The sequence below is a fragment of the Phodopus roborovskii genome, unplaced genomic scaffold (assembly GCF_943737965.1).
Source record: "Phodopus roborovskii unplaced genomic scaffold, PHOROB, whole genome shotgun sequence".
NCBI classification, from domain to species: domain Eukaryota; kingdom Metazoa; phylum Chordata; class Mammalia; order Rodentia; family Cricetidae; genus Phodopus; species Phodopus roborovskii.
This window is the reverse complement of record NW_026126433.1, coordinates 37809485-37953663: the sequence shown is the minus strand read 5'-3', so window position 1 is coordinate 37953663 and position 144179 is coordinate 37809485. Positions and strand designations below refer to the sequence as shown.

The 144179-nt window shown below is 44.4% G+C and overlaps 1 protein-coding gene and 1 long non-coding RNA gene across 2 annotated transcripts; one reads left to right on the top strand and one right to left on the bottom strand.

Moving 5' to 3' along the window:
- Positions 1 to 23461: 23461 nt before the first annotated feature.
- Fam78b (family with sequence similarity 78 member B) lies at positions 23462 to 98649 on the bottom strand. The gene is made up of 2 exons (XM_051186192.1): positions 98372 to 98649; positions 23462 to 24207 (listed from the first exon to the last, which is right to left on the bottom strand). Exons 1-2 carry the CDS (start codon positions 98632 to 98634, stop codon positions 23685 to 23687), a joined length of 786 nt encoding a protein of 261 aa, XP_051042149.1. The 5' UTR covers positions 98635 to 98649; the 3' UTR covers positions 23462 to 23684.
- Positions 98650 to 118246: 19597 nt separating this feature from the next.
- Positions 118247 to 125962, top strand: LOC127223536 (uncharacterized). The gene is made up of 2 exons (XR_007834638.1): positions 118247 to 118377; positions 125723 to 125962. It is a non-coding gene; the product is annotated as an uncharacterized LOC127223536 (long non-coding RNA).
- The last annotated feature ends 18217 nt before the right edge of the window (positions 125963 to 144179 follow it).

Below are 144179 nucleotides of genomic sequence, written 5' to 3'. Positions count from 1 at the left end.
AGACCGATGGTAAATTGAGGCCCGGGAGATCTGAGCTCACAGCAGCACTGATTTCCTCAGATGTGTGGACAGCCTCAAAGACAGGCCTTAACAGCTCTCAGAAAAGTGGTGGCTTTAGATTAGCAGATGGCCAAGTGTAGTATCCAGACCAGAGGGCCTCCCCCCCCCTCCCCGCCACCGCATCACCTTGGAACTTGCTAGAAATACAGCTTCCCAGATTCCGCCTCAAACCCACTGGGATTTCCCGAGGGTAGGCAGCCCGTGACCTGCCTTTCACAGGTTGTCTGGGTAACACTGAAGCAGGGTAAAGTGTCACGGGTTCAGAGAAGCCTGTGTAAGAACTTATGGGGGTATTTATATAAAATGGGTTCTACTCCAGAGAGAGGGGCCCAGGGGTCTGTGCCTTGAACCAGGAGGTGGTCGTGGGTGTGAAGAAGCAGGGCTACAGGTAGTCACTTCCTCAGCCTAGCATGCTGTTGTCACAATGAGTAGCAGGCAAGCCTGCCTCCCTCAGGGAACAACAGACTACACTGTGAGATAGGACTTCACCTGAGAGGGGACAGTCTGTTCCCAAAATAGCAGAGTGGTACCAGGGGGTGGGTGTTGGACTTCCACCCCTTTAAACACCCTTGTAATTTACATTTAAAAATAGAAAGAAGCTCATGAATAATTTGTGAGTCATGAGCAAGCCCCTTCAAAATACAGTCATGAATAAAATATCCCGCTTTGCCTCCTCTAATGGTGCTGGCCTTTGATGTTTTATTGATGGTTTGCCTGCCCTGAGTGCTGGCAGGCTCCTGGATTAATTCACACGCTCAGCCCTTGACCCCTCCAGGTCAGCGTGCCTGCCATTACCAACACATAAACATACCATCCTGTTTTAGATAGTTCAAGAGGCAGGCTCCAGATCCCCTTGGAACAGAAGTATAATTACAGCATGTAGGAAACTGCCTGGACCCATGGTGAGGGCCAGACCTAAGTCACCAGAAGCTTTTGTTTGCAGCCAGGTGAGCATTTAAAGCAGGTGGAGTGTGTCTCCTGTTTTATTGTTTCTTAAGAAGCCAGGAATGGAAAGTAGACATTAAGGAGGTATAAATAATAATCTCCCAGAGCCTGAGGAAGAGCAATGCTCTGGGGCATGTGCCTTACCCAAAGGAGCTCTGTCTGCCCTAAGGGGCTCTGTGCCAAAGGCAGAGACCCCAGGACGGCTATTAAAGATAGCCCCTAGTACAGAGGCCCTCTGTATTTGCCTAAAGAGTCTGTAGGCTCAGACAGAGCCCAGAAGGTACATGACAGAGAGAGAGAGAGAGAGAGAGAGAGAGAGAGAGAGAGAGAGTATAAGATGATTGAATGCATGCTATTCTTCATTAAAAGATTGATATAACTTTACATGTACTTGGGAGGTAGAGACAGATGGATCTCTGAGATTTTGAAGCCAGCCTTGTCTACAGAGTAAGATGATCCCTCAATATATATTTGGTTTGGAGAGTTGGTACATTGGGTAAGGGCATTTTCTGCTCTTACAGAAGATATGGGTTTGGCTTCTAGTATGGTAGCCCTCAAATGCTTGTGATCCCAATTCCAGGGGATCTGATGCCCTTTTCTGTCCTCCCATGGGCATCAGTCACACACATTCATGCAAAGACTCACATAAGTACATAAAATAAAAATAAACTAAGCTTTAAAATTAAGCTTATATGAAGAAAAGCTCCCATGAATTGAAAAGACACATTGAGAGCCAGACTCAGTGAACCGGGTGAAGATGTCTTGACTTTGAGAGTCAAGGCCTTAGCTTCTCAAGAAGGCCTTGGTAGGCTGGTTCATCTTGGAGCAAGAGGAAATCAAAAGCTTTGAGTCTGTTCTGGTATTCCTAGTGATTTAGATCTTAGGTCATGTCTCAAGTTTGTTGAAAAGAGAAAGAGAGAGAGATAGACAGAGAGAGACAGACAGAATATTCAGGAATGCAGACTCTATATATAGCAGGAGTTGTAACAGGTGAAGACAGCCCTTGAGAATCTCAGTGCTATCAATGTTTGTACCTCTGGCTTTCGTTATGAATCTAAATACTATATCATATCTGGTATGAATGAAAAGAGCTCAGGATTATTTAATTCATGGTCTGACAGAAGCAGCTAAAGGCATCAAGGTCAAGGAGTAGGATTTTCTTCTTAATTCGAAGACTACGGATATCCAAAACCCACCAGGAGTGCTTCCTTGGGTTTGCTGGGATGGGAGAGGATTGTGGTCTCAGTCCTGGAAGGACTCAGAGCCACTGATTTTCTGCTATTATTTGTATGGTAGTGTGGGTTGGCACAGCGTCTCATTGTTTGGGAAGGCTTGTCTAGCCTGCTGAAGTGAGGTCTGGGCAGCATATACAGTCTTTACTCTTCCTGGACACACACAGCTATCTCACTTCATCAAGTGAAACCCCATTTGTTTGGGACAGGAATAAGGGAACACTGTTCTGTTACTTCTGTGGGACTACCATCAAGCCAAACACCCCTTACTTGCAGTTTTGTACGTACCATCCCTGGACCAAGCTTCCTTGAAGGGCAGGAGAGAAGATGCTTGAGTTCTAGAGAAGACTGAGATTAAGGACAGAGACACACCAGATGTTCAGCTAGGCTGGATCTTTCAAAGGCTGGAGAAGGGAGTAGTAGGTCTGAGAGTCAGGACCATTCTACACATTTTTCCTTAGCATCTCAATTATATCAACTCACCTGGAGTTTTTCCTCCTGAGTTTCTTTAAAATTCTGAAGGGGATAAAGAAGGGTCAAGGGTAAGTGCCAAGACAAGTCTAACTTAAGGCCAGACTATAAAGGAGCAGATTTCTCATCCTGTGGAAACTGCTTTGCCAATATTCTGTCCTTCCCATGGAGTTCCTGGGTGCTCAGGGTCTCTAGATTACTCTCAGTTCTGCAAACCTCTTGCATGGTACCCAGGTCTCACAACATCCCCTTTCCATCCCTTAACTTCCCGATCTTCATCCCTACAAGAGCTGGCCTGGAAAACAGTTCTGCTAAAAGAGCTGGTGACTGAGTCATACCTTCACTGTTGTTTATTGCCTGTGATACTAGTCATGGGACCACAAGATCCCTAGGTCTTCTGGAGGAAATACAGCTGACTCAAGGACAGCCACTATCAGCTGACCTACCCTGACAAGAAGAAACCAATAAGGCAGCTTTTCCCCCTCCAGAAAACAGAACAGTTGATTCAAAGTGGGAGCAGATATGGGAAGATCACAAGGAGACGAGGGGAGAAGCCAGAGGGGACTTGTGGCCCAGGGATGGAGTCAGGGGCTTAATAGGAGAACGGAATGAATTATTGAAGGGAAGCATGGAAACTATCAAAGAGATGACAAAGAGGGTCATGAAGGGTGATACAGGCAGTCCTCACTTGGTCCTTGGACGTTTTAGCTTGAAGCTTTTTTCAATAGTAGTGCTTCTTATTGTGAATTACTCTGTGTCATAACCAGGGGGAGGATGGCTGTCTTAACAGAACAATGATGTGACTTCCTTGCTGTGTCTGTTGTTATCCTGTATTGCCATCACCATCCTCACAGAACGGAAGACTGTTTTACTAAGTGAATATCACAGTGCTGGAACAGTGCCTATAGGGAAGTCATCTGCTACCAGAGGTGCTGAGTGCTTTAGAGGAAAGTTAAGTGTGATACTAGGGATGAGCTGTAGTTTTGCTGATAGTGATCTGGGTGAGTCTCATTGAGAAGGTGACATTAACCAAAGGCTTGGGTATGGGGAAGTGAGCCATTCTGGGGTTTGTCTGTGAACCAGGGCAATAGGGAAAAAGATGCCCTTCTTTAATAGGCAGGACCTATTGGGAGGATATTAGGTCATTGAGGGGTATGCCATTGAAGTGATTGGGACCCTAAGTCCTCCCTCCCCTCCTAGCCACCATGAGGTGAACAATCTGCAGTACCACAAAGCACAAATGACTCATACCACCACAGCCCCAAAGCAACATGTTCTAATGACATGGACTAAAACCTCTAAACTTATGGGCCAAAAATAAGGCTTCCCTTACTGTACAATGATTGTCTCAGGTATTTTATCATAGCAACAGAAAGATGATCAAATAGAAAGTTGCTACTGAGAAGTGGAGATGACATGAAGAAGTGTTCAGAATACATTTGTGGGGGGGATTTGAGAAGAAAGCTAGAGAAACTCGAGTCCTGTAAGTGTAGATGAATGGACAGTCCTAGCAAGGACTAAGATAATGCTGATAGAAATTCAGATGCTTAATTTGTTATGAAAGTATATGCTCATTCACATAACTTTTAACACTATATGCTGATACTATATACACAAATGGAAAGACATGAATGGGTAGGAGGGAGGTATATTCATGAAAACGCTAGCAGTATTCACTAGTAATCAGTGACTGAAGCAATTTATTCTCTTTATGTGTTATGTATTTTCATTAACTTAAACATTTTTCTGATATTTGATTATAGTAAGCCACATTAAATTTGTTAATTTTATATGTGGGAAATGCATTCATACTGGTAATATGATATAGTTCAATAAAATTTATTCACAGTGGCGGGGGGCAGAGATTCAGACAGTGAAGGCTGTGCTATGAAGTTCCCGATAGAAACAAGGGATCTACTGGAGACTAAAGGCCACCCCCTGTGGCCAAACTTCAGCTTTATTTTTATCCATACTGTTATGTAGAGACTCTTAGTCTCATGGCTGTGCCTTAGTCGTTTCTCCTGACAAGACTTTTTCCTCAACTTTTCTTGCCTGAGAGCCAGAGTCATAGGAAACATGGTTTAAAATGTACAACAGAATGAAAGCATTCTTCACCTTTGTCTTACAAAGGGCTAGCTCCCCCACACTCTGATACCCTAGAAAGCTCCATTCACCTCTCTGCTACCTGGAGTGGCTACTGATGTGCTTTTGTGTGATGGCTGTAAACCAGATGCTGCTCTGGGACTTTGGAAGGTCTGAGAGGTGGATGTCATGAAGGAACTGGCCTGTCTGGGTACTTATGGGAAGCCTGGAGATGCCCTTGCACTACTGCCAAATAGCCTTTGTAGTAGCAAATGCCATAGCTGGGTTCTCACTTTGGCAAAAGACAAATAAGGCTGAGAACTGTTTGCCTAGAATCTCTTTGGCCTAAGCAACTGAGTACCATTCTCCCCAAAGAGGCCAATGACTCCTGTAGAGTCCTCAAGATGGCGAGGGGCTGCGCTGGGTCTAGTTGGCCATGGTTCTGGGCAAGTCTGCTCCATGGCAGCTACCTCATGTTCCAGGCCTGTGAGAAGAACCCCAGTGTAACAAGTCTTTCTCTATTCTACCAGTCAGCTCCCAAATAATGACACAGAGACTTATTGTTAATTATAAAAGCTTAGCCCTTAGCTTAGGCTTGTTTTTAACTAGCTCTTATAACTTAACACATATTTTTTATTAATCTACATCCTACCATGTGGCTTTTCCCTCTCTTCCATTTTGTATGTCTAACTCATTTTGAGCTTTCCTGGCATCTTCCCTATGCCTCATTCATCTCCTACTCTCTCTCTGCTTGGAAGTCCTGCCTACATCTTCTGCCTAGCTCTTTAGCTCTTTATTGGCTGTTTAGCTCTTTATTGAACCATTCACAGCAATACATCTTCACACAGTGTACAAATATCCCACTACACTTCGGGACCTTTGTATAGTTCACTTTCTCTTACCATTAAGTGTTCCTTTAGTTATCCATACATCCCATTCCCTTCTCTTAAGCCCAACTCCATCCCATCATTTTAAGGAATCTCCCTGGACCACAATGTTTTAAGCCTTCATCAATATACACTTTCATCTCTGGCTTCACTTTCCTTTCCTCTAGAGCCCTCAACACCAGCATAGCATGTTGCAACAATTTTCTCTAGCACTTCACCTTTAAGACCTCCATCTAGAATGCAAGTTCCTGAAGAGAGTTTGTTTGCATTCTTCATTCCTGGGCCCTGGCATCCAGACACTTTCTCTTGTACAGTAGATGTGTCCCACATATTTTTTGGATAGAGAAAGCAATGGATCTTTTGTTTCTATGACTAAATGAGAATGAAGGCTCATTCTGTATGTTTGCTCACAAGTGCTGGGTAGTGGTTGTACATCAAGGGAGACTAGCTGGGATATCCTCTGCCTGGCCTCTTGGTAGCATCCTGTAGACTCTAAGGCTCGTGGTTGTGTCCTAGGGGTAACCCTCTCCTCTATTAGATGCTGGTCACAGGCCCACTTAGGTGCTGTGGGACACTCCTCTTTTGTTCTCCTGTGTATTGGGAACCTGGTGATGTTTTTAAGCTGACTGTCCTTCTTCTCACTGCTCCCTGAGAGTTGTCTTACTGTATTTGGTGGCATTTTCCTAGTGTGGTAAAGCAACAAGGAGCTAACCAGAGGCCCAAGATTTCCTGGTTCACAGCTTTTAGTTTCCACCTGCTGGACTCAGAAGTAAGAAGGTACAGGAAGAGGCAGCACCAACCTATGTGCTCCATGAGACTGACCCCTTGAATTTGGGTCATCTGGTTACTAAGTGACTCCCTCCCAGACTCACTGTCACCTGGGAATGATTCTTATTTTCATTCTACCAACTTGGATACTTCCCATCAGTCTCTCCCGCCCTTTGTGGGAAATGAGGATTGTGTTGCAGGAGCATTCCCAGGAACAAACTGTGAAGGGCTAGGCTGGGGAGGAAAAATACCATAGAGACCAGATGGGATTAGGGCTAGGCTTTCCTAAAGATGTATTTCTTCACACAGGGCACAAGCTAGTCTGGAATTTGCTTAAAATCAACCATCCTAGAACTGACACAGGAGAGGGTATTTTTCTTGGGGCTGGGGTCTTGTGGCATATTAACCTCTATAAGGCTTAGCAGAACACCCAGAAACCCTGGAACCCTGATCCATCTGCAACATCCACTGCCCACATCAGAAAGAGCCCCAGTTTCCTGAAAGTCTAAGATAGAAAGAAGCATGGGCAGGGCAGGAGCCAGGGCTCAGTGTGTGACCATACCACAAATGGGCATGTAGATGAATTTGGGAATCTATTGATCTGACTTGGGTTGTGACTCAGTGGTGTATCTTTATCTTTAGTATTGTTTATGGGATGAGGATGGGGAACAAGAACATTGGGAATTACACATCTAAAACAAGGTGACATCTTTATATATCCATTTAACACCTTGGAATTTAGAAGGAGCCAGTGTTAACCCAGAAGTTCTTAGGGACCAATTCCATGGCCTGTGTTTGTCTGTGTCTTATGGGTTTCCCGTTCTGGGTGGGAAGAGGGTGTTAGGAAGAGGAAAACTCACATTTTCCACCGGGTACCATTTTCTTCACCATCTCAAAACCTTAACAAAAGCCACCAACAGTTTCACTCAGAGCCCATTTCTCTTTGTCTTTCCATTGTGATGAAAAAACAACATAGACAATATCCCGGGAGTGAGTAATTGCTACAGCACAGACTTGGCAGTTGGGTAGAGATAAAGACAAATTCCAGAATTGGGAGGAAAGAGTACTTATAAACTCATTTTGTCTTAGGCTGAGACACGGATTTCCAATTTGAAGACTCCAGTCCCCATGACTTTTAACATCTCTCATGCCATTTGCTTGTTTTTTTATCTTCTGCCTCTACCCATTCTCCATCCTGGAGCTCCTCTGTGCCTGAGAATAAAACTCATCCACTGTTTTCAGTTCCGTCTTTGTCTACACTGTGCTTGCTTTTTAATTTTCTTGGAATCTTGATCAGAAGGAACCGAGTGAGGTAGCAGACACTTTTGTACATCCCCAAGCTGGCAAGATGATAATGACGAGGTTGACTTTGGGAAGAAAAGAACAGGCAGCATTTGGCAGCACTGTGAAGATGAGGTTTACATTCATGTTTTTTGTATATGTTCTCTCTCTCTCTCTCTCTCTCTCTCTCTATATATATATATATATATATATATATATATATATATATGAGTATAATAAGTTTTTGAAGGCTACAATCTCTCTCAGAGATGCTAGCTAAATTTCAGGACCCTGTCAGAAAGTAGAATTGGTTTTTCTTCTTAGAATTTGTTTCTTCCTGAGCCTGCCCAGATGCAGGGCTGTCTTATTTGGCAGCTTAGACAGATGGACTTGGCACCAGCTGCCACTCAGCATAATATGACTTCAATGGCTGGAGTAGCAAAGTGGAAGCAGGCTTCTGCAAAAAATACAATGCATTTGATTGGATGTTCTCAGCTACATTTAATTCTCAGGGAACTGTCACATACCAATGTTCTTTTCTTCACTCTTGGGTGCTGTGGAAAGTGCTCAGAGGCTCATAACAAGGGCCATGCACTGGTGCTTCCTCAATATATTTAGAGCAATTATGCACATACTTTTAGAAAATACCTTCGGAGTGGGGTTGCTTTAAATCCATGTGAATCAGATAATTAGTTCATAGACAGAAATTATATACTGTTTTAATTTTTCCAGCTTGACTAAGGATTGCTTTGGGAATTGTGTGTAGCATGTTATAAAAACAGCTCCTTTTAATTATATTTATTTGCCTAATGGATCACACAGACAGTAGGTAAGTGGCATTTTGAGATAACCTGCAGAGCTGCCCTAAAGCCTCACATTTGTTCTGTGTCTTATAATTCATATTGGAATTTCATATCTTGTCTTACCTTATGTTTGCAGGGAGCCCATTGATGTTTTACACACCTAGTGAAAAACCATATCGGGTTTCAGTTTTAGAATGCTAGGCTAGTACTCCACCCACTGAGCTACATCCCTAGCCCAAGTCTCTCAATTCTAGATCTTCTGGAATTGTGTCTTGTGTTCTTTATGACTGCGTTAGGAAAATTCACACACTAGAGTCTCAGCAGCCATACTAGGATCCTTGCTCTGACACTCAGTGGATGTGTGACTTTCACAAAGTTGCTTTGTCTCTCTTTTAGCTGTAGTAAACAGGGTCTCCATGGGTTGCTGCAAGAATAAAAGACCATGAACTTGGCTCTACTCTGGAATCTGTAATGTGTAGAGCTGGGGCTTCCATGGAATAATATACCCATGCCTGCAGAGATTAAGGGGCTAGAGTCATTCAAATATTAAGTTTATTTAACAACTACTTTTAATAGAATCTAGACTATCACCTGGAAGTAACTCTCCCAGTCTCTCCCTTCCCTTATCTGCCCTTTCTTCCCCTCCAATACTTTCTAGTATATAACTTTCTTATTGTATTGATTTTTTTCTTCCTACTAGAAAGGATGGTCTCAGATAGATTCTGTCTATTTACAAGGCAGTTTTATACAAAGGGGGTCCTTTCACTTTGCAGACCACACCAGGAGTCTTTGATTATGCAAATGTCTCTCTTGGAGAAGAAGAACATGTGGGGTATGTAAAAATGGGATTAATTTGCCAAGGGAACCTGGGGCATTCTGGGAGTCAAGGCACAACAGCTCAATTCATCTTCCCAAGGTTTGAAGTTGGGCTAGACATTAGAGTCTCTCAGAGGCATGGACCTGGGCTTGGAGGCTAGGAAATATGGTGACATCATTGTGTTGGGGAGGGGAAGGGCTCAAGCTTTTGACCTGATGAAATAAAGTCCTGGCCCTTTTAACATCCTTGTGCTTTGAGAACAGTGACTGGCCTAGTGGCACACTCAACCAGTGTCCTGGGCATCCTGCTTGCCATGAACTGCTGTCCTGCTTCAGGCAGAGAAGGTACAGATTAGAAGGAACAGTTGGCCAGATCCCATGCTTTCTGCTTGTTGTTTTCTTTCTCTAGATAGGTTTAAGGACATAGGGTTTTGGAGAGATGGTGGTGAGTGGGTAAGACAACTTAAGAAAGGGATTGATTGTGTTTTCTGCTATGAGAAAGTGAGAGGTTTTCAGTAATTAATATGTAACATACTTTATGTGCCCATATTTGTAGCTTAAGATATTCATGTAAAAAATTTCTGTCTTTGAGTGCCCAAGTGTCTTCTTGGAATATATGACAGTTTAGTTTCTTGAAAATCAGAAACATCCACATTCCTTCTCCCAACTCATATAACGTTCAATACAAAGCTTCTCAATTCTTTTAAAATGGGGAACAAATACCACTTATATTTTCAGTTTGCCTCAACTGTTGCTACATTTCTCTAACCCTCACTCTTAGAGTAGAGCTTTGTATGTATATATACATATATTTTGCAGTGGGGTTCCTAATGGCAAGATCACTGTTCAGTGCTTAAAATGAATGAACTAAGAGAAAGTACAAATGTCCTTTAAAATGTGTGTGTGTGTGTGTGTGTGTGTGTGAGTGTGTTGGTGTTAGAAATTGAACCCATGGCCTTATACTTACTTAGCAAGTATCCTTTCATGATGGCATACTTCAGACCATCCTTTCTGATAGGGATAACACAGGCCTCCCTTTCCTAAATTGTCTGTGAAACTGCTTTCTGCAGAACTGAACTTGTGGTGCTCTGCTGGCTTAGGAGGGTGGGGCTATTTTACCTTAAAAATATAAATGCTTAGCAGGGCAGTGAAGGCTTACCCTTTAATCCATGACTTGGGAGGCAGAGGGAGTTGAACCTTGGGCCTCTGAATTTGAGGCCAGCCTGGTCTACAGGTCTACAGAGTGAATTCCAGGACATCCAGGGCTATGTAGAAAAACTCTGTCTTTAAAAAAACAAAACAAAACAAAACAAAAAACCCAACAAATGTTTAAAAACTACCCCCTCATCCTTTTGAGTTCATAATTTGTGTCTGACAGAGGCATGAGAGAGGTTAATTGAAACTGTCATTTTTTATCTCTGTATCTGTGTCTCCTTGCTATTTTGTTGCATTGGGAGGGGTTCGGGGAGTGGAAGGGACAGAGAGAAAGAGAATATTAATTAGTGATTCTCAGTCTTCTTAAAACTGCTGGCCTCTGAGAAGGGCCTCTTTTGGAAAATAACTATGATAGATTTGACTGGAAGAGGGAGCAGCTATTAATCAGATGATACCAGCCACTTACCAGCCAGCAATGCTACTGCAAGGTACAGGTGTGCAGGAACAAGGTGCAGGTGTGCAGGTGTGCAGGAATAAGATGCAGCTGTGCAGGAACAAGGTGCAAGTGGTGGAGAGAGGTAGGAGTGAGGCCTGGTAGAGCGAGGGGCTTCAGTTCTTTCTCAACTACACTGGCTTCTCAGGAACCAATTGTATGTCAAGGCATCATCCCAACTCTGCCCTTCTCACTCTTGCTTAGAGGATAGCTGACCTTTTAAAAATTCAACTCTCTGAGAGAGAAGGCAACAGTGCAGAAACTTAACTGCTTGCACGAACTCAATTACTCCAAAGTAACTGGGTTTGGGTTAGCTCCTTGGGTGGCAAAGGTTCAGATAAACAAATGTGTGTGTGTGTGTGTGTGTGTGTGTGTGTGTTAGTGAGGAAGAGGTGAAAGGGCAAGGTTTAGCCTCTGCATTTCTGGGATATTCTTCCAATTTCCTACTGAAACAGACTAGGGTAGTGGTATGTGCTGATTGTATGTTCTCCTCCCCAAATTTCTATGCAAAGCCCTAAGGTAATGATGTCAGAGGTGGGGCTTTGGCAGGTGATTAAGTCATGATAATGGAGTACTTATGATCTGAGTTAGTGCCTTAGGAACAGGCCTGAAGGAGCCTGTTCATTGTATGTGAACACAGGAGAAGGCTGTCCATAGATTAGCAACTGGGTCCTTAGCAGACCCTAAGTGTGCAGGGAACTTGATCTTGGACTTTTCAACCTCTAGGTCTGTGTGTGTGTGTGTGTGTGTGTGTGTGTGTGTGTGTGTGTGTGTGTGTGTTTGTGTGTATAAGTCATCTAGTTAGTGGCATTTTGTTATGGCAGCCTCAGCAGATGAAGACCAATAGTGTATCATCAGGTAGAAGGGGGAATCTCTTTCTTTTCCTTACTTACAATGTCTGTGTTTATTTCTCATTGTAAAACTACTTGATGAATGGGTATGACCTTCATTGGCAGAACATTTTTAAATATGCAAAATCTGGCTCTTGTGTCTGTCCTCTGTACATCCCAGAGCTTGTATGTGCCTGGAGCCTTCCCTTGGTTTTGTGGTATGTTATCTCTCCCTGTCTCTCCCCTTCCTCTCTCTTTTCTTCTTCCCTCCCCCTCCCTCTCTGTGCATGTGTGTGTATGCATATATGCTGTAGAGATCTGAAAATGGAGTTGGATCCCTTAGAGCTTGAGCTACAGGTAGTTGTGGACCACCTGTCATAGGTGGGTGCTGGGAACTAAACTCTGGTCCCCTTCAAGAGTAGCAAGTGCTCTTAACCCCTGAGCTCTCTCTCTAGGCCTCGAATCCCCCACTTCCTCAGTACTAAATATTTAAGGAGCAAATTAAAGAGAAAATATACTTGTTGTGATTGTTGAATACATACTGTATTTAACTTTTTTCTTTAATCCCAGAGAAGTGAAATGCAACATCCATTTGAGTTTATGTAACATCCAAAGACTGACAACTCAGAATTTCCTAATGAAAGTCATTTTTTAAGGCACTCTGCAGAGCCAGCTTTCATATCTTCCTTTGTGGCATTATTCTTCAAACTGTAGCAGAATACCTGGCTTCTCTGTCTTCAGTGACACACATACATGCTCATGCTCTTAGCCTCCACTTCTGTCCTTGGACAACACCAAAAACAACACAATTTTAAGGGAGGAAAATACATTTGAGGGGAAGCAAGGAGAAAGCAGAGAGGACATGTACACATAAATTAACTGATAGGCCGGTAGCTGAAAAGAGAAGGAGCAAGAAGGAAATGGAACAGGGTGGGGTAGACCAGATGGCTGGTGGCCGGTGAAAAAAATAGGCTGCATTTCCCAATGAGGTTTAAATTAATTTAGCTGGTTCCTTTTAAATTTTTTTTTTAATTTTTCTTTTTAAAGTTGGGGGCCAATGCAAAGGAGGTATTCCAAAATTATGGGTTGTGGATGTAGGTAAGTGTGCTTGCTTGTGCTCATGTACTTATGAGCTGACTTTAAAGATAGGTATGGGGAGGGGAGGCTCTAAAATGCCCTCCTGAGAAAAAAAATAATCTCTCTTACTGGCCCACTTCTGCACCTGAAATTCCCAGCATTCAAGCTATTCCTTCAGATTAAGGCATTGTCTATAGCCCCAATTAAAAGGTAAATGTCACCTAAGAAGTGTAACACTCAATTCTTTAGCACCCACTGACTGAACTGTTGCCTATCAGAGAGCAGGACCCTGAGAGATGGGACTTGGTGCAGGACAGTCTGATAAATGGGGCAAGAAGGCATGGTGCTATGAATGCAGGAGAAATATACTTACTCTGGGAACCTGCTTAGATGCTGGAGGTGGGGTAGGAAAATGAACTCTTTCTGTGCTGGGGCACTTTTTTGCATACAATAGACACTCTCTCTAACACATCCAACAGTTTTTAGATATTACAGCATTCTGCATGGAGCATTACTGTGGAACTCACTTGGGCCCTTGAGGAAATGAGAGTGGGGAATCCACTGAGTGCAAGACAGCCCAAGTTCTTGATTGTTTTCAGGTAAAAGTCTATACTGTAAAGTTGAAGTTCAGCATCTCCATAGATCAATGTGGTTTATATGACATCAGTACACACACACACACACACACACACACACACACACACCTTCACTTATATTCATTGTTTGAGAACTTGTCAACATGAGGGGTGAGAAGTCTCTTCTAGTCATCTATGATTTGGATGCCAGAGTGGAGATTTGCTGTCAGGTCATTGGGTAAAGGACTGTTTGGAGGACAGTCCTTTCCTATTATGGATGACTCTTTCCTGTTACCGGTAATTCATGTAATTCAGGTAATTCATGTTGCTCTGCTGAAACATCCAACCCTTGGGTTATGAAGACTGGAATGAGTCTTGCCTTAAGATTGAGACAGACAGCAGAAATAATCATGTAGCCTTCTAACTCTTGGAGGGAGGCATGTGTGGTGGGGACAAGTGAAGACAGAAGGTGAACTTGGGCAGGGGATGAGCTTTTGATTCTAGAGAGGCCAAGTGTAGGCATCAGCTTCAGGTGTGTCTCTTGGGACCAGTCCCCTCTTTGGGTCTGCTCAGGTTGATGGTGCTGATGGGGAAAGTTTAAGGAGGAAAAGGGACTGGAGGGATAGGGACTCCAGAGGAAGAGGTCTTGGAGGTGGGTGGGGACAAAGAAGATAGTAGAAGGTTTTTATCAACTATATTTACAAGTTAGAATCATCCGGGTCACTAAGAAGACCTCTGCTGCTCAGCCCTTGAAGATTCTGCTATGGATGCACTGAGGTGGAAACCAGGCATGCAGCTTTAAGCTCCTGATATAGATTCTAGTGGGCACCTGGTATCAAGCATTCTACACCACAGCAGACTGAGAAGTCTAGTATTAACAGTCAGGCTGGAGTCAGTTGGTTGGTCTTGCATGAATTTGGGAAGGGATGGGAGGGAAAACAGTGCAAGAGCAAGGGGCTGGAAGACTCTGGGTTTCTGTCTGGCTAGCTGGACCTGTGCTGATTTGTGTGGCTGGTAGTTTCTGATCCAATTTCTGGTTGAAAATCAGACTGTGGTAAAAGTATTTGGGATTAGGGACAAGTATTTCCCCCCCTTTTTTTGTAGCTTCAAAGAGGAATCATTTACTGTGCTCTGTGGGGGCCAACAAGATAAATTTTAGGCTGATATTTGAAAGATAGAAGTTGATTTTCTGGTGTATAATAAATAAAGATTCCATAAATAATAAATAAATAAATTGGTGAGCATAACAATCAATAAAACAACAGATACCACTTTTGCTCTGTTGGGGAAAGTTCTGCTCTCACTCCACTGATCCTAGTAACATAAATGTTGCTCTTGGTCATCTGAAGGCACCAAGCCTGTCCATGGTAGGGCAAACAGTTGCCTTCCAAAGACCTTAGAGCAACCTCAGGGGATGATTGACATTGGCTATCCACATAGAGAAGAGAGGAAGAGGAGACATATATTCTCCTTGTTTCCCACCCAAAAGTGTGGGGTGGAATGGCAGGCTTGGGAGCCGTGGCTGGGCCGTGTCGGGTCCCTTCAGTCCAGGATGACCAGCCTTGTCCTTGTGAGGCTTCATGTGGAGGGAGGGGATGAGCTGGAGGTGTGAGTGAACTCAATCTTTCCACACGCAAAAGGTGCAGCAGGCACAACTTCCATTTCAAGAAAGCTCCCCCATGAGCCAACCAGCTGGCCTGGCTGGGCACATGTGGTGGGGAGAGGAGGTACTGGTCACAGGATGGGAGGGTGGTGAGGAGACAGGCAAGATGGCACTCTTTTTAAATAGGAAATCAGCTGTCCAGGGCGTCAGCTTCTAGAGTCACCAGCCATTGCTCATATCCTCCTCCTCAGTGTCTTGCCATGTGGTTCTGCTTGCTGAGCTTGCTTTGTCCTACTAGAAGACCTGCATGTGGACATAGAAACATGCAAACAGTGTGCATTAAGACAGTGGCCAAGGTAAAAAACAGATGTTCATAATTCAAGCTTTGTAAGTAGATTTTCAAAGGGATAATAGCTTAAGTTTTGTGCAAAGTTTTGAGCATTTTCATGCTTCTTTACAAAGGAGGTCTATAACTTTTATCTATTCTTAAAAGATTAAAAACTAAAACAATATGAAGGGATTCCAAGTCATTTGTGTGTGTTTAGTCCATTATGAAAACACAAAAGGATCTACAGAAATGGGTGGAAATTCATACTGAACTGACTGGAGCCCTATGGTGTAACAGGATATCTGTCATTGACTCATGCCAATATTACCAAAGCATCCTTCTTTACTATGTGTCTATATCATTCAACCTTAAGTTTTCAATCAAATTTTCATTAAGAAGAAAAGATATAGCAACTTTTTTGTGGGAACTTGTATATGCTGCTTTATGTAACAGCTGAAGTCCTAAAGAAGTGGGTGAACCCAATTTTAAAAATAAAACAAAAAGCATTTTGAATGCATGAAGGGAGTTGATCCGAGATAAAGTGAAATGCAAATTTTTTTCTTTCCTGAATTTTTTTTGTGTGTACATATGTGTAAGAGTGCATGTTTGTGTTTGAGTGTACATGTGCGTATGTGAGAATGTTAGTATGTGTATGGGTGCACGTGCATGTGTGTACACATAAGTGTAGAGGTTGGAGGTCTATTTTTGGTGTCTTTCTCAGTAGCTCCACACTATTTTTTGAGACAGGATCTCTCTGTCTGAGCCTGGTGCTCACTAGTCTAACTAAACTGACTAGTCAGCAATCTATCTATCTATCTATCTATCTATCTATCTTCAGTTTTTGGAATAAGAATCTGGGATCAACATGTAAAATAAAAAATTAATTAATTAATTAAAAAAGAATCCAAAACATTTATGTAGATGGTTAAATAAACTTGTCTTGATGCTCTGAAGTTAGAAGATAAACCCATTTCATATATAAACAGGGACTTGGTCTAAGATATGTTTTAGAAAATACCCCTCTATGAACCCTGTTCACTACAATAGTGGTCATGCTCCTTGGCACCTAAATGCCAGCTCCCATTTCTGCAGGAATGTGACTAGCCAGAATGGATCAGAGGTCTTGACAGTTCCAGACTCTGCTAGTCCTTGTTACCTGGCATGGCACAGAAGAACAAACATGGTGAGATAGGGTAGGGGGTTGGGTACAAGGTAAGCATATGTGAATAGAGGCTTAAGCTGAACTCATAGTCTACTTGAAGTTCACTGAGCACACCACACAGATGCTCATGAACAAAAGTCATATCACCAAGAAGATTGCCTTAATAACCATGTTCTTTATTATTTATTATTGATATTAGTCCTTGTATCTTTAGTATATTGATTCTATGTATTATATAATAGTGTTGCCTTAGCACAATTTTTGTATAGGAAATATTTTAACAGTGTGGTTTACTTTTGTCTATTAGTTTTTCTAAAGTAAGACACAAGCAACCTAGAGCTCTCTGTTAAGGATGCTCTTATAGCTTAAATACTTTGTGGGCCTCCTTCTTGTGCCACAGGTAAATAAGTAAAGGTCAGTATGACATCAATACAAAATCAAGCCTCAGGAGCTCAGTATCCTGACCCTCTGGTCCTCTGTTTTAATGACTAATATATATATATATATATATATATTAGTCATTATACCCATATATATATATATATATATATATATATATATATATATGGGTAGAAATATCTACTAAAGACAAAAGACATGATTTTTTTTCTGTCAAAAGCTTGTAATTAAACTGACTGTAATATGGAATACCCTATTTATATGAAATACTTTATTTCCCTTCTCATGAATGTGCTTAAAGAAGAAATCCTTTGGTTTTGTTAGTGGCTCTTGGGACTAGGAATTATTTTGGTTGTTTAAGAAGATTGACAGAATTCTGTATTTTCTCAGGACAGGGTTTCTCTTTGTAGCCTGGTAGTCCTGGAACTTGCTGTGTAGAACAGGCTGGCCTTGAACTCAAGAGATCCACCTGCCTCTGCCTCCTGAATGCTGGGATAAAAGGCATGAGCCACCACCACCCAGCAAGATCCATGGAATTCTTTAGATGAGAAGGTCCTCAGTTTTCTGGTGTGTGTGTCTGTGTGCATATACACATGTATGGCAGGCATATGGAGACATATGTGGAAGCATCCCTATCTCCACACATCTGATATTCACATGCATAGTCTTTTTTCTCTAATTAATTAGAGTATTTTTCTAAAGTTTCTGGTGAGGGAGTGAAGTGGGAAATTATTTAATTGGCTGTCTTGCTTTCAAAGCCCATTTTAATGAAATAGTTCTCAGCCTGAAGTGCATGTACTATCTTTCCTGATATTTTTACAATTAACATTTCATTGGATCATGTCTGTGTGGAATATTCTAATTGGATTTTAGGGTGGGGATGAAGAGGATATAGCAGATGGAGAGATAACCCGAGTGCTGGGGTATGTACTGATGGGGTCACAGGGTCTCTCTGTGCTTTTCTTTAGGACAGGGTGCTTGAGCACATAAGCACACAGGCCAGAGATCCGGTGCCTTCTTATATCTTATTCTAGATGTCCCCTAGTCTGCAACTAGAAAAGCATCCTGTCCTCCTTTTGGTCTCCTCCTTAATCCAGTAATGCTGACCCTCATCCAGCCCTCAGGCAGCCCAAGATTTAATGGTGCTACCATTTAAGTATCCCAGGGCCCTGTCTATCCCTCACAATCCCATGTGGCACTGGGCCTTGCTTGTGTCTTGGTTCTTTCTTCTTCACTGTGCAGTTCTGACATATGTATTTTCCCTCCCCCTGGTATTTCTGAACCATCACTCAAGTGTTGTAAGGACCAAGCCACATTTTCTAGGTAAGCTGAAGACAAACATGGGCTGAGAGGTGAAAGAGGCCCCATGTTGGCCTCCCGCTGCCTAGAGGCCTGGTTCTGTATTTGTCTTGGAAAGAACACCTGGTAGATTTTTCTCAGGGAGCATCCTTCAGCCCGGCTGGGAGGAACCGATAATTTGAGGCATGGGACAGGGACTGGGTCAGGCTCAAAGGAAACTATGTAGCTGGTTCAAGAAAGATGATAGAGAAAGGGGTCACTACAGGCAGATGTGGAGAAAAGCCACAACCACTCATAACCTCCACCATTGCAAGATAGCCTGGGGTGTGTTGTATATGTAAGGGGAAGGGGAAGTATTTTCTCATTTTATCTGCTTCAAGATGACAGATCTATAAAGCCACTTCCAAACTGGAAGATTGTAGCCAAAACTATAGGGACAGATGGGCCAGTAGAGACCCCTGCAAGGATTTGAAATATTTGCATTTTCCCTCTGCATCTGCTATATGAGCACAGAATAAGGAAAATGCAGTTGTTCTGGGATGGCTTTTGTGACCATTTCAACCCAGAAAGTTTTGCTGGGGTTTCCCATCGAGCCTTGTCCTGACACTTAGCCATTAAAGGCTTCTTGGAATTTTAGCTACACGCAGGACTATGTGGCATTTTCTGTTTTTCTTTTCTGCCCCTGCCTGGGTATAGGTCTCTCTTAGCCAGGTGGCTAGTGGTACGGACAGCTGAGACTACTTCCCAGAAACCAGGGCTTACTTCACAGGGACTGAATGAGGTTTTGGGTTCCCAAATTGACGGATCCCGAAGGTCTGCTAACCAGCTCTAGCCCTGTGTATGTACTGATCTGACGATGTCTTACGTCAAGCAATGCTTAGTTGAGATACTTTTGAGTGTTTCAGAGATCACGCCAATGTCTACTGAGGCTAGCGATTGGCTCTGTTATAGGAGAGTGTATAGATGGCCCAGGGATCGACGATACCACATCTGCTCACAGGAGTTCCCATAGGAGTGCTTGGGTATGGTCAGATAACCTTGGCTGTCTCTGAACTGCCAACTCTCTGGGCAACCTTCTATAGGCAGATGCCCTACCGGGAAAATGAGGACCAGATGTACTCAAGATCTCAAAAGAAATTAATGGCAACAAGACTCTGGGGTAAAAAATATCTGTGTTCTTGTTCACTGAGCTTGTTCACTCAGCTCCTGTTCTATCTAAGGATCATTTAGGCTTAATTATAGAGTTCAGGCATTCATTGGGTTTTTGATTAATTTTCTTTTCAGCCAGGAAAGTGTGTGAGTGTGGTAGGTCTTTGTCTGTGCGTGTGCATGTGCCTGTGCGTGTGTGTGTGTGTGTGTGTGCGCGCGCGCGCGTGCGTTTATATCATTCTTTGCAACTCAGTTGGGAGCAGTCTCTACCGATGTTTAATTGTGCCCTCCACTCTTAACAAGAACATTCAATGTGCCAAGAAGGCCTTGGAAGGCCATTGTTCCCACTGCCTCCGCCCCATGGGCTGCTCTTATGCGTGCACTGAGGGACTGCGGGTGGCAGGGCACTGCTCAGCTAGAACCTCAGCTTTAGGATGCCTGCTTCCTGCCTGTCTTTGTACTTGCAGTGTCTTAGATTCTGAGACCAGGGGAACAGCTTTCCTTACTCAATTAATTACAAGTGACAGCCACATCCCCCACACCATAGTCCCTGACAGGCATTTTTCTGGGCCAACTTCCCTGGGGATTACAAGGCTCTTTGAGGAAGAAAACAGCTTTCATTCTCTCATTTTTAATGACTCCACTTCGTAGGTAGGGGAGGACTACATGACTGTGCAGGTGACAGTGACCTGCCGTGTCCTTTTCTTTCTTCTCCTTTGTGCTAAGGAGTAAACTAAGGGAGGGACAGCACCATACAGAGGGAGAAAATGGGGGTTTGAGCCAAAAGGCCCAGTTTGAATCCTAGCTCTTGGCTTTTTTTTTTTTTTTTTTGCGTGCCTGTGGATATATAATTTAACATCTTTGGTCTCAATTTGCTATTTGTAAAATGTGGACAATAACACCACCACCACCATCACCATCAAATGACACTTTTTATAAGATGAACTGTGGACGAGAAAATGCATGTGGAGGCCTTTTGTAAAATCTTTTATAAATCATTGCTATTTTATTTTACTATGCAGAGTTGTTTCTTAGACCATGATTTTGGCCTTTGAGGTATTTGTTGCAGGGGTGGGGGGGGGAACCAAAATGAATCATTGGATGGAAAACAGAAAGGGGACCAGCCTCCAGCCTCCCATGTGCTGTGGACTACAGCAATGACCTGAGGATGTGGTATGCCTGCATTAGAGAAAACAAAGATTAAGGGTTCAATATCAAAACAGCTGTCACAGACAGAAAGCAATCTGCAATACTCATTTTTAGATATTATAATGAAAAGGGTTCTGGACCCAATTGTTTTTAATTTCTAGGCTAATTGATTTGTGGGTGAATGATTCTGGGACAATGACAGTGTTTCTGGCTGGAGACGAGGGAAGACCCCAGGTCCCGAGTAATGTTCCTGTATTGTAAGCTGGGATCTGGGAGACTCAGGCCTCTTGACCTGTGCTGATTAGGTTTGTGATCCTGAATAGATGACCCAATTTAAATGGGCCTCAATTTCCTTGGAGATCATAGATTAGAATATCTCAAAGGTGACCTCATTTAAGGACTTAAGATCTGATGACGTGTTGTTTCAAATGTGGGAGTTTAAAACTGTTGTGCCATGAAGAAACTATGAACCTATACAGAATCCAAATATAGTCTGGATACCACTCAACTCACACCAAAGGCTCAGGATGAGCCCCTTTGGAACCAATGCTGCCTGGAGTCAGACCACCTGTTCTCAAGGGGATGTTGATGGGAAGATGCAAGTGACCCCAGCAGAGATCTCAAGGTTAATTCTCTCCTGTAAGAGAGCCCTTTGCTTGGCAATATCCTGACTAAGCTAAAAGGCAATGATCCACAGATAGCGAGAAAGGGGGTCATCTCCTTGTAAAACAACGATAACTTTAACACAATTGGCAATTGGGAAATCGAGTGTTCTGCCAGATTGACTTCAGAACCGAGAGAGTTTATAGAAGTAACAAATGACAATGGTAATGCATATTTGCATAGTGCTTTTACCTTTTATAAGCCCTTACCCATATTTTTTTTTCTCAATTTTTATTACATCATTCCCCAGAAAACCACCTGGGGGTAATTTATTTTAAAAATCTGGAGTGATTCTTTTTATGGAAGAATAAGCCTAGGTAAGCAAATGCTGTACCTTGTTTTGTAAGTATAGACAGCTCTTTGAAAAGCTATATTTTATGTAAATATAATGTGTGAGTCATATCTTAATGTTCTAGGGACATTTAAAGACTGAAACCTTGCATAGAATTTTTAATATAAACTTGTTCTATTCATCTGTTGTTACACTTTTAGATGTAAAAAAACAGGTTTTCTTAAAATGGGACTACATGGCTTGCATTCCAAGATCAGCATCCACTGTCCCAAATCTCATAAAAGTGGTATCTAAATTCAATGAGGAAGAGATTGGGTGTTTCTGATGTCAGCATGAGACATAAGCAGCTTTACTCTTCAGCCTGTAGCTCTCTGAGGTTAGCTCTATCATGAAAAAGTAGGGAAGCATGGGAAAGGGACAGAGAAACCCAAAAGTATTAGCCAAATCATCTCTAAATAGAATTATTTCTAGACAGAGTCTTTGCAGTTCACTGATGGACATTGATGTGTTGCTATAAATGACTTGACATCAATAACTAGTCTATGAGAGAGAAGCTGATGGTTGGGGTGTGAAGTTAGTGCTATATAACTGTGAGTAGCATCCTCTGGGACAAGAGCATGAAGAAATTAGACCACAGTGCATTTTAAACAAAAGCAATGAATAAGGCCCTCCTGGTTCACATTCTCTGTCCCCAAACTCTAGCAGATTTGGAGTCAATGACAGGATCTGTATAATGGCTCCAGACTGGGCATCTCTCATCTCTGAAATTAGGCTTGAAAAATTATTCAATGTACCACATTGTGAGAATTCTGTAGTTTACTCGCACAGGGAGTTTCTGAACAAGGAAGGCTCTATCTCACAATCTTCACTATTTAGAATAACAAGGAAAACACTTTTTGTGTGGGGATGATTCAGACTGAAAGGATTGGAAATCTGTAAATACTGGAAACCCTTCAGAGAGTCTTACACTGCTTCACTAAAGGACATTTGACTTCCTACCTTTATTGGCTGGGTCTCAGTAACACAAGTTTGCTCAAGGTAAGCACTCAGATTTTCACTAAAGAAGTAGGAAGCATTTCTTCCTACATCTGGACAAGCAATTAAAGTTGAATTTTTGCAAGTACAGCTGGACTTACAGTTTGTGTACTATGTGTGTTTAAAGGCCATTGATGAATATTCAGGCACTACTGGCAAGACTAGTTATTATCTCTAAATACTGGTGTGTGAGCATTTCCCGTGCCCCAAAAATTCAGAGATTAAAACTTGAATGTATTGTTCTCATTTGTTGAGATGTTCCTGAAGCCCTACATGAATGGCAGGCTACATACACATCTTTGTAAATTTGGAGCTGATGAGGAATCTGTAGCTGTAAACAAAGTCACAGATTGGATCACTAAGAACTCAGGAGGGACCCAGTGCCGTTGTTACTCAGAAAACAGGAACTACATGTCCAATACTGTGACTAAAAACACTTAGAATGAGCCCTCTCTTTGGGAAGAGTGGCTGGAAGCAGTCACAGTGTGTGTCCATCAGGGCTGCTGACATCAGCACTTTGGACAGTTCCCAGGGCAGTGCTTATTCAAACAGTGCAAAGGGCTCATACTACCTTTCCAGTTTAAGTGTTCCTCTCATTCCAGTGGGTGTGTAGACAATCTGATCATGAACTAATATATGATATTAATCTGTAACAACAACTTCATCGTCTCTGTCCCCATCACCCAGTCTCTTTCACCCAACTCCCCAACACCCTCCAGTCACACCTGCTGTGGATGTTTCCACTCGTGCTTCTAATTGGTTGGGAAGCAGCATCCGCCACAGGCACTGTTTAGTTTCATTTACATCCCCTGCATCTCACAGGAAAGAAATGGTCAATAGTTCAAATAAAAGAATCATCCCGGTCAGCTGCAAAATATGGCTACTTGCATGGTAATCAAAGCAAGTCTGTCAAAACAGTGATTTCTTTATTCCTAAGAGGAAAGGGCTTTTCCTAAGGGTTATGGTTCTACCACCCAAGGAGCAGCTGTACTCTTCACAAGTAGCTGCAGAGGCTGGCAAACCGAGAGGTCTGCTTTGGCTCAGAAACTCAGTTTGGCTCCTGCCACCCCTGGCAACCCCACTGCGTGTCTCAGTGGCACATGTCCCACACACAGTCGGGCAGTCTGCTTCTACTTAGGAGGTATCACAACCAGAGGTGGCCCCCGCTTCGGTCGCCACATGAGGACCTGGGCATCATTGGCATTGGGCTTCACTAGTGCGTTAGGGGGAATGGGTTCCATCCGGCTCAGAATCCGGGGCTGCTCCTGCTGAGTCCTGCCCACGAGCCGGGCCCGCTGCCCCAGCAGCTGAAGAGGGTCCACTTCAATGTCCACTCTCATCCTCCACTTGATGGTCTGCAGAATGATCTTCTCCTTTGTGGTGGTGTTCATGGCCACCAGCCAGGTGGTAAAACTTTGGTCCCTCTTGATTCTTGTGAGAAGTGGCACGTTGCTGTCACTCACTGGCACTGCCCATGTCACACTGGGGTAAAAGTTATCATTCATGCTGACGGAGAACCTGGAGATCTTGTTGGTGGGGCCGACCAGGGTCACAGTCTCTGTGGTGTTCCCGTACCAGGGGTAGCTCACCCCATCTGAGTCGCTGATGGCTTTTACTCTCCCTTCCCTCAAGTCAGGCAGTTCCCAGCTCGACCTGGAGAAACAAAAGCGATACACAAGAAAAGGCTCAATGAACTTTTGTAAATGTTAGACAGGTGCCTACCACTTACTAACAGAGTCAAGTTGGGAAAAATGGGAAGTTGGGAGGGGGAATTTACGTTAAAAAGTTCTATGCTGTGCTGTATCAGGATTAAATGAGAAAAAAACCCATCAAAATGAAATAAAACCACGGTTCCAAAGTACGTTAAATAAAAGTCTAGCTGACCCAATGGAAAATAAGCCCAAAGAAACAGCGATGAGACCACAAGCAGCTGACAAATCACTGGAATAATGGCCATGAGCAGTTTAGAGGTAACCTATGACAGGGTGCACCATTTGGGGAGAAGAATGTGTTTGAATAAGGTTTGACCTGCAAGAGGTGTTATGAAATTTAATGTACTTGGAAGGATGTAACAGGAGGAAAGGAGAAGAGGGGTAAAAGAAGCGAAGTTCAACATTGTATCAATTTCTTAGAAAAGCCACAGTAGTAGAATTTCTATTCTACATTTCATCTTTAAATTCTACCATTAAACCACACCAGCACTCAGAAAACACAGCAAAGGAAAAGCTGTGATGGAGTACCGGTCACTTTTCCACTGAAGCTAAATTGCTTTGGGGAAACTGTGCTGAAGGCTGGCATGCATGCTTCCTCACACATTGCTCCCCCTACCCCCAGCTTAGTGTCCTGGATGGAATCTTCATCGCTTTGTTTGTGACCTTGGCACTCTCTACTCTTCCTGTCTGTCTCCCATCCTTGTACAGAATGACAGAGGATAACATGTGGCCACTCTTAGCCCATCCTCCCCACCGGGGGTTGTTGCATATAATGATGATAATCATAATGGTCATAACTGATAGTTATGGAGCACTAACCCCACCCTGACCACCGTGTTAAGTATTCTGTTATCGCAGATTATGTTCAAAAGATTCCATGCTATAACTGGACTTTACTTCTATTTTTCTCCACACAAAAAGGCTTAAAATGTTGGTATGTATCAAGTGTCCTACAAATTCTCAGAGGTTAGACTGTTTTACTTTAGAGTGTATGATTTTGACCATTGTATCATACTGCTTCCAAGTATCCACACATGGGAGAAGCCAGAGTAAAGGGAACTTATGCTGTGTGATGATCTAACCAACAGCACTTAGTATGGCCATAGGAAATCTGACTGGACATTCTACACACTCCCACTCCAAGAACCAGGAATGAAAGCAATGCTAGGTAATAATGCCTATAATTCAATAATTAAAGAATGCTGAATTTTCTACTTATTAGCTAAGAGGTGGTGGTGGCCTTGTTTAATATAAAGTTCTTCTCCTTCAGAGATGACAGAAGATCCTGCAGGGCTTATCCAAATGGTAGAAAAGGGAGTTACACGCTGATACTGATAATGTCTCAGCATCCCCTGCTAGGGAGCATGGAAACACTAACTGCTGCTTCATGGAAACACTAACTGCTGATTTTGGCCACCCCCATGGTACTTTCTATGCCAGTCATCCCATCACAAGTGAAGGGAGGGCTGGACCGCCTGGGGAGGAGAGCCCACAGCTGCAAGAGGCTTTTCTCTTGTCTTCATGTCCTTGGTAACTGTTGGGAATAATTGTAGTATATCATGGTTGGCAGAAGCTAAGTAATAGAAACTGACCTAATGCAAAGTCGAAGAGTCCTCATCTTACTACGAATGCTGGTGTGCTGTGCTGGGTGGAGCTCCCAGATCATTCTGTAGCTACTGCCCTTCCTCCTTCCCTTCCTCCTTCCCTCCCTCTCTCCCACCCTTTCTCCCTGCCACCCTCTCTCCATCTCTTCTTCCCTCCATTTGAGACAGGGTCTCTCTATAGCCCTAGCTGGCTCAGACCTGTTATGTAGACCAGGTTGGCTTTGAACTCAGAGATCCGTGTGCTTCTGTCTTCCAAATGCTGGGATTAAAAATATTCACCACCATGCATGGCACCCCGTCCCCATTATAATATAATTACACTTTCCTCTTTCTTCCATCTAAACCCTCTCATATACCTCACCTGGTTCTCTGAAATTCATGGCATATATATATATATATATATATATATATATATATATATATATATATCAACTTCTTATTGTATAGAAAGTAGTGTTTGTTGTTTGAGTGTAATATAATTATGTATGAATCAGCATGGAGCATGGTAGAGAGCCAATTGGCTAATCTGCTTGCTGGGTTTGTGAAATGACCACATTGAAGTCACTGTGTCCCAACTAAGGGTCAAGACAATGCTTATCACTGAATATTATTTCCAAACCTCAGTTTTTATTTTGACTAATGGCCAAACACTCTGACACTTTCTGAGTAGCCAAAGGATAGGCCTTTCCAGAAGTGCTAGGTCAGACTTGCTCTTCCAACCTTCTCACAGCCAACTGTGCTGTGTCTAGTCTGGAGAATTATGTTTCCAGTGAATGCATTACTTGTTCTACTACAATTCAAGTGGATGCACTCTTTGTTCCACAACAATGCTGAGCTTTTCAGGACTGGGTATGTTGATGGTCAATCCAATTCCTTTGTCCATAGCTGAGTTACCATCCACATTTTGCCTTCATCTTCCTGCCCAGAGCCAAAGGCAAGAGACCTGAGCCCACACTCTAGCAGTCTGTCTGGTTGGGAGATACTAAAACTTAATTTTGTTCCAGGTTTTCTCATGAATGGAGATGATGTAATGAGAAGCACAAGTGTGTCTGTCTCAGAAATGAAGGAAGAGAGCTGACTCATAGGATGCTCTGGAATGCATCAATATCCTAAGCTTCTTAGGTACCACATCCCAGCAAGGATGGATCTGGCTGAGTGTAGTCTTGTGTTTGTGATCTTAGTGGGCTACACACCTGTTTTGTTATGGCTTCTGTTTTGCTTGAGTTCAAATTGGGATCTCTCCCACAGCCCCATGGGACCAGTATCTACATTTATCTACATTATGGAGGGGTGGCTTAATTTAGGAAATAACTATAATCATTAAGTCTAGTGAAGGGGAAGTGGCTATTAGAAAATTATCATATTTTTATTTCTTCTATGAAAATGAGATCTTTATTTCCAAGCAGTGGTTTGAAAGAGCTTGCCTATAAAATGCATAACTGGTTTATGTAGAAGATGAGGTCATTGTAAAGCTCCAACAATGGTAGCCTGGAGTCCCTTGGTGGCTGTTGAGAGGACTTCTGTGACCAGAAGGCACTTCAGATTCCTCATGGTACAAACAGAACTTTCCATCTCCACCTTAGAGCTGGACCTTTCCCTCTCTGCTGCATCCAACCTTTCAGGTCAGAAGTGAAGGCCACATTTGACTCTTCCCACCCCTCACACAGACCACCACAGAGCATCTTGTGACTTTTGACTCACAAATCACATGTGGATTTATTTCTTTTTCTTTACCCACCCCTCACTGCTTTCATTTAATCCGAGCCTTTATCATCTCCTAAACAGTATACTGTCATAACCCATCAACTGGTCTCTGCATCCAATGCTGACTTCCCTCCACTTCAGCCTGTAGACTTCACAAGTTCTCAAACTTGTTGGCTGTACACATAAAATGCCTCTATGAGTCCTTTACATGGAAATCACCGGGTCAGTCATTGGATAAAATGTGAGCTCTTCACTGGCACAGACCTGGCTACTGTGATCTGTCCTCTCTTCCCCTATGTACCATGCTGTTTCTCTCCTTCACCCCTTAGCTTTTGCCGAATCCTTTGCTCACACTGCTCGCCCTCCTAATAAAAGTCAAAGGGTAACCACTTACCCTTTGAGAATCATCAGGAGTCACTCCCCCACAGGAATATCACTATTTTCACCAACCTATGGGTGTGTTCAGATTGAAAGGTGCCAGATTACAGCTTAACTTTTAGCTTTTATATCTCTTTCTTGATTACATGTCAATGTCCTTGGAATTGTGACTTACTTTTGAATCAGTATCTAGTACATAGCTGGCACACAGCTAAAACTTACTATTTCTTGGGTGGACCCACCCCCGATTATATGAGCACTACAAACTGGATTTATCTGTTAAACACAGGCACACACACAAAGACTATGAAGTTAGGAGGAAGAATGGGGAGTGAGGGATAGATCTTGGAGGAACTAGGTCTGGGAGGGAGTAGAAAGGGTGAATATAATCAAAATACATTGTATGCACTTCAAATAATTAATTAATAAAATATATTTTGAAACCTTAACATTTCTCAAAGGATTGAATATAATGTTTGAGCTTCATGCCTTTATGTGTGGGGTTTGATAGAACTTATGCACAGCAGAACTTGTTATCACAGCTCTGCATTTATATATTTGCTCGCTCCCCAAACCCTAACATCTATTATTCATCTAGAATCTATTATTAGGATAGTTGCACACCTTGCACTGAACGTTATTTGTCTTTGGGGGAGGCAAGCCACATTTCAAATGAGTGAATTAGTAAGCACAAATGTATTTCAGAGACTATTTTTGCAGTACATAGCAAACATATGAAAATGAGTAGCACAAACTCCCAAGTGCTACTGGCTCCGGATGTGTAGAGTTACAAAGGCAAGAACTGGAGGAGGGAGCTTTGCAGAGGAAACAGGTTATGGGAGACAAAGACAGGCCTTCTCAGCTGGGAGGTTTCATCAAAGGCCAAAGTACCATCATGAGATGGAGTGTTCAGAAAGCAGGAGGGGTGACTTGGGGAAGTGAATGAAGGAGAAATGAGAATGAAGGGCAGTCTTGGCTTGATGGGTATCTTGAATAATGGGCTTTGGCATGCAGACTTCATCCTAGAGGTGGGGGGATTTGCACTGGAGACTCCTGGGCCAGGCAAGGTCAGGTTCAAAGGTGAACTTGCTTGTTGGAGGGTCAGAGAGCAAGGATGAACCGAACATTTGCAACACTGCAGGTAGTAGCTATTTTTTTTTTTAAGGTTTTGTTAGTTTGCTTTGAAACATCTCATGCAATCCTGGCTAGGTGAGAATGAACGGTGTGAGCTGAGGATATCCCTGAACTGTGGATCCCTTTGCTTCTATTCCTGTCCCAAGTGCTTGCATTACACATTCAAGCCATCACTGAGCCTGGTTTACAGAATCTTTAATGGAGTCTTTGCCTAGGCTGGTGGCTGAAGGTAAAGAAGGATCACATCAAAAAGGGAGACTATCTGAGCTTTGGGGGCTGATCGCATAGTACAGATACAAGGGTTGCAGCCAAAGTGTCGCTTGGCTCAGCCGAGCATGCATATGTTTATAATGTTTACAGAGGGAACACGCTTGTGTTCTGTCTTTGACATCCTATCCTCATCTTTGAGCTCATTCACATTGGGGTTTCAGGCTTTAAAGCTCACAGCTTCTCCACAGGGGAGTGAGACAGGGCCATGCTTGCTGTGTCCTTTGCTCAGAATGCAGTGCCAGGGTGTATCTGTGACACTCTTCGTTTACCCCCCTTGCCTACATCTCTTTCCCAGGGTCCTCTGCTGGTTTTGTCGCACCTCTTAACAATTTAGCTTTGGGAGGCTCAATTGTTTGTTCTCTCTTCCTTTCCATCTCTTTACAGTTTCTTAAGATCTAGCTGACTTCAGGCAAGTCAGTCTGTCAGCCTCAGGCTCCTCATGTGTAAAATGGGAAGAAAAACAGCTCTGGGCATTCCTTTCATCTGAGAGTTATTGCAAGAATAAAACAAAGTGTTGGTGTATGAGCAAACACTTTGTAAAGCATACCATTCTCTGCTGATATTAGTTATTATCTCACTCTCTGCTTTCCCCCACAACCTTTCTCTTCACTGTGATAAACAGTGTTTTCATTTGAAACAATCAGCTATTGACCCAAAGCTCACAGCTAATGCACCCGCCAATGGGCCTAATAATGAAAACATCTATTACTGCAACCTTTGTGCTTTCTGCCTCTCTGTTAGAAGAAGGCAAATCCCAACCTCACCGCTCCTGCTGAACAGCCCATTCAAATGAGTGCTCTCTGAGTCAAGGCACAGGTGCACTCTGATCTACCCAGTGTCCCTAGTACAAACAAGGGACTGGATAGAGTGGTCCTTCCAAGAAGGGTCACTCTCCACTTCCTAATCTTGGCAAACCATTGAGGAGGCAGGGGTATGGGCCTGGGTGACAGTGTTGGACAGGAAACTTGTCCGAAGTCATCCAGCTAGGGAGGGTCATAACTGACTGGCAAAACAGAGGTCTGATTCTAAGTCACCTGTTATCTCACATTGCCTCCTTGGTGTTAAATGCCCCCTGGCTACTGAGAAATGACAGTAGCAGTCATAGATGACCTTGTCGCATACACACTACTACTATGGCCATATTAGTATTAAAATATCGAGACATTCTGGTACAACGACTAGCCAGTCATTCCTCCTGCTCGGCTACCCAGGCTTACCTAAGCCTCCTTAGGTAATTCATCAACTTCAAGGGTTAATACAGGCAGAGCAGAGGATCACCACCATCCTGTTCTCCCTGTGGGGCTGACATCAGCTCTGACAACGTCACCCCTTCCTAGCTGACTGTAACATCCTCACTATTAGTACTGTGCTGAGAGTTTGTGACCTAGCCACTGCACTAAGCCTGCTCTTTAAAGGGACACCAGCTGCCCAGGGGACAGTGGGGCTCAGATCTTCATTCTTAGCCTAAGGAATTACCATTCTAGAGAAGAGAGTGGCACCTACTCTGAGAACTCAAGCTTTTCAACATCCAGTGCTGAAGAGGGGGAGACATGCTTCCTGCTTAGGAGCCTCAGGCTCTCCGTCATTTGAAGCACTTCTCCCTGCAAACACTGCCCTGACAGGATCTGGCCTTAGTCCTTGTCAGGTTTCTGAAGGAGTGGCATGGAGCAGGTGAGGGACTGACTCAGGATGGTGGCAGAGGGGGCTGTGGTTGTGGTGGGGGGACCCAGGCCAAGGCCCTTTGTGTCTCCTGATGAGTCACAAATCCCACTGCCTCTGAGCAGCCACTCAGTTTGTCAGCCACCAATTTCCAGCCCTGGCCCTGGCCCTGGCCCAGTTGATAGTTTGCACCATGATTGCAGAGTACGTTTTAAAATTAGGACTTTCCTCATTCTGCATTGTTTATGTCAGACTTCGAGAAGCCTGTAAACATTATCCACCCATCTCCTGTTCTGCCTCCCTCCTTTCTGACCACATCCGTTTCTCTTTGGCACACAGGCAGACATTTTTTTTTCTCTCTTTTATTGCAGAGAAGAAAATTTCCCATGTTTTCCAAGATTCCACAGTCCTGGCAGGGGCCCCATGTTTAAGTGGCTCTCTCATTTCCCATCGTCATGCTTGGTAGTATTGAGTTTCTCTAATACTATGACACCTCAGATGTGCTCATATCCTTCAGTATGTGGAGGTCATCTACCCCATCTGGGACTCAACAGTCTCTGCCGACTTCTCTATTTGACAGCCCTGCCACCTGGCCAGTTTTCTGGGTCATGTCTGAGGATGGTTTGCCTCTCGTTCCATTTCTAAGCTTCAGGGAGCAGAGCACCTCCTCTTCCCATTGACTGCACAAGCCGGCAGGCAGCCCGGCACACAGAAGGGTGCTTAGTCATGCCTGCAGGGCAATGCTGCAGACCACAGGCCACACAACAAGCCCTTTTGGTCTCTTAAATGCACAAAGCCTAGTAGCAGGCAAGGAGCATTTCTTCCCTAATCCTCAAGGAGCTCAGAGCCTAAGAGGTGATGATGGACCAAACGCTCTTTTAAAGAAGTAGAGCACTGATCGCGTAGGTGCTGTGTGGACCAAGAGGAAGTCGTGGCTGGTGCAGGTGCTTTACACGTGGGCACTAACACGCCTATTGCTCTTTTCAAACCAGTGTTGACTAGCTGTGGCCTGAGAGTCCGGGAAGGGAACTTTCTTCCCCTTATGCAGATGGAACTGGAGCATTTCACTTTCACCAGGAGGAGATGAAAGGAGAGTAAACAGTCACACTTTATTTATTATTCAGTGGGGACTCTGTAATAGGGAAATGACCCATTCAGGGAACAACACCAAGAAAACACCAAATTCTTTCCACAAGGTTTTGGTGAGTAGCGACTTTGTTTCAACGTTATGTTCAACTTCGTGAGTGACACAGAAACCCTAGAAAACACACACACACACACACACACACACCCCTACCTCACAGGGAAAAGGTTACTATCCTAAAATTAACCCCTCAGGCTGCTGTTCATTTCCTTCTAAGAGACTCTTGAGTGCAGACTCTTTAGCAGGCTCTTTTGCTCTGAATGTTCTCACATATCCAACCAAGAGGGCAGAGAACACACCTGAATAGGTAAGTCTTGGGCTAGCTCCTCTGTACTTTGGTCTTTGTGCTGACAAAGTTGGGTTCTGAGGGCCATAAAGGGCAGAAGTGGCTTCAAAGAAAGACACGTAGTGTTTCCAAGACATAAGCTGGCCATCATATAAAACAAGATTCCACACAACTGGTTTTTCCTGGGTTCTGAGGCCTCTGGGGGTATGTCCCTGGAACCAGGCTTCTAGTCACTGTCCTTTCCCAGTTTCTGATTCCTTATGAGTTTCTGGAACTGTCTGCAGCTGAGAAAAGACAGTGAGGCTCTGAACTCTGATGGATTTCTCCAGGTGGTGGATGTACACTACCTGGATCCCTGAAGCCTAGCTTCTCCTATAGTCCCTGCCGAAATCTAGGATTCCATAGCTCCTAACTGTGACATTCAATCTCTTTGAATTTTTCTTTTCTTTCCTTTTTTCTTTTCTTTTTCCTTCCCTTCCTCCCTCCCTCCCTTTCTTTCTTTTTTTGGTGCCTTGTTACCAACTGGGAGGAGATGTGGTTCTTTATTTGCTTTTACAACATCCTAGCATGGGATTCCTAGTATGAAATCTTCTAGTGGGTCCTTAGAAGTGGACATTGTGGGGTCTTCCCATTTACCCCACTGTAGTATGCTGACATAGCCTGGGCCTTTAATCTCCTTGCTAGCTTCAGCACAGTATATCTACTGCATAACTATTTATAAAGATATGGCTAGATTTTTGTGGGTGAATGCAATGGTGTCAGTCATCTGTTGGTGACAATGGACAGGTTAGGTGAGGGCCCTGGGCAGCCCTCCATGTCTGTCAAGCCTTGATTCTAGACCTAAATTTGTGTTAGTTTTAAAAGTTGAGGTCAGAAAGGGTTTCTTCAGATTAGTTGAGCCAGAGTACTTGTGATTTTCCCCATCTGATTAAGCAGAACAAATCTTCAAGGCCAAGAACATATTGATGAAGAGACAGCATCTCCAGGATGCAAAGGGAGTCAGACATTTACCCGCAGAGTGAACAAAGCAGAGCAGTGTCCTGGGCCCCCAGGTGGCAGCAGGGTCACCACTATGACAGGACAGTGTTTTTGTCCTTCTGCTTCAGTGGAGCACCAGTGATCCAGGCAGAAGTGACCATGGCCAGGACATGTACACTGTCACCACCTTTAAACCAGCTCCTCTGATCGTAGCCACAGGAGGCTCAAGGATCCAGAACACGGGGAAACGGGGCAATGTCCCCTTGTACTCTTGCCAAACTCCCTTACTCAGCCCTATGGAAGGGACAAGAGGGGTCATGTTGTACTAAGAAACATTCATTTCTGGGGCAAATAAATGGGGGAAAGGATGGACAAAAAGTTTGGTGGACCAGAATAGAGCCTGACAAACCCTGGTTCTGGGTCCCTAAGCCAAGGGTAGCCCTGAAGAGGGACAAGATCTGAGGGTCTTGGGGTGGAGTCATCTAGGCTGAGGCTCCGTGGCCTCAGTGGTCTATCAGACTTCCAAGTCTGGAAGCCAAGAAATGAATTCAAAGTCAGAGAAATCTGTTTATTGGCACAAGAGCAAGGCCAAGGGAACAACAGAGCTAAGTAGCTGTGGTGACTAAGTTGAGATGATCGGGCAGACAGAAGGCAGGACCCTCAAAAGTCAGGTAGTAAGATATTGCCACTACTGATGTTTACTGGAGGCCACTGTGTGCCAAGCATTTGACTAAATGGTCCACACAGCAACCTGTCAGACATGCTGCTTTGTTTTCTTTCACAAGGGAGCTGAAGCTCAGGCAAATCGCTCATCAATGTCACAAAGCAAGGATGTTGCGGAGCTGGGAGGGGCCTGGCACTGACTCAGCATTCCCCCTTCACACTGTTCAGTCAGTATCAAAGGCTGTCCTCTAACCTTATTCTTTCCCCACCATCCCTACCCCCAAAGCACTGGTTCTCTTCCCAGTAACATTAGAGCTTGAGGCATGTTCCCCAGGGAGGACAGGGTGCCAGAGGAGCAGGGCTGAGCCAGTGCAACTGGGAACATTTACTTGTTTCACTGGAACCAAAGGTGGGAAGATGGAAAGTGTTCCAGTTCTGGCCAAACGGCACCCAGGAGGGAAGGAAGGGTGTGGGGAGGGGGCCAGGTACGGGGATGCTGAGGGAGGCGGGCATGGGAAAACAGGAGGATTGAGGTGGGGGTGGTCTAGTGGCAGAGATTCCAAAAGCAGGCTTTATTGTTTTCATTAACTTTCCACTTGGTGTTCTCAGCATGCAGCATTTCATTGCCTGCTGGGCAGAGCCACAGATGTGAGGGGTTCCCAGCTGCAGCTCAGCCTGGACAGGAACTGCTAGGGTGCTCACAGCTGTGTGAGCCCTGACCACAGAAGCGTGGGAATGTTCTACCAGCACACAGAGTGGGTACCTGTCTACAGTGGGCAGGAGGTGGGGGCCACGGGAACACACACACAAGGGCAGAGGAGTTCACAAGGCAAACTCTGAACTGTGAGGGGGAAGGCAGGCTGCAGGATTTTTCAGGGTGCTTAACTGGCACCACACACAGCATGTTCAGAGGGGAGGCCCTGGCAGCTACTGTGGTTTCAAGTGGCTCATGCACTTGCTCTCAATCTACAGCAACACCCTATGTGGCTACTCTAACACCATCCCCATTTTGCAAAGGAGGAAACTGGGCCTTAGAGAGCTTGCCTGGTGCCCAGGATGACAGCTGGAGTTAGTTATGGTGACAGCATCCTCACTCAGACAATTGTGAAGCCCCCAGGGAGGGAAACAGCATTCCTTAAGTCCCACTATCCTTCACTCACTGCACTGTGGTGGGTGCTAACTCCACAGTGCTGGTGGAGGAGGTACAGCTAGCCTTGTCTTGCAAAAGCTGTAGCTTGGAGGGAGGGGTGTCAAGTAACTTTTGTCCACTGGCTCAGCTGTGTCAGACTTAGCTCCACGAGGGAGCTTCCCACGTGACCGACTCAGCTTTCAGTTTCTACAAGTTGCATTATTTATCCGAGTCCTCCTATCCACTATGCATGTGGATCGATCGGCTCAGCCCTTTAACAAGCAATTATTTAAGCGCTATGTGTCTAAGGCAGTATGTGGAGAGGGACTCAAAGATGCCTGGGGCCTGATCCCTGGCAGGCATAGGTCCTGTATCAGTGACCACAGTGAACGGAGGAATGAGAAGAGTGCCAGGAAGGTCAGAGGAGGTTCTGGGGTGCCAGGTATAGCAGGCTACACCAGTGTGCACTGCTTGCCCGCTGGCTCCCTGGGCAGAGATTCAGAGGTAGGCAGCTTGCAGGTTCTTTGAACCCATTCTGCTCAGGCTGGTTGTTCCTCTCCTTCAAAGGCTCAGGGCACTGGCATTTGTCCCTGGATGGATCATCTCCACTCTGGTAATTCTGGTGTCCCTGTGAGAGCCAGCAGGGGAGCCAGCATGCAACACAGGCCTCAGGAACCTCACTCTTCAGATGTTAAATTGAAATCAGGAGCGCCTTCAGCTGTGTGTGTGTGTGTGTGTGTGTGTGTGTGTGTGTCCCTTCAAGCCGCTGAGGGAATTTTAGGGACACTAGCACACCTGCAAGGTGCTTTTCTCTACTCATGGGTCTTCCCTCGGGACTGAGTGCAGACTCTGCTGGGTGAGATAGAAACAATGCAAGCTTTAGGATCAGTTCTGGGTCTGTTACTGAGTTGCATGGCTTTATCAGTGTCCTAAGGGGAAAACAGGATAGTTAATGTCCTCTCAACACAGGGCACCATGTGACACAGCTGAGTCACATTATGCACATAATTCTCAGGCATTATTAAGTGGTGTCCAGCTGTGGACAGACCATTCCCACCACTTGCTTCTTTCTTGTGGGTTTCCTGACTTCCCATCTTCCGGATCACCCTAGGGTGGGAGGCAGAGGGAGTGGCAAGGTGCTGATCTGAAATCTGGGTTGTGCTGGGTTGGCGGCCTTCCTGATGAACAACCCCTGACAGATTTCTCATTGTCACTAGAGCACAACACAGACCCTTAATTTGTTCCCCAGAGACCTGCACAACCTAGTTTCTGACAACGCCCCTGGCTTCCTCTCCTTTCACTCTCAGCTACTGCGGCGAGCTTCCCGTACGGTTCTTATACCCGACAATCTCTGCCCCAGGGCCTTAGTGTGTGCTCCGGGAGAAGTGCCCTTTCCCCGTCACTTAATGGTTAACTACGCGTAATCCATGGGTAAGTGTGACTTGAAGTGTTAAGAATCACTTCCTCTGGGACACCTTCCTTGGTCCACCCACTTCTGTCTTCCCACACTGAACTAAATTAGGTCTTTTTTAGAACTCTGTATTTTCCTGACTCATGCACCTTAATGCCATTTTTAGTTACATAGTATATGTAACTAAATTTATAGCTTAATGTCCGTTTCCTCTGGGGGAAATATGGCAGAGACCAGTGTGGAGGCAGTGGTGACCGTGGAGAAGGGCGGCAAGGTAGCGCAAGGCAGGGGGCAGCAGGGGCTTGGAGGAAATGACGGATCAGCTACGGCAAGAAGCCCGAGTGGGCTGTGTGCACGTGAGGCTTCCAAGGTACAGCTGTGAAGGCTGCTGTGTGGAGCTCTAACAGCAGGTGTGGAGCTCTGAGCGATGCCCAAGCGCCAGACATCCAGTGTTTCCTGGGAACTCAGGAACAGGCAGGGAGTAGGAGAGGGCACCATGGAGGGCTCTGACACCATCTCTATGGGAAGGATGGTTCTGCATTGCAGTTGTTTGAGAGGACTGGAACCTCAGCAGTGTCTCTTGGGCTCAGGAGGAGGCGCTGTTTGGGGGAGACAGGACTCTGCTAACAGCAGGGTACAGGTGTACAGGGTCCATAGCCTCCTTTCTTTTGGATTTGCAGGCAACCCTCAGTTAGACTCCTGAGATCCCACCCAGCCCTGCTGTCCAGAAGCCACACACCAAGGCCCTGGTTCTCCTGGCAGCAATTACAAAGTTGAACAGCAGGAAAGCCAAACCAGAGGCAGATAATTGCAGACTGCAGAAGCAGCTGGCTAAAATGGAAGAGTTCATACTCAGGTTAGTTATATAAAACCCCGCTCATCTTTCCCAGAGTCCAGTAGTTCTCCTCACAGTCCACTCTAGGATCCTGAATTCTGCTGTGGGTGGAAAAAGATACCAATATAAAAGTTGAAAAATAGTCTCTCTCTCTCCATCCCTCACTGCACCACTTTTTAGACCTCCTGTGCACACAACCAGAAGTGATTATTCTATATTCTCCAGATCAAGGCCATCTGCTTTTCTCACTGATGGATGAGCCTGCAACTCTGGACAGGCGGAGCAATGCTGCACCCCTGCAAGCAGTCCCCTATTCAGCATGAGTACAGCCTGAAAGGTGCAAGCCAGCAGGGCAGCAGGTGTCATGAAGCCAGTACTCCAATGCCAATGTAGTAAGAGTCATTTAAGATAAAGGGTTGCCAACCCCCCCTTTTTGGGGGGGCTACAACCAACTCTACTGGGGAGAATATAGGCCCAGACAAGATGAGCAATGCAGAAAAGCACTTCAGGGGGAGGGTTCATTCGACACCAGCTCACTGATTCTTGATTACTTACAATGGGCTTGGCATCTCGTGTATGTGAGGTACACCAGGACTCAGGAGACAGTGTCCCTGTTCTGAGGGAGAGGCTCCTTTTATCTGGAGAGCAAAGGCTTATGGAAATCACACAAACACAATGTGGGCCATTTGGGGACAGAGGCATCAGGGCGGATCCACAGCAAAAGGGCCTGGGCAACTGGAAGGGCGGGATGCCGGTGTCAATCACCACAGTCTGTATTGACCAAGAGCTCACACTGCACAGGCACACTACATCTTCAGACAGGCTGCTCTGGAGGAACATTCACAGTGGCCCTACCACATCTGTACTACTGTTATGCCCATTTATAGAGGAGTGAAGGGTGAAGTTTGGGGAAGTAAAGCACCAGCCTTGGACAACAGAGAATGTAATACAGGCTGACTGGCTCCTGAGCAAACTTGAATGTAGAATGAGCAGAAGAGACAAGAGCAACACACAGTGCTTTGGGCTGGGTGTACGCAGAGAGAGAGAGAGAGAGAGAGAGAGAGAGAGAGAGAGAGAGAGAGAGAGAGAGAGATTTCTGTATTAACTGAACGTAAAGTGGGTCCAAGAAGGAAAGAAAAACAGGCAGTGTGGAAGTCCAACCATTTCAAACATTCCCTCTTAAATTTGGTGACATCTGACCAGCCAGAATACGATTTTTAAGAAGTGTTCTTCTAATACACATTTTAATGTGTTATTATCTATATGTGTATTTATGAATGTGCCCATGTAAGTCAGGGAGGTAATGGCTCCCGGAAACTGGAGTTGCAGGCAGTTGTGAGCTGTCTGGTGTGGGTGTTGGGAATCAGGCTTTCTGAGAACAGTATGTGCTCTTAAATGCTTAGTGATTTTGCCAATGTGTAACACATATTTTTGATGAATGAAGGACTAAGCTTACTTCATCCTTTCAAGAATTTTGATCATACAGCTTTATAGACAAGTACCTCAGATCTTGGAAATACTGTAACTTGCCACGAAGTGGCCAGGTTGGATTACATTTGCTTCCGAGTTCCAGTCTGTAAACTCAGTAACAGGAAGGGATGTGTGAAGGAGCAATTCAATATATACAAACACCATTTCTTAAAAAGGAGCATCCGGAAGAGCAACATTTCAATGTAACATGTAAATGAGCATCCATTCATTTCTCCTATTTTATGTTTTTTCCAATTTATACTAGTTCTTTGTGAATGTCATACAATACCCAGATCCACCCCTTCCTTACTCACTGAATTTTGGGTCCTTTTCTTTTTTAATTCACCAAGTATAATTTGTGCTGATTACATACTCTTGAATGTGTGTCCTTTCACTGGTGTATGGTTGAGCTACCGGGGGCCACACCATTAGAATATTATATTTAGAGGCTGGGATAGGGCATGGCTCACTGGTACAGTACTTGCCTAGCATGTCTGTAAGGCCCTGGGTTTGATTCTCAGCATATTCTCTCTCTCTCTCTCTCTCTCTCTCTCTCTCTCTCTCTCTCTCTCTCTCTCACACACACACACACACACACACACACACTAAATCAATAAATAAAAATAAAAAAAAAAATAATTGAATCTTCTCCCTCTCCATTTCCATCTACTTTCCTGAAGTGGGGCGCGTCAGTTTGTGAGAACTACCCAGAACAGGTATTAGGCAAATGGGTACGATTACAGTGACCAGCTGTCCCTTAACTATGGACATAAACTGTAGTTGTGAATTGCACGGGGAAAATGTGGTGGCTTTAAATTCCAACTTCCAAACATCTGTTTCAAGGGCCTGCTCTCTCCACTGCCTTCAGAAAGGCACAGGGGCAGGTAGCACCCTTGTTTTCTTTTCTTATGAGCTGAGGGAGGTAGAAAGAGCCCTAACATGTTTGACCCTCTATGACCCGTGGCTCACGGGCCCGCATTTGAAGGCTTTCTATAACATATAACATCCTTCTATCCCTTCCCACATTTAAAGGCTCTAGGAGACCGAACCTGCGCTAAATTAATGGAGGACAAATCCACTAGAGAAAAGTGTGTCAAAGCAATTCTTGGGCAGGATAAAAGAGTCCTGATCTGCAGAGGCTTCTCAGGGGCTGGGAAAGGCAGACAAGCAATCACGTGGGACACGCTCTTTATTGTATTTTAAAAGAAGGTGACAAAATTAGCTGTGTGTAGACTGGGCACTGGAGGAAAGGCAAGTACTGATTTATTTTTTATAGTTTTATTTGTTTAGGGAAGATTTGAGTTGTTTCTCAATATTCCCTCACTAATGGGGATAACCCAGGGCTACCTTGAAGGGAACCTAGTTCACACAGGAGTATGGGAGGACCTGGAGAGGACACCAGTGCATTGTGTCGGTTCATGTTCTATGGAGCCAGAGGGGGTAGGAGGTGGGGCAGAGGGACTTATCTCAAACCTTAAGAGCCCAGTGCAATCTCAGAGAGAAGCCATCTTGTGGTGATATTTTGTTTATGATCTAACAAATAAAGGTTGCCTGAAGATCAGCGTGCAAACACCAGTTAGCTATAGAGGCCACGCAGTGGTGGTAAACACCTTTAATTCCAGGACGTGGAAGACAGAGGGATCTCTGTTAGTTCAAGGCCACCCTGGGCTACATGAGATTGACTCAGTCTAAGCAAGAAAGAGAGCTCACACAAAGGTGACTTCAGCACTTGAAATCCCACCCCACACCTTTAATCCCAGGACTGGAGAGGAATATACGGTGGGAGGGAGGAGACAGGGGCTCAGTGCAGTCTGGGGTTTGGTGGAGACAGATGTAGTCTGGAGGTGCAGTCTGAGGGACACGATCACCCTTTGAGTCTGAGCATTGGTAGAGGTGAGAACTCTCCAGTGGCTGGCCGCTTTGCTTCTCTGATCTTCAGCTTTAACCCCAATATCTGTTTCTGGGTTTTCATTATTAATGCCAATTAGAATCCCTGCTATACCATCTGGGTGGGCCTATGATTAGGCTGCCTAAACTCACAGGCCAGAAGGAAATGGTGTCAAGTGAGGGGCAGGGACAGGGAGGCAGGGATGATGACAATCATGTGGGCTGCAACAGAGAGGGGGGCTGCAGTGCAGAGAAAAAGATATAAGCAGGTGGCCTTCACTCTGCACGGTGACAGGTCACAGGCTGTGCCCTGTACTTCCTATAGAAATAAGGTCTATGCTATGGTGTGATTCTCACCAGGCTGTATGCCAGTAATGCTGACTCCTGCACCCTGGCAGAGTGTCACAGCAGGCATTTTCCAATCCAGGTAGACCCAGGACTGCCATTGGCCATGGTGAATTGTGTTGAAGTCAGTGTTTGAGTTCATGCTGTCATGTTTTGTCAGGGCAGGTTTTTTTTTTTTTTTTTTTTTTTTTTTTTTTTTTTTTTTCTCAAGACTGATAGTGCAGGAGTCCACTGTAGATGTGGAGAGGTGGGGTAGGGTGGACCTTAAGTTTTGTGCAGTGACTATTTTGACCTTGCATTAACGCCCCTGTGAATCAGAATGGTTGTATATTGTTGAGGGAACTCAGAGAGGAGCAGGAGAGTGGGGGGGTGGGCAATGAGGCTGAGCCTTGGCCACCCTCCCTAGCATTACAGTGGCAGCAGTGTTAGCTAGGTCAACAGCCTCATTTGGTGCCACAGGAGGGATAGGAGGGAACAGCTCACCCCGAGAACAGTCCTTCCGCACGCTGGGACCAATCAGATCTACTTCCTGCGCAGACAGATCCTACTTTCAAAGCTTCAGCCTGGGATGCTTTGACTTTACAATGGTACAAAAGTGAGCAGCATTCAGTGGAGACTAAACTTGGATTCTACTCTTCCTGGGCTAGTGATCCATGGATGATGCTCAGCAGCACGGTATACCGTAAATGGTCAGGCATTTACCCGTGTGGTTGTTTACTGCCACTACCCAGCCTAGCATTACGAGAGCGTCACCCATGGATTTGGTGAGAGACTTTGTCTCAAGAAATCAGGTGGAGGGCTGGAAAGAGTGCACAGTAGGTAAAAGGGTGTACCGTGCAAGCCTGGTGACATAAGGTTGACCCCTAGGACCCATAGTAAAGTTGTCTCTGACTTATACACATCACGCGCACATGTATATGAACACACACATTGGACAGACTGACATATGCACAGTAATAAGCAAGTAAATACACAAGGTGGAGAATGATTGAAGGAAGACACCTAACATCAATCTCTGGCCTCTGTGAGTACCTACACACACACACACACACACACACACACACACACACACACAATCAGAATATTAAGCAGACCATAAATTCAGGATGCCAAAGAGACTTATCCAAGGTAACTGAATCAACAGGTGACTGAGCAGGCAGGTGTCTGTGACATTCAGACACTCCTGCTTTATGTTGAGACATTGTCAACTGTGTGTTCCTATGCTACCCTAGAAAGCCCTTCAGGAGCAAATCTTTTGACATAAAGCATGCAGAGACCCAAGAAGCCTGTTCTGGGACTGTGGGCATACACCATTCCCAAAGGGACTGCCTAGGACCTCTGTCCCAGAAGTTTCCTGTTGTGGAATATTAAGATACATTACATTCACTTATACTGTGGAATATCTGTTTAATGAAGCATGCGAAGATGCGTTGCATTCTTTTATGCTGCATTTGTTTAACTCTGTGAAGCTGTGTTACTTCGTCTGCCTAAAACACCTGATTGGTCTAATAAAGAGCTGAATGGCCAATAGCTAGGCAGGAGAAAGGATAGGCGGGGCTGGCAAGCAGAGAGAATAAACAGACTGAAAACATGGGAAGAGAGAGGAACAAGAAGAAAAGGAGAGGAGGGTGCCAGAGGCCATCCATCCAGCCACACAGCGAGCCACAGGGTAAGAAGGGAAGAAGAGTTACACAGAAATAGAGAAAGGTAAAAGCCCAGAGGCAAAAGGTAAAAAAGGATAACTTGTTAAGGAAAGCTGGTTAACAACATGCCAACCTAAGGCCAGACATTTGTAAGAAAATGTCTCTGTGTGATTACTTAGGAGCTGGGCCCCCAAAGGATAAAGAGGGTTTCCCTTCCTTCTAATGGGGATTTTTCACACATGGGCCTCTCCTGCCATCCCAGTGGTGACCAGGGGCAGGGAGGGGAGCATGACAGTTCCAGGGGTACTTGGACTGCTGAAGAGTACCCAGGTACCCAGGTGGAACAAGGTGCCCGGGAGCTTTTGGACCAGGACAGACAGGAGGACACACAGATGGTGGAGCAGGCCTGGTGCTGCCAGAGGCTCAGGTGTATGTGGGGCAAAGGTGCTCTTCATAGCTGACCAGTCCTGGGGTGTGAGCTGTCCAACACTCCAAGGGAGGGGGATGAGTGCATCGGCACTGTTTTCAACAGGGTCCTCTGACAGATTCTCAGGCACTGCCCTGTCAGAGAATGCTCACTCTTGCCTTTGTCCCACATCGGTGAACCCACAGGGTCCCTGGTCCTTTCCTCAGTCCCCTCTTCTCAGTGACACCTAGATGGTGTAGGGGGAGGGAGCAGAAGAGAGGGGACAGGGGCCGTCAAAGGGACAGATCCAGCCAGCGAGGCACGACTGTTCCAGGGAGGCCCCTCTGGGCTTGGATCAGATGAGCACACCACTCAGCACTGACACTCCCCTGGGAGAGAGAAGCAAGGTGCCAGCATCAGAGGACCCAGGGCAGAATCAATGCAGAGGTAATTAGATACTAAACGCAGGAAGCTGCAGGCAGAAGTTACTCCCTAGCCGGAAATGGCAACACCTAAAAATACTGAGCTGTGGTTCTCCCAGGAATGCTCAGCAGCCCACATTCAATCTAGAATGGCTTGGGGATTATGGGTTAGAGTAAACAAAGATCATCTAAGCAACATAACCATAGGTTTTTAGCTTAAAATGACTTCTGGTACTAACATATTGTCGTCTCTGAGAAACTCCAATTGCCACCCGTCCCAGGGGTCTCTGCTGCTCTCAGCAAATTATCTATCCTGAGTTGCTCCACCTGGTGGGAAAAAACACATGGGAATTTTATTTTTCTTTTAGGTCCTGGAGTTCCTGTGGTGACCCTGGAGCCACTGCTGGGGATATGCTGGTACTGGTCGGCACACAGTTTGGCTACTCTGTAGGGGTGGGGCAGTGAACTTGGTCTGTTCACATTGTGGCGATCAGTTCACACCTGGCCAGCCATGCGTCCAACACCTTTCCAAGACAACAACCTTAGGTGCCCAATCTTTCCATGGTTGGCTGGTGGGATTTCCTTCAAGGAGGAAAACTCTTTCCCTGACAAATTGAATATATTTCTACAGTACCCACTGGTGTGACCTGGGGTGAGTTGCTTAACATTTCATGCCACTGTTTTCTCATCAGTAAATCAGGGAATATCTCCAACCATTTAAAAGAGTTACACACACACACACACACACACACACACACACACACACACACACACCTGCTCCAGCAATTTTGCTTTCCATTCATAAACCTGTTACCTGCCCTCACCAGCTGGTCCTGGCCCTGCATACCTACCTGTGGCAGGCAGGTCACTCAATACCACTCCTTCCCTCTGACCTTTGATTCAGACGCCCAGCTGGTTTCCAGGGGGAGCCAGCCTGGAGTCCTGGGATCCAGAGAAGACAAGGAGCTATCTTCAAAGGAAAAAGAACCTGGGTTTATTACTGGCCCTGACCTCATTATTCCCTGAGTATCATGAAATTCAGACTTCAGATCCTCACTTTGCACAGCTGGCCATCTTTGAAGAGTCAGGCAGTAAGAGACTGCAACTGATTTCTTCTGACAATTTGGAATTTATTCATTACCTGATGCCACCGAGAGAGAGATGAGCAATCACCAGCTTTTCCTTTCATGCAATGCCGCCCAAAGCCCTCCTAGTAGCTAACATTACTGTCTCTTTATTGATTGCCAACTCAGAAGCATCAGTGTATAATCACTGGTGACTAGACAGCAACAGTGACTTTAGTTGCCATGAAACTTGAAACAGAGCCACATGGGAAAAACTGAAAATCCCTAGCTTTGGAGGGAAGAGTGTGTGGCCCCAGCTATTAGACCCTAGCTCTGACACCTCATCTGGCAGAGCTCAGAGAAGCTGAGCACATCTGGAACTCTGAGGCAGGTGGTCTAAGAAGTCTTAGGGCAGGTTATGAATTAAGTCCTAATCTTGGCACTGTGTCCTATACATCTGCATAGGAGTTAGAGTTGTTCCCACCAACAAACATGATCAAGGATGTAGGATCTGTGACAGATGAAATAACAGTATGAACTCTTATTGTGTGTGTGTGTGTGTGTGTGTGTGTGTACATGAGAGTGTAAGGAGTCTAGAGGTTGATGTTGTATATCTCCTACCCTCTCTCTACACTGTATCTTTTTGACTCAGTGTCTATCATTGGACAGAGAGTGTACCTATTGGCTAGACTAGTTTGGCAGTGAGCTCTGAGCTCTGCTTTTCTCCATTTCCTCTGAGGGCCAGGGTCAGCTTTTACATGGATACTAGGGTTCTGAACTCATTGTGGCAGGCACTTTACCAAACTAAGCTATCTCTCCAGTCCCCGAATCATCAGTTCTAAGAAACAAAAGTCGGGGTGGAAGCTGTGAGGTTTCTGCAGGAAGGAGACATATAGAAGGGGCCATTGTATACCAGGGTCTCCAGACCATCTAAGAAACACTGGCCTGGACCCAGTCCTGTTGTCTATTTCTCCTAGGTGAAGCAACTACGAGATTCAGGTGGCAAAGCTCTGGTGGGAATGATAGCCTCTGTTTTTTTATCAATGGGTCCTCAGAGTCATGGAATTTGTGAGAACTCTCTCCAAGTCAGTAGGAGGGGCAAAGATGATAGTGCTAAGTTGGGGTTCCTATTTGTTCTTTGCACCCCAACCAGTGGGTTCCTGTTTTCTAAGCTTGGCTGTCTGTCTGATCTCAGCAAGTGTGGAGTGGAACCTAGAGATCTCAGAAGTGTTCAGACCTCCCTGCAGCAGAGGCAGAATTTCTGTCTACAATGTGGGCAGGTGGACTATTGTGGTTTGTGGGCGGCGTCTCATCCTGGCTAATGATCTGTTGAAGAAATGCAATAAGTCTCTTGATCTTTTTATAACTAACTAGGAATATGGCTTCTTTTTGGCCACTCTGAATGGAAGAAAAGTCAAACTGCCAAGGTCAAAGAACATGTCTTCTAACAGAAAACGTCCGACTACAATAGTTTCTGCAGAAGCCTTTTGAGGGTGACTGGTGACTGTGGGTCATCAGAGCACACAGAACAATTCCTGGCACATCAAATTCACTCAATAAATGTCCAATATGATCTAATTTCCTATAGCATTTAAAATATACCGAGTCATAGAGCAGGGCTCCTGGCTGCTCTCAGGCAGCCTGAGAGCAACTTCATAACCTGTGGCTTTCCATGCTTTATTACTTTCTAGCTAAATTTCTATCCAGGTCATGGTGATTTTGCCTAAGAGAATATAAATTAAGTGCAATAAGTTGCACAATCCAGGCTCTCAAAGACTTTATTAACATCGGGAGACATTACTCAGTGCTGGGGCATCCCAGGCTATAATTTTGCAATTTTGTCTTGAGGCAGGAGGGGAACTCTCTGGCATTGCTGTCTCTGTCTAAATTCTTAGGGTGTGGCTCTCCAGTGCTTCTGAATTTTTCTTTCAGCTCATCCATTCACATCCTTTAAATAGATTTACTAGGGATTTGTGTGTTAGTCATTTATTACATTTCTGTTATAATTGTATTCACAAGCCTGGACCCAAAACAGCCTGTGCCTGAGAGAAAGACGGTGTCTGCAGCAGGGTCTACGAGCCCAGCCTACTCCTTTTCTTCTGATCTCCATGTCACCCCATTTATGAAGCTGTCTGATGAAGGTTTTGGCGTGCATAGTCTACAGTAACTGAGGAGAGAAACCTGGGAGCCCGAGAAGGTGCTTTCCCTCCGTCTGTGCTTTCAGGGTATTATTGCCTTGGCTCGGCTGGATCTCTGAAAGGCCATCCATGAAGCTATGACTGCCTGGACTCTGCTGAGAGCAAAGACAACATATGCTAACTTCCCACGCCTGCCACTCCCTTCTCCACTATTCAAGGAGTGGTGCTGTCACTGAAAGAGGCAGGCATTGCCTAAACTGTTGTTCTCAAACAGAGAGCATGGGGTGATGACTACTGGGCCCTGGACCACCCAGGATTCTGTGAGCTAAGCACTCTGTATAACAATCAAGTTTCACCTTATCAACACTTGTTGGAGGTATATGTCTAGGTTACTGGCATTTTACAGATGTGGAAACTGAGGCCCACAGGGATTATGTAATTTACCCTAAGTCATTAGTAAATGCCACATCTGGAACCCAAATAATCAGATTCTTGTGCTCTAATCTTGGGAAAACCACTTTAAGTGCATTGTTAAATTGGCTAAGTCAGAGACACGAGAGATTTAAAATAAGCACTTTCAAATTAAATAAATGAAAATACAGAAATTCCTTTGTAAACCAGGTTCAGCTGTGTCTCTGATTTTCATTCAGCCTTATTATGGTCAGTGTCCCCTGACCCTAGGCATTCTATTTTGGGAGGTAGGGAGGTAGGGAGGTAGTGGTGGGAAGTGGCCAGTAGCTGGGCAAGCTGACTCTCACCAAGGTCTCTAGACCAAATGGGCTGCCTTTAGCCAGGGCCCATCTTAAGCAGGTTCTCGATTTGGTGCCCTTCCCCTAAGCAGGGGATTGCTTCCTCTAGACTTCCAGACTCCTGGGAGATAATGTGGTACAGGGTAGAGCGGGGTGATAAGGCTGTGTTGAAATCCTTTCTCTTTGCCTTGGAGCTTCCAGGGTAATGCTCCAGTTTCCGCAGGTGTTAAGACAGGGCTCAAAGCTACTTCACAGAGTAATAAAGATTAAATGTGTGATGAGAGAACACTGAAGCTTTATAAACCTCGGTAATCAGTCCATAACTAAATGTATTTTCATGAGGGTGTGGATAACAATTAGGGTTCTAAGCATGCTTGATCGTTGAAAGAGGAATTTAATAAACCATCTTCCAATTAGGAGACTGTGTAGGCAGCATCAGAAACTCAAGAGTTATGTTACTCATCCTGCTGGCTCTCCAGGTACCATCCTCTGCCCTGAGCAGCCCAGCAGCCAATGACTTGGTGCCGTTGTCCAGTGGGATCCACATATGGATGGACTCAGCTCTGTCCCCAATGGGGTGGGAAGATGGACTTGGGATGGGGGTGGGGGGATGGGAAAGTGCTTATGGGCACTAATTAATTAATTTTTCATGTCTATATGTGTATACACATGTGTAAAGGCTGCCCATGCATGTGTGTGCATGCAGATGCCAGAAATAACCTTGAGTAGCATTTCTCAGTTGGTATCTACCTTGTTATTTAATCCAGGGTCTCTCATTGGCCCATGGCTCACCCATTAGTGCCTAGGGGTCCAATTGTCACTTTATCACCTGTTTAGAAGGACTTTCCTTGGCTTAGCAGGATTTGCTAAGCATTCAAAAAGGAGAATCAACAATAACAAAACAAAACAGAAATAAACAATTTCTTGTTGCTTAGTGGAGGCTAGGCCTGGAACTCACTATGTAGCCTAGGCTGTCTAGTAGCATTTTCTGTGACTCTTAGATCAAATATACAAATTCATTAAGTAACAGGACCTAGGACAAGAAATAAACCAAACAGAACCTATCTATTCCTTCACTACCCAGCCATCAGCCCCTCTGTGCAGTCTATGCTAGATACCTTTGGGGGATACGTATGACACTAAAAATACTATTGCACATTAGACTGTTCAAGGTACTCATGCACACAGAATCTACTGAAGTCTTGAAACAAACTGATGGATTTTACTGTCCACTTAGAGGCTGAGAAACTAATGCTCAGAGAAAGAATGTCCTAAGATAGTTATCAAATGGCAGAGTTTGGGCTGAAGCCCATCGGTAGTTTCACTCAATCACTAGCTTATTCCCTATTAAATGATTGAGATCTTTCAGAAATGATTTTTATGGCTGTTTGGCAGAGATTGTCAACTTTTCACAAAGACTGGCATTTAGAAAGTTGTGTGTGAGTTTTGAACACCGTACATCTCTCACAAAGTTGAGACAAATTCTGCACCAATTTTTAAATAGAAAAGAAGACGTGGTCCCATAAGCAGGAAAGTCTGGTGTCTGGGAAGATTTTGAGCAGGACTTGAAACAATGTGGTCTGTGGTGGTTTGAATGCAATTGGCCCCATAAGCTCACAGGGAGTGGCACTACGAGAAGGCATGGCTTTGTAGAAGTAGGTGTGGCGTTGTGGGAGGAAGTGTATTGCTGTGGGAGCAGGCTTTAAGGTCTCCTATGCTCAAGCTATGCCTAGTTCAGACCACTTCCTGTTGCCTGTGGAATCAAGACATAGGTCCTTCTCTACTCTCAGCTCCTTCTCCAGCGCCATGTCTGCCTGCATGCTGTCATGTCCTGCCATGATGATCATGCGCCGAACCTCTCAAAACTGTAAGCAGGTCACCCCATTATATGTTTTCCTTTGTAAGAGTTGCTGCAGTCATGGTGTGTCTTCACAGTAGTAGAACACCAACTAAGACATAGTCCAGCCTGAATTTTAACAGAGTGGGGGTAAGGAGGAGGCGGCCATGGCACATTCCTTCCTAGGCAAGTTACCTCAGAGGGCACAGAAAGGAAAGATATGGAGCCTGCCTAGGAGGGTCTGACAACAGCATAAGATTCTCTATTTTAAAAGGCAAACTATAGTTTAGATTCTTTGTTGTAGGGTTGTTGCTGTTCATTTCCTCCCCAAACTCAGAAACCACAGCTATGCCAGCAAGCACCTCCCCTGTGACTCAGCATCTCTCAGGGCTTACCGATGCCCAGGGACACAGTCTCATCTTGAGCTTTTTTGGATAATTTTTTTTTTTAGGTTTTGAAATTGAAATACAATTACATCATTTTGCCCCTTCCATCTCCTCCCTCCAATGTGCCCTCTTGATTATTCTCAAGTATATGGCCTCTTTTTCTTAAATATATTAATTCTATGTAATGTTATTTGTAGGTATATAATTTCAGTGCTGAGCATTTATCAGCTGGTGGGGACCTCTTCCCTAACAAAAGTATTTCTCCTGCTCACAGCATTCCTTGGTTGTCTATAGTTCTTTAAAGGTCATGGGACCAGAGTCTCTTCTTGTAGAATGAGTTCCCTTAGCATCCTCCACTTGACAACAGAAGTGACTCTCATATTTCAGGAAGGAGGAAGGCCATGTAAACAGTGACAGAGCAGTTTCTGGCCACTCCAGGACGGGATGGTGTGATATGACACCCCCTCTGCAGATGCTGGTTGGGTCCAGACATTGTTCTAAGCTCTAGGGTCACCTAGAGTGAATAAAGTAAAGTCCTTTCTCCCCAGGAGGTCTTATCTGCAGACAACAATCACACAAGGGCAATGAGAAATGGGGCTGTTTTGTAGACTGTGAAGATGGCTTCTTTCCCATTTTAAATGAATGCCAGTGAAGAGAAGGAGTATCTGATGCCAGATGTTCCGAGTGCATGGGCAATGGTAAAGGCTTAGAGTTGTGAATATATTTCATGCACCTGAGGCCAGCTTAGGGAAGGGGGAAGAGATGAAGTCAAAGAGGTAGACAGGACAGTGGTGGTGCAGATACTCTGAGCCCCTGAAGCCATGCTAGTTCTTGGGCATTTGTTGTGTGCCTTCTATGTGCCAGTCAACTATTCTGTGTCTGGGGGGGGGGGGAAGAACAATCCATGGTCCTGACTTAATGCATCTGATGACCCAGCAAGGAATGGTAGGCAAAGAAGGAGCTGAACTGAGGACCTAATGGCAAGTGCTCAGGTGTCTGGAGGGTTCCGCGATTGGGAAGGCCTTCCAGAGACACACATTAAACTTTGTAGGGAAAGTGATGGCATGTCACAAGTGGCTGTGCTTTCCATCCAGGGTCGCCATCTTTCTCTCTTGATCTAATTTTTTAATGTTCCTGAGATTCAAATCCCTCATGCATAAAATGAGAATAACAGGACTTTTCTCCAGAGAAAATAAGGTCAAGGTATGAAAATGCTATGAGGACTGTGATTCCTAGATTAGTGTATTACACTTAATATTATCTCACTGTACTCTCCCCTTTCCACCCATAACCCTGTGTGAGCATTGCACAGGCTGATGCACAAGCTCCTCACGTATTTTCATGGATCTATCCAGGCTGGTCACTTGCTCTATAAGGATCTACAGTCCGGCCTCTTATCTCAGGGCTTGGTGGTTTCTGTGCCCACTCTAACTCTCAGTGGGACTATTAGATATGCCGCTGTTGTAATATTTACCATAATGGTTAGCTGGAATTGCTCAAACATGTGTGCTTCAATCTCTTTGCTTCTGGCTGCTTCATAATCTTCAACCAGAACCAAGCATCCCTTAGGATGCAGGTGTTTGGCTATTTATATTGTCGTTTGTCTGCGTTTGGGAGTGGATGCTCTTCCTATTATAAGCCAGACATGGCTCAGGCCAGACTGTGTTTCTCTATAGCTAGAGGCATTCAGCCAGGGAAAGGAGAATCTTTACTCTCTATAAAGAAGGCACATCTCAGGAGTAAATTTCCATTGGCATGTTGGCCAGGTCAGAGTGTAAAATGAAACAAGTTCCAACAATGAAGCTGGGATGATCTATGGGCCACCTACTCTCTTCTGGAGTCACTTCAGGGAAGAGTCTCCTTCTCCAACCCAAGGCTTATCCATCCCCCCTTGCACTGTCTCTACCAGACTTGTCCCACAGTAAGTATACTTCCTTGGCTGAAATGCCTACTCTCAGCTTACAGGAAAACAGTGGCTAGGCTCAAGAACCTGAGCACTCTTCAGGTTTCCATGAAGGTCTGTAAAGAATGCTAGAATGGAAGGACCCAAGATCTCTTTCTTGGACTTCACAGCCCTTTGTCACTAATGGTAGGGCCTAGTCAATGACCCTTGAGCATGTCCCTCCTGTTTGACCTTGGCTTTTGCTTTTGCATGTTCTTTCTTTTTTTCCTGTCTGTTTTGGGAAACTTGTAACTCCCTGAGTAGGACTTGTGCCTCACTTTGCATTTTGCTCTTGTGGAGCATGTAGTTTGCCGTCGGTGCTCAGTAAATACGACAGCAGATTAATAGATTTCCAAATAGCACATTTTCCTTTCTTCATTTAGAGGATCAGCCATTACAGTCTTGGCATCCCCATATCACATTCCCTCATCAGCACAAGCTGCTGTTTCTCTGATAGGCTAATAACAGTAAGTATCCATTTACTCCCATCTGAGAAATGCTATTCCAAGGGCCTCCATTTCATTCCAGTCTTAATGGTATTTATTTTTCTATGGCTGCATTCTTGTATTAGCATAGATTTTTTTTTTTTTTTTTTTTTTTTTTTGGTTGGGAAGCAGCTCGTTGTTTTATTCATGCAGGAATGGCTGAACTGTGGGTGCACAGTGGGATACATGGGAGTTCTGACTGGTCTGGAAAGAATGGACTTCAAATACCTAAGGTGTAGTAAATATCCCAGTCCTTCACTCTGGACAAACTGAGGCCCAGAGAGTAGCTTCTGGGTGTCTGGAAAGAGTACATACGATGGGTCATTTGGAGTCTAGTAGATAAGTGCAGCTAGAACGAGCAGGTAGTGCTACAACAGGGTTTCCCCTACCAGACTCGGCACAAGGCAATGGGCAGTGGGGTGATAACTAGGGTAGCATGAAGGAGGGGGAGCTGAGACCTCATGGGCTCAGCAGGAAAACAGCACCCAGTCCATGGTAGCAGGAGAGGGCAGAACAAAGGAGGTGGTGCACACAAGCCTGAAGAAAAGTCACCGGAAGCAGGTTCTGTCTTCATTAGGCCCTTGAATAGGTGTGTGTGTGTGGGGGGGGTGGTAGTGGTGGTGGGTGTTTGTGTCTCAAGATAAGAAGTTCACTGCAACAAATGCACACAACCAGAGTCTTGCCGACCGCGTCTTGCTGAGGCGCGTCTAGCAGGGAAAGGGCCCGAAACTTCATAACCTATAAGGGCATCGGGGCACTAACATTTTAGAAAATTCAACACTAAGAAAGCAGTGAATCACACAGTAAGTAAAAGAACCAATAATCCCACGTTCAAATACTCTTTTTATGACTTCACAAGATGAAATTCATCAACTTTAAGAAAGAATCTTATGGTTATGTAACCCAGAGGCTGGCAAAGTATGGCCTGCTGTCTATTTTTATGAATAAAGTTGTATCAGTGCACAGCCATGGGTTAGCTATCTTGGACTGTTTTTATGCTATAGTGACAGGACTGGGTAGTTTTGACAGAAATCATAGGGATCCTGAAGCTTAAGATCTAGTATTTTGATGGAGTCCAACTCCCTAATTTTGTAGGCAAGAAAACTATCACTGATGGCATTAAATGAATTAGTTCAGGTGAGCTAGTTGGTGACTCAATCAGGACACTTGGCTTTGGGGGGGGGTGTGACTCTTTATCACCCTCCCTCCCCCGTGTCTCATTCCTGGATCCTTTGTTGATTAGCATCTCTCTGCATCTTGTACACTGTGACTTTACAGACATAGAGGCAGAGGTGAATTGACAGGCTGGGGTCACCACTGCACCTGTCTACTCATCATAGGACAGTCCCCAGCCTCGAGAACCATCATGTGTGGGCAAAGAAGGTAGAAGGTACTTCTGAGAGCTCTGCAGACAAGAACTCTTTTGGCTCCCTGAGCCCTCTTAGCATTAGCATTCACCTTCTGTTAGCCAACAAAAGGACACATTTACAACTGTCTGACACTTAACTTGAGAACCCTTTCCACAGGTTTCCAGGGAAATTACTCTAAGCAGCCTTAATGGGTTAAAATCACTTTTAACACACCTAGTTGTCTTCAGCTCCTCCAGCAGCATCTGCTACAAACAGAAAAACACACAAGAGCCTGATATTTACCTTCCTCTGAGACAAGAGGCTCTGATGGGGACGACTTGAAGAGGAACAATGAGCCCTCCCTGGCCACGATTATATCTAAAGGAACAAATGGCCAACATGAGGCTCACGGAGGGCTTCTGCCGTCTGTGTGGGAGATTTCCCAGAGTAAAGAGAATCAATCAGACCTCCAGAACAATCTACATTTCTCCAGGACAGTGTACACGGAAATCCACCCCTCCCGCTTTAACCCTCCTCCCAGCTGTCCCCAGAGGCTGTTTCATACTATTCCACAGTCTCTCGTCTTTGCATTGTCTGCGCTCTTCTCACTTCACCGAGCATCTGTCTTAGACAGTCAGGGATGAATATTCACAGAAGAGACAAAAGGGCATTAAGACTCTGAACATACATGGCTGAGAGAATAAGGCATGTCAGAAGTGCTCACATGAGATCCTGGAAGCCTTGACAAAGCAATACACTCTACTGACTGTGCCTGTGCTATCCCAGGCCAAAGAGCTCGTGCCCGGCTCAGACATAAGCTTTAATTTTCAAGGGTGACATTTTGCAACCACAGAGGAAAATGGAGGCTGACAGAGAAGATGAGTTCACAGAGGTATCCCTGCTTAGGGCTCAGCTAGTGAATTTCTTGTTACGGGTCCCTCGGAGCCTTCCCCTCCTACAAATCAGCTCCTCTCAGTGGAAGGGTGTGTGGACCAACATGGGAGTGTTAGGTCCACACTGGGCGTGGCACCGAGGATGGAAGACAAACAGGGGCCTGTGTTTACATTTGCTGGAAGTCTGTGCCTGGTGCTGTGTCTGGAGCCTGGTAGATGCTGTTTCTTTAATTCCCCACACAGCCACCAAGTCAGCAGCATCCACACATCAAAGTCAAGTAAGTACTGCAAAGACAGTGGTGGGATGGGGCATTCCATCCCATGGCACCACCTCCAAATTCTAGAGATGTTCTTTCTCCAGGGCTGCAGGATGACTGTGCCTCTCGGCCAGCCAGCAGGATGCCCGGCAGCTCCAGGGACAGGCCTTGAGGCACAGATGTACTCATTATGTGTTACGGCATTCTGCAAATGGAAAACCAGGAAGCCGAAGAGCATTTGTAGGGCCAAGGCAGTGGGACAGGAAGGTACACCGGTTTTCCCCAGGGAAATGCTTGTTTACGTTGGTGTGAACCGTTCATGGCTGTGATACTGTCAGCTGTGTTTATCTGGGACATGGAAAGGTAGGTGTCCCTGAGAGATGTTGCAAAGCAAGCCTAAGATAGCACAGACAACAAAGTCCTTGTGTGACCAGGAGTGAGGTGGGAGGGTGGAAATGGGAGGAGCTGAGAGCCGATTTCTGTGAGCAGGAGTGGGTAGTGCAGCCTGATTTTTAATTCAGACCAAGTGAACCAGGGAGAATGGATGGACACCCAGTCCTATCTGCAGCTCTGTTCCCAAGGCTTCTCTCCCTGTCTACTGGAGCAAAGTGAGCAGGGGGAAGAAGCGAGTGCACAGCGCATGCTATCAGTGTGGTAACAGGGTCTCTTCCAGGTGCAATGCTTTCTGATCCCACTTTTCACCAAGCAAAAGGCTCAGTCCCCAGAGCTCTCAGGATCTGTGACAATAAAAACAAACCTTCCTATCACATGACTGTATACGTAAAAGTTATCAGTTTAGCCTACAAGTTGCTAAATTTGTGATAGTCCCCTACCTCAACAACTGTCTTTGCTTCTGACCAGCATTGGAATGCAGCATTCTGAGTCTACAAGGAGCTACACAGAAATGAACAAGTGGACACTTCCATTTTCAAGGAGTCACGTACTCAGCGTGGGACACAGAAGTCTACAGGATCACACACTGTACACACCCTGACCTCTTGACACCTTTGTGCCTCTTTGAGCTCACAAGGCAGTAGAGTCCATTTTCAGAAAACAACCCAGAAAATGTCACATGTGAGTTTTGGAAACTCTACACTGTTTCAGTAGGAGATTCCAGAGTCCCAGCTGCCACTGAAGAATGGTCTAGAAGAATGGTTTTGGGCCTTCAGAACTTCAAACCCTATGAAAGACTGCAGTGGTGCTCTCTGAAGCACAGGACCAAGACAAGAATAAGAGTGGCGATAATCTTTGCTAATACTCAATGTACATTGTGTAGTAAAGATGTTTGGAGCTGACAGTTGCCCTGAGAAAGTTACATGTGTTACGTTACCCAAACCAGAGTGGATGCTAAGGAAAATGCCACCCACCTGATATTTAAACACATGTATTAAGTTCATAAAACTCTGTAAGGTAAACTGATGGTGTTTTCCAGATGAGGAGCTTAAGACTTGCCTAGAATTCTTTAGTGATGGAGTTAGGTCCTCTGGTTGCAGGTCCTCCATCCTCTTCACCTACTACACTCCCTCTACATGGGGTATAACCCATCTTTAGGACACACAATTTTTAGTGCAGCCTGTCTGAACTTGGGCCTGAAGACAACTGCCAGCTGGACTGCCTGCTGTATAGCTGTGGCCTACATTTGTGAATATCCGGAGCCTCTCTTTGCCAGAGTGAGTCCCACACTGACTACTTTGCTGAATCATGAGTGAATTTCCTGGCTTGGAGCAGTGGATTTGCTGACGCATCACTTGGGAAGCTGGAGGTAAGTGCTCAGCCAGGACAAAGCACTGAATCCCCAGGGAACACACTGGTGGCTAGAAACCATAGCTGATAATCAGAAGGTTGCTCAGTGCAGGACACTGGACAGTCTGAATTAAGAGACAAACTTCAGATGAGCAGGGCTTCTAGTAGCTAGTGATGGAAGCTGCCCTTATGTTGGGGAGAAGTATGAGCCAAAGAAATAAGTGCCATTGCACCAAAGGTAGGTCCTTCTGGAACCCTAACTTACCCCAAACCAGAGTGGATGCCAAGGAAAATGCCACTCACCTGGTATTTACACACATCTGTAAGGCTCACCATCCAATAACAAACAAGCCAACTCACACCTTAGACATTAACAGACTTCAAAATGCTGCAATCTATTCATTAAAAAATGGTTGCCCTACAGGTGAAAGAAGGTGTATGCTGTGAGTTGTTCAGGTTTGGGTTCAAATTCTCACTCACTTCCTTAGCAGGTATGTGGTGTTGTGTACAAAATCTTCTCTGCTTGGACCCTGGCTTTCTTATATGTAAATGGTATGTTATTTGTCTTACATGATTACCACACAAACGATAAACATCTCTGGTATATAAAATGTGCATTCAAAATGTCACTTTCTCCCTCTTGAGTCATTTCTAACTTCTATATTTTTCTCCTTGAGGCTGAACCCTGACCCAGCAAGGTGACAGTGAGGTGTGATAGGAAGTCATGGACTACAAGAAGAGAGCAGGCCTTGACCGCCTCTGCCAACTGCCTGCCTCTGGGACTTGACCTCTCATATGCCTAGACCACCTGCAGCAGGCTCTCAGCTTCACAGATGGGAGCACAGCGGCCAATAAATCTTGGCTTCGTCGCCTTATTACAGTTCAAGCACATACTTGACATTTCCCAGATCACCTCCCTTGCCTATTTCTTTCTATATGCTTTTCTCTCCTGGACAATGGACAATGGATCCTACCTAGTGTTCCCACCTTCAACCTCTCTTTCTCTCTTAGCCTTGCTTCACACGGCTGTCACAGTGACAGCTCTAAAATGTACAGCTGACCCCAGTTTAATCCCCTCCCATAGCTCCTCAGTGCATAAAGGGTGAGATCCACACTCCTAAGTCTACTAGCTAGGCCTTTTCCATCCACAGATGTTAAGAAATCAAATTGAAGAAACTGATTTTTAAAAAGGTTTGTTGGCAGGATACTGGGAACATTTTCATAGCACAGAAGGAAGAGACACAGGGTCTTTCCTTGAAGTGATAATCACAGGGCTCTTGGGAGCTCAAGGGCCAGGCCTAGGACAGGGGCAGTGGCCTCCCATGGCCCAAAACCACTCTTCCCAATGACCTGTCATAAGGGGCAGGCTGCATTGTGCTGGCATTCTGGCAGAAACTCTGGGGAACATCGTGATTGGCCAGCTCAAGCCACATGTTTTCCTTTCCATATTGTGGATAATACAGTGAAAGAATGTGGTTGATTGGTACCTGGATTCCAAGGCTGGGCCTAGTCCAGGGTCAGGGAGGGGAGTGGGGTCAGGGGTAAAGAGGTCAAGAGGTGCCGACAAAGCTTAACACAGTCTGACCTTGAGACATCTCTGCCACCCACTCACTGTTCTCTACTGTGAATGTGATACCACAGAGGTGTCAGGGCCTTCGTGGTAACTCACCTCCTTCTGCCTATTATGGTTTCCAGCATATTTTCTGTATATTCTTTGCTTGGACATATGCTAGGCAACCTTAGAGACCCAGTTCATTGTCCTCTTCCAAGAGCCCTTCTTAGGCTCCTAGACTAGATCAAGTATCTTTTTTGCAGAGCTCCCAGTGTAGCTGTGTGCCTTTATGGTTGTTGCTACAGGGTAACAATGAACAGTGGGGATGAGAATGGTCACAAAAGTGAACACATGGCACACTGACTATAGTTCAAGCCACACTCTGGAAACTTGATGAACTTTAATTAAAACCCTTGCATTTCCCACAACAGTAGGTGCTCTTTTTAGTGCCACTTTCTGCAGGTAGTGAACTGAGGTCAGGTGGCTCACATAACGTTTCTGAGACCACAAAGCTAACAGCAGAGCCACCACGGTTCTGAGTCTGTGCTCTGTCAAACTGACTCATCAGGCCCCAGTCTATCCATTTGGCCTATGAGGAAGGGCCGGAGACAGCCAGTCTCATACATCCTGGTGCTGACTAAGGCACTCATACCACACTGACAGAATGAAATAGCATCTTTACTGGGCAGCAGCAGGAGGAAGGAGAAAGGACACCTGGACCCATGGGAATTCTAAGCCCAACCCCAAAGTGGTTGCCCTGGCAGACTTGGTAAAAGGAGAGGACATAAGACACTGAGTGAATGGGGATGTTCTTCTGTATATGTTTCTCTTATTGGTTGATGAATAAAACACTGATTGGCTAGCCAGGCAGGAAGACAGGTGGGGCTACCAGACAAGGAGAATTCTGGGGAGAGAAAGTGGAGAGGCAGAGAGGCCACCAGGAGGAGTTGCCATGTAGTGACTAGAAAGATAGGATACACCAGGCGTTTTCTGGTAAGATAAGGCCATGTAGAAATACACAGATTAGTAGTTATCGGTTAATAATTATGACAGAGCTAGCCAATAAGAAGTCCTAGCCATCGGCTAACAGCTTTATAATTAATGTAGGGTCTGTGTGTTTACTTGGGGCTGACGGGCGGCTGGACCTTGTGGGACAGAAACCTCCATCTTCAACCAAGTAAGCCATCCAGAGCCCTATAGCCTTCAAGGTCACCTCTGTGAAATGTCCCTTCCTAACAGCCACACCTCTCCCCATTTCAACTTGTATGGAGATCCTTAAAGCAAAGTCTGTGGAGCCTTCAGTGGCAGCATGAAAATGAAGTTTCTTCGAGGTGCTGTTCACTGGAACCCTGATTTCCCTCGACTCAGTTTCACTTTCCTTCATTGGCTAGACCAGATCAGCAAGTCAGCAGATCAGCAGCCCCTGCCATCTTGTGTTGCTGTAATAAGCTTCTAAACGCTAACGTAGTTTCTCCAGTTGCCACGGAAACTCTAATAACCTGCCTCAGTGTCATTCCTCCATGGACTCTGCATCAGTTCCTGTCTCCAGGTTCCTGCTCTAACTTCCTTCACTGATAGACTATGATTTGGAAGTGTAAGCAAAGTAAATCCTTTCCTCCCCAAGTCGCTTTAAGTCATGGTGTTTCATCACACCAACAGAAACCCTAAGACAGTGTCCACATGTGCATATCTGAGGAACATTCTAGGCAAAACGCTATGGGTGGGAACACTTCCTGGGCTTCTCAGAGTGAAGGATAGGGGTCAGGTGAGGCCAGGAAGGAATGGAGATAAGGGAGATGAGGATAAGGTATGATCTGGGATCATATCATAGAAGGTGTGAAATGAACCACTGTTCTATTACATGGAACACAATGTAAGTGCCATTATTAACCCCATTTTACAGATGAGGAAAATGGTGTAGGGAGAGATTACATGTCTCATTCAAGGTGACATAACCTGCACACATCAGAGCATGAAGTAAACTTATGTGGCCTAAGTCCAGGCTCATGTTTCCATCCTAATACTTGCCTCCTAAGACATGGCAAGCCAAGATGTGATGTCTGCCCCCATCAAGCAAATGAAGCTGCATAGGACATAAGACTCAGAAAGCTTTGAGCTGGAAGGAATCTCAGAGATATAATTCTGATGTGATAGAAGAAAGTCTTCAAGGCTCAAACCCACCCTTTCTTCATTGGGTGACATATATCATGGTCTTTGGAAGCCACTACTCTTACAGTACAATAAAGGCAGTCATTCCAACATTGTAGGACCAGGGAGATAAAATTAAATGACCAGTGTGCACGGGATCTGAAAGTGCTGACAGCTCCTTTTTCACTTCCCATCTTCCCTGGCTTCTTCCAGCTATAGTCCCTGACCATCATCAAATATCCAGGCAGAGACAGGATATACACAGATATTCTCCATGGTTCTGGGGGCAGGTATTTACCAATGGTTAGGGAGACTGACTGCACCTGAGACCAACTTCTTCCCAAGGCACTCAGAATTTGATACTCCACCTTCCTCTAGCATTGAGATTTATGGTCTCCCTCTCACCAGGGGGAAATTAACTGCAGATGCTTACAACTCCATCTAAAGAGTTAGAGACACAAGTTTGAGGCTTCATAAATTGTCAGGTTGATAGAACTAGAATTTGTTACTGAAAAAAAAAAAAAGTATAGCCTCTTTGAACAGATGCCAGTAAGGATAACTTGGGTATGGAGGAGAACAACGTGTTTAGGTCACAGGACTGTCTGAGCACGCCTTGAAGTTGAAGATGGCAAATGAGCACACCAAGTCCAGACAGCACACAGAGCTCCTGCTGGGGGGGACCTGAAGACAAGGAAGTCCCCAGACCAGACCTAATCTGTGACTGCCCTGGCTATCAGGTGGTAAATGGATCCCTACAGACTTATTTGGTACACAAGGATCATTTTAGAAACCACCAGTATCATATAAGGAATTGTGGGACCTGATAGGAGCAATCTGTGGAACTGTCCTCAGGAGTAGACTTAATTGTAAACACCGGGACATAAAAGCTGAGAACACAGGGACTGAACGATGTGTGCATACAGAGAACCAGAAAAGCTCAACATACAGAAACAAGTCAGATACCTGGATCAGGCCTACAAACAAACGGGAACTGACCTTTTATCCTGTGCATTTCAATACATTAAGCTTCTATCAGATTTATTTAGTGTGTGTGTGTGTGTAAGTGTGCACGTATGTGCACCGCAGTCCACACATGGGTGCAGGTCAGAGGATAATCTGTGGGAGTTAGTTTCCTCCTTCTGCCACGTGGGTCCTGGGGACTGAATACAGGTGGTCATGCTTGGTGGCAAGCTCCTTTACCAGCTGGGCCACCTGTAACCCTGCCTCCCTTTTATTTACCTACTACTTCACTCATTTACTACTTCATCAACTTTATGCACTTAGTTCATCCCTCCTGGATTTACTTCTCGTCCCATGCAGTCCCTAATATCAGTGGAGCAGGGCAGAGGCCCTGGGGAAAGAGATGGAAAGAAAACATAGGATGAGGCAGTAATGGGCAGAGGTGAGCAGGTTCAGCCTCAGTCTGGTCCTTCGAGGTCACCTTCACCCTCTATGAAGTGGGGAGTTATTGCCTGTATCAGGTCCCACTGTCACAGGACAGGCTGGTGTTGTGAAGATGCCTACACATCTGTGGAGAACTACCCACAGAGAAGCGGTTCTTTGGATATGAGTTGGAGTAGAGATGCGCAGGTCCTTGGGCTTCTCTTCCCTCTGTCCCACTGGGAGCGAACCTGGCATGGGGTGTCTAAATGAGCACATTGAGCTTCCCAGAGGCAGGTCCAGTGGTGCACAGAGAATCTCTTGGGTTGCTGGCAGATAAATATTGAGGGTGAGTGAGTATATATATATATATATATATACATATATATATATATATATATATATATATCAGGTGGATGGTGGACTGGTGCTCTGGGAGTCACCACTGTGACTGCCCCTCTTTCACTGTAATCACACAGAGTGTCAGAATGAAATAATAAAGACTGGGGGAGGTAAAGCAAGGTTCCTTGGAACAATAATGGATGAAAGTCAAGTCACCCAGAGAGAAGACAGAATGGAAATGTGACCAAGCAGTTCCTGGGAAGGATGGGAGCCTTTTGCCAGAACGCAAATGTGGGATCTGCCTCCTGCTCTCTCAAGTCCAGGCCTTGTCTTGCTGAATGGCTGTGTGAACATAGAGGGAAGCCCAGCCTCAGCAGTTTAGTGCTCGAGCCCCTGCTGGGGACACAATCCCATGTATCCTGACTTAGAGCATCCTGGTGTGCAGCTGGATCGTCAGGGAATGCCTACAGCAAGCCACATGCAGTTCTGTTCCCGTTGTCAATTTAATGAAATCTGAACTCTGACTCTGCACTCATAGAGAGCGAAAACAGGAGAAGGATCTAGATGAGCTGTTTTCCAATTAAAAACAAAACAAAAGGACTCTGAATGCTACTTTCTGAGGATCTCATAACTAGTCTCCCGGGGCGGGGGAGGGGGGTTATCTCTGAGGAAAACCCTCATGCTTTCTCACAGGAAGTACAGGCGACCTTTCAGACATGGGTGTGGAAAAGTCTAGAAACCTCCCAGTTCAATGCTGCTCCCTGGCTCTTGCCCAATGCTTAAAGTTCCTGACTCCTGGAGCTTGACTACTGTTCTATTTAGTAGTGGAAAGCCCTTCCTCGGGGACTCAGATTTGCAATCTTACCTCTCTGCCACCACCTCTCCTTTCTTTGCCCTTCTCCAGCTCTGATGCTTCTTTCCCCTCTTAGCTTGTCTTGACCCTCCTTGTCAAATCCAGTCTCATCCCTGTTCACTCAGCTCCTCCGACCTAGCAGACAGAATTGTGAGCGTGCCACTCCACCGCTCAGAAACAATCTCCCATAAGCCCACGGTCCAAACCTGGCACTGGAGCATTCATGAACAGGCCACAAGGTCTCCTCTATCCTCTGGGCTCTCTACCCCAGACCATGCTACTCTTTTGCCTGAACGACCTTCAGGCTATACTGCCCACCTCTGCCAGCTAAAATTCTGCTTGACTCTCAGGACCCACCCCAAACACCACTTTCCGCCATGGAATCTTTCTTCTCTGCTACCTGGGCCCTCATTTTTGGTCTTATTTCCCGAATTTTGTATTCTAGTCACTTCTGTCTAAATATTCCTTCCATAAAACGTATCAGCCAGGAAAACAGGCACCATTACTTTGTGACTTTCCACACACGGTGGCTCTTAAATACATTAAAAGAGAGAAGCTTCCTTGAATTTCATAACACAGATGCTTATCAAGTTACCTTCTGGACCAGGGAAGGATGTGGCGTGAAAAAACGCTCTTTGCTTGCTTTTACATCGGTGCAGACAAATCAGAGAAAACTAAGACGCTGGAGGAGGAGGAAATCCACCAGGCTGTGTTTCCTCATGATGAGAATAAATGCATTTCGATAAATCTATGGTTAGGACAGTCTACCTGGGGGCAATTTCACTACTAGGGGCACCTGGTAAAGTCTGTTACACCTGGAGGGTGCTGCTTGCATTTATGGGGAGAGGTCAGAGATGCCAATCACCACCTGACAATGTACAGGCCAGGCAACACAGCAAAAGTAAATGCATCAGGCCAAAATGTCAATAATGGTACTGGCAAGAAACCTTGAATTAATGTAAAATAGGCATTAACTTCACTCCAGGTGAAGAAACTGAGTCACAACTACAGGCCTTCCCCTGGACAACAGCTAACAGGGGAGAGAACTAGGTCTAAATCCCCAGCTTTTGATTCTCTGAATGTTTTCCCTTCTAGATCATGTGTTCACATGCATAATTAGATGTCATGGCAGGAGCCGAGAAGTGTCACACCTGATAAAGACTGATGTCACTGCTCAGCTTGGTAGATGTCAGAGTGACCACAGGTCACAGGGACAGGCAAAGCAACTAGGCCTACTAGCTCCTCCCCTAGGTCTTTGTTACAGCTCCTTCAAAGTCAACAGGACAGTGGAGGCAGCCGCACAGCTAAGCCTCGTTCTAGTGGGCCAGGCAAGGTTGCTTCAGGGTTGAAACAACTATACATGCCATGTGGAGGAGAGGCCAGAGAAAGGAATGGGCACCAAGGATGGGTGCCCGAGCCTCCAGCACAAGTGACTTTGCTGCGGGACTGGTATGAGAAGGAAGAGGCTGAGGGTGATGAGCATCTTTTAGTACCTGGAGGACAGCCCTGTGGGTCTGTGGAAGGCACCCTGAGAGGCTCTGGGAGGCAGGAATAGGATTCATGCTGCACTTGAGTTTGATAAGAATGAGAACTGTCTAAAATGGCACAATGCTCCAGAATGCTGGGGTTCAGGTGATCTGCATGACCTCTAAGGGACACTAAAGACGGTTCCAATTGGAAACTTCCAAGATCGTGTTATGTTTTTTGAAAGCAAAAAGGAGGTTATGCTGTGTGCTAATTGCAGGGCTTGAGCTGAAACCACAACAGCAAGCTTCCACAGGGGGCCTGATGTAACTTGGAACATCCTGTCCCCCAAATGGTAGGGGACTGCAGAATGCAGAGGACCCGGGCACAGTGAAAGAGGCACTCGGGTGGTAAGATGTCTACTTTTATCTTTTATCTGAGGCAGAACACCAGGGAAGTTGTAAAACCAAAGGAAGTTTTGGGTTTTTTTTTTTTTGTTTTGTTTTTTGTTTTTTGTTTTCCCCAATTAAAAAAACTTGTCAGAAGCCAGGCATGATGGCACACACCTTTAATTCCTGGACTCTGGAGGCAGAGGCAGGCAGAGCTCTGTGAATTTGAGAATAGCCCAGTCTACATAGCAAGGTCCAAGTTAGCTAGGGTTGCAAGTGAGACTCTGTCTCAACAAATCAAAACAAAAAATAACAACAAACAACCCCCTTCTTTGTCAGAAAATGTCTCTACAGCAAGCACAGGCTACAAAGAGTGAGAGAGCATGTGTCAGTCATCATTATGAAACATGATTATCACAAAAGGAATGACAGGTTTGGTGGGACCCTGCCATGGCTGCTGTGTAACAAGCCACTCACATACATAACTTTAGGATACTTTGTTCTGTATTTGTTACTCATGGGTCATCCTAAATGTACCTATCTCCCCAACATCCACAGTATGAAAATCAGGCTATATTGAGCTTGACTAATATTAATTGGCTAAGTTCCAACTCCTGTGGTATAACTGAACACGACTACACCTGGTATGTTATTTAACTTTTTCTGCAGTTTTCTACTTGACTTGTAGCATTTGCTAGGGATCCAGTGAGATGCTTGTGGAGAACATAAAACAGGGAGTACACACAGCACACATGTGCAGCAAATGGCTAGTGAAGGCCAGCCATCAGAGCACAGGGCTTCTCCATACGTTATCCTTTTCCTCGACAGAGATTCCCTTGTCCCCCTAACTGATTACTCTCACCCATACTGTTGCAGCAGATCTCACAGCAGATCATCCCCTCAAATTAGGCAGAGATTCTCGTGTTTGGATGAAGTCCCAAGGTTCAAACGCCACTTTCCTCCAGCTGTGACGGAAGCCCCCATTATGTGTTTGTTTAGTTCTGTATGACTCTGGATTATTTGTAAATAATCTGCAGTTATACTACCAGCTCAATACAAAGAAGGAATTGGCTGTGTAGCTTATGATGATGCTCCAAGATCATGAGAAGTAAAAGTAGTTTGTAAAAGTAGGGACCTAGGGACCCTGGGGTCATTCGCCTCTGTAGTAGGATGTCCTGCTGTCACCGGCCTCTTCTTTGAGATGGGAGTTTATACAGTGCCAGTTATGAATTCATCCTCATTGAACATTCCGTCTGAGAGCAAGAAGGAGCGGGATACAATAGTTCAGAAGTCCTACCCAGTTGGAAGTGTTCACCTTCTATTGCACCCTCTGACTACACAGAACCAGATGCCTTGGGGAAAGTAGGATCTGTTTGTACTGTTAGCCTTGATTTCTTCCTGGGCTCCTATACACACAGATGCAGAGTAGAAGCTGGCAGGTTTGCAACAGATACAATGAGGCAGTGTAGAGCCTTAGATGGGTAACATCCTATAGTGTAAAGTTGCCACTGTCTTAGTTAAGCTTTCTGGGGGTATGGGAGCAATCTCTGCAGCCAGTCTCAGGTCATGGAAATCTGTGGATGACTGGAGCTTCCATTAAAGAGGGAAGGAGTGGTTGTTTGTTAAAATGGAGATGTCTTGGAGCAGCATTGCTGACTTAGTGAGGATGGCAGAGTGGCTCTTTTGTCTTTTGAGAAGGATTTCACTAGAGGCCAGATCTGTTTCTCCTCTAGGCTTCTTGGGTGGATACAAGGGCTCAGCATAGCTCAGTTGTGCGTCCCAATCCGCAGATGCATGGCAGTGCCGAGACTCCTTTTAAGTGCTGCTTTGTGCTTTCCCCAGAGCTGGTGAGGAGGGCTCATAGCACTGAGGATGCTTGCTGCTTCACAGGCTTTAGGTTAACACTTCTTGAGATGAACCTCAGAGCAACTTCTTAAAAGAACCTGCAATTTGCATACTCCACCAGCAGGTGGCTGCAATACAAGCCAAAGTGCAAGAATGTTTCACATAAAGATCATCCCCAGATTCTACAAATTTCCAGTGATTAATTAAAAGACAGGTAACTTTTGAAGAGCAATCTTGAAAAAAAAATGGAACCTAGACATAGTATGGAACATTGCATCTGATGTTCAGGGGTTAGAATGGATTACATCCGACTATGGTTGACTTAATTAGAATGTGTCCCTGCCTGGCTATGGAATGCAGGCTGTGACCCTCCCATGCTACTTCCCTTTAGGTGACAATCCTTTTATTTCAGGGGTCCCTGAATGAGTGCATTCATTTACTGACTAAGTCAGACTTTAGTCACCAATAGGACCCTGAATCTATACACCCCCATCCCTGCCTTTAAAATAAAGTGGCAAGAAGGGTGTAAAGATTAATGATGCCCAGGTGGGAATGGGTACTAATCAAGCAACTAGTTAGCAGCAGAGACAGAATTTGAGTTTCCTGTCTTATGGTTAGGGTGACCATTCTAAAGTCACCTCAGAGTTCTGAAGAAGTGTCCATTTAAAAGATCAGCTCACTGAGGGTGAGAGAGAGACAGCAAGAATAAGTGAAATAAAGTGATTAAATAGGTTAAAAAACTATGGAGCATGAATATCTTGAAGTAGCTCAGTAGGTCAGATAGCAGTCACTGCCTTCCATTCTGTCCCGGAAGGCAGCATCATGATGGTCCTGGGAGAATATGGGTGACTTACCCACAATGTTAACTTTAAAAATTTAGGAAATGTCCCCTGAGTCTCCTTTAATAACCCAGTTTATAGCTGTCATCTGTGACTTTCTCTGAAAGTTCACTCCTAGGATCTATTTATAACTCCAGCCCATACTGTTTCTTAGAGTAACGATTTTCACACATTGACTACCTGCAGCGTAAAGTACTACTTCCTTCTATTTGGCCTTAAAACTATGGAGCTTTCTGGCTTTGCGCAGCAGGGCAGGATGAGAAGCCATTAACACCCTTCACCTGAAGAATTATTTTTAAAGAAGCTAATTAAGCCAACAATGAAAACAGGCATAATACTATGCAAACACATTAATTAGGCCAACAAGTGTCCTGAAAAAGTTCAGTCCATTTACACTATCTAACTTTCCCCAGCTGGAAACCTGCTTCAGTAAGAAATTTCTTTAGACACCTGTATGGGCCTGGCTTATCTCTGAACCAGGAGAAAAAAAATTTAGAAAATGACACTGGGTAACACTGGGTGGGACAGGGATCCAAATAACATAGCTAAAATATACCAGGTGATTCCTGAAAATGAATTAATTTGTTTTCAAAGTTCAGTGCTCACATAACAACTTTGGTCCATATTGGATAGAGCTATTAAAAGGCAGATGGAATGCTAGAGCTACCCTCCTGAGGCGAAGGCCCACTGTATTGAGACTTCCTCCTCATCAAGCTTTGTTTCTCCAGTGGAGGAGTAAGTCTTGGGTGTTGGTCCACTCAGCCCAATAGCAAAGGGCACACTGGGTGAGGATTTTCTCTTTACTGATGCAAAGGCAGACAATCAGCCGGCATTCTTCAGTCTGTTTGTAGCCAGGGTGAGGAAAGGGATGGAAGAGGATCCAAGCCAGAGAGAATTCCTAATGGAACAGTTTCCACCATGGTCTGGTTCTGATTCCCTGCCTCACCCAACAGAGACGCAGGAACAGGGTGTGAAACTCTGCACCATGACTTTGCCAAGCAAAGAAGGGAAGCCAAGGTCTAGATGAGCTTTCTCCCCACCAAACAGATATGTTCTTATTAGAGAGAGAGAGAGAGAGAGAGAGAGAGAGAGAGAGAGAGAGAGGGAGGGAGGGAGGGAGGGAGGGAGGGAGGGAGAGAGGAGAAAACACAAAGGTTAACATCCAAGTATTTTAGAATCAGTAAGAGAAAGCCTATTATCCAAGGTTTGTTTTTGATATATTAAGAGATCTAGTCTCCCAAGACCTGTGAAATCCCAAGAGGTCCCTGCATTCTCAAGATGGAGTAGAAGGGGTGTAGGGATGAGACAAGCCTCTTTTCAAACAGCTTTTTAAAAAAGGAGTCTTGTCACTCACCAGTACTCTAGGTGTGCTAAGTACAGTGTCTTAACCAGAGCTTTCCAGTAATTTGCTTGTCTACGGGACCAGCTGGGAACTAACCCAGGACAGTGGAGATGTAACAGCAAAGGCTGTAAGAATTCTGATGCATGCAGGGTGTCGGAAACTTAATAAGAGTTCAATCTTTTAGCAATGCCTGAATTCACAGCATGGCTTTTCCCAAGGAGCGCCAAGTGCTTTAAAGATGACACGTTAATCTTCACAGAGCCTGGTAATGGAAAGCCTGAGCCTGCAGGGACAGGGTGAGGGCTGGGGAAGCTGACTTCTTGCTGGCTTCTATGAGCAGAGCAGTGATGTGGGGAGCAGGACAGCTGTCTCCAGATGCTCCTTCTCTCTGCCTTCCCAGCTGCTAGTGTCCCTGCCAACTCTGTCCCAGAGTTAGTAAGCACCCAACCCCTACTCTTTTTCCCGTTTAAGCGACATCATCTTTGCAGTAAGCAAAGTAAAAACTAAAGAGGCTAAAGAGCAGATAAGCAAGTGAAGGGAAGAAACACGGTCTGCCCAGTGGTCCATACTTTAGGAAGCTGCTCAGCCCCATAGACAGCAGGAATCTGGATCTAGAGGCCTGGTGAGGATCCTAAGTCCCTGTATATTAGCACAGAGCCTGGCACAGAATGGGCACACAACCAGATCTGCCAAGAGAATGAGCAGCACTGCATTTTACAGTTTAGAAAAGTATTCATCCACTGTAACTGTGTACTTTCTCCAACTATATCCACTATCCACTGAAGCATAGGGAAACACATTTATAATGGCCAGAAAAGGGATCTGTCCTGAGGCTGTCTCATTCCCAGGCTGTTTATTATAGTTTCCACTGATCTATAGAAAAGGAGCATTCCAGAATGACCCGGAGAAAGTGTGAGACTGAAAAGGAAGAAACCCGTTGTCTAAGACAAGAATGTTAGCCTGAAAAAGGGTGTGGACAGCTACCTGAGGCATGGCAAGCATTTTCACTCCATGTGATAGCCAATTCTCAGCAAGGACTGGGGGCGGGGGGGGGGTGTATTGGACTCAGTGGGATAGTGTGCGGTGATTGATTATCTAAGTCTGACCCAGACAAGGAAAGGACAAGTAATTCCACAGATGTCACCCATTTGACACACTTCCCTTTTCTAGTTCAACCTATTGTATAGATAATAGACTCTTGAGCATGGATTCAAAGTGACATAGCTGTGTATTAGGGGAGCTGAGTGCTGAACCCACTATTCTGGGAAAGTTGACATTTTCCTATTATGTTATGGTATCCTGGGCCTAATATCAGTTACTAGTAATAGTTGTGGTTAAGGGAGTTATTTGTGATTGAGTTCTCTTACTTGCAGATTTGAGAGAATAATTCCACTGTACCTACCACGTAGAATGGCTGAAAATCAAATGAAATAGCAGAGTTCCCTTAATGGCAGATAGCTCATGTCCATATGTTATACTATGACATTATCAGTAGATGGAGAAATAATAAACATAGGCAGCCATACAAGACATATGTTTGTTACAGGGCATCACAGGAAGTTATAAGGCATTACAAGATGTTAAGCATCTAGGATGCTAGACTCTGCCTCAGTTGTATCTTTTGCAGACCTACTGGCTTCTACAATACATTCCTGTGTATAAGAGCCCAGGAAGAAATCATGGCTAACAGTACAAACAGATTCTACTTTCCCCAAGGCATCTGGTTCTGTGTAGTTTCAAGTCAAAAGATGTGATAGGAGGTGAACACTCCCAAGTGGGTAGGACTTCTGAATTACTGTGTCCCTCTCCTTCTTGCTGGTTCCCAGGTTCACAAGTATAAACTCTTTAGAAAGATTTTTGTGAGAAAATTGCTTCACTACTTCCCTTAGACAGGATTGCCTAAAAAAAGATGCTACTCTAGGATCCATCTTATCGTGTTATCATTTTGGCACTTGTAGGCCCCTATAGCTGTGGTCCAAGCAGGTCCAGATCCTTCATGGATTGGAAGCAGACCCTGATGTGGTCCCGCTCACGCTTGTTTGGCAGGAAAGCAGAATGCAAGACTTACAGGATAACAGAGGTTCGCACCCAGATTCCAAAGTAAGGCAACATGCAGCATGGTTAGAGTCCTTGATGGTGGCTTCTGAGTAGGCAACAAATAATAGAATATGAGTGAAGCCGAGGCTGCAGTGAAGACCCCAGGAAGTTAAGAGATGCCAGGAGTACATACATATCTATTGAGTAAAGCATCAGGAAGCAAGTGGAGACAACCCAAAGGGAATAGATACCTAGGCTGCAGCCAGCAAGGCCATATGGGTGTGTCTGTTCAAGTACTTTGCAGCTTATGTCACAACTATTTGTTGAAGATGGAACTACAGGATTTATTGTTTGCTCTGTGTGTTCTAGTCTTACTTTGGTCTCACTTCTCCTTGCTCTCTTCACTCTTTCCTTTTGGAATGGAAACACTTACCCTGTATCTACTAGATCTATCTGTAACAGTCTGAGTGAGAATGGCCTCCATCAGCCCATATATTTGACTGCTTGGTCCATAGTTGGTGGAACTGTTTGGGAAGGATAAGGAGGTGTGGCCTTGTTGAAAGAGGCATGTCACTAGCAGCAAGTTTGGAGGTTTCAAAAGCTCAGGCCATTTCGAGTCTCTCTGCCTTGTGGTTGCTGTCTTAACATGTAAGCTCTCAGCTACTACTCTACCACCACACTTGCCTGCCTGCTGTCATGCTTCCTATCATGATGGTCATGGACTCACCCTTTGAAACTGTAAACCTAATAAACCATTTCTTACTTAAGTTGTGTTGGTCATTGTATCTTAGCATAGCAATAGAAAAGTTGCAGGCTCAAAGGTAATAGTCACCATGTATCTCTCAGAAGCCTTTGAACAATGTTGGGACTATTACACTTTTGGGGACTCTTGGATATAGGATAAATGCATTTTTCATTATAAGATATCAAGAGTATTTGGAGGCTAATAGCAGATGGTATAGTTTGGATATAGAGTATTCCCCCACATCAGCTGATCAAGGCCTTGGTTTTTGATGTAGCAATGTTCAGAGATGAGGCTTGGAAAGGAAACTGTATCATGAAAGCACTGATCTCATTGTGGTATTAATCCATTGATGAGTTCCAAACTGGATTGGCAATTATTTTATAGGATCTAGCTTGAGGAAGCAGGACATTGGCAGCATGCCTTTGAGGGGTGTGCTTTCCCCAGATTCACTTCCTTTTTCATTTTACTGCTTCCTGGATGCCATGAGGTGAGCAGCTTCTTCCAGCTAAAGCTCTCACCACCATGATACTCACCTTGCCTCAAGCCCACAGTGATGAAACCAACTGATCTTGGACCAAGCCTGAGAAACCATGAGCCAAAATAAAATTTGATTAATAAAAGTAGATTTTTTCAGGCTACAGTGACAGAACATTGACTAATGAGTGCACAGGAAGCTTGCATTGAAGATCTGTGAATCTCCTCTCAACTGGGTTCATTTATTTTGGGGTAATCTCTTTTCATTAAAATGTAAATTCCTAAAAGGCAAGGATTTTTTTGGTGATTTTCCTTGTAACTGCCTTGCTATTGCCCAGAATAGTGCATGACATATGGCATCCACTCAAAAAATATTTGTTGAATGAATTAATAATTGGTCTTGTATGTAGTCCTTCGGGCCTTTCAAAAAAAATCTAATCCTTTTCATCTTCTACATGACAGGCCCTGAAATAATTTGAGACAGCTGTCATGCTCCCCAAGTCATCTTTTTCCCTGACAAAACATTTATAGTTTCCTGAAAATTATGTGAAGAAAATCCAGACCCTCTGTCTTATCGGAGCTTTGGAATCATAGAGCATCAGACGACACTGGGAATTTCTCTCTCACCAACACTCTCATTCTGAAGAGAAGAAAATGGAGGTGCATCTGATACAATAGCTATATTTGAAGGGGAAGCCTGGGTTGACTGTTCAAGGATAGATGGGGCAACATAAGAAATATCTTCGAAAAACTTTGTAGGAAAAACAGATAAATATATTTATAATCTTTTTGATGCTGCTTATGAGAGTAGCGAGATTCTTTAATATATCTCAAACCAAACCACTAGATGCAGTCAGGCATGTGTGCGCTTGTGTGTGTGTGTGTGTGTGTGTGTGTGTGTGAGAGAGAGAGAGAGAGAGAGACAGAGACAGAGAAAGAGAAAGAACCCAGGACTCTGAATGCTGAGCACATGCCCCACCAAGTTATACTCCTAGCTCAACGCTGGATTCATTATTCATGCAACAGACACAAAGACCATGTACTATGAACCACCCTAGACTCTCAGAATGCCAAGTTGAAAGACAAATGTCTCTACACTTTGGTTCTTACATTCCACAATCCCAAAACTGACCATAATGAGATGATGCCACAAGGTAACATAGGGGAAGTCCCTACGTCAAATGTTTCCTGGTGGAGGCAGCAGCATTTGAACATTTGACTTTTGCCTAGGTTAGTGTGCTGGTTTGTTTTATGTCAACTTGATGCAAGCTAGAGTATTCTGAAAGAAGGGAACCTCAATTGAGAAAATGCCTCCATAAGACTCAGCTATAAGAAATTTTCTTTATTAGTGATAGACGAGATAGAACCTGGCCCATGGCAGATAGTGCCATCCCTGGGCTAATGGTCTTGGGTTGTATAAAAAAAAAAAAAAAAAAAGCAGCTGAGCAAAGCTATCAGGAGCAAGTCAGTAAGTAGCCCTCTTCCATGGCCTCTGCATCAGTTCCTGCCTCTACAACCCTATCCTGTTTGAGTTCCTGTCCTGGTTTCCTTCAATGTCAAATAAACCTTTCCCTCCCCAATTTGCTTTTGGTCACGGGGTTTCACTGTAGCAACAAAAACCCTAACTAAGACAGTTGGGTTTGTGAATTGCTTTTATTTGTATGTTTCTGGTATTCAGAGGAGGCTACAGGCTAGCCTTAACCAGACTGGTGAATCCAAGAGGGTAATCTTTCTGTGAACACCACCAGCCAGGTCTGTGCCACCTCAGAAGTAGTGAAGTGTGTTCTTTCTGAAGGGATTTTGAGGGCCTTCCCTTTCTGTTACATCTTCACAGAAGGTCAAGTTGGGCTGGTCGGTTCTGGGGGTGGAAGAGGAAGGATGGTCATTCTTAGATGAGTCTTCATCATGGCTAGGGGCCCCCTGGGGGTGAGATATGCTGAAGGCCACGTGGGAGGAGGTAGGGGGTAGAAAGGGGCTTCTGTTGTTGTCTTTGGAAGACTGCTTTAAGTAAATGGGAAAGAGTTTAGAGCACTCATACTTTTGACACATTCTGGTGGGGCTGGACTCTTCTAAGTTATGAGAGAAACTTTCCGGGAGTAGAAGCAACACTCTCTCCCCCTGCAAGCCCTCCAGTGTGCAGGTTGTATGTTGATTCTTTCCCACAGCCTTATCCACTGCCAACCTATGGCTCTTAAATGTCACCACGCTGCAGGACAAAGAAAGCTTACTTGTTAGGAAAGGGCCACTTCTAGCATGACAGCCACTCGGGTGGATGTAGATTGAACAGGGAAGGTGGACATGCAAATCAAGCTGCAGACATCATTAGTGGCTAGAAATGGTGATTATAAATCTCAGGAGCCAGACAGCAGCTGAAAGAGCTCAGGGCTTTCAAGGGAAACAGCAGTTAGGACCACTAATAAATCTGAAACTTGTCGGAAGACAGAGGAGCCACCATCTATACACGGGAGGGATGACGGGATTGTTCTGCAGGGACCTCTGTCTTTGTACTCTTAGCTGATGTTAAGCTGTCAAGGCATGCATCAAGGCATGTATCTTTAAGTGCAAGAGGTGGAATAATGACTAAAGTATATGGAGGGTCTCTCAGAAAATAATGAGAAAACAAACGATAGAGTTACATGGGCTTGAGTGGTAGCCACTCTCACCACTGAGTTTCTACTTGTCTGTACTATGGAGAGGAAAGGTCTACACAATGGCTTGTTATAGTCATGTTCGCTTTTAAAGCAGCCTTCTGAGAGAGGTATTACCACCATGCATCCATTTTTTTTTTTTTTTTTAAATTAAGAGACCATGGCTTAGGGGAAACAAGCAGTTTGTTCACAGCTCACAGGCAACTGAGAGGCTACCTGTGACTACACTCTGCTTTTCAGAAATCAAACCCTCTGTAAGCAAAGTGAATTAGAGGAACATTAAATGTCTACAAATGTGTGCCTCTTCAATTATCAGGCCTACGAGGGTTACGAAACAGTTGTCTATAAGGGACACATCTGATGATCTCTCGAATCAGACACAGTCAACATGCAAGTGTGTCACAGGGAGACAAACAAACAATGGGACAAATGGTGATGCTGAGCACTGTGGTAGTCTGGGGACATGATGTCATATGAGTTTTACTGTACTTATGGAGCAAGACACATCTCCCTAGTCACACAGGCCCAACCACAGCAAGAAGACAGAATATCCTTCCCTGTGTGCTTTCATACTGTTGGATAGCCTACATCTAAGGGAGACTCTATCAATACCACTCTTAATTACTGACTTTGTGCTGGGGCTGGGCTCATTACTTTATTCCCACTTTACATGGCAGAAAAGTTCCAGTGTGGAGGTGTTATGGTAATGTACTTCAAGGTGAAGTACATCAAGACTGACAGACACAGGACAGTTACCTCTGACTGTTCTGGCTGTCACCTGGATGCACAATGTGGGCCAACTTGTATTTTCCTCTGAGCACACCTGATGGGCACAGATGTTCATGCCAGGTACATCCAGCTCTGGAGGAGGGCTACTGCTCTGGGGATAGTGGGGAGGAGGCAGGTGAGCAGGGGCTGCTTGGCTGCTCTCTACATGTCCCAACAGAGCAGGTCAACAGTGACAGGTCCTGAGTTTCCTTGTCCATAGCACATCTCCTTAAAAGGTCAGACTGGCTGCGAGGATGACCGGCTCTGCTCTGACCTGAGTCATGTCACATGGAAGAGTTAAGTTGCTCTGTGAGTGTGTATACCTATGTATGTCACTATGTGACACCATGGCATGAATGGAAATAGAAATAGGCAGGGACTAGACTTCACTTAAGACAAGTTCCAGTATTTTGAACAACTCAGGTCCATTGGAGTGATGTGGTACCTGGCTGGAAGTAGTGGGTTAGCCTCACGATCTACTGAGTATGATAATCCTTTGAAGATGGATGAAGAGAGGGCTTAATTGAAAAAATGATCTTGTTTGTGGCCCACACCAGGCTCCAGAATCCAACATGGATAGCAGCACATGTTTTCCCAGTTCAGGAGACCTTCTAGAATAGCCATAGCTTGGTTTATGTAGGTACTGCACCTAGGAATTGTAGGAACTCCAAGTGTAGACTTCAGAGCCAGAGCAATGGCTTTAAGCCGCAGCTCTGCTCTTAAAAGCTGAGAAGTCTTAGGCAAATAATGAAAAATGTGTGTGTGTGTGTGTGTGTGTGTGTGTGTGTGTGTGCATGTGTGTGTTGGCTCTGTGACCAATAAAGCTCACAGAGCATCTCTGCAGTCCCTATCCAAACCCTTCAGTGTATGTGGTAGGGGAGGGCTGGGAATGATGGAGAGGGAGCAGCATTCTGAGGAGATGAAGCACAGATGGGCCACAGCCTGTCCCTGCCCTTCGATAAAAATGCAAAGGGTGCAGTTTCATTAAGAGCTAATGATGAGGCAGACCAAACAGCTGACAAATGGCACAGAAGAAATCCTCTAGAAATCCTCTGCTCAAATAGAAGGTTCCAGGTTTCTCAATTTCTCAAGGGATAAAAGAGGAGATGGCAAATACTCCAAAACTCAAGATTGCCTGATCAAGAAGAGGGAGAAGAAGAGGGAGAGGGAGAGAGACTGAGACTCTGAGACTTTTTTTTTTTTTTACAGCTCTGGGCTCAGCTGTTTGAATGGGAGCAATCTGTGAGTAAGGGAGGGGGTCTGGGAGTGGTCTAATTCTCCTTATGAATGATCTTGATGTGGGTGTCACCGAAATGAAATCAACAGATGGCAATAAATTTGTAGGAAATAAAAGTGATGTAAACCCAGAGTCACGGGAACCCTTAAACTGCTTCTTGGCAAGGCAGGCACAGGACCACGAAATATTTCTGAAAGGATTAGCCCTCCAAAGGTAAGTGGCAGGGATGCTGAGAAGGTGGCTGGTTGTCCTCCTGATGGAGCAGGAAGCATCAGACAGAGATAGGGTGGGCTGGCAGCAGAGAGGAGCGAGGTCTCCATTCATCTTAAACAGTTTCTCTCCTGACAGACAGGGAGTGGGTGGCTGTTTGTCTTTGAAATCCCAGTTATTTTCTTCAGTGAAGAGGTGTAAACTAACTTCCTTCCGGGCACATTTCAGTTACAGTAGGGCACATCAAAGACACACAGCATGCAAAGGAGAGAGGCCTGCCACTCCTTCCTAGAAGACGGCTTCTGTGAATTCATTCATCTTCCCACAAAAAGGCAACCCCTCTTCCTGTCCGTGCTCATGAAGAAGTGTGGGGTTTCTCTGAAACCTCAGGAGTGGAGTGTGGGAGAACTAGACTTAACTTCATTTTGAAGGCACACACCTGCCTCCATACCCACTTCTTAGTATCTCAAACTGTAATGGTTAATTTTAACTGTCAACTCGTCAGGATTTAGAATTACTATGGAAATAAACCTCTGGGCATGTTGTGAGGGAGTTCATAGACTGGATTAACTGAGATGGGCTGAAGGAAGAGATAGTGCAAGCTGATCACCTGCACTCAGCACTTCCTCTTGGTTAGTTTTTTTTTTTTTTTTTTTTTTTCCAATCTTCTTGACACAAGCAAAAGACATCTGAAAGAGGAAATCTCAACTGAGAAATTGCCCCAACAAATCAGCCTCCAGGGCAAGCCTGTGGGGCATTTTCTTGATTAATGACTGATGGGGGAGTGCTTAATTCACTGTGAGTGGTACCATCTCCTGGCAGGGCAGATGCTCCTGGGTTGTAAAAGAAAGCAGGCCGAGCACTCCATGAGGAGCAGGCCAGCAAGCAGCACCCTCCCATGGTTTCTGCTTCAGCTCCTCCCTCCAGGTTCCCACTTTTGAGTTCCTGCCTCGGCCTCCCTCAGTGGACTGTGACTTGGGACACGTACACGAAATTGCCTCTGACCAAGTTGCCTTTGGCCATGGCCTTAATCACAGAACAGAAAGAAAACCAAAAGCCTCTGCTTCCTGACTGTAGGCGCTATTGAGCAGCTGTCTCAAGCCCCTGCTCCATGATCTCCCTGCCAAGAAGGTGTCTGACTTGAGCTTGTCTCTGAATCTACCGTACAAGTTCCTCAGAATGTGAGCCCAGCAAAACTTTCCTTCCTTAAGATGCTTTTCTCAGGTATTTTGTTACCAACACGAAAAAGTAACCAAAACACAAGCTACACCAAAGAGAAGAGATTAGGAGGCTGGAGAGATGCTCTCTAACTGAAAAAGTCCACTGTAAGTGCCAGTGCAAACACTAGTCCTGGGATGCTGGAGCTGAGCTCCTCTCTGAGACACACAGATTCAGGAAGCCAAGATGCAGGAGTCACCATCTCCTTCCATCAAATCTGCTCCAAACTCATCTATACAATTCAGAGGGGAACCCCCACCCCCAACAACCTAGACCTGGGCGTGGGGATTTCACATTGAGAAACCTTTGTTATCTTGAACCCCTGTCCAATCCAGCCTCCCAGAGTATGCCTGGAGTCTTCCATCCAAGTATTCTGCAAGCTGATGCCCGAGGCCATCCATGCACTTTGTCTAGGCTTTCAACAGGGAAGAAGGCTTCTTAGTAGACACCAGGAACACAGGCTCACAGGGTAGAGACATTTACATTCCTCTGGGTGGTAGGGAGGAAGGGAAGACATGACTCAGATATTTCTCCAAAGTCCCTTCTAGCAGCTTTATGACTTGAAGGTAGGCCACGATGCATTTTCTTAGCCAAAGTCAGCAAAATGTTCAGTCTTGGAACTTCTACAGTAGATTCAGAGACACCTTCTTGGCATTCAGCTGAGCCCATTCAAGCTTTCCAAAGGAAAGGTGACTAATGTTTTTTTTCTTGTTGGCTGCCTACTAAGCTGGTATTCAAATTCAGAACCTGAAGGCCAGTGGGATGATAATGTAGTCAAGTGGTGGGCAGTGAGTCAGAGATACATTTTTAGTCTTTTGTCTGCTCCCCCTGGTCTAGGACAAATCACAAAACTTCGCAGAGCCCCAGTTTCTTTATGTAAAAAGGAGAAGATACCTTCTCTGCCCTCCTCATACAGACACTGGGAGCAGCAAAGGGAAGTGGTAGATGTTAGCACATGGACCTAGAGGAAGGATAAGTACCAGCACAGCTTGACTGGTTCCTTCCCTAAGGATAATGCATTTTTCTTTTTCCTTCCTTCCTTCCTTTCTTCCTTCCTTTCTTCCTTCCTTCCATTCTTTCTTTCTTTTTCTTTTTTTGCAAAAGCTTTTGACCCCAAGGATTAATTTCTGCTCTTCATTCAAGGCTTTATGGTACTTGAGGACACAAAACACATTTACCTACCTCTGAGTTAAATTTACATATTTCCATTGTCCCTTCTCCCCACCATGCTTAGAATAGTGGTTAATATAAATCTTAAAGATATTTGATAATATAATGAATAAAGCCCAACTGATGGGCTACTTAGGACTACCTAGGATGATACAGTTCTCTAAGAATGAAGAGGGACAGGAAGCATGTGGTTTTTATTTACTGGTGTTAGAAGATTCAGTAACCAGCAACAGTGTTCCTTGGTCAGAGCTTCACTATGTCAGAGGCAAAGATACATAGTTAAGAGGGCAGGGGGTTGAAGCCTATAAAGTTTCCAAGATGGTTTAGACAGGAAGTTAGAGAACACACAATGGGCCAGGTTGTATATAAGCTAACGCTCAAATTCAATACCTAGAAGGCATCACAATAATAAATTCTAGGAGACATACCAAGTCAAATTCTTAGCCAGTGGTTCTCAACCTTCCTAATGCTGTTAACTCTTCAAGGCAGTTCCTCAAGTTGTGGTGATCTCCAACTGTTGCCTTACATTAGAAAGATGTGTTTCTGCCTAAGGTGCCTTCTGATTGGTTTAATAAAAGAGCTGAATGGCCAATAGGTAGCTAGTAAAGGATAGCTGGGATTTCCAGGGAGAGAGAGGAAGAGAAGGGGGAATCTAGGTGCATGGATTTTGCCAGCAGATTCAAAGCAAGTTGGATGTGCTGTACTGAGGAAAGGTAAAGGCTTGTGACAGAATGTAGATTAATAAGTTAATTTGCACTATAAGAGCTAGATGGGGACAAGCCTAAGCTAAAGGCCAAACTTTCATAATTAATAAGAAGTCTCCCTATTGTTATTTGGGGGCTGGTGATCCAAAGACAGTCCGAAAAAAAGCTGGCTATACCCAACCATAAAATTATTTTTCCTTGCTACTTTGTAGCTGTAATTTTGCTACCATTATGAATCACAACTTAAATATCTGCTATGTAGGGTATTGGTATGTGATCCCTGTGAAAGGGTTGTTCAACTCTCAAAGGGGATGCAGCCCACAAGTTGAGAACCACTGCTCTTGGCAAAGGTAGCAGTGACTTGCTGAGCAGCTGCATGGGTTTCACTCTGAGCCAGAAGGAGTTACCCAAAGCTGTCTTCATCATCTGCTTCAGATCTCTCATCCCCTCTCTACTCAGTAACTCAGACTCAGCTTACCACTTTAGTCTTTTGTGTGGTCTATAACTTCTTGTAGGTCTGATCCATGGTACCCACACCACCTAGAATACACATAAAATCTATTGGGTTCCCAGAATCCTGAGCTTTTAGTTGACTCTTAGGCCTAAGAGATTATCAGAAAGAGACTCAGCCTTGGAAAAAAGGCTTAGAAGGGGAGCAAGCTGAGCTCAGTATGAGTCACTCTAGACACAGAAACCTGCTGGACATTAGGGTAGGAGAGTCTGTGCCTTCTCGGTGATTGTGGCAGACAGTCTTAGGGCTGTCAGTGGTAAGAAATGAACTCTCTTATTGACGTGCTTCAGTTCACCATGCCAGGATAATAACTTCTAGGTGGGATTAGTGAGCAAAGGTGATGGTAAAATCCTTCCAGGGCTGTGGATGGCTTAGGCTTGAGCTTCTGAACCCAGTGAAAACCCTAAGAATACTTCCAGGAACTAGTAAGCATTCACCTGCAGAAGGCTGGATGTAAAGGTTATATGTATGTATGTATGTATGTATGTATGTATGACAATATATATATCAATATATATGTATATGTATATGTATATGTACATGTACATATACATATACATATACATATACATATACATATACATATACATACATACATACATACATACATTTTGTGTCCAGGTCTTCATGGGCCTATTGAGTTGTTTTTCTCAGGGTTGGTTTCACTGATTGGGATGTGCTTGGTATTAAGTACCTGGGTGCACATCTAGGCAATTTCAAACTAGCCAGAGGATTCACAGCATGGACATTTACTCAGCACAGTTTCTGGAATATAATAGATAATACTCAGTAACTATCTGTCTACCTATTCCTTTTTATGGGAGGATATAGGAGATAATTTACTAGAGCATGGGCAACATATCAATGGCTGTACTACTGATATGTCCATCTTTTCTTTAAATGTCTAACAAAACATTGCACATTCAGTGTACCTGGTACTGTTTGAAGCACTCTATAAATGTTAACTCATTTAATTTGTCAACAAGCTCATGAAGTAGTACCATCACTATTTATTCTTCTAGATGGGGAAACAGGCAGAGGTGTGAGTAAGTTGTCAGGGGCAGGGTTGCTCACTTGTTCTATGGAGAAGGATAATTCTGTATTGAGATTCCTTGGCCCATGCTTTCTATATAATGTTTCCCATGAGAGGAAAGTCAGGGGTAATAAATTCTTGGCTGTTGGTTTCTGGATCTCATGCTCCTCTCTTCTGAGTCACACCTTTCTGTTAAGTTAGACCTTCAACTTTAACAACAGTGGATATTCAGAATTGTGTTCTACTTATCAGGAAATCTTGGAGGGACACGATACTATGAGGGGCCCAGAGAGCTGGACACTTAAGGAACTCAATGCCTTGGTGTATTTTGGAGCTTTTGGCTTGTAGATGAATCTTGAATACATTTGGTACAGTTTCAATTTGGCAAGAGTGTTTGCAATGGATTTATTTGAAATGTTTCAACTATTTGCTGTTTACCATGTTTTCAAATTTTACAATTCGATACTTACTTTTTTTTTTTTTTTTTTAAGATAAACACCATACACTTGGTCATCTGGTGTTCATTAAGAATTCTTTGCACAACAAACTTGGATAAATCACATGATCTTCCAAAAGCCCCCATTCCTTTGCATATGGAATGGAGGTAATATGAATCTGAATGAGTTTTAAATGAGTTAACATTTGTGTAAACAGCGTTTCATGCTCCTTTCCTCCCCCCTTCTGATTTTGCTTGTTTTTAGGTATCAGTGACAGATACTCGGCAGCTCAGATTCTTTTAATGGAGACTAAATGGGAGGAGACGACCCATTCTGCATCTTTGAACCAAGAGGCACAGGTGAGAATGAAAATGGAGGCTGAGAGCCTTTCTTCCTGTCCAATTAATTGTCTGTTAGGCTGGGAAATTCCTACAGACTGTCATTCTGTGATAGAGCGGCTTTCTAAGGGGAATGTTAAGCATTCCTTAAAAATGAGATGAACTGAATTAAAATATTTTGAAACACAGACTTTTAAAATATGCCCCATCATTGAGGAACTCTTAAGTTTTTGAGTGACCTTGAGCAGCTCCCCCTCTTTTTTCTTCCCTGTGAGATAAAGGCATTGCACTAAGATCTTTTAGCTTCTGAAGTGTCCCCCACCTCTCACCCCGACTCCCCACTAGTTATGTAAGGGAACAATCAGTGTGGAATTGGATGGGGAGTGTAAGCACTTCTTAACTGTGTAAACCTGTCTGTTAGGTTCTGCTTGCTGAACCCTGGGTGGCCTACTTGTTCTATGGAGAAAGATAGTTCTGTATCTAGCCTCTAACTGTGAGTAAGGGCTCCACAGAAAAAGTACACATGAGATCTCTATGAGTCCTGAGTACAGCCTGGCCTTTTAGCTTATTTGCCTTATTGTTCATTTGTTTATGGGAGTGTAGTTTTATATGGCTGCATCCCAGAATAACCCAGCACATGAATCCTGTGCTCTCCCCCCCCCCCATCTAGAGTCAGACCATCAAGTGACAGGCTGACTTTAGGCATGTGTGCCTCCTCTGGGGTCCCTGGTTTCATCTTCCAAGTGGCAGGCATTTTGCCTCCTGGTCCAATTTTCTATCCCCACCCCACCCCCTCCTCTGCTGGTCTTTCTCAGAGCCATCTGGAAGAGAAGGAAGCAGACAAGTTCCTGCCTGCCTGAAGCCAAATGCCAGTGCAAAATGAGCCCTTAGGGCAAGGCCAGAGAACAGGTGCAGTAAAACTAGGAGCCAGCTGCTTATGTCTCTGACGCTCCAGGGAGACACTGAGGGTTGCTGGGCTTCAGGAGAGCTTGGAGGCATCTTAGGAATGCAGATTCCTTTCTAGAAGAATCTTCTGGCTTGACATAGGGGTCTGATCTGAGCCTTACAGTATGTACAGCTGTGTGACAAAGATCACTGTCATTCATCAGAGTCCTTCATAATACTTCAGAAAAATGCAGATCTGCTGAGGCATCAGTATGCCTCTGTGGGTTGTGTCAAATGCACAGTGGGGTAATTTGCTGGGCTCCCTTGACCTTGGCCTCAGTCAGAAGACTCCTGGTACCTTGGCTGTCATCTCAATTCCAAATACAGAATGCTGAGAAATAGTATTCCTTCTAAGAGTACTGCCAAATACAAATGTATTCAGAAACTATTTGCTCAATCCAGACAGTAATCACTAAAAGCTAACTTCTGTCCATAACTGAGTAATGAAGGATCTAGTAAGAAAATCACAATAAGCTAAACATCCTGGGAAATCTCCCCATTATGAATCTCTTCTTAGTGCATAGCTAAGTTTGCAAAACAAATTCCTTGGAGTAAAAAATGAAGCAAAAGCTAAAAACTCGAAACCTAAGACTCATCCTAAACAGTAATGTAAGAACAGAAAGAGCAGTCATGAACTATTTGGGATAAGGAGACACATCACCAGACCCCCATAACTGGCAGTCCAAGAAGACAGAATCATCTAGAACACAGAACACCCCTGCAACATTTTAAAGATAGAATCACCTCTGCAACATTTTCCACAAGTGGAATCTCATACAGCTTCTTTTAAAACATCTGCAGAAACAAATCAGAACCACATGGAAGGTTGATAGTGTAATACAGACATAAGACCGTGATCTAGTTTGGAACCTGCAGGCCAGGGAGCTCTGTCAGCTCTGTGTTGGGTCATGTGGGTCAGCTTCAGAGAAACAGAACACTCAACACAGGAAGCTTAAGTGTTAAAAGCCTAGAGTTTAAATGCTGTTCTATAAGCCTGTCTATGCTCTTGAATTCCAGATACATCTGGCTCTTGACTTTTCTCTATGAACAAAAAAGAGTGTATCACTCATGTCTTTCTGTCTTGGCATTTTATTTCAGTTTAACCAGCAATATTTATACTAGACTATTGTTCAGTGTTTGTGCCTATGTAAGAAGGCTAAATAAATAAATAAATAAATAATTTCCAGGAAACTTTTTCCTTTGTGGAAATTGTAATTCTGGGATGCATGGAATTCTGGGTGCTAATGTAAGTGACCCACCACTTCAGGAAATAGCAGGTGCTGAAGGTAAAACCTCTCAGCATCCACATAAGAGTTTTTCCTCTCAAGGTATAGACCTCGACACGGTTGCATTCGGATCTGAGAACACATCTGCTCTTGTCTAATTGCCAACAGTGTGTTCACTTGTAGGGGTACTTAACTAATAAGTACCTGAGATTTCACTTGGAGTCTGAGGTCACTTAGTAAAAGGTAGAATATGTGGAAAAGGAAACATCTAGGCTGTGGGTGTTCAAAAACAACCTCCAATATGGCTGTTCTCTAGTGACCTTACCTCAGTGCTAGATCCTCCACTCAACTATCCAACCATTTCACTAAAGAGAATTTTCTGCTTCATGAAAAAGTAACTATACACGGACCCTAAGGATAAAGGTCAACAGGAAGAGTTTTCAAGAAAACTTTACTATGTAAACAGAGACTATTTCTCCCCTTCCATTCAACCCTGCAGGTCTGGCAGTTACTGTGGTCATGAGCATCCTGTCAGCACTAAGTCCACACCAGGATCCCTTTGAGTCAGCCTTCCTTCAGGCTGTATGCCTCAGTTCATCTCTGAAAGTTTCTGGAACTTAAGGCCATAGATAACCTAAAGATCTGTTTTGTAGACTCAGGATTTTAAAAGAGGCTGCCACAGAGACACAAGAGAATCCCAGGAGCCAAGTCACTGGCCAGCTCACTACGTCCCCTGGCTTTAGATGGGCCACTTCAATGTGCTGGCTACTGTCCTCCCATCTCATAGATCTTTAAAAAAAGATTTATTAACTTTTATTTTATGTGTATGAGTGTTTTGCCTACATGTGTGTATGTGCACCATGTGCATGGCTTGTACCCTTGGCAGTCAGATGAGAGTGTTGCATCCCCTGGAGCTGGAGTTATACATAGTTGTGGGCTGTGGTGTGGGTGTTGGGAACCAAACCTGTGTCCTCTGTCAGAGTAGTAAGTGCTCTTAACTGCTGGTCCAGCTCTTCAGCCTTCAGGAGTCTTCAGAGAGAGTATATCTCAGGCACCTGGCTGGAGGTTATTCCTTCAGGGGTCTTTGCTTGGAGAAAGCCATGGCAGATGGCTGCTCTTAGGTACAGGGTTAGGGATGGCCACACCAATAAACCTTGCTTTTGGCTTTCCAGTTTCACACTTAGACAGATACGGCAAAGCAAAAGGTTGAGTTTGTGAGGCACTGCCAGGAAGGAACAAGGCCCACTGTGGTTTCCCTGCGCCCTAGCTACCCTACGTTTGTTTCCTTTTCACATCTTAAGAGGCTGCTTTTGATATCCAGGGCTTTTGATGGTTACCAAGGAAAAGGGGACGAAAAACCAAGTTCTTCAACTTGTTTCCTATCACTCTCTTTGCCAGGAGTTTGTGTAAAGGAACTGAGTTTTGAAGCCTGACTTAATCCCCCTCCTCCTCTCTGCATTCTTCTTGGATTTGAAACCCCTCCTACTCTTAGTCCTCAACATCATGGTCCAATATGTGGGATTCAGAGCTATAGTTTCACAGGTAAATTTCTTTAAAGATCATCCAGGAGTGGTTTTCTTCTGGAAAGCAGCTACCCACCAAGGCTTCAAAGGAACACAGAGGACTCAGTAGTTCATGGGCTCCCAGGAGGGTGTGTAATGTTGCTGCTCTGGTTGTAACCCCCTCTGCATTTATCTCTTAACCTCAGGTGGGTGAGCCCAAGGGAGGGAACCAATTAACAGTCAGAGGATTTGGAAGACCCATCAAGTGAGGCCTAACAGCCTGAAAAAAAGGTGGCAGGCCCAAAGAAAGCAGTGGGTAGGAATTAGACAGCCAGACATTTTGACAGACACAAAAGACAGATCAAACAGATCTTGACAAAGAAACAAAAACAAAACAAAACAAAACAAAAACAAACAAACAAACAAACAAACAAAAACAAGCAGGAAGGGCTGGAGAGAAGGCTCAGAGGTTAAGGGCACTGGCTGCTCTTCCAGAGTTCCTGAGTTCAATTCCGAGCAACCACATTGCGGCTCACAACCATCTGTAATGGGATCTGATACCCTCTTCTGGGTATCAAAAGCATGAAGAAAGAGCATTCATGTACATAAAATACATAAGTAAATAAATATACAAAATAAAACAAACAAAAAACCCCAAAAAACAAAACAACAACAACCAAGCCAAACCAAACCAAAACAAACAAAAACCAAAACAAAACAAGCAGGCAAGCAGCAGCTGCAGCAAATGCTAACAAGTCATAGACTAACCAGACATCAGGAGCTCTTGGAGTTACAGGTCCTGCAAGAACCATGTCACATAGGTGGTAATAATGGGGGCCTCAGTTGCCCAGAAGATCTGAGGCTGCTTCCTCTTCCAGGGAAGGCAGGAACCAGGTTTTAGTTCAGGCTCTGAGTGTGGAGGTAAGGCTGGAAAAGGGCTGAGTAAAGGAGGCTGGCTGATCATCTGATCTTGCCCTCGATTTCTAGAGTCCTCATGAGATGTGGCCTGGTTCTGGAGTTGTGACATCTGCTGGGAGGTCTACACTTTCCCTACTGAAGGGTTCCTCTATACTCATTTTAGGTCCCCCAAAGACCAAAGCACAACAAACTTGCCTGGGCCCATCCACCCCTGTTTCTTCCCAGTCCACCTCCATTAGAGTAAGCACACACAATGTTATTAGGTTTCTATGCTAAAAGCCCGTAACACAAAAAGAAAATGATTTTTTAAAAAAATGAATGAAACCCAACTAAAAGCCACAACAGAGACAAAGTCCCCAGGCTGCTAGGATATCCCCGTCAGACTACCCCCCCCCCAAATCTGTTCTACTCTCCAGGGCCTCCCAGCTGAGCCCTGCTGTCAGGGGAGGGCCCTTGGCCCCCTCACAATCTGTCATCTTTGACATCTTTTGGAGCTGCCAGGGGACATGAAGACACCATGCCTGTCTGTGGGCAGGGATCCAGGAGGACCAAGCTTGCCATCAGCACCTGGGCTGGGTGGGGTCTCTGTGGGGAGGCTGGAGAACAGGGCTTCTGAGTTGCTGAGCATCCCAGCTGAATCCCAGTTTCTCCATGCGTCCAGTCTCTCTTGGCTGCCAGGGCCTCCTATTTCCTGCCATCTGCGATTGCTGTCTCTGGGGAGACCCTCTCCTTTCTAGTTTGCTAATCACTGGGCACAGACACTGGCAATAGACTGGTCTCTGCTCCTGGCAATTGTGCAGACATCCCTTGGGCTGATCTGAGTTTCCTTCTGTGCTGCCAAGGGACTTGACTCTTCCTATGCTCTGTCTGCTTCCTCTCTGATACAGGTGATTGCTTCTGCAGCTGACCTAGACTCTCAGCAAACAAGGGTATGTGTGTGTGTGTGTGTGTGTGTGTGTGTGTGTGTGTGTGTGTGTGTGTAAGTTAGAAGGTTAAAAACCTGTTTACTGATTTTCAAACTAAAAGACTAGGAAAGTTTCTACCTTGACCACAGAGTAAGGCAGTGGGGAGGCCCAGGGATGGGAAACATTAGCAATGGCATCAGACAGACCTGGGTCTGAATCCTGGTTCTGCCACTCATTCACTCACACTCACATTCTCACCCTGCTCTTCTCTGGGCCTCAGTGTGCATGTCTATAAAGTGTGCTTCTGTGTCATGTAATTTACCATCTGGCTAGGCAAAGAGGGCTCTGCCGAACCACTACTTGCGTGTTTTCTAGCTGTCTCACTGTTTGTCAGGCTCATTGCTGTGAACCAAAGCTGCCTTGGGGATGGTTACTGGGGAGGGAGCTGGAAGGGCTCTCACATTCTTTCTTGGGTCTCTTCCTCATTAGCACCAGATCCTGACTGCCCTATCTTGTGGTCACTAGGATATCCAACTTGGTTTAAACCTTTTGTTTCCCTGGTTTCCTCAGCAAGGACAAAAGCAAGCAATGAGACAATGTCCAGAATATCCAATGTTCATTCATCATTTACTCATCCATCCATCTGTTTATTCAACTCTTCTGAGGCAGCTCATCACAGTCATTGGAATTAATTTTATCTGTTCCTAAATCTACCTTTTTCATTAGTTGCATAATGCTAGAAATGACACCCAAACCTCTTTATTCCTATTTCACTATTTTATTCAGGAGGAGAACAGTGGCGGTACCTACTTCAGCACACAAAGCACTCGGCACTATTTAAGCCTTCAGCAAATGGCTTTGTAATCATTAATGTGGGTAAGTTGGTTATGGTTGCACAGGGATACATGCTAAGTAGATAGCTGCCAATCACTCAAAGTGTACAGGTGTCTATATTAAAAGACTGGCTCTCTGGTTCCAAAGGCCAAGAAGATATCTTCAGCAGGAGCTTTGGATTTAGTTTAGTGGCACAAATCTCTTTAAACCATGTGAAGATGGTTCATGGAAATTTGGAAGAATTGAGTCACTTAAAACAATCAGTTCTTGAATTGATTTTCCTAGCTCAGGTGTGGAGGCTGCCATTTTGGAATGGAGGCTCATGGTTTAAAAAGAAAAATGGAATGAGCAAGTCCGATCCTGCCACAGGATTGAGCAAGTCACAGAACCAGCATTCTGAATCACTCGAAGCTTCTCCGTCCTCACATACCCAGTTCCTGACATCCCCACCCGACCCCATGGCAGAGGGCAAGATCCAGTTCACCGGTTTCTGGTGGCTCTCAGCTTTGCCAGAGCCCGTTCCCCATGTCACTCATTCCCTGGCAGCCCTGGCCTGTCTGCTCCTTCAGGATGCTGCTGTGGCTGCTGACTGAGAATGTCAATTTACTGTTTCCCATTAGCCAGACCTCTGATGGCCTTTGAGTGCCGTGGCCTGACACAGGCTCACAAGCCAGCTGGGAAAGGTCAGGCCCCAGGAGGTTAAGCCAGTGGAGGCTCCAGGCACAGGACTGACACAGTCAACCCACTCATGGACCGTCAGACCATCAGGCAGCCTTATTTACCCTGTGTTTATCTGACAGCCTGAAATTTCTCATTGCATTTGTTGAACACATTTAGATGTTCCTGTTTTCTGCTCTCTGGTTTTCAGAGGCTATAAATGATGTCTCCAAACACACTCACAACACAATAAGCGACACACATACACATAGCTCTGAGGACAGCTTCTTCCAAGCCTGACTCCTATGTACTTGTGGGAGAACCCTGGGGAAGGGAGTGGGGGATCACATACCTGGCCTGATTCTACCAGCACTCACCAAGATGACATTGAACACATTATTGAATCTCTTTGAGCCTCTACTTGCTTATCTAAAACATGGAATAACTGTTGTCCTAACATCTGTTTTTTGATTATTGTAAGATTTATTATGGGGCATCCCCTCACAGAGAGATGAAATTGTACAAAGGGCTCAGAAAGAATGAAGAATATTAAAAATAGTTTTGGATATAAATGATTTCAAATGCTGGTTTCTGTCTTCTCTAAAATGGAAAACCCATGACTTTCTAGGCTATGAAAACAGGACGCTGTTCCTAACTCCTTGCATGGGGCACACTGTAGCTTCTTAAATATTAGCCACACTGTGGCCAAGGGAGGGCTCCAGGTAGGGTGGATGGTCCCCTTGAGGATGTGACTAAGCTTCAGGAGTTCAAAGCAGGGTCCTGAGTGCAGCCTAGGGCACAGCTGGGAAGTGACTTTTTGGTGGGGTGGGGGTGTTTCCTTCACTTCCCTCTCCACATGAGTGGAAAACATGGCCTTCAAAGTACAGAATGAGTCTGTCCCCTCTCCTCTAGATCTGGAGAGGACTGTGGGGCAGCCGCTATGTCAGGGATCCCCTCAAAGGTCTGAGTGACTCACTGCCGAGGGAGAACACAGGGTCACAGTTCCTTAAGGCTTTTCTGGAGTCACCGACTAGAAACACTAACTGATAAGCTCTATAATAATCAAACTAACACGTACGCAGCACACCACAGTTTGGAATGCCTCCCCACAGTATTCATTTCAGTTGATTCCTAACTCTAGACATGACTGCTCACTTATGTACGAGCAGACTAGACACTGAATTTTGAGGACCCTGCCAAGGGTCTCAGAACTGGCACTGGAACCCAAGTTCTTCTGACTCGGGTTCTGTGCTGGGGAGCCAGCAGTTAGATCTTAAGCTGGCATGCTGAATAGTTGCAATTGGTGTGTCTCCCAGAACTTAATTAGAAGCAGGGTCCACCCACTAGCACTGGTCTGATGGGCTTTAATGAAAGGAATAGCCCAAGAATTGCAGGAGCCAGAAACATGTCTGAATGTCTAAGGGTAGAGTCACCAGAAAACACTCCCCAGAGCTAAACTCTGCATCCGGGCCACTGTGAGGAGTCTGGCAGCTGGATACAGCTCAGTCCCTACTGTCTTTGCTCCCACCCTCCTACAAAGACTTGGTTTTCTTACTTTTAATCACAACTTTCTCTCTGGGAGGGGGAGAGCATGAGACAGAGACTCAAAGAGATTTCCTTCCATGCCCTCTGAATTCAATTCCAAAGGGTTGAGGACATGCATAAATCAGTAAAAACAGCAAGATGAGCAAGTCTGGAGAACCTCCTTCCTGGAAGGCGAAGTGGTCCGTTAGAAATGGAGGGACCAGGGAACACACAGGCTTGCTTCCAGGATGGGCTGCCTTGGGCAGGTTGCTGAACCTCCCTGAACCTTGTACTAGAAGACCCTCCTTTTCAGGGTACAGTTTCCATGAGGCTACATATGAAGGGCATTTAGCATTGTGGCGCATACAAAGGCCTCTAACATGTAGAACATGTGTTATTGTGTGATCCCCTTTCAAGGCATTCCTCCATGTGGACAATTCTCCCCACACATGTCATCCATCACCTGCTTTGTACTGAAATCCATCACAACTATGGAACCAGTCCTTAAACATCATGTTGATTTGAATCTGTAAGAATACAAGAGGCAGTGTATCCCATGACACCTCTGTGGATGCTTACCTCATATTGTGGGTACCTCTGCTATTGGATTTCAGGCCCCTGCCCCTCTCTCCCAGAGACTCTCAGTTCTATGTGAGCTCTTCCCTTCTCTAAGTATTCACCCCGAAGCTCTTCTGCGTATTTTCTATAATTTTTTTCTTCTTAAAGGGATCCATAACAATCAACTTCTAAACAGTAACCACTTACTGCTTAGTGTTAGCATAACAGAAACAGTGGTCCCTATCATCCCCAGCAATTTTTCCTAATGCAACAATGTAGACAAGAGAAGGAAGCAGGAAAGAGGGAATCCCATGCTTCCTTGAACCTGCCCCAAAAGACTTCATGTAGTCCTGGCTGCCCAGTCAAAGGCCACTTGTGTCCTGCAGTCCAGCGCCCTCAAGTTACCCTCTCCCTGCTTCCCCCTTCCCACCATGCCCATGCAGCCACAGTCTGGCATCCAGACACAAAGCACATCTTGTTTCCTTCCTTCTACCTTTCCCTTAGTCATGTGTATACTCCCCATCCCTTTGGGAGTTGTGCTTTATCTCCAGTGAGCTTAATGCTTTGCTGATAAAACCAGTTAATCCTCTGCTGCTCCTCTTTTGCAGAGATGGAGGAGATTAGAGGAAAAGGGCTAGGCCATCTCCCCTTCAAGGGCACTCAGGACATGCAGCAGGGAATTGGATCTTGTTTTCCACCTGACGCTATAGGCAAGGGTCCCCGGTGTCTCATGAGCCTTCCGATGAGACTGTAATGGGAAGGGATCTTGGGTAATGGTCCAGCAGCGAAGAGACTCACTAGATTCCTCTGACAAATGACTGATCTGGTTTTGAAGAGCAAAGTGCTGAAAGAAGGCAATGCCTATCAGCGAGGGCCACCCTCTAAACCACCCTGTGCACACAGAGGTATATGTCCTTTAACAAAAAGGCAAGCACTAGCTAAGGGGGACGCGACTCAACCAGGCATGACCTTTATGTCATCATTCCCACAAATCCTGGGATTTACAGAATCACGGGTTCAGGTGGGAAAATGGATCCAGGGTTTCACACCATTGCTTCTGTGAGTGGGCACTGCCTGCCACTTTCTAGCAGGTAGGTGACATGAGAGTGAGGGTTCAGCATTTGATGAGCTGGACACAGATGGGAGATGGAGGAGGTGAAGGATACAAGCCACATACCGAGAAGGAAACCACTCAGTAAAATCTAGCAGAACAAAATGGACACCGAAGCACGGGGCAGTTAGGCTGGGTGTTACTGCCAAGCATTCCCTGGTATGTCAGTAGTTTTGTGGATTAGGCTGAGGGTTCATATGAAAAGCTAATTTTGAAGAGACATTATCTGTTGACACTGGTGATTTAAAGTGATAAAAATGGCTCAAGTATTTAACAGCACCACATGCTTTTTGAGTATCATCTATGGTCCAGGCAATTTTCATGGAGGACACAACAGACAAAATATCTACTTTCGTGATAGCAAGTTAACTGAACCACTAGCTGTAGGTATAACAACAGGGCATGATGGGAGAGCAGAACCGGATAACTTCATTGAAACTGTAAAGTCAATGATGGACTCTGAGGTGCAGTTGAGATTTCAACGATGAACAGGAATTAGGTAGAGCAGGGTAGGCAGGAGGAGCATTTCAGACAGAGGCCATCCTGGGGAGAAGCTCTGAGCTGAGTAGAGCCAGTCCCGCTGGAGATGGCTGACATGGCTTAAGAAAGAAATCCAGAGTGGTAAGTGGTTTATACATTGTATACCCACTGTGCTGAAAGTCACTAAAAAGTTTAAGGAGGAGAGTGGTAATACCTGTGTTTACAATCTGCCACTGCTGTGCAGGAAGGGACTGCTGCGGCAAGGGTGGGTGGGGTGGAGGGACAAGGATGGAGTGGCAAGTTTGGGTGGAAAGCCCAAGATGGCAGCTACCAACACACTGAGAGAAATGGCGGCATCCCAGATATGGAGGGTGGGGCCAGTGGTGCTGATGGCAGCCTGAGTGTGTGGAGGAATAGCTGAAGCCAAACAGAGATGTTTTAGCTTGCTGTAACTCAGGGGGTGGAGCTATTCTTTATTAAGATGGGCAAGGGTTGTGGATGCAGAAATTTGGTGAATGCTTCAGTGGAGAGGAAACATTTATGGGTGAAGCTGGGTATGGTACAGCCCTGTGATCCCAGTGTGCAGGGGGTCAAAGCAGGAGGATTGCCCTGAATTCCAGGCTGGCTTGGGCTTCACAGAGAACACCAGACCATGGAGAGCTACATGGTTCAATATTTCTCAAAAGACTCAACAACAACAACAACATCAAAAGAGATAAACAGAAAACAACTTAAGTGTGGAAATCTTAAGCCTGAGATACCTTTCCAACAGTCAGGCAGAAAGAACTGCACACATACCTGGCTGCATACCAGAGAGACAGAGAGAGCATCTGGTGCTGTTGGGATGGGATGGAATTACCCAGAGGAAGCACAGAACGAGAAGAGAAATATGTATTGTAGATAACATAGAGTAAGAGTTATAAGGTAAGACAGAGGCCAGAGCAGCTGGAAAGAGCATGGAAGCTAAAATATGAGAGTAGTTAACTATGGCGGAAAGCTGTCAGTCACGTGGGAAGGTGTCTTTCAACAGCAAGGCTATTGGAGTTAGCAATATGGAAATTAAAAACTCAAAATGAGTAGGTTTCTCAATGGGATGGGAGCAGCTTGGATGGGAGTGAACGGCTCTCAGGGGTGAGAGGCTAGGCTGATGCTCACCAACAGCACAACGATAAAGCAGAGAGCCAGCAGACTCTCACTTGAAAGCCAGGAGTGAGATAGGACCTCCTAAATTTTACCCAAGCCAAAGTTCTCCGCATTGGCAGGTCCGAACTGAACGTGGAAGATTCCCTTTACAGTCCTAGAAGACAATGTGGGTAAGAGGCTCTCTAGTCATAGCCTTTCCCCTGATCACCTCACCCATTCCTGGCAAGAGAGCTCCATTCCTGCTCAAACCTCACCCAGCAAATCTCTTGGGCGTTGTGTTGAGCGTTTGGGGCTTTTCTTCTGCCTCTGCTGAACAGCTTCTGGACACCCAAGAGGTATGAAGAAGGCACAGAGAAACTCCTAACACCTCGAGTTGATGAGGAGCTGACATTAACTTTCCCTTCTCTAGAGGTCATGCGATGCCTCCCAGTAGGCCTCATCTACCCATTAGACTTCAGCTACTGTTCTCTGGGCACACTCAACATATCCTAGTCCTTGCAGTTTAAAATGCTCTCTTTCCCTCTCCCCCTAAACCTCCTATTTTGGAATCCCCCTCACCCCCCCCCCCATTTGCCTTGGTGGATGTTCTCCATATTGTAGAGGCCAACTAGAAACATTGCACCTTCAGGAAGCCCTTCCTAGCTCCTCTTCTGGGCACTTCTCTTACTTGCTGCACAGCACTGGTTTGTCTGGTGTGAGGAAGTGAGACTACCACAAACCATTGTTTTCTTTGTGGTGCTGTTATATCAGGACACTTGGTAAGTATGCGTTCACTGCAGGCTGACTGAGAAAGCAGCGACTCTTCTTGATGGAGGAGGAAGACTTTGGACATTCTGCTGAAGACTGCATTAACCAGTTTCACCAGACCCGTGTTAGAAATAAGAAAGTGCTGCAAGTAATCACCAGCGTGGCTCCTCACAGACTCTCGGGGAAACGCTAAATCACTTGAGCGCAAGTTCAAGCTACAACATCATGGCCATCAGTGATTTAAAATGTTCCTTTAAAAGAAAGCTTCAAAATGGAAAGTAAACCCACTTTGGGATTTCATCCCACTCCAATCGGAATGGCTATAATCAAGGGGGGAAATGACAATAAATGCTGGCAGGGACAAGGGGGAAGAGAAACCCTTATTCAGTATTGGTGGGAGTATAAACCTAGTATATCTGTTATGGAAATCAGTATGGTGCTGTCTAAAAAGAATTAATATAGAACTACCAAGCCATACCAAACCACACCACACCACTCCTAGATATATGCCCAAAGGGTTCTATATCCAACAATAGAGATATCCATGTTTGTTGTTACAACTAGCTCAGAAGTCCACCAACAGAAAAATGGAGAATGAGAGTGTGGCACGTATATTCAGTGGAATTTTACTTAATCATAAGGAGAAATAAAATTATGGAATCTGCAAGAAAATAGATGGACCCACAAAGAATCCTATTAAAGTAAGGTGACCTGGACTCAGAAAGAGCAGAAACAAAACAATCCCCCCCCCATAACAACAACCCCCTCTCCAAATTTTCGTGTTGTCTCTTACACGCAGATTCTAACTTTTGGTGTTTGTGTGTATGTAAATGGAGGTGTGTGTGAGAGTGGGTACAGACTATGAAACTAGGTAGGAGGGCACCAAAGGGGAAAGGTCAAGCGGTCAGATGTAACAGGAAAGCAGAAAGAAGGCTACAGGGGTCAAAGAGCACGGAAGGGAAGGGGATTGGAGGTAGGGGTGGGATGAAGAGAAACAACAGCAAAATTTTTGTTTGAAAACCGCTGTCATAAAACCTAATTCTTTGTATGCTAATAAAAAAACCCCTATGCTCTCCCTCTCTTGAGGAAGTTCAACATTTAAACCACAAAGGCATGTTCTCTTTCAATTCTGAAACTAGTGGTTTCTTGCTGTTTTAGTTGTGGATTTAGTACTTCACAATTCTTTCCAAACTACTGAAAAGGCACCCTGCTAACCAGAACTTCACCGTGCCATGCTTCTGTGACAGAACACTGTATAGAAGTGAAAACCCAGCCTTCAGTGCCAGCCACTCATGGTACTGGCAAAAGCAGACAGGACAACCAACCAATAGGCAACAAGGACTTCCATGCAATTTGAGTCCCCATTATAAAGTTTGCATTGGCAAAGTTTTCAGGGCATAAACATTCTGAAGAAACTGGCTCTTTAAAATCTAGGCTCTAAAAACATAGCAATTATTACAACCACAAAGAGATAGGTCGGCTCTAGATACAGAGCTATATTAATGCAATTTATGATTTCTTGAGGACTGTTCTTGCTTTCCTGCACTAACAACACAGAAACCAGCAACTTTAAAATATTGAAAGTAGAAGTTACATGAAACAAATAAAATCTTTCCAAACCTCAACTGCAAGAATTCAGTAGGGAATGTCAAGGGACTGTACTGTAAGGAATTCATGACTGTGTAAATTGGTTCCAAGGTAGACACACCCTCCCCTAGACACAAGGAAGTTCCACTATCATATCTGTTTATAGCTCAACTTGACTTCTTTAGTACAATGTATTTTATGGAAGGAATTGGTATACACACACACACACACACACACTTTGTACTCACTGATTTACAAGGGACTTAAGACTTAAGACACAGAGGGTTCTCCTGTATAGTCTTGGGAAATATGAGGTTGTTCCCGCTAAGTCCCTCAAGGCTTCCTTTACTAGGGGATTCAGGCTTTGTGGAACCCCCCCCCCAGTCATGTTACTGCCCCTCATCAGGGTGAGGCCAGGGACATGAGATGGATGCCCATCCCTAGCCAGGCATTCTCTTACTTGGCTGAAAAGGATGAGTTCCAAACAGCCCCAAACAAAACAAACAGTTCTAACACACATGTGTAAAGATATAATCACTCTTTTCAGGTTGTGTCTTTTTAGATGGCATGATTCACCCAAAATAATATATCCCCCATTTCTCTCATTTCCAGAGACAAGAACACAGTGTGCCCAGGCATATTGCAAAGCAGGGCTCACATCTCTTTTCTACCACCAACCAGCTTTCTCTAGAGCTTTTATGCTTAAAGAGCAAAGTGCAAACTCCGGGAGGAAAAGGAAACAAAACGATCTGTCAAAATTCCTTTTAGCACCTATGACTAGTGTTAACTTACATGCTCTGAGAGTGCAAGAAAAAGCCCAAAAAGCTGCTGCTAAAAAGATGATTTGACCTTTTAAAACTAGAACTCCCCCATTCCATATCCATTTTAAATAGGTAAATCTTGGGAGCACCACAATTTTAGATTAAGAAATAAAATGAGGTTGATTTTCCAGAAAAAGGGGTTTCCCTAAAGACCACAAGCTAATTAGGGTGTTCTAGACCAACAATAGTAGGTAGAATGCAGGCCCCAAATCTCCTAGCCATATATAGTCGCCAAATGCACAGAGGAGCCTAGTTCTGAAAGGGACAGGAGGGCAGATGAAAATTTAGTAAATAGAAAAAAGTCCAGAACGCGACCTCCCAAAGCCTAAGGTTCCAGGGCAGGATGTCCGCCCCTTGTGGCAGCAGAGCCCTGGTGACCTAGGTGCACCGCAGCTGCCAAACCCTCAGCGCGCACCAAAGGGCGCTGCTGAAGGAAGTTGGAGAGCTCCCAGCCAGCTGACTGGATTCGGCGGTGGGCGCCTGGGAATCCCTTCCAGCGCCGTAATTAGGAAAGTTTTGAAAAGTAAAGACCCCAGACAGTTGAAGGGACTCATCCTTTCGTTGAGCCTAAGAAACATCTCGTGCCGCACCAGCCGGCTGCTAGCACAAGGCCATCAGTTCCGCTTGGCTCCGGAGCATCCTGTGCCTCCCAGCTAGCTTCCCACCGCCCCAGAACTGGTCCTTGGGGTGCACTGCCACAGAGGCGCTCTGCCCGGCTGGAGGTACCAGAGGGAGAAGCCGCTATGCTCACTGGCCTGGGTGGCGATGGCAGAACCTCTAACTCCCACTCGGACGCCCTGTACCTTCTCTTCTAAGCCGGCTTGGTTTCTCCAAAGGACGCACAACACAGACCATGCGCCCCCGGCACTCCACTCCTCTCCCCAAACTCTTCCCGGGGGGGACCCACAAACCCAGACTGCGCCCCCAAACTCCCATAACACTCGCCAACCACCCCATCTTTGCCTCTTGAACCCTCCCAGCCGCGTTCTTTTTGCGCCTCACTATTCTCCTCGCCTTTCTGAGGAAGTCAGAAGCAAAGCACGAGAAAATGCCTTCGCGAGGAGCCTCCCGTCACCCGCCCTGTCACTGAAACAAAAGCGCAGGGAGGAGGGAGGTGGGTGGGGAGGCGGGAGGAAGGTTCGGAGAGAGATGGGGACAACGGTAAGAGGGGCTGGGGAGGGGACCGGAATGGACAGGGGAAAGAGGGACCAGGACCCCGCTCCCGCGCCGCGTGGCGTGGCCAGTCGCTTACATGCCCAGGTCGCTGTAGGTGTTGAAGAACTCCATCTGGTTGCACGCCTGGATCCAGCCCACCACCCAGGTCTCGTGGCGGGGGATGGGGGGCATGACCACGCGGGCCGAGGCTTTGAAGTAAGGGGTCTTGTAGCGCAGGACGATGGGCGAGGTCTCCTCGATGCGCGTGGGGCACTGGTCGATGGTGGCGCACACATCGTACACCACGATGTTCTCGCGCCGGATCCGCGCCTTGCAGGTGATGCTTTGGATACAGCCCATCCTGCCGCCCGGCGCCGGCGCGGCGCGGCGTGGGGCAGCGCGGGGGCCCAGCGCGGGCAGCCGCGGGCGCCCGTCACGCCGGCATGGCGACGCGCCGCTCGCTCCCGGTCCAGCTCAGCTAGCGCCTAAGAGCGAGGAGCCACCGCCGCGGGGCATCCTCCGGGGAAGCCCCCTCCCCTTTCCGCGCGCTGGGTCGCGGCTGCCCCGACGCCCGCCCACGCCCGCCTCCTCGCTCTAGCAAGGGCGCGCGGAGCGTGCGCTCCTAGGAGGCGGCGGGCGCTCTCGCCGGCTCCCGCGCCCCGGCGGAGGGCAGGGAGGGGAGCGGCGCTGTGAAGAGTGCTGCCCACCCCGGGCCAGAGCCCCCCGCCCTTCGCCGGAGAGGAGGCGACGGTGGCGGCGGCATGGAGCTGCCGGAGGGTGGCGGCGGCAGCGCCCGGTCTGTCTGTTTCCGCGGCGGCAGCAGCAGCCGCCGCCGCCGCCGCTGCATGAACCTCTGCACCGCGGCTGCCCCCCGCGTGCAGCGCACCCAGCGGCGGGCGAGCGGGCGGCCCGAGCGGCAGGCGGCGGAGATCAGGTTCCCTCCCGCCCTCCCCGGAGTCGCACAGCGCCCACACTCCTGCACCCGGCCTCGGGGGCGTGGTGGGCGCCTGGGGCTTGTAGCCCTGGGTGGAGAGCCCAGCGGGCCAGGGCTGCGGGGGACGCGCTCAGCGGAAGAGACTGGCTGTACGCCATGAGTTTGTCCCTCTTCGGCTGCCGTCCGGGTGGGGGGGTAGTGTGCAAGGGTGGGGGTGTTTAAAGGGCCGCTGGCTCCCGGGCGGGGCCCTGCACGTGGGGCTGGGCGGGGTCGGGACCCCGATAGGTGGCGCCCGGCAAGTGGTAGTGGGGTGCAGACACCGGACCCTGTGTGTTGGGTGGGGCCGAGAGGACGCGGCGCTGTTCAGAGACCGGTGGGAACCACGGGGGTTAGGGACTCCTGGAGGCAGCCCAGGGGCTGGAGAGCCAGCTCTATCTGACCTTTATTTGTGGTATAGTTTGTTAGAGTTGGGCGTGCCCTCCTCTGGTGTCCTACCCGGAGGAAGGCTGAAGTGTGGGCTCCAGCAGTGACACTGAATGGATTTACCTCTTTCCCTGGCCCGCCTTTTCCTCTGGTTACTAGAGTCTAAAGCTTTTCTTTGCACCACTGTATGGAGAGTGGGTACCTGAGAAATCCAGCTGGAGACTGACACAGAGTCACCAAAATGCCAGTGAGAGTCGAAGCACGAGCTCATGGCCTGTTTTCATCCATCCCTTCCACAACCCTGGAATATACACTTTCATCAGTACAACACACACAGGGGTATTGAAGCTCCTAGGGAAACTCGGCCTTTTTCAATGTCTTGCATCCCGATCCCTAAGATAAGAATGCTTAGTTACCTTCCCAGTAACTAACCTATTGTGTTCAGGACCTTATGGAACCAGGGAGGATTAAAGAGTAACCATGTGGCCATACAAATGCCAATTTGTAATAAACCATCCACGCCACAGAGATCCCGGCATTTCAGGGCTTCTTTCTAGTCTTTGCTTCTCTGGAAGCTGCGTAGTGACCAGCAAGCACATAGTCACTTCCTGACAGTATGATGGAAGAGCAGTTTGTCTACAATTCTGATAGAGACTGCCCCCGTAGATGTGCGGTACATTTCTTTCAGTGTATCTGCCATGTGTGTGTTACTGCGATCTCAGTGTCAAAGAGCAAGAATATTTAACAGATTCTTTTTTTTTTTTACTGTGCATCTTCTCACATCATTTAGAGCCAGCAGATTCTTTTAGCGCTCTCTCTCTCTCTCTCTCTCTCTCATGATCATTGAGCATTTGCTGTATCTGGTACTCCAGTGAACTTTTCTAACAGGCCACAGGGGCCTGCTGGGAAAAGCAATTTTCTTCTTTGGTGACACGGCTCATTTTATGATGTAACTGCAGACCTCAGTCACGGATCCTTTTATTCAGCAAAAGCTTCCTGGTGGCTTGGCAGGAGCCAAGTATTGTGCTGGGTAATGGAGATTCAGAGTTGAACAAAAGCTCCTGGTTCACTTGACAAGGTAAATCTGGTAACAAGTTGTTACAGTCATCTGTGACACCACTTTAATAGGAACACATACCCAGTGCCATGGGAAGCCAGACAGATTTGTAGAAGGTTCTACCAAAAACGACAATTGAATTAGATCCTGAAGGACTGATGGAGGCTGGCCAAGAAGAGAATAGGGTGGCAGTGAAAAAGAGACGAGTGTGTCAAAAGCAAAATGCATAGACATGTGACAGGGATGTCCTTCTGTATGTTTCTCCTTTTGGTTGATGAGTAAAACACATATGGCCAGTGAGGCAGGAAGATAGGTGGGACTAGGATGAAGAGAATTCTGGGAAAGGTAGGCAGAGCAGGCTGACTCCAAAGGAGTAACAGGTGCAGACCCTTCTCCAGTAAGATAAAACCATGTAGAAATACTTAGATTAGTAATTATGGGTTAATAATTAAGACAGAGCTAGCTAACAAGATGCCCTAGCCACCGGCCAACAGTTTTATCACTAATACAGTGTCCTATGTTCTTTGGGGTTGAGGCGGCTGCGGGACCAAATTGGTGGGATGAAGAAAATCCAGCAACAGAGATGTGAAAGAATTGGGTCACACTGGGAGAAAGAAAAACTGCTGGAGGTCAAAGTGTTTCTCAGTGTTATGTGTGTGCGGTGGGCTTCAAATCTCTGTCCCAAGCCAGTTGTTGATGCAGAAGCTGATCTTCAGAGGAAGCTGATGAAAGCAAGTTCACAATTTGAGGGGGTGGGATGACTCTGCATAAACGTGGAGACTAGAAATAGGTAAGACTTCAGGATCTGCGGTGACACATGATTAGGCCTTGAGTTAGGGCAGAGCTGTGGGCCTCTAGAGGTCTGGCTGTGTCTGAGAGTCATTAGGAGGCAAATTTGATTTCCTCAGTGATTGATTAGTGTCAGAGGAAGGTCTGGGCCACCTATTGGGTTTTCCAGCTTTGGTGATAAATCTCGTGATCAGAAGACAAAAGTAGTAGTATATGTTGGGTTTATGATGAAATCGTGTTGGAGGTCCTCAAGAGCTTGTTTGGGGGAGACAAGAGTTTGAGTTTCAGTGGTTAGTATCTTCTAGGAAATAGACTGAAAGAAAAACTTCCAGCTGGACAATCAGGTTATCTTTCTCATTTGAATAATTTGTCAGTCTGTGGTTGTGTGGATATATATCTCCATTGTTTTCTGGTAGTACAAGCCAAGCTGACTTGGGAATGGTGTGTTAGCTGTCTTCAACTTGTAGAAAAAATTTGTAAGGAAGAAAATTTTTATTTTCAAAATTCAAAGTAAGACTTTGTTGTATCTAGTAGGAATGTCAATAAAATATATTATCTACAGACTTTGATCCATGACTCTCTTGAAGCATTTACCCATGACCTTGGTGAGTCTCCAGAATCATGAATGTCATCATGACATATAATTTCAACCATAAATGACAGTAAGTTGTAGCGATAAAATGTGAGGAGTCCTTTCAGACTCTTAATGGTTCTACAAATATGGGATTATGATAATTTCTAAAGGTATTTAAATAAGATTTACCATTAAAAATAAACATTTCATTACATTGCACCTTATCAATTGCATCATTACTTGAGTCTACAGGGGGAAAGAAATGAATTAGTATGAGACTTACTGTGTAAATGTCAATAGAAGAGTAGAGCTACACTATATGGGGACACAAATGCCAGGTGCTGAATGTGGCCCACACACTGGATATGTGGCTGGCAAGGACTCTCATTCAAATTTTCATGTCAGCAAACTGCTTCATGACATGAACCTTTTAGGACATTCATTGAGGACTGTTAGCCTTCCCACTGCTGGTTGTCAAATGCCAGTGTGCCTAGCCAGATGCAGGGCTCCCAAATCCAACAGCTTCTCTGTGAGACTCTCCTATGTTTCTCCCCTTCTGCTGGTGTTGGGGGTCCACCCTAAGACTGCCGAATTCTAGGCAAGTTCCCTGCTCCAGTGCTACACCTAGGCCCTCTTAGGTTTCTCCTTCCACCTTTTCACAAGAGTCTTCCTTACCTCTTGCAGCACCACACACTTGCCTTTGTTAGCTGCATTCATGCTCACACTGATCTCCTGAAGTAGAGAGTTTCCTCTTCAGGGGGACGTGCCATCATACTCTGTCACTCAGTTCAGTGTCTGCTATTCACTAAGCATTTACAAAATGAATCTATTCTTGGAAATATGAAGAAGCCTATTTCCCATCCCTCCCTGACAAACCCTGCAAATTGTCCTATTGCCTACAGTAAGGATGCATTTGGATCCTGATTCTTTCTCAATGGATTTCCAGTATGTTTGCCTGATGTTAATTGATGCCCTTTATCTTTAAGCGCTGTACATTGTCTGAAGGATTATCAGTTCTGGGTATCAAAACAGAAAAATTGGAAAAACTCAATGACAAGACCTTGATAACAATCATTCCTTATGCACAACTTCTTTGGAGCTTATTCTCTGACTGTGGCACACAAATGCTTCTTTGTTCTCAAAGCATTTGATGTTACTGGGTAGGACAGAGGTCCTCAGTTCCCTAGCTGGGGCCCTCCAGCATGTTCTGAGGGATTCCAGCCTGGGTTCCTCAGTTTCTGTGACCCTGTGCCCTGACTTTTCACAAGAGGGGGATCTCTGACTTTACTTTTCCTGTCGATTGAGTCATTACTCATTGCCAAGCATGCCTTTTAGAAATTATGGGTCATAAAGGCCTATCTTCTCATGGACCTTAGCAGGATTTTCCAGAAACTGAAGAGCAGACTACCAAGAGTTGAGGAATTGCCCCTGAAATAGCTGTAAATGGAGATGGATCCCAATCTGGCTGAGATGGCCTGATGACAGGCAAGAGGCTAGATGAAACCTCATGTTCCAAGCGTATAGGAGAGACACAGTTCCATTTAGGTTTATTATTTTGTGGGTTATGACTTTAGGACCAGAGTGACCAAATTTTATTCCAAGCAGGGTAAGAAGCTCAGCATGGACTGTTCCACAATCACAGATCCGGGCTTTACTAAGTCACTTAGCCCAAAATAAGGCTGCCCAAACAGTCTGACAGCTCTGTGTTGCACTGGTCTCTGTAAGACTTGTATAGATGTGCTCTCCCTGTGCTGCCAAAGGTCCTGTTTATGGCATACTTAAAACTTTTCCTTGGTTCTTATCAGTTCAGCAACATTATTTCCTTCCTCTAAGCCCAGAATCTCACTCCCTGTTGACAGCGATGTTATTTCCTTCCTCTAAGTCCAAGATCCCACCCCCTCTTGATTTCCTTCAGCTTTCCTAAAGGGGTTCTCCCAGAGTCCCTCAGGGCTTTCACTCACAATATTGGATTTGACTGTTATTGTCACAGGTGTCTTCTTTGCTTGTCCCTCCAGCCACACATTTCAATTCAAGGTGTTTGAGTGTCCTGACATTCCTGTTGTATCAATGAATTGATATTCTCTTCCAGCCAGCCCATGTCTCCTCTGACAACTGTTTCCGGCTGAAGTTCCTAGTCTCCTCATTAGGAACATTTAATCCAACCTAGATTCTTCCTTCTCCCTTTCCCTCCCTGTTCAAGCACATCAGACTTCTGTCAGGGACAGACAGTCACAGGTTGATTGGGATCCCATCATAGGACACTGAGAACCCAACCTGCCTTTCTAGCCTTCTGTCTCTGCTTCCCATCCACCCTAGCTTTCAACTTGAGCAGACAACTCACCTTTCCTACAAGAATCCTTTTCTCCATTTTGGCTAGACCCTGTCCTTGGACTGCCTGTTCCCATCCTACCGGTGAAGATTGTTTGACTGATTGTGTTGGGCAATGTGAAGTGTGGGAAAATGGAAAACCCCCAAATACTGCCTGTAGAAATGCCAAGAGTGATCAGATCACCACAGAGAAGAGGCCTCTCAACAACAGCCTCCTCTTCCTCCTCCTCCTCTTCCTCCTCCTCCTCCTCTTCCTCTTCCTCTTCCTCTTCTTCTTCTTCTCCTTCTTCTCTGTTTCATTTCCAAACTTGAAGGGGTTAGCTGTAAACTGGGTATACAGAAATCCCTGGTGGGATTATCACTTGCAAATAGACCCAGGGTTGTAGACCTCAGTAGAAAACAGATATTAAATCCCCATTGATGATTCACATTCCCCACCCTTATTACTTCACCTTTTTTCCTGGACCATTAGGTTTTTCTGCCAAGATAATTGTGAAGGAAGAATGTATCTCCATGATGGCTCTTCATAGAACAGGTGGTGAGATTTAGCTTTAAGATTTTCCAGCTCAGTACTCAGCAATGACACCTCAGTATTTGCTCCTTATCAGCAGAGGAGATAGCAGGTCACCAACTCCTCTGAGGCTTAGCATGCTGGGCAACCTCAATTTCAGGCTAAACCTGACCTACAGCCTAAAAGACTCAGTGTTCATTTGAGTCTCTGGGCCACAGTCTCCATCCCCACCTCTCACCCTTACATCTAGGAGCAGGATTCTTTCTGATTTTTTTGAACCATTTACTTGGTTTTCCCAGATTTCTTTCTCCAGTGTCCCAAACTATTACATGCTTATGCAAGTGAACATGTGCCTACAGGTACATGAGTGTCCACATGCATATACTTGTGTACATGTGAATAACAGAGGGTATCTCCTTCAATTTCTCTCCACCATATATTTTGAGACAGGATCTCTTACTGAACCCGGAACTCACTGAAGTGGCTAGACTGGCTGGATAGCAAGCTCTGGGAATGTGTCTCTGTCTCTATAGGACTGAGATTAGCAATATGTACCGATATGCCCACCTTTTTTCATGGGTGCTGGGGATCTTGAAGGGTTCATGATTGCACAGCAGGCCCTTTACCAATTGAGCCATCTCCAGTCTCCTCCAAACTATTTTTTTTAATACTATAACTGACAAGGATCTTAAAAACATCCAATAAAATTATATCATGTATTTTGAAAAAAAATGGACAAATACATTTCAACAATTTTCCACTGCTTTGGGGACCTCAGAGAGCCATGGCTATGATGAGATTCTTCACGATGTGGCTCCTGGCACAATTTTCTGTCACATCTATTCTATCTCATGCCTCTTCCTCACCTCAGTATCCCATGAGTAGTTAATCATTGGTTTGGTTATTTAATTATGACTTGTCTTTCTTGCAAGAAGCTCTGTAATGGTAGGAACAATTTTTTATCTTCTATTGCTTCTCTAGCCTTCAAAACAATGATGGACATATAGTAACCATTAACAAATACTTCTTAAATAATTGAATGAGTTGGGACCTGGCTTTGACAATCCACTTAGCATCCTACACCTTCTAGAGATGTGACCCCATCTCTCTTTTGACATTCTTCCCACCATCTGGATGGATAAAAGATCTCTGAACTTCCCCTTGGTCATAGTATCCTTCTCCCCCCCCCCCAGACTTGGCATATACTGCCCATTTGTTTTCATTTGTGGGCCCAGGTCCCACACTACCCAAACTGTGCCGAGGAAAAGTGTCTGAGGATACCACACATGGTAAGGTGATCCATAGGATCACCTTGTTTTCTTAGAAAATGCAACACTGAGTGTCATGGCTCACACCTGTAATTCCAGCTCTTCTGACAACAGCACAAGAGAATCATTGTAAACTTCAGGACAGCCTAGGCTATAGCATGAGACTCTGTCAGGAAAAAGAATCTAACACGGACCTCAGTCTAGGTTAGGTAAATACAACATAAAGGCACCAATCTTTGTGGCCCTTTATCACTGATGTATGCAATTATATTTTATTACTGCTGCAAACTATTGATTTATGAACAGAGAGAAAACCCAAATCACATTATAATAAAGCAGTGTAGGAAAAAATAATACTGCAGAGAAAGAGAAAACCTGAGATTCTCTTTAAATTAAGTATTGTATTTACTGGAATAGAAACTAATTTTTTTTCTGAATCAGTTCAATAAGTATCATCCACAGTGGAGGCAACATATCATTAGTGTTCACACTTCGTGAAGAAAGTGAGGACAGCGCTCAGAATCCTGTACTGACACAAGACAAACCCGGAGCAGGTCACACATCGCAATTCTATTTCACAGGCCTCCCATGGAGCTGGATGGAGAAATCCATGCTGTTTCCCTAAAATGTTCGAAACACAATTGATTGTGTCTTAAAATAGGACCGCAGCCCCAGCACTGGGAGCAGTAATGGAAAATTGTGTCTCAGAGGTTTTGTGTATCCAGTTAACAAAGACTCAGCAGTGACATGAACTCCTTTAGAAGACTCAGTTTCCCTGTTTGTATTCAAAATTAAAAACAGCTATCTTTGTGACTGCCTCTGGATTTCCCCCTGCTTTTGTCATGGGAAATGCCTTGACAGCTACTTGGTAACCTGCTAAGGGTCCCAACTCTTCTTTTCTCACCTGTAAACCTCATTCAGTGATGGTTATTGGGAAGAATTTAAGACCTAGTTTTGTTTGTTTTAGTTTCTTTAAGATAGAGAAATGGACATGAATTTAGAGAATGGGAAATGAACAGAGCAAGAAGACAAAGAAGAGGTCAGAGAATGGACGGGTACTCTTGTGTTAGTCAGCCCTCTGGTACTATAGCAAATACCTGGGAACATCGATTTACAGAAAGAAGAGGTTTAATTCTACTCAGGATTGGTTAGTTTGTTGTTTTGTGACAATGCAGCATATCCTAGCAGAGTGTATCTTGGAACAAAATCAGGAACTCGAGATTTTGGCCTTTGGAGGGACAGTTAAGATCCAAATATAGCCTCTCCCAAAATGAATAGGGAAACCTACCCCTTGCAAGGCAGTCCTGGGGCTCAGTTTTTAGCACGCATGAGAGAGAGAGAGAGAGAGAGAGAGAGAGAGAGAGAGAGAGAGAGAGAGAGAGAGAGAGAGCGCTACTCTGTTTCTTCAAATTTGAACCAATCTTTCCTACACTAAAAAGTGTTTCCCCACCTCTCTTTATCTTCCTTCTGCCCTTGAGCTTAAAAAATAAGATTGAGTTCATGTCTGAATCGATTTCAATTCTAGGATAAAGACGGAGGAACAATTATGACTGGCAGAAGAGTTCAAGTGTTGAGAAGTGACATGAAGACACATTCAGAGAAGACTGGAGAATTGAAGTTTCCTAAGAATGGCAGAAATCTTGCAAAGGGGAATGAATGGGTTTTCTGAGGGCTTGTGATGGGCACTTGAACCAACCCCAATTCTTCTCCAAGAAGGGACCCACACAAAATGGGGGAAGAACAAAACACAGCACAAAAGCAGAATTCTCTAGGGCTAAGTACCTGCATTACTGGGGTAACTGCCTTGTGATAGTTTCTTTATATATATATGACACATGTGGAAGGCTTTATAAGTGCTACATATCACTGTTTTAAGGGACTTCATGCACTGTCTGCTGTGTCTCCAGACTTTGCTGCCAGAGGTAGTTAATCCTGGTTGTCACCTGGACCCTTTTAAGTCCTGCCTCACACTTGTTAGGGGGCTTTTCTTGATCAGGTTATCTGAAGCAGGAAGGTCACCCTAAATGTGAGAGGTACCTTCTAATATCTTTCTAGATAGAAAGGCAGGAATAAAAAAAGAAAAGGAAAAAAAAAAAAAAAGCTTTGCTCTTTGCCTTTTGCTTTCTGCCTACTGACCCTCACTCTCACTGGCAAATTCATCTGTCCTATATCGTGGAATTCATTCACCAATACTAGAACAAATTCTGGGGGACTGCTAAAATAAACTGAAGCCAGAGGCTCTCCAGGAACCTTCTAGACCTTTATGCCAGATTAGGACTTCTGAGGTGTCCAGCTTCATGGACTGAGTAGTTGATTCCTGGTCATTCCTGCCTGAGGGAGCCAGTGTTGAACTACCCAGACTATATCTTGTAAGCCAATCTATTCAATTCCTAGTATACATTTTATCTGATATCACTTCTGTCCCCTTAAGAAACCCTGACTAATACAAGACTCAATTTCTGATTTGCACTGTAATATACAAAGGTGTTCCTTTGTTCTTCATGGTTGTTGGAGATCAAGGACCACCCACCAGGAAAGCATTTCTTCTGAAGATGTTGTAGTACTAGTCTGAAAAATGCATATCTGAGGAATTTGGCAAAGGTCTGAAGAGATTAAGCAATGTGATGGCTGTAGAAGAAGAAATTAAAATATGACATCAAACAAATGAGAAAAATGAATAATCATGGAAGGAAATTTAGATCATTTTCTAGATGACAAAGAATGATGCAGACTGAACAACAGAACCTTAGGACAGTTCTCAAGGTGAGAGATAGACACACAAAAAGAAGAGGACTTCTCTTCACAGGAACATGGGAGCATGAGGAAAACTAGTACAGTAAGATACACACCAAACAAGAACAGAGGGACCACTCAGGAACACTAGACAGGATCGATGATTCCCTACCATCACGCAAGTGGAACACTAGTGGGCTGTGTCTAGAGATGAGATAGTGGCTAGGCTGTGAAACAGGAAAGACTCAGTGGGCTTTTGGCTCATTTAGTTGAACCTAATCAATTCTCAACTCAAATATTCATTTTTCAAAAATTATCATTTAAGGAGGAGAACAAAAGAGGTAACCGACTTGCCTGGAAGGAAAAGCAATGCCTAGAAAGTCTAGGGACCAAAGGGTTAACTGGGGTTGTTGTGGGCCGAGTGGACTTGCTGAAATTCAATTGTTGCAAAAGTCATGCAGAGGGCAGAGTACAGAAATAGAGATGGAATTACAGAGCCCAAGGCAAGTGCAAAAGCCCTTTTAATTTCTGCTCTCTGTAGGCAGGGGTGGGGCTGCAGCACGTGCCAGAAGGAGCAGACAGAGCAGGGGGACCAGCAAATGAGCCAGCTGAGGATGATGCTCTGCTTCATCCCTCATCAGACTCTTAGACATATATTTCTTCCTTCCTGGGCCTCAGTTTTCTCATCAAATAAATGGGCTTAACCATATCCTCCCAAGTGTCTCAGACAGTCTCAGACTTGACATGGTGAGCCCATGAACACAGGCAAATTGTGGGGTGTATTTTCTAGTGGAAAGGTGATATGTTTGTTTTTGGAACACTTCCAGTCTCCATGGAGGAACATTTATTTTTGAGTTAGTTCTCTCTGTGTCCCAGAACACTGTATTTTATCTGTAGGAAGTATCACCTATTCAATAGATACAAATCAATAGTTATGAAGAGTATATGCTAGGTATTTAGTCTCAAAGATGCCTTGAATAACAAATTCATCTTATTGGAATTCATAGTCTAGAAAAGAAGAAATAATTAATAGAAAGTGGTATCTTGGTACAGAAGCCCTAATAGAATGTGATGGAAAGGTGGGGCAGGCGGAGAGGAGGAGTCTGAGGTAGAACCCCAGGACATATCTGCTCCAGGATTAGTAAGAGACGGTCCCTAGGAGAGGGCGAGAGAAGACTGTCTGCTGTCTCAGAACCTGAGCTTGTCAAGGCATGTGGGGATGCTTTGCAAGTTAGGAAACAGAAAGCCTGAGTTAAGGCCAGAATGCAGAAAGGTAAAGGGTGACACTTGACGGTTGTTGGATGTCAAACCCATTAGAGGAATTTGGGACACGGGAAAGCATTGGGGTTTGAACACATTATAGCTTTCCCGGGACAAATTGCACTTAGTCATGATGACTTGTCCTTTTTCTACAGTGTTGGAGTAGGCTTCCTAATTTGGTAATGGTTTTGTGGGTTTCTTTACTGTAATGTTATGGTCTGTTTGGGGTTTTAAGATATTGCTGGCCCCATGGAATAAGTTGGAAATATTCTTCCTGGGTATTAGTTTTATGCTATTGCTTCTAACAGATTCACATTAATGTAACAACTTCAAACTATGAAAACCCATTAGATGTGGCAGCATGTGTCTATAATCTAGCAGCATGGAGGGGGCTGAAGGAGGACAGCTAGTTCTGGCCCAGCCTGGGCTATATTCTAAGTTCAGCCCAGACTGTAGTGAGCTTGAGTTCTGACTGGAATTAGTGAGACATTTTCTCAAAAAACTCAAACCCAAAACCATGGTCAACAGTGCCACCAGCAACACCATCACAGTAACACCACCACCACCAGCACCACCAATACCACACTAACACTAGCACCATCAGCCCCGCCATCCCCAAGCACCAGTACCAGAACCACACTTAGCACCACCAACAGCACTGGGACTAGCTTCAGTAAAATAAAGCAGTAAAAATAAAAACATGTTATCTGAAGTTCATGGGGGCCAGACTTCAAAGTGATTTTTATTGAGTGAATAATGGTGTTAGTGGTTCCTATTAGTTTCTTTTGTCTCACGGAATTTTCTCACATACAGGTGCCAATCTGCATGTCTCGTGTCTGCAGATTTACTTACTCATCAATGTATGGAGCATATTCTTAAAAAGCTGTGTTCATACTAAATTTTGCAGTGACCCATTGTTCCCCTCTCATTACTCCCTGAACAACTCAACATGATTGCGATTCATGTAGCATCTGTGTTGTAACGTGTATAAGTAGCCTAGTAATGAGTCAAGTATATCAGAGTATGTGTGTAGGCTACACTCAAGTGAACTATGCTGTCTTACATATTGGACTTAAGCAAACATCAGATGCTGGTGTTCACGGGATTTCCTGGAACCAATTCACTGTGGAGACTGTGGGGCAACCATATTCAGTAACCTATCCAAGAGAAGTCCTTTGTCTCCACAGATCTCTTACTGGAGCAGATAAGTTCTGTTACCCAGTCACCTATCATTATAAAAACAATAAACTCCGAGACAAACCACTTGCCATGAGGGAGGACTCACTTTCACTCAGGGTTTCATTCAGTTCACTGCCTTTTGGTTCCACTGATTTTGGGCCTGGGCAAGGCAGAACATGTTGGTGGGGAGAGTTGTTGAGTAAAAGCCACTTAGCTCATGGTGGCCAGGGGGCCACAATGTCCCCTTCATAAATACAGGCCTTTGAGGAACATTCCAGACATAAACTCTACCAACTCTTCTCTCTCATACTTTGCTCAATGAAATCTAGCTGCCTTGGCCTTCCTAAACACACAATTCCATCTCTTTAGTTCAGATAAACCCCTTTACCTAGGAGATTTCTGTTGTGAGTCCAATAAACTTTCCTGGGCTGGATCTCAGACATACTTAGTGCCCATTTCTTTTGTACCTTCTTTTTTTTATTTTTAAATTGTATGTTACCTAAACATTTTCTCAATAGTCTGTGTGCAGTTTTGTTGTTTCATAAGGATGCCAATTTGGTTTATCTTTATTCGAACTCGTTGGAAGTGGAAGCTGATATAAAACTTCTTAGAGCAAGATTACTAAAATACCTTGCTTAAAAAGAGTCTTGAATTCAAAAGAACAATGCCATGGCTGTAAGAAATGAAACTATGGAAGCCTGGAATAGGTACGGAGCATTAAAATACCTTCAATGTGCCTACACTCTGCATAGTCAGTTCTGCCTGCCACAAGCCACAAGTTTACACTGGGCCATGCTGAAAGCTTGTCTAGAGCTGGACAGGGGAGTCTTAGCTACCCTGGAAGCTGCAACATTAATCTTACTCACAGTTATAGGAAATCAAGTGCTCATGGACCCCTGATCATGGTGTGCGTGCCTGGTTCCCATGAAGACCATTTCTGCCCACGTTTCCAGGGAAACAGACCTGAGCCCAGGAGACCTCTTTGAAACTAAACATTAGCCCATGACTGAATCATGAAGCCATTTGTCATGGCTCACATATGTCTCTTAGGATGATGCTTAATTCTGCAGCAAGATGGCTTCCTTTCCTCGGGATAATTCATATTTTTCTAGTGTAGAGAGACTCTCAAGATGGGGAATAAGGGCCAGTAATCTCCCTATGCTGCCCAGGGACTGAAAGTCTGGTGTGCTGAGTGTCCCTGGTGATTGCCCTTGGGGGGAAGATGGAAATGGTTATCAAGAAGTGAAGCTCTCTCCCAGGCCTGGGACCATTATTTGAAGAGTCTAGCCCAATGGCCCAGAAGATGCTAACCTATTTCCCCTTTGACCTCATGTCTTTTCCTTTGTGGATTCTTTTTACTGAGGCAGTCTGTAGTAGCCAACTGAAAGATGTAGCAAGATGGTCCTGCTGCACCTGGCAAGCAAGCTCTCACATCCCCGAGTGACCATGAAGGTCTTTGTGTCATGGCAAACTGTAATTGCTTCTATAACAATGACAGATTGTGGCAGTGATGACAGACTCCAGGTGTCATCTCTGTGAATACGACATGGAATGATACGGGCACAGATGTCTCCAATACTTCTGCTCAATTGACTTTAATGCCAAATATAGGTCACGACACACAATAGTCATGCAGTTAGTATTCACCAAATGCATGAGCTGAGAGTTTCATAATTGCCATGGCCCGGGAGAGGACCACATTGACAGAGCTTGTACTGACTGCATGTACCATCAGCACACCATATAGAACTGAAAATCCTTCACATGCCACAGTGACATCTCAAACCTGGGGAGAATTATCCTACAAAACACAAAGTTGTAAAGGTTTTAATTATCCCAGCTCTCAAGTTATAGGAACAAGGGGTTTCCTAGTTCTAGATTTGTCTTTCACAGTGGCCCTCTGAAGCAATATTGATTTTCCTATTTTGGGGGGTGTTTTCCTGCACTTGTGAATCTCACCTTCCCAAGAAAAAAAAGTCAGATATGTGAATTTTTACCTTCTGGACATATATGTAGATTCAAGTTCTCCCAATTATATGTGTTGATGGGGGATTTTGGTGGGAGAAAGGCAAGAGAGGAAATAAAGCCTAGAGACTATTTCCTGATCCATCAGCAAGACTTTTCCTGATCAATCTGCATGACTTTTGAGCAACAGAGGCAGAATTTTAGGCTTCCAGAACCCAACGTCAGTGGTCTGGTGTGGTCCAAGTGTCAAACCTGGCCATGATGCTTCCAAGCCTGGCCTTCTGGGTGATTTCATGAGCCAGTCAGATATGGTTTTTTTCTTCCTTGACTAAAGTAGGCAGGACATTCTGCTGTGTGGACCTGAGACCCTGACAGACACAGCTGTCAATTGTTGGTTGTTAAGGGCTGATGCTTCCTGTGGCTGTTGGCTGTAAATGGGCCTCATTTCTACTCTGACCGAAAGTAAGATTTCTGAGGTCAGAATGAGGAAGCTGGTCCTAAACCTGCATGCAGCAGTGAGTGGGGATATAACTCCTAAACATTCCCTTTGAAGTTTCTGAACTCTCTGGTCTCTGGAAATCTGACACATTAGCTTGTTCCTTGGCCTATGTCACCTCTTGCCCTCCACCCCTAAGGACACATGTATGCCAAGGCCAGAGATGCGTGATCCTCTAAGATCTCTTTTTCTCTTATCTCACAGTCATCAACTTGTAGGATTTTACTTTATCACTATTGTGTAAATCATTTGCCTTTTCTCCTTCCCCACAGTTGCTGTCCTGGGATTGTATTTGTCCCTGTTTCAGCTCCCTGTCCTCAACCCAAACAGATTTCAGGCCATTTTCAAGGCTACCAAATTCCATCATGTTTTCCCTTATAGTAACTGTTTAAATGAGAATGGTCCAAGTGTTTGAATACTTGGCCCCTGTGTACTTGAATATTTGGTCACCTGTTGTTGAAACCGTTTGGCTGTTTTGGAAGGATTTAGGAGATGTGGTCTTATTGGAGGAGGTGTGTCATTGAGGACGGGCTTGAGGTTTCAAAAGCCCACCAGCTCTCTCTCTCTCTCTCCCTTTCTCTCCCTCCCCCTCCCCCTCTCTCCCTCTCTCTCCCTCCCCCTCTCTCCCTCTCTCTTTCTTTCTCCCTCCCTCCCCCCTCTCTCCCTCTCTCTTTCCCTCCCACTCTCTCCCTCTCTCTCTCCCTATCTCTCTCCCTTGTGATTGTGGATCAGGATGTGAGCCCTCAGCTCCTGCTCCAGCACCATGCCTACCTGCCTGCTGCCATACTCCCCACCATGATGGTCATGGATTCATTCTCTGAAACTCTAAGCCTCAATAAACTTCTTCTGCAAGTTGTTTTGGTTGTAGTCTCCTATTCCAACAATAGAATCAAGGCATCTCTCTGGGATGAAATCCTTCCCTAGCAAGCCGATGCCAAAGCAGCACTGTGATCTTGATACCATGAATGTTCCTAACTATTTTCCTACTCATTTCCTGAGTCCTGCCACCCACCAGCCACCAGGATCGCATCACTGTCTCATAGAATATATGACTGTCTCTTCTGGATAGGTCCTGTATGACATCACACATTTGACACACACCTACTCATCCTTCAGGATTTCGTGAGAATACCACCAACTCTGGGGAAATGCTCCTTCATTTCCAGCAAAGTGTGGCACTTATTGTGTTCCCAACGTGCCTTTCTATAATACTGTACTTTCCACGTTGCTGTGGTTGTTGTTTATACACATATCTTCTCAGTGGAAATAGAACATGTGAGAGATAGGACCAGAGTTCTCTTCACCTTTGTATCCCTAGGACTAAAAGCAGCACCTGACACTTGGGGTCTCTACAGGTGTTTGTGAAATTAACTAATCTGTAACAAAAGCAACAGCAAGAGAGAACCATGAACACATTGGTAACTTTCATTCCCAAATGTTAACTGATATTAAAGATTATTATGGACATAGGTGATTTGTCTGCATGCATGTATGCACACCATATGCATGCCTGGTGCCCAAGGAGGCCAGAAGAGGGCATCTGATCCTTTAAAAGTGGTGTCATATTACCTGTCATATATGTGCTGAGAACTGAAAACAGGCAAGTGTTCTTAACCTTGGAACCATCTCTGTTGTCCCTAAAAAGAGTTATTAAAGTCACACAATTAGTTATACTGTTAGCCATAGCCATCCCTTCTCACATGGGCCACCAGAAGGATTTCTTCCTACACAGGCAGCCAGAGGCAGACTCAGAGAAGGAAAGGAAGCACCTCCTGCTTTACACATACCTAAGGCCTCTGAAACAGTAATTAGTACAGAGCTCACTAGTAGTTAGGGAGTAACTAATAACTCAGTGTTGGCATCTACAAAATTATGCTTTCCCCCTTTTCCTACACAAGCAATGGTTTTCAACACAAGTTGAGGATGTTCCAAAAGGCTGGAAATGGGGAGAGCCATTTCAAACACCACGTGTACTTAAAAGGTACTGCTGCTTGTGGGCGGCCTTCATTTCTATCATTAACTAGGATGGCAGAGGCAAGCATTTGCCAACCCCCACCAGGCAAAGCAGAGGCACAGAACTGAGGGCAGGCCTACTTCCATGCACACACGCAAATCTCTTATAGGAAAGGAAATTACACTTGGAAAGCAAACAGATTCAGAAGGAAGCAGGTGATCATTCACATTGCAAAAAATACCCTTTGCTGTACAAAAGGAGCTCCCACAGGGCACTTTTAAATGGGAAATGCCTTGGGAACGCTTAAAATACCATTGAGTTTATAAGGAATTGATTAAGAACTAATTCTTTTAGAAACCAATCTATTGCACAATGGGGGCACCTTCGAATAGCAGCTCCAGTCTTTACTTTGTTCTTAACGTTCTTGTTGTTGCTAGAAATGTCTACAGAGTAATAACGTGCAACAAAGTGCATAGTTAGTTAGGGTCAGGTGGTTGGGCTTTGAACTGGTTTTTGGCCATGCTGGCGGCTGTGCCCAAGCAAACATCAGCCTGTGTTCATAGATGGAACTGGAGCCAGCAATCTTAAGAGGAAGAAGAAGAAGAAGAAGAAGAAGAAGAAGAAGAAGAAGAAGAAGAAGAAGAAGAAGAAGAAGAAGAAGAAGAAAGGAGTAAGTGTACAGTAGCCCGTAATACAGGTGATTCTTCATATACATACCCATTTTCTTGGACTGCCATAACAAATGGCCACAGGTTGGATAACTTAAGAAGCAGGAAGGCTTCATCTTATATTGCTGGAGAGTAGGCATCAGTGACAGCTGATCTATGCCTCTCTTCTGTCTTCTGGTGGTTTGTTGACAGTTCTCTGACTTCTGTTGGGCCATCACAATCTTTGACTACATCACTATATGCTATTCTCTTCGCGTGCATATCAGTATAACTCTGTCTTAACTGATTGCATTTGCAATGACCCTGTTCCCAAGGTGGGTCGCATTCTAAACTGCCAGAGTTAGGACTTTGGCATCTAAGTTTGGTTTGGCATCTAAGTTTTGAAGCAGACACAGCTGAAACCAAGTCTTAAGTCAGGTCTTAAGTCACTGAAATGTGTTATTGCTGCTGTTAGACATTTGATTTTTCTTGACTGAGATATTGTTAAATGAAATTTTGTTTTTGTAGAAACAGTAAGCCACAAAGAGAAGCCCTTATATATAAAAACTAAAGCAAAGAGAAAGGAAGAAAAACTGGGTCTGAGCTTGGACAGCAGCATTAGTGATTTTTTTTTTTTTTTTAAATCTCACTACCTTCCTGTATCCCTCTCCCTTTAAGGAAAAGTGTACTGTACTCAGCTGGGCTTTGGTCACATCCTGTGTTGTGTGACCCTATTCAGTAGAGAAGTAGACAAACATCCACTCTCTCCCGCTAGGGAATCAAGGACAGACTAAGGTAAGGGAACCACCAGAGCCCAACATGGTGTTGTATGATTCAATGTGTTTTACTGGGTTTATTGAAAAATATGGGCAAGGAGTTACTTATAAGAGCAAAAGTGACTCAGACGGTTGCATCACCAAAAATCCATCCCGACATATGTGACAGCTAACAGAAGCTGGAAACCTAGAGTGCATGCACAACCTGCAGGCAGTTCAATGGGTAGGAGGCTGTCCCTTTCAGGACCCCCAGATTATCTCAGCTCCTTCCAGGCAGCCTGGCTGGTCTGATCTTCTTTTAGGCAGGTCAGCTTGTCTGAGAGTCTGTAGGCAATTTAGTTTCTTTGTGATGGTCTCTCAGCAGTTCGGACTGCTTATATATGCTTGGGGAGGTAGGGGCCTAATAAATCTTGTCAGTTCCACCGGTTTCTTGCAGCCTGCGAGTGAGTGGTTCACTTCCTCAGCTTGATGAGCTTCCCTCCAAGATGGAGGGCTCTGTCCAGGAAACAACACCTTTGCCATGTAGAGAAGTGCAAGGAGGCAGGGTGCTCTGTACACTGCAATTCTTTCTTTGCACGAAGATTTCTCACACCCTATGGAAACACGCTTCAGTCAGACAGAGTATAGGGTTCTGCCTCCAAGGGCCCTGCTGAAGCATGAGAGCAATGAATGGGCCACTTCCTTCCAAGTGTGGTTTCTAATACACACACACACACACACACACACACACACACACACACACACACACGCCAAAAAAGAAAAAAAGAAAAAAAAAAAAAAAAAAAAAAAAAAAGGACTAACTGGCACTACCGTAGTGAAGACTTTGTTACTGTTGGTTAGCTGGAGGTTGAAGGGTCAGAGGCTAGGAGAAACTGTTTGCACTTTGGTCCCTACACAATGATCCTGGGATACTGCAGCAGATGGCTTGTGGTAATGACCCCATTTGTTCTCACCTCTCCATTCACAGGAATTTGATAATGGCATCCCACACTCTTTCCTGCTATAGCCGTTGAACCTTCTTCAACCAATTAACTTGGAAACATGCAGTTTTGTCCCCTTGCTGTTCTTGTGGCTCCGGCCATGGCTACCAAGCTATCAAGCTCAGCTAGTCTACTGGAGGAAGAGACCCCAAGTATATGCAACTGATTCAGTCATGCTTACTTCATCACCCAACTCATGGCTGACCCTCAGGTGTTCACAAATACCTGGGTGAGCCCAGTTAATGTTAGCAGAGCATGGCTTAGGTGGGCAGAACAACCCAGCTAAGCCCAGCAAATACTGCAGAGTTTCACACTTGTGCACTGAAATATGGTTTTCTTTGGGGGGGGATTGAGGGATGGTATTTATGTGGGGTTGTTTCATTGTAAGGTACTTGGTTTGGGAGTGGCTTGTTATGTAACAAAAGCTTTCCTGCGTGGGAGTTTCCCAAGATTTTTTTCTAGTAGTGGTGAAAGCATGTGTGTAAGGTTTTCTAAACAGCCAGGTGACATTGGGAGACCTTTACTAGAACATGGCATTCATCACCAGTCTTGGCTTTCTGCCTTTTGAAAGAAGAGACTTTAGAGTTAATTAAAAGTACCAGTGATAGCTGGGCAGTGGTGGCACATGCCTTTAATTCCAGCACTTGGGAGGCAGAAGCAGGAAGATCGTTGTGAATTCTAGGCCAGCCTGGGCTACAGAGTGAGTACCAGAACAGCCTCCAAAGCTACACAGAGAAACCCTGTCTCAAAAAACAAACAAACAAAACAAAATAAAAAGTACCATGATAATATATAATATAAAGCTCACAGTGTCTTCTCACAATAAAGATGTATTTTTCTCCCTTGTTGTAGTCTGTGTAATTTTTGTGTCTCACACATCTGTGGTCAGATGCAAAGAGGGCTGAGGGCTGGCTAAACTTAGCTGGCTCAGCTGAGATGGCTTATTTCAATTCCACGTAGTGACTCATCTTTCAGAAAATTAGTTTGAACTTGATCATGCTTACATATATTCAAGGAGAGATGCAGGAACCGTGATGGTTAACTTTATGTTGTCAACTTGATTGGCTCACAGGATGTCCAGGTATCTCATTAAATATTATTTCTGTGAGAGTGTGTCTTGAAAAGAGCAGCAGAAAGTTTTGGTGTGCTGAGGGGGGTTCACCCTCTCCAGTGTGGGAGGGTCTTACCTAACCCACCGTGGCCTTGAGTAGAAGAAAAGTATAGGGAAATGGAAGATTCTCTGGCTTTACATCTGAAGGCTTGAACAGAAGCATCAGTCTTCCACCCACAGTTCTCTGGCTCACAGGCCTTTATACCACCAGCTTTGCTGGATCCAAGCTTACAAGTCTTAAGACCCCTCAGTTTTTTAACTCTGTAAGCCAAGATTGCATAACCAGGCTACTTATATGTGTCTATGTATGTTTCCAGTTTATGAATGTGTGTATTCATTTATATGTAGATTTACATGTGTATATCCATCCTACTTCATGTTTCTATGGATCCTTAGTACACAGCCCAGGCTCCTTCCTTCAAGTCTTCCAGCACATCCTCTGAATTCATCCCACAGACACAGGAAGAAAACAAGTAGGGACAATCTTCTGGGACTTGTTTCAGTTGAGGGTGGCATTAATCACTTTCTCTTCATTCCATTTGTGACAGTTAGTCTAGATGCAATAGAGTTAAGCTCATGATCTAGCAGTATGTCAAAGGAAAAGAGAGAGAAAGGGACGGATACTGTGGAGAACCCGTAGTCAGTACCTGGGTGACTTGCTCAGCTTCTCCAAGCTTATTTCACTTGCTGACAAGGCAGGACAGACAGATGTGCTGAAGATGAACACTGTAAGAGCTGAATGAGATTCGGTCTGTGAAGTGCCTTGTGTGAGACCTGGCCCAGAAGAAGAGGTAAAATGATAGTTCTTATTTTGGTTATTGTATAAAAGTGAGACTATGTGGGGGAGGTAATGGCAAAGAAGGTAACCACACATGGGTTGTTCAAAGGTGACTAAGAGAACTCCCTCCAGTCTGTCTCTTCATTCTGACATGTAACCATTTACTCCGGGGAAACGGAGACATCTCAATGTCATCTCACAGCAAGAGGTAGTGAGAATGGTTCACCATGGGAGTGGATAATAACTGGGTACATTTCTGAAGAGAAGTTTGAATTTTTTTATTTGCAATTTTTATAATAAAGCTTATCTAAAAAGAAAAAAAATTAAAAGAAAAGTGAAGCCAACTGAAAATTGGTATATTTAAATTTTGTCACTATGTGCCACAATAGTTACAAAATGGTCTTTCCTAAAAGAAAACATTTTGTTGTCTGAACACCAAACAATTACTAAAGAGCTATAATGGCACAGTATAAATTATAGTTGGCCCCTAACAGAAGAGGTATCAACTATATACTTTGGTTTTGAAAATGCATTAAAGTAGATAACTGTGAAGCCAATCTAGATGCTCAACAATAGAAAATGGACAAGGAAAATGTGTTATGTATACACAATGGAATTTTCCCATAATCCATAAAGAACTTAGTCCTCCTGTTATCAGGAAAATGGATACAACTGTATGCAATCATATTAAGTAATTTAAACCAGTATTGGAAAGGCATATATCAAGCAGGGAACATCAAGAAAGAGGGGGTGGAAAGATTTTAAGAGCTATTGGGCCAGGATATCTGCTGTAGGATAGTGTCTTCTATAAATAACAGGGATGCTGGGCTCCTAGGATCTCAAATATATGGTCATCTAAATTAGACTGTCTCCTTTGGCCAGTTGACATGCCACTATTGTTGATGGAAATATCACAAGGCCCTACACATAGAAGAAGACACACACACACACAACACACACACACACAGAGTACATAACAATAATTACAGAGGAAGAACTCATAAAGGAGAAAGATGGATGGGCAGAAATGATGTAACAACACTCACATATGAAATTCTCAAAAAATTAAGGGTTAAATGTTGAAAGTATTTTTAAAAACAAACAAGTAAAACAAGTATTGTATATCTTGGTTCCCAGGTTTTATATAAATACACAACCCTCCCAACACAAACACATTTTCATACATGCACGCACACACATACACACATCATGGAAGTAGAATTAAAGTGGTCTGGGGGAACAAAGGAAGCCAACAGGAGGAAGGAGGGGCTGAGAGAAGTGGGGACAGAGGGTGCAAGGTCACAATATATACAAGTAAGCAATTTGGGATAAACAAAAGTAATGATAAAAATATATTAAAGCGGCACCCAGAGTTCAGATTCATTTGAGCATGATTTTCAAATTCTGTTCTATTGTTTTAAACTCTTAAGCATAAAGCAATGGGTCACACCGAATGTCAGAACTGAACTGAAGCCATCCATGCATGGTTTCATTGTCACAGTATTATTTGTTTTCAATTTTTGGCTTAAATACAGGAATATCTGGATCCATGAGTGAAGAAAGAAGCTTCTTCAAATGACTTGAGGGATGCTGAGATGTTACTAAGCTGTTGGTAGGGCATCAAGTTTCTTTCCATATACAAAGTCTGTTTGAATCATATGTAATGGAATTTTATTACTTTGCTTGGTGAGAAGGTCGTAGTGAATCTCCTTTGGGTGTTAAATTAGGCTTGGTGTTTTGTGGTCTGTCTTGGTAGCATCTCCTTTCTACTGTGATTCTTGGGTACTCTAGAAGTACGATATCCTCAGGAAGGAGTCTGATGAGGCAGCTGTAGCATGAATAATAAAAACCTGGAGACTGATAGTGGGTTTCAACTGAAGACCATGAAGGCAGAGCAGCCAAGCCAGTAGCTCTTACCTCTCTCAAGGCTGAAATGGAGATCCTGTCTTCCCTGTGACTGAAAACTGACTCTCCACTGTCCTCAACGTGGTTGGAGACTAATTCCCAGCTCTGATTCCCTGCTCCTATCTTATATTCCTCTCTGGTGCTAGGATTAAAGGTGTGAACTGTTTCTCTTTTAGTCTGAGTCACTCTGTCTCTGTTTCCTGAGTCCTGGGATTAAAGGTGTGTGCCATCACTGCCCAGCTTCTATGGCTACTAGTATGACTAGCTTTGCATTCTGGTCTTCAGTGGTTGTATTAGATCATAAACAATATATCACCACAGGGAGCCCTCTGGAATTCTCAGCTATTTATCAGATTTTGGAACATGAAGTCATTTGGAAGGCAGGGAAAAACAACGGCCAATTCAAATGGGACACACACCGAAACACATGGCAGCACCCTGGATTTGTACCTTTGTGTGTTACCTATCTACTTCCCAAACACTTATTTGCTGCCAACAGTCCATATAATAACCCTGTTCAAGTTATTCTCTGATCTGAATGAATAACTGTAATTCTGGGCAGATCTTCCATCCATTACTGCTTTTCAAGCTGCTCCACATTCCTACATTTTTATGTAAATGACATCACTTTTTTTCTTCCAATCTCATTATTTTTCACATTGTACATTTCACCCAGCTTTCTCCTTTCATGTCTACCTTGGGTTAGACTCAGATCAATTTCCATTCCACTCTCCACAAACTATCTCCATGCTCCTGCCAAACAAACACCTCAAACATCACTTTATCACGTCGATGGTCTCTGGAGCAGAGGCTTCCCATGGCTGTTGCATCAAGGCCACCTTGAGGGTGCTGGAATTAATAGTGTGGAGATGCCCAGCTTTCAACTAAAACTGTCTTCTGTATCTAAGGTTAAGCCTGATTCCCCAGGGTGAAACATATAAGTAGAGCCAAAGGAGCACCATTTTTTTCTCCATGCCAATGCAGGGGCTCAATACATATTCCTTGAATTGAGGACAGACCTTTGGCTAGCATTGACAGTGATGCTGAGAGATGCACATCAGTACTGATGGTTGTAGCAGCTGGAGGCGTCATTTCCAGAGACCTTTTGTGAGGTGAAGTTGGATTGCTTGCTTTAACAGTACAGAAAAGAATTTCAAAATTATTCAATTGCTGCAATTAATTAAGAGACAATTTTAATGTAGATTTAAGCTCACTATTGGTGGGGGGCTTAGGAAGTGGATAATAATAACGGTCCTAAAGTGGGCACAGGTTTTCAATAGTTACATTTAAATATAACACACACACACACACACACACACACACACACACAAGTATAGGTCTAGAAGATGATGAGATTAGAACAAAAACAAATTGGAAAAAGGTCAAAGGAATTTCTATTATCCATAGGCCATAAGGAGGTTTAGATATGTTTTGACTATAAACATGATTCATAATTTATGAGATTCTCCTGATTCTTAGCCAGCATAGATGAGAGGTTTCTTTTTCATATCATATTCTCATACATTTCCTTGCATCTCTAAACTGGATTAATGCATGAACACATAACAACCCCCCTTAAGTATCACATTTCGCCCATAATCACCCACTGATTCATTTTTTGAGGGGGGGGATTTACCAGTAGCTGGGTTAGTAAACTGTCCTAAAATTCAATGGCTAAAACTAAATGTTATCGTATGGTTATGTTTGACCTGGTTGACAGTTTATATGCCAGTCTATCTGGTGTTCTTTGGAGTGAGTGGAGTCTTAGCTGGGATCTGCTGGGCCTCTTTTTTTCTTCATATCAGTACCTTTCCCTCTTTGCATGGACTCTCCATGTCATCCTGAAGGGCGGCCTCTCAATGGTGGCAGCCAGACTTCTTATACAGAGACTCAACATCTAAAAAAGTGAAGAAAATGGAGACCCCCAACCATGCACTCTTCCCACTAGCCAGCGGAGGGCCAGTTCCTGCAATGTCATTGAAATAAGTCCTAGGGGAAGTGGGGGATATGGGGGTTGTGGCCCATCGAAGCCACCTTCATGATTCATGTCTTCTGATGTGAAAACTTCCCTCACTTTTGCAAACCTAATGCTGTATGAAATCAGCCGAAAGTCCAGGATCACAACGCAATAGTTGAGATTTCTCTTAGAAACAAAGATCAATAAAGAGAGCAATCCATTTGTCCTCCATTCACCACCACAGAGAGTGAAAGGTTCAGAAAACTACAGCAGCCACTGTTCTAAAGAAGGAAGGGGTTACAGCAATTCCGCAGTTAACTGGCTCAGTCCCTGATTTCTTCCACTGAAGTCAAGGGACACTCCAAGTTCAAACTCCACTTTTGTTTCCTGGGATCATTCCTCTCAGCTTTGGGTTTCAACCTCTGGGCTTTGGGTGTTGTTTCTGAGTCATCCTTCCTGTGTCTAAAGAACGGTATGTGTTTGAAAGTGCATGACTCTAAGCCTCCTTCTTGTTCCACAGGAAGAGGGAGGGCAAACCTCAATTAACCATGTCTCCTCAGAGTCATATTCTTTTGTTGTTGCCTCAGGCATAGAGTCACAGGTTGGCCCTGTGATCTGCTTTAACCAGTGGAATTTTCCAGAAGTCCCAGCTCTAGCCCAAAAACTTGAGATGTCTGATGGTTTCTGATTTTATGCTTTGGAATACCTAACACCCATCTGAGATGTCTGTCCACCTTGCTGGACTGACTTCATGGAGAGTCCACACGGGATGGTGGTGGTGGTGGCTGAAAAATTGTAAGAAGAGTTACCATAGTCCCCTGGTCTCTAAATAACTTACCACCAACTGACATATGCTGGTCATCACACTGGAGAAAGACCCCCCCCCCAAAGAACTTCCACAGTCAACATATGGAATTATGAGAGAAGAAAGTAGCAGTTGTTTGAAACTATTAATCTGGGATGCTTTGTTCTATAATAATGAATGCTCAAGATTTATGCACTTATTCAAAGCTACTGTGCCTGATGCTGTTAGGCCCAACTGCATACAAATTCAATATAGATCCTGAACTCCATCTTGTTGATGTATGCTAGTGAGAAATCTGGGCAAATAGAATTATTTTAATTTCATATTTTAAAGACAAGGGGTTTCTGCACAGAATGTCTTCTTGGTGACTCTTTGTAAAAAGCAATAATCACTCTGAGATTTGTTGTATTTTTCATTTCCTTCAAGCTAGGGTTTTAGAATAGTAAAGCACACCTGAGCCTTTGCAAATATAATTCAATTTAACAAATATTTTCTGAGTGCTTACTATGTGCTTCTTCTATGTATATTTTTTTTTTTTCAGATCTGTCTGTTCAAGTGAGATTGGTTTGAAAATCAGACGCTGCTTCCCACCTGACATCCATTAGTTTGCCTGGGCATTACTGTCCTGAATTACTCAGGGATCCTGGTTTTGCCTATTAGCATATATTCTTGAACTATTATGCCTCCCCTGGCTGTTTTCTTAATGCTTCAGGAGGAATTACATTCAGTTGTTCAGTTTCTAAATGACCTAATTAGCAATACTCTCCCCACTCTTTCTTTATAATCCCCTGTCTCCAATTGGGCTCCCTCCTCATCAGCCTTCTCTTCCTCTCTGAGTCTTACTCAACATTCTACTAATGAGTTCACGTTCCATTGTTGGTCCTCCATGGATTGCTGCCCAGACGCTTGGAAGTCTCTTTGCTTTAATTATAGGGGACGATGTATCTCCTCATCATTCCCTGCTAGACTTTGCAAGCCCTGAAGCTCCAGCCACTTACCTCTTGCCTTGTTTTCACAGGGACAAAGGCTGTAAAGCAGGAAGTCACCCTGGAGACCACGGGTTCCACAGATGAATAAACTTTGGACTAGAAAACCCAGAGACTTGTTCAAAGAGTGACAGCAGGGCCAGACCCACATCTCCAAACCAAGAAGTCTCAGTTTCACTATTTCAATGGGCGCACTATGGAACTGTAGCATACCTAATTTGACTGACCAACTGGAGATTAATAGATTGGTTAATTAATTGATTAAGCTTTAATTAATGAAGCACCTGCTCTGTTCTTAATCTTGAGATTAAAATGTGGATGAAAAAATGAAGAAAAAAGGGAAAAATCTAGTGCATTCAGAAACTGTACTATGCATAGCAATAAGCCATGTTTTTAAGATTTAGAATGTTGGTCAACCTTCTCAATGGTTCTTGTTAACTTATGTGATAAACATTTGTTAACACCAGCTGTATACATATATAGGCATGCACATTCACATTGTGTCACATCCTTACAAATGTCTTTATTGTGCATTCAATTGCAAGTTTCTTGTGGGTTTGGAAGGAAAATAGTAGTGTCATTTTTAAGTAGAAACGTATTCTCACAGTAAACTGGCCTTGTGGTCCCAATTCTTAGACTCATCAGAACATATTCCACAAAAGAAGTTCTTAGACTCAAATGTACTTGTGGGCCATGCAGGTGAATAAATGAGGCTGAGTGTTACACAGATGAAGTGGCAGGGTCTGTGACTGCCTGGAGACCACATATCTCCTTCAAAAAATGCACCCATGTTAGGTGACTATTGCTATGTAGGAATTCCAATAATTCCAGAACTTCTGGATTTTTAAGAAATGCTAGGTATCTTTATTTAACTTTTCAAACATTGGCAATGATTTGGAAGACTAAAAGCCACTGTATAGTCCACGCTAAAGATTCTTACTAGATTCATGCCAGGGTAAGCAGTCTGTCCACTACTTGGTGTATACTCATCCCTTCCCCTTGTTTATAGATGCTCTCATCTCTCAGTAATTCTGCAAGTGAATGACATAGGGGTCATGGTTCAGACAATGCTTAATTATTTACCTCATCAGTCCCTACCTGATTACTGTGAGAACTCAAAGTTCTTCATTATAGTCCAAGAGGAGACAACAGCTGCCTTTGAAGGGAGCCACAGAGGGACTTTGCTTAGTTTGTGTTATTTGAAAAATGTATTGATTGGGGCTGGAGATATGGATTCTTAAGGACCTGGGTGCAATTTCCAGCACCCACATGGCAGCTAACAACTGTTTGCATCTCCAGTTCCAGGGGATTTGATGCCCTGTTCTAGCTTATGCAGGCAGTGCAGACATGTGGTGTACAAGACATACATTCAGGCAAAACACCCATACACATAATATGTTTGAAACAGCCTCAAACAATGTATTGATTATGCTACATGCTGTCACATGCATGCAATTTCAGCCTCTAGAAGGCTGAGGAAGGCTAGGAAGGAAGATCTAGACTTTGAAGCCAACTTGGGCTACAGGGGGGGGGGGCACTGTATCAAAACCAAAACAGATAACAGTAAAATAAAAGGTCCCACCACCAACAAAATTATCTATTCTAGACATTAAAGCTTAGTATTGGCTTTGCCTTCTGATGAGTGTTCTAGATACCTGTTCTTGCATGGACCATGCTAATGAACAGAAACCTTTTATACTGAATCATTGTCATATTTTAAAAATTTAATAAGAAGAGTCTGGTGTCTGCTCAAACTGTACAGTTTAAGGTTGTCAATTGTCTCCTGCACTTTGTGTTCAATTTCATGGTCCTATTGCTTGTCTTAATTCATTTCCTTAATTGTCAAATATTTACAGAGTACATTCTAGGTGTTAGAAACACTAAAAACACAACAGCGAATAACAGAGATGGTCTGTTCTTCCACAGGACCCACTTTCTGCTTGGGGCTAGAGAGAGAATAGCTTAGCAAGGAAGGAAATGAATTGACTACTTGGTTTCAAATGTCGATAACACGATGAACAGAGTAAAATACAGAAATAATGATTGAGGGAAAGATTTTCTGCAAACTCATGAGGTGGAGTCCTGCATGATGAGAAGTGGAAAGCAATCCCAAACTATCTGGGCAGAGGGCTTTAATCAAGGGAAAGCCCTGGGGCCAAAAGCTTGAGGCAGCAATGGGTGTGACATGTTCCTGGGTCAGAGAGCAAACCAGTTTGAATGGAATGTCTAACCCGCCCTTTTGTCCAGCATTCCACAGTGTTTGTGTCTCTAGCACTGATGTGCTTTTCGGATCTTTGTGCCCCTAAACCTGGGGGGTGGTGGTGGTGGTGGTGATGGTGGTGATGGTGGTGGTGGTGGTGGTGGTGGTGGTTGTGCAGCCTCCTCTCTCCAAGGTGCTGAAAAGGGAAACTCCTTCTTGGAGATCTTACTGGCTTTCAGAGTTTCATCAATTACTTGTTGCTTTCATGAAAGCACAGCAGCTTGCAGTTTCATGGAAAAAGTGATATACATAGAGGGAGGAAACTTACAGCATTTGTAGTTTTCTTTTTTTCTGGGACTCAGGGATGTTCTACAGTAGTAGTCAGAAAGATAATTAGCTGAACCGGATGTGTCTCTCCCATATACCAGTTCCTGAATAAACATTGAGAGGCTTAATATTAATTACCAACTGTTTGACCTATTAGCTCAGGCTTATTATTAACTAGCTCTTATAACTAAATTAATCCATTTCTACTATTTTACAATAGAAACAAGCTAGTGGCATGTTACTTCACATCTTGCTTTCCCAGCTGTTGCTGGCATCTCTCTGATTCTGCCTTCTTTCTCCCTGTATCTCTGCTTGGATTTCCCACCTGGCTCTATTCTGCCTGGAAATTGAGCCAAATCAGCTTATTTATTAATCAATGGTAATAAAACATATTCACAATGCACAGAAAGACATTCCATATCAAGGTGGCTAAGTCTCTCATTGGTACCTGATAGCCTATTCAATGGATGGGTGGGATATATATATATATGTGTGTGTGTGTGTGTGTGTGTGTGTGTGTGTGTGTGTGAATGTAAGTGTCAGGATGATGATTCCACAATATCAGACTAGAATAACTAGACAGGTGGTACCATTTACTGAGATTCAGGAAACCAGTAAAGTGGTTGATGCAGAGAAGGGTAAGTGGGGGACTCAGTGAAAAAAGGTTAAGGAATTCTTGTGTCCAAAGATTGATTCTACCAGGAAAAATCCTCTTAGTGCTGTCTGAGTTTGGAATTCCAAATGAAAGTTCCCAATTAGACATGATTACAATGAGAATATGGTCCTACATTGTATTAGGGTTTTCTAGAGGAACAGACCTGATAGAATGAATATATATGAGATTTATTAGACTGGCTTACAGGCTGCGGTGCAGCTTGTCCAACAATCACTGTATACCAACAGAAAGTCCAAGAATCCAGTAGTTGTTTGGGCCATGGGGATGGATGCCTCAGCAGGTCTTCAGTATATGTCAAAATCCCAAAGAAGTAGGCTTTGATACCTGTAAAGGAATGGACTTGCCAGAGAAAGAAAGGGCAAATACAAAGGGAGCAAGCTTCCTTCTTCAATGTCCTTTACATAGGCTGCCAGCAGAAGGTGATGCCCAGGCTAAAGGTGGATCTTCCCACTGCAAATGACCTAGTTAAGAAAAATCCCTCATAGTGTACCTAGCCACTTGGGTCTTAGTTAATTCCAGATGTAGTCAAGTTGACACCCAAGAACAACCCTCACATAAATGGTATTGGCTACTATCATTCTTCAACACCAGATAAAAGGATTTTAACACTTGGTCTAGAAACTTATCTATGCTAACAGGATTACTTCTTAAAGTCAGAAGGCTCCAAAATGTATTAAAGTTAAATGTTTGAGAAGGTAAAAATTGAAGCAATTCCCTGAGGCACATAGATCATTATTATCCAGTTAAGTGGATTTTGTGAGCATATCTGGGTGTTTTGAAGATTGGAGTACAGGTGGTGGACACAACCATCATTATATAGGATAGTGTTCATCAATCATTAAACAAAGTTTCCTGGGCATTTACCACGTGCCAGACATTGTTCTGGGAAATAGGGATACTAAGATAAATGAGACATAATTCTTTCCTTTGTTTTTGCTTTAAATTAGTGATCTCATTAGAGTGTCCTAGGATTTGTCAAAGGACAAAATTATAGTGTCGTATTTACTTTCCTGTTGCTGTGATAACATAACCTAATGAAAGCAACTGAAGGAAGTGAGGCTTTACTTTGGCTCACAGTGAGGTCCATCATGAAGGGGAAATCAAGGCAGCAAGGGCTTGAAGCAGCTGGTCACATTATATCCCTAACCATGAAGAAGAGAATGGCAAATGTTTGTGCTCATCTCCATTCTCCTTCTCATAGAGACCAGGATCACATCCACAGGAATGGTGTTGTTCACTTTTGGGGTGGATCTTCCACATCAACTAACCCAATTCAGTTAACCTTCCCAAGCATGCCAGAGACCATGAAGGTGACAATCACTACTAACTGTCACGAGTTAAAAGTGCAAATTGCATATATTTTTACTCTAGAACCAGGAAACCATTTAACATATAAAACAGAATGGGTATTCAGATGGGAGAGAACAGGGTTTAAAGAAAGTCGAACCCAAACCAAAAGCAGATTTGTTATTTCAAAGTTATTTTCCATATAATGAGAGGACAGACTTGAAAATTGGGAAGTAATGGTAGTTCACACTGGATTATTTCAAGCAACCTTTTGGGGGGGGGGCATAAAGATTAAGGAACAAGTGACTTCATTACCATAACAAAATTTCCCTATATGCCTATATGGAAATATCTCTCTCTCTCTCTCTCTCTCTCTCTCTCTCTCTCTCTCTCTCTCTCTAAGACAGGGTTTCTCTGTGTAACAGCTCTAGCTTTCCTGGAACTAGATCTGTAGACCAGGCTGGCCTTGAACACAGAGATCTGCTTGCCTCTGCCTCCCAAGCACTGGGATTAAAGGTGTCCACCACCACCATCTGGTCCTGTATGGGAAATTTGACTGTTATGTCTCTAATCTCAGTTTCAGCCTGGTGCCTGAAAACTTTAGCATTAGAGAGTCCATCTTTATTTCCAGTCTTGCCTAAAACAATGGCCTGAAATTTCTACTTAACAGATTTGAAGAGGCTCACTGTAGGTCACTTTGAAGAGGAAAGTTTAGCAGCAGCCACAAGCTGCTTTATATTGTTAAGAATTTATTCCAGTTGAAATAGTTTTCCTGGTTATTACTTATGAGTCCTGTCACTGGGATCTCTGATAAAGCAGCTCCAGGGCCCATGTTCTGGCATTTTGATGGAATGGCTTTATTTTCTCCTCCCTGGGCACCAGGTGCCACTTGCTAAAAACAGAAGAGGATTGAATCTCTCTTGAAGGCTCCTGGTAACCCTGCAGAAAACATGACCAAACTGGCCTTGACTCTCCTTCCATAAGTGTGTGTGTGTGTGTGTGTGTGTGTGTGTGTGTGTGTGTGTGTGTGTGACAGAGAGAGAGAGAGAAACACAGACACAAAGACACACACACAGAACCACAAAGACACAAAGGAACACACACAGACACACACACACACACACACACACACACACACACACACACACACACAGAGAGAGAGAGAGAGGGAAAGAGAAAGAGAGAGAGAGACTCCAAGGAGTCAATTCTTTCCTCCCACCATGGAATACAAGTGTCAAACTCAAGTTGTTAGGCTTGTACAACACATGTTCTATGCATGGAGCCATCTTGCTCATCTAAGTCATGATATCTTCATACATCACTAAGCAATGACATTAAATCAGGCTTACTCTGCATTCCTATGAGATAGTAGAATGGACTCAGATCTGTTCCTTGTTAATTCTGTAGTTTTGGAAAAGTTAATTAATCTCATTGGATCTTGGTTTCTTTACTTATGAAAGAGATACAATAATATTGCTTATTTCACACAACTTCTGGAGGAGCAAATGACTTACTGTCAGTAAAGTGCTTCCCCCATGTTTATCATATAGAAAACATGTTCTCAATCAAGTGTTTGCTCCCTTATTTTGGTTATGGCTACATTAGCTTTGCAGCTCTTTTCAACCTTGTTTGTGCAGTCGTGGTGCCTGAGCCTACTGAAAACTATATTCAGCAAATGGAGAGATAGCATGGACTCAAGTATACAAGGAATTGAAGGACCTTTTTTTTTTTTTTTTTTTAAAGAAAAGGTTTTGTGGTGGGGGTTTGTGGGGTGTGTGTGTGTGTGAGGATGCCCGTGAACATTTGAGTGTGCGCGCGCACGCACACACACACACACACACAGAGGTCAGAGGATAGTCAGTTCTCTCCTGGATTTATGACTGATACTTTGACCCCTTGACTAATTAATCACTTTGGATGGACTCTTTGTTGGCTTTTGTATTAGTGATGCCACTAAAGAGCTGAACAAGTGCAAGTCACCATTCATACTCACAAGCCAAAAAGAAACTCTCAAGTCTCCCCTCACCTTTAAAACCAACAACAAGATAGTCAACCAAACATTTCAATAAAGTTTTTTTTCTTTTTTGGGTCAAATTTGTTAAGAGTTGTTCACACAGCCAGATATGATGGTATATGCCTTTAACCCCAGTACTTGGCAGACAGAGGCAGGCAGATCTCTGTGAATCTGAGGCCAACCTTGTCCACATTGAGCATCCAGTATAGCCAGGGCTACACAGTAAGATCATCTTTCAAAAAACGTTGCTTAATTAAGTTTTAATATATTCCCAAATATGTTTACTTAATACAGCATAGGCATAATCTCTCTGACCTGTACTCTATATTATATCAGCTGCTTAAAATCAAAGTTACCCATTTGTTAAAGAGAAATGGAGACCCTTTTGGACCCTTTCCTTAAAAGAAGACAAATGACCTTCATGGGTGATGAATAATTCTTCCAAGTTTGAGTCCAGACAGTGATTCTCAATTCTAAAATCAAAATCGCCATTCAAAGAAGTTTTGCTCTGCTGTAAACATCCCATACTCAGATACAAAATGTGAATTATTCAAGTAATCAGGGAAACTAGGTCTACTAAAATATCTTGCTGTGACACCAGGAACCGAAAAGTGAAGTCTGATGACAGGAAAACGGTGAGTGCATAAAGCAATTTGTTGCTTTGTTCTCATGTGAAATGCCAGTGAAGTGTACACCTGTGGCCGTCTTTAGCTGATGGGTCCTGATTCAGTTCAGACCATTGGGTAACCCTTCTGCCCTTGCCCAATCAAGATGCCTTTGTCCTTTGTCATGCACCACCCAAACTGCCTTTGTTTAGGATCTTCTGCGGAAGGTAGTCATTTACATTCTAGCAGACATGTTCATGGGTCAGTCTTAGGGACATAGGCAATGTTTTTGGTAAGGGAAACATTTTTCTTTAGATGCTCCCCCACCATTGGATTTGTACCACCTTGGGATGGGATTTGGGGTGAAGTTGCTCCCCTGAGCTGAGATGGATCATGGAGTTTATCGCACACAGAGGATGTCAAGATCACTAAATGAGGCTGCTGTCCAATTGGTCCCAAACAGCAGCAGCAACAGAACAGAGCAAACACTTGTTTGGGAATTAGGGAGTTTGGTTTCCCTAGGTTTTGTGACCCAGGGCAATCCTCTTCCTTGTAACTGTCAGCAGTAAAATGAAGGAATGGGGTGGGGGGGACTGAATTATCCCTTTCCTTCCTTCCTTCTTTCCTTCCTTCCTTCCTTCCTTCCTTCCTTTCCTCCCTCCCTTACTCCCTCCATCTCCCCCCCCCCCCTTCATACTTCCCTTCCATGATATGGATCAGACCTTGGCTCTATTACATGTTAGGCAGGTACTCTTCTACACTGAGCTGCACCCTCCCCAGCCTAGACTAGATGAAGTCTAAGGTCATCTAGTGCAGTAATTCTAACGCCATCCTTTAAAAATCCCTCCTGATTGTAGCTCTTTCCACCTTTGTGACTTGTTTACCTTACCTAGTTTTCTCACAGCTTTGCTTCTTATCTCTGCATCTCTTTGCTTACTTTCTGGCTGGTTCACTCTGAGGTAACTTCATGAAGTATGTATCTTAAGAACAAATCATCTTTTCCTTTGGAGATAGCACATCTCCCTGCTAGGTCATGGCAGAGCAATTACATGGCAAATTCAAGATGTGTCTAGAATATTTACTTGTACAAAGCAAAGCTTTCTTTGGTTTGAACCCTTGGCCCACTTCAAAGGTTGTTTACAGATTGTATGAAATGTCAGTTGGGTAGCCAGGTTTGAAATCAGATAACTTAACTAGGCTACAGGGCCCTATACTGAGTGGGCTAGTTTTCCCAGGCCTCTGGTCTAATAATGAATTTCTCTAGAATTGTTCTAACACTATAGTTAATGTAATATGATACTATTTTTTTTTTCTGGCAGCAGGTCCTCAAACTCAAGCTGACAGGGGGCTGGGGCATCTGCCAGGGAAAGGTGATCTGTCAGTTGAACATGTCAACGAGAATAACGCTTTTTTTCCTTAGTGTTCAATTAGCGCTAACACTGTGAGGTTTTTTATGAAAAAAAAAAGAGAGACAAAGAGAGAGAGAAAAGAAAAAATGAAGAGAGAGATAGAAAGAAAGGGAGAGAGAGAGAGAAAGAGAGATAGAGAGAAGAGCCAGGATTAGAAATACTAAAAATACATCAAGTAAATTAACAATATTGCAGTGGCAGCCTCCATAGGGTCTATAGGACACCAATTACATTTAACCACAGAGACACTGGGTAAGTCTTTGAGTATGCCCCAGATATTTCGCAAGGTATCTGAAAAGAAAACTTAATCAGGTATCCTCTATTCTCATTTGCTAAATGTAGCTATCCTATTTCTCAAAATAGAGTTAGTTCACCCAAACAGCACATCATCAAAGAAGATAGTAAAAGGCAATTTGAGGATGCTTTCAAAATCCTAAGATGTTGTGATTTCCAACTTCAAGTCCCATATCTGCCCAATTCATCAGAGAAGTTCAAGGGGAGAGATGAAAACATTTAAAGACATTCAAGGACTCAGAAAATATTTTCTTTATCGATTTTAAAGACAGTTTTCCAGGATGTGTTTCAGTTAGAGCATGGAGTGACTCAAAGGAGACACGGGGTTCATGAAAGGGCCATTTGGGTTCAGAAAAGCAGAGAAGTGGTCTTGTAAAACAACCAGTCCAAACTGAGTGTGGCTATGCATGCTTACAACCCCAGCACTAGAGAAGCTGCACAGGAGGACTGCTACAAGTTTGAGGCTAGCCTGGGCTACGTGGCAAGATCATATCTTGAAACACCAAGACAAACCAAACAAAACAACAACAATCAAAACAAACAAACAAACAAAAGGAAGTAACAAAATCCAACAGGAAATGGCTTATGCTGGGCAGAGCTGAGATAGCAGGTAAGATTCTTTAATTGTAAATAAACAAATTAATTCAAATCAGCCTAAATACAAACCAAAGGTGGGGAGTGTTCCCTGCTAAATGGTTCAAAGATTAACAAGGGTCCATACTCCTGATGTCTTCCTGGTCTGGCACCCTGGGCATTGGGCTTGTTCCAAAGCTACCCCTTTCTCCTAAGATGACTGACAGAAGCAACCCAACTAACTGCGTCTTTCCTCACATTTCTGGAGACTGGCTGACTGGATTTCCTTTTGGGTGGACTTTCCTCACATGTTGTTGGTGCCATTGGCCTAGCACTACTCGCTCCTGGAAGAGCCTCTAGCAAAGGAGATGCAGTAGCCTGTCTTTTGCACCATCCTAGGCACTGAGGACAAAGCAGCAGGTAAAAAGACAAAACTGTCCAACTTAGCAGGTGAGTGGCACTTGCCATAATCACAGCACACCTGAGAGAGACAGAGAGAGGGCAAGTTTGTAGACATTTTTGTCTAGAGAGTTCAAAGCCATCAGGGCTATATGAGACCCAGAGACAACAAACGAATGAATGAACAAACAAGTTTGAGTGAACATACAGGAGTACACACACACACACACACACACACACACACAGAGGTATGCAGGCACGTACCCAACCCCCCTCTCTGGTGGTACTGGGAGAAGGGCAGATTTCTCAGTGAGAATTTAAATCTTGTGTCACTCTGTTCATTGATTACAAATGGGACCCTGGAGCCAGTCACACTCTCCTCTGTGCCTACAGGACAAGTCAGTTCAGATGCCAGTGGCTCTAAAAGACAGGCCTGGGAGAAAAGGAGGACTTGGGAGGGTACCATATAGGACAGAAAATTTAGAAACTGGGTTATGATCAGGAGAGACAAAAGCAGGTGTGATGAGTCATGTGTTCATAATCATTTAAATAATGGTGAAAATACTGTCATTCCAGAAGAGAAAACACAGAGAGAACATGTTCCACAGGAAGGTTTTGTTAGGGGCCATTCTAGAAGCATCTATGTGCTTTTTGTAACCAATGGAATGTTAGGAGTGACTATAATAAGTGAAATAACTGTGCACTACTATCAAAATCTCAAAGGTAAAAAACTACTGAGCTATACCCTTTGCTCAAGGCTTGACTCTAAATGTTGAAAAATAAATACTAGACTGTAGAAACTAAGTAGAGGCTCATGACTGTATCCGGAAGTGGTGGAGGGCAGAGGGAGATAATGAACCTGAGCTGAATAATCTACTACACTCGTGTTAACTATCAAACTACAGAGGAGTTGCATCATGTCTGTGTAATTACAAATGGAACTTTCTGAAATGTTAATGGGTTGATGTTAGAGAAGACTGAAGATGGAAGTAAAAGGCAAACTATTATTTCTTAATTAGTCCCTTGGCAAAGGTTTTGAACTGTGTACATCCATCACACATTGATGAGGTATATGCTCTCCTCCCAATCTAGAACTTTCCTCAATTCTAAAAGGCAAAGGTTCATTATGGAAAATTTGGGCTCTTCCTGGCACTTAAAAGGTCCTGGATTTGACCCCAGCACAATACATAAGTAAACAAACAAACAAACAAACAAAAATGAATGTAATTCTTCAAATGTTGGTGTGCTTTCACCAAGTCTTTAAAACAGATTGTATTCATGCACAGTTGTGATGATGTGGGATGGTGACACATTTTGGAGAACCCAGATTCACCAGTCTAAACTAATTAGCTTAGGTTCTGGAGATAATTTGTATCACTTTAAACCTCCCTCAGGATTGAAAATCAGGACACACACAAATCTGGTGTTGCAGTCTTTATGTCAGGGACGTGACAAACACAAGGAGCAGCAATGTGAGCCCATCCATCTAGGAAACTAGGCCCAAACACAGCAAGTCAAATTCAGGCTGGAGTGACTCAGGCACCGAAAGCTATTAGCTATGAGACAGTAAGACAAACTTAAATTATAGATGTTTCATATCTGGAGGTAACCACATTGATACCTCATAAAATTAAGGCATGTGTTCACAAAGTGTTTCCATCTCTAGCCTTGTCTCCTATCTCCCTGCCATCCTCACTTCATGGCCAAGGCTACCCGATCTGGCAAATTCCAGAGGCTGCCCTGAGCTTCCTCCCATCTTTGTGCATTAGCCAAGCCATGCTGATCCCCTTGCTTGGAAAAACTGCTTCGAATCCAATAACTTGAAGCTAAAATGTTCTGGTTCTTGTGATACACAAGTAATTCCTTTGCAGACATTTGGTACTTCTGCCCTTATGCTGCTATTGAACTTGACCCCACTAAGACTCATGGTGGGAATGAACTCTAGCTTGGCCTGGACATTCACCTCTAAATGACCACATGACCTTAGGCAAGTGAGAGTGTGAAAAGTGATTGAGAGTGGTTTCAGCTGCCTTTGTTTTCAGAACAACCCGTCTTCCAGGATCTGAGTTCTGAGAGTGGACCTTAGAACCATGCAAAAAGCTGGCCAGCATTAATTCAGGGAGCCAGTATTTTTCTAATTAAAAGAGAGAGAGAAAAATTCCCGAATACATATACTGATTTTAAGTTCTGAGTAAGAGACAAAACTGTGGGAACAGTGCAAAACTTGCTTCTTTTCCATAACATTTCCCAAGTCCCAGGATGTTAATCATCAAAGATTTGGGACTAAATGGGAAAATGCACTTGAAAGAAATAAGACAGGAATCCTAAACTACCATTTGAATGGGTGTGTTATCAAAGTATTGTTGCTTATCTGTTTTCCTCTATGAAAGCATGGCTAATTTTATTTTGCTTTTAATACATTTTTAATTAAAAATAATCATGTCACTTTCCTCTTCTGTTTCTTCCCTCTAGCACCTCCCAAGTCTCCTCCCTCCCACTCATACATGTATCTGCCCCTCACTCTCAAATTGATATTTTTATTTTATTATTATTAAATGTATATGTATGTATACATTTTCACAAATATATAAATACAACCTACCGAGTCCATTTTTGTCATTCATGTGTATATGGTTCCAGGACAGACCACTTTGTTTTGGGTAGCTAATTAGGGGCCTCATCCTGGGGCAAGGCTAATTCTCCCTCTCTCTGCAGTCACCTGTTGCCTGCAGTTCCTTGTCCAGGGATGTCACCAAGGTTGCTGGGCAACTCTAGTGAGTGATTTTTATAAAGCACAAAGCGAGTCACAATACAAGGGTTTGTTATTATAAACTTTCATGGACTGCCTAGATAAAGAAATGTTGGGAATGATAAAAGCTAAAGCTAGGAAGGGGAGAAACACTAAAAAAAAAAAAAACAAAAAAAAAAAAATTACTAAATAGCCCACCAATACCACAAAGAGGGTGGGAACTTGACTAACAGGAGCTCCAGATTTAGGTACTTCAGTTTTACTGACTTCAATCCTCTTTGCCTGTAAGGATTTGTTTATTTCTGCCATCGAGTACCTATGAAACCACTGAGGCCTAACTGATGAGTGATTGATGTGGGTTCTGTTAATTATATGGCTGGGTTTTATGCATGAAGCCATATCCTTGGTTTCTCTCCCTTAATTTACCTTGGTTTAACTGTTGATCATAAAGCAGTCTCGGATATATCTGCTGAATCCCAGAGCAGAGTTTTGCAACTTGAAAGGTACCTAAGTCGGTTTGGGCATCCTAAGTAGTAAAGTCACTTGGGGAGCTCTGGGGCTGTAAGATGGATGGCTTGGCTTCCCTTCCAGCCCTGCTGGCTCCCTCTCTGCAGCTGCTTGCTGGTACTGCAGCACATCTGTTATCATTAAATGCATGCGTGGCATCAACAGTGACAAAAGGCTTAATTGCTTCCTGACAGTCTATCAGATGGGGCTTTACTCACTCTCAATTTAGATAGCTGGAGATGATAGCATCTGCCTACCAGCCTCCCTAGCATCTGGTCCCCTTGCTGGTAGTAGCACCTGATTTTCATCTGGGATTGCATTCACCTCTTAGGCTCTCTTTCTTATTGTTCCTGGCAGTTCAATCCCATTCCTCTTGCTCCAGGGAAAGACTTGAACAAATGGAATCCCAGTGGTTGGTTTCTGGATGAGCATGTGACCCAAGCTTGGCCAATGAACAGGCACTTGGGACTTGGGCAAGAACTATTTGAAAAAGACAACTCCCTCTTCCCCATTTAAGCATTTAGGTCTTGGATTTCCCATGTCTTTGCTGTTACTCAAAGTGAGCCTAGCTGAGGGTTAAGTCACCCCTGAGGACAGGACAGGCTCTTGTCATCAGGATTTGTATGTGATTAAAGATGAGTTCATAAATGCACTCCTGTATTACATGAATAGTCTAAATGGGAGTCTATCACTTAAAGTCAAGAGTCCTAATCCAGATGGTGAAACTTTAACCCACCACCATCTAGTGCATGCAATGTATGTAAAGAGCCTTTGGAATATAGAACACGGAATTCAGAGTTACACATACACACACCCACTCCCCCCCCCACACACACACACCGCAGAGGAGATTTACCAGGATCAATTTGACAATTGTTCGAACTCTGTTACAGAGATGTGACTCAAAAAAAAAAAAAAAAAAAAAAAATCCATGGCATCTGGGTGGCAGAAAACACAGTGTGCTCACTGGGTGACCCACCACTCAGTCAAAGCTTGCTTGTGTTAGGTGCTGAGGATATGTTTGAAGAGAAAGTCCATTGGAACCTTTCATGGACATGATGATTTAATAGTGAGTCAAGTATAGCACCTGGACAGATAGGAAATGAACAGGTTTTGTCACTGTTCTGTATGGGTATTCAATACCATCTGGGGACAGGCCCTGTGATTGATTGGCCTTCCTTCCTCCCTCCCTCCCTCTCTCCCTCCCTCCCTTCTTTCTTTCCTTCCTTTCTATCTTCCTATAACTCCCACCCTCGCTTCTTTTGAGACAGGACCTCATGCCATCCAGGCAGGCCTTGGACTTAATTTCAGACCCTCTTGTCTTCGCATCAAGAATGCTGAGATTACAGGCATGTGCCAGACCAGTCAGTCTTACTAAGTTCTGAGGAGCAAAACCAGGACTGCCACTTTCCCAGCAAGCACTTTACCATCTAAATTACCTTCACAGCCACCCCCACCCGGGCATGGACCACCACGCCCAGCTAGACCCTCTGATCTCCAAAGTATCTGTCTGATGCTATCACTAGTTACAGAAGCACTCTGCTCTGAGGTTCAGTCCAGTCTGTTTTCAAGCTGAGCTCTTTCAACTTTCAACCTTCTAAAGCAGAGGTTCTCAGCCTGTGGGGGTGCGATCCCATTAGGGGTCACATGTCAGACATCCTGCATGTCAGATATTTACGTTGTGATTTGTAGCAGTAGCAGAGCAGTAGCAGGGAAATGATGTTCTGGTTGGGGCTCACCACAGCAGGAGGAACTATATTAAAGGAACAGCACTAGGAAGGTTGAGAACTGCTGCTTTAGGAAATTGATGCAAGTTAACAATAACTCAGTGCTAAAAACCACCAACCATTAATCCATGTACTGTAAAATAGTTGGTGTTCTTGTGGTAGGGCCTGCTAAGACTGGCTTTGGAGCACTTTCCCCCACCGAGTGGTAAATATCTATCTGTAAGGTTGAACATACTTGGATTTTCCCTAGTTTCTGCAGCGTCCACGGTTCATAGGAGAAAACATCAAGCTGGAGAAGGTTATAGGATCTGTGTAGACTATCAAGTTAGAGGAAAAGATAAGTCCTGATGTCACCTGACCCTTGGGACGAGCAGCTGTCCTCACACATGTTCCCCTTCTGTGGCATCCCCAAGAGTCTGATGGGACCTGTGACTCGCAGACCTTGCTCTCTCCTTTTCATTGTTCTGTCACTTTTGCCAATCTTTCCTGTCCCTGTTGCCAACGAACACACAGCAACACTCACACTTCTTCCCTGCTAGTACGTTTTCCTGTATACTTTTGCCTGTAAAGAAGATGTAGGGGATTTTGTTGTTGCTGCTTTGTTTGCTTGATCTGGCTGCCTTCTGCCACCCCAAGTCCCACTTCCGATGACTGCTCTGATCTTTTCAGAACAACTTAGCAGACTCCAAACACATCCTCTACTTCCTCATGCCTTGATGCCAACTCTAATTCCTCATCTAGAGTGTTTGGAGCCCTGTTCTGCACTTCTCATTTGCAGCGAATTCCCTCCCATCTTCTAGGGCTCCAAGAAAGCCGCCTCTTTCACGAAGCTCTCCAAGATGTTCTCTGCCGGAAGCAATTTCCTTACGCCTTGGAATCCTATTTGCTTTATTATTGCATTTGTTTTTCAAGCCTACTCCATTTCATTACATGTCAGTTTACTAATACAGGAGGACATTCATGGATCTCTGTGATCTCTGCTTCTTTGGTCAGAGAACTAAAAAAGTGTAGTTATTGAAGGATGCTGAGTTCTCTCCCAATCTCTCTCTCACTCCTAACTCTCCTCTTCTTCTCTACTACATTTCAGTTTATAATTTGCTTTCAAAAATGGTTTTTTTAAAATAAAAGAAATATTTAATATCTATACCTGCATATGTGTTTGGATCCAATTCCTCTTCCTTCCTTTTCCTTCCAAATGTCATGTTATTTTCTCTCTCTCTCTCTCTCCTTATGATAACTTTTTTATTTAATTTTGAAACAAGCTTGTTTTACATGTCAATTCCAGATCCCTCACTCTTCCCTCCTCCTCTATCCCCCCCCCCCACCAATCCCCATCCCATCCCCTATCTGCTCCCCAGGTAGGGTGAGACCTTCAATAGGGGGATCTTCAAAGTCTATCATATCATTTGGAGCAGGGCTCAGGCCCTCCCCCATGTGTCTAGGCTGAGAGAGTATCCCTCTATGTGGAATGGGCTCCCAAAGTCCATTTGCATACTAGGAATAATACTGACCCACTACCAGAGGCCCCATAGACTGCCCAGTCCTCCTAACTGACACCATATTCAGGGGGTCTGAGTCAGTCCTATGTTGGTTTCCCAGCTATTAGGCTGGGGTCCATGAGCTCTCCCTTGTTCAGGTCAGCAGTTTCTGTGGGTTTCTCCAGCCTGGTCTTTCTTGACCCATTTGCTCATCATTCCTCCCTCTCTGCAACTGGATTCCAGGAGTTCAGCTCAGTGTTTAGCTGTGGGTGTCTGCTTCTGCTTCCATCAGCTACTGGATGAAGGCTCTAGGATGACATATAAGGTAGTCATCAATCTCATTATCAGGGAAGGGCATTTAAGGTAGCCTCTCTAGTATTGCTTAGATTGTTAGTTGGGGTGATCCTTGTAGATCTCTGTACGTTTCCCTAGTGCCAGATTTCTCTAAAAACCTATAATGGCTCCCTCTATTATGGTATCTCTTTTCTTGTTCTCCTCTATTCTTCCCTTAACTCAGTCTTCCTCATGTCCTCCTCTCCCCTCCTCTTCTCCCCTTCTCTTTCTCCTGACTTCCTCTCCCCTCCCCCCATGTTCCCAATTTTCTTAGGAGATCTTGTCCCTTTCCCCTTCTCTGGGGGACTATGTATGTCTCTCTTAGGGTCCTCCTAGTTTCTCTGGCGGTGTTGATTGTAGGCTGGTGATACTTTACTCTATGTCTAAAATCCATATTTGAGTGAGTACATACCATATTCATCTTTTTGTGACTGGGTTACTTCACTCAGGATTGTTTCTTCTAGTTCCATCCATTTAACCTGCGGATTTCATGATTCCATTGTTTCCACTGCTGGTGGGAGTTCAAACTCGTACAGCCACTTTGGAAATCAGTATGATGGTTCCTCAGGAAAATGGGATCAGTTTACCACAATTCCCAGCAATTCCACTTTTAGGTATATACCCAAAAGATGCACATTCATACAATAAAGACCACTTTTCAACTATGTTCATAGCAGCATTATTTGTAATAGCCAGAAAGAACCTGGAAGCAACAGTGGTCTCTGGCTCCCAGGAAATTGTTGACATCTCTGCTTATTTGTCTGTTCTGCAGGCGAGCCCTTCTTAACTTCCAGGGCTCCTGAGAGAGGTTCTCATGGTCCCTTTCTTTCCCATGCTGAGTCATGGGTGCTTGTGGAGTTTGGCTGTCTGTTCTCACCAGGCTGTACCAGGGAAGAGCTTCTCTGTTTTTTCCATTGTCATGTTCTCAGTGTCTTGCTGCTCCATATACATCAGAGCTTTGTGAAAGCCTCAGACTGAGGGTTTTTAATTAGAGGGCCGAAAGCTGATTTTGTTAGAGTTATGCTTTAAATAGATCACTTGGACACATTCATTCTTTACAGGGAAAATTCCAGGACAAACAGGAGTGAAGTGGGAGAGCAGGGCAGGGCAGGAGATTTTGAGGCAGAGAAACCAGCTTGGGGATCTATCCAGATCCAAGGGAGGCTTCTTAGGGAGAGTGAGAGAGTTTAATGCATTGCTATGAAGAAAAAATCAAGTTCTTCAGAATGTTTTTCTGGCATCGCCAAGGAGCACCAGGCCATGCTCTAAGTCCCCATGGGTCTCTACCAGGAACTCCAAGTTGCCACTGGGTTCCCACACTGAAAATTTTCACCGGAAGTTCCTCATGCACAAGAGGATGTGGTAAAATACAATATCAGGTGGAGGACAGATGATGCTCAGATTTAGACAGCCTCTTCTGGATCCACTGTTACTGGTCCCCACGGCCCTGTTTCATGAGCTAATTATTCAATAGCTTTCTTTGTTTTCTCCATTGATGCCAGTGTTAAGCCAATTAAGACGGTGAGCCCTTTCAAGTAGGATTGTCTCCTTATTGATCTGCAGTGTGCCAAAGCCTTAGTTCTTAGCTGTGAGGACTACGTCAGTCCTGTCTAGAGATACAAAGTCTCCTGAGGTGACCTAACTCAACAAAAGACAAGAAGCAGGCCCCTATTAGGGGCAGCTTAGACACAGCTAAGTGTCCCTGCTGGGCTACAGCATGGGTTTGGGCAGTGGGTTTGGGGACAAGGGTGATATCTATACATTATTACAGAGACTTTTCCATTTAGGAGATGTAGTACTTGTGTTTATTTTCATAAGGGCTAAGTATCCAGGAGAAGTTCAGTCTCCCTGTAGTTTTTCTAATTTGGTTGTTAAAATTGACTGAATAATGATTAACATAACTGATATATC

Coding starts and splice junctions, on each gene's coding strand:
- Fam78b (XM_051186192.1), bottom strand. CDS start 98,634: ATGGGCTGTATCCAAAGCATCACCTGCAAGGCGCGGATCCGGCGCGAG. Junction 24,208..98,371: donor ACCTACAGCGACCTGGGCAT/GTAAGCGACTGG, acceptor TTGTTTCTCCAG/GTCGAGCTGGGAACTGCCTG.